Here is a 107,275-nt window from a genome sequence, read left to right as displayed (position 1 = left end):
AACAGTATTAAATAGATAAGCAGCAGAAAATAAGTTGCAGCAGCATCAACAATTGCAACCAAAATAGAATTTCTGCACCCTGCCCATGACGTCAAATGAATCTAAACAGGGAAAGACCAGCAGATCAGGACAGAACTGCATAGGTCACTTAACCAGTAAATAACAGAGCCTACAGTTTGTGGGCAGTAAGGATGTTGAGAAACTGCATGGAACAGGTTCAAAAGAGGATTGAAGTACAGAGTGGAAATTGGGTTGGTTACTGTGACTAATATTCACATTGCAGATATGGGGGAAAAGGAATTAGCAAAAAGCCAGTGAAGAAGTGAAGCAAAAGATTATGCAGCCCAATGGAATTAATTAATGAGAACAGTGAATGTTGAATTGATAATGCCTGCTCAATAATGAGCTATCACCGAGAATTAGAGCTGTATAAGTTGGATAAGACACATGGATGAACGATGTAACAGGATAGATGAAGAGCCAAAGATGATCAATGTGAGAGTTAATAATATCAGAAACGATTGTAATGGGATGTTTTAAGAATATCCAGAGCTTGGATATATAAAGTGTCTTTCATAACTATAGGACTACTTGGTGAATTGGAATGCTATTTTTAATACAAGATCTTAAAATACTGTATGTTTGAAAACAATCACTGACTGAACCGGTAAGGAGAATGTGTGAATTTAGGAAAGTAATACCAAAGAGTGATTTTAATCAATCGCCTGCCTGAGGGTCAGAACTAGTAAATACAATGTATGGTTAGTTATACACACATTTCATCGTGGACACCTCAAAAGAAACTTCTCAGTGTAATGGTCGTCAGAGCTTTTGAAGAAAAGATTTGTGCACCCTGAATGGAAATAATATGTACTAAAAGCGATGTAAATATACCACAATAATAAAATAAAGCATATTGCAATGGATCATGTTTTGCATATCACCCTTAAATACAGATTTTAAAAATGACTTTTAACTCAAGTACACTAATACTAATAGGATGTACTGTGTCTTTGTGTCTGAATGCCTGGAAACAATTCTGAATCTCACTGATGGAAGTTCAGCCGCTCAGTAGTTACAAAAATCTTTTGCAAGTGGGAGTCCTTTGACTGGCAGATGAAGTTGTTTAGCTTCCAGCGAATGTAGTCAGGTGGATTATCAGGTAAATGTAGAAACTGGTGTGTTACTGAGCTATACAGTCCAGTACAATCCCAAAAGCAATTGAAACCAGGATAATCCCCCAGTCATTTTTTGATCCATGTCTAGTTTTCAGATCTCAGCAATTTGCCTATGCATCTTATACATGGGGAAGAAAGAAACTCACTCTTCAATGATGCTCCTGTTTGAGCTCAAGGGCTTTAATAACCTATTCCCCATGACAGATGATGATGGACGCAGTTGAAGTTAAATGGAAGAAATGTGCCCCCTTACATGTTGTAATTTCCCCAATGACTGTTTTTCCATTGGAGAACATCAGTCTGCTCACTTTAGTGGAGAGTCAGGACACTTAATTAACATATTTAAATGTCTCCTACATTCAATTCAGAGTTTAATTTATATTTAAGAAGGAATGTGAAGCTTTTTCCACAGATTGTGAAACCCAGAAGTGAAATGAGGAAAGGACTGGTGACTCCAGAAGTCAATCGCCCTCTGCCAATAATACTTCCGTGCCGAGGGGTGGGGAGGGGGTAGTGCTTTCCAAAACGTTTTCATTTCTTTTCATCATATAGGCATCATTCACAAGGCCACAATTTACTTCGAATACCTCATTGTCCCTGATTGGATGGTGGTCAGCCACCTTGGCGAATAGCTGCTGCCCATGCAGTGAAGGTGTTCACATGACACTTTTGGGTAGGGAGTTCCAGGATTTAGTCACAGTAATAATGAAGGGATGATGATACATTCCCAAATCAGCATGATGTACAATTCAAGCAAGAACCTGAGCCATACCCTTCCAAAGTTGACGGCTTCTCTAAGTCTTTGCCACAAAGAGTGCTTTACAATGAATACTATGATACCAATGTTAACGCACAATTAGCCTTGTAATCATGTCCAAAATTCAACGTCAGTGGTTTCTCTTCCACAATAATGTGTCAATGTGCGACCAAAAGCACAACACATCAACAAAGCGTGCAGTATGATTGGGCTGTAACAGAATGTCTCATTTGAGAAGCCTGGACAAATTCTGTAATGTCCAGTCAGGTGGTTTAGACATTTCCATAACTAAGTAATACCTCACACCAAAAAGAAGTTAGCAGAATAAAACTGATAAAAATTCAAATCAGATACAATGCTGATTCAGCCACATGTAAGTATTAATTTGCCAAATTTATGAGAGCCAGTTTAATCAACAGTACAAACAGAAACTTCTGCAGGTGCTGGAAAATCTGACATAAAAACTGATAATGTTGCAAAGATGAAAAGTGTCAGTATCTTTGAAATGAGAGACAGAGATTCTCTGAGTTATAATTAGCAAGATTTCTATCCTTATTGAAAGAAAATTAATTGACTTTAATTGGCAACATTTTATATGTGGCAATGACTACCTCAAAGTCATTAACCAAAGCAAAGTTTCAATATTTAGATTACATTCATATTTAATTCTTATTTACCATTGTGACTAAATAATTTAGCTCAATTGAAAATGTACATAAAATTAATCATTGGCTGGTATACATTATACAAACTATATATCAGTGATATCCAGCAACAGGTTCTTCACACATAATTTTAAAAAATACATTAATTAACTCCCTATGTTCATAAAAATGTGTAAATGATAGAGAAGAACAAATGGATGAGGGAATACAGAATTGTAAAACATTGTAAACCAGTGGATAAATCTGCAACCATATGAACAAAGCACTAGGGAAACTTTAGAGGAAGTAAAAAGTAATGAAGTAGTGTTACATTTCGCTAGACTAGGGTTAGGATATTTGTTAAACTGATCTTTATACCTATAAAAAGAGTTACAAGGATACTCAGAACTCAGAAGCTGGTATGTATCAGGAAAGATAGAATGGACTGGGGCTCTTAAGGCTGAGGACATCCTGATAGTGAGATTACTATAATTATGAAGAGTTTAATAGAATAAATTTAGTGAAGATATATCACTGGTGTTACAGTACAAAACTTTCAGATTATAAACATCAGATAGTTGTTAATAAATGTGGTGAGGAATTCAGTGGAAACCTCTTTACCCAGAGAAGGCTAAGAACATGAAGCAATAAAAACATTTATGGAGAAGCTGATTAACTACATGAGGAATAATGGAATAGATTAATGTGCTGATAAAATTCAATGGAGTAAAGTTGGAAGTGGTTCATGTGGAGCATAACTACTGAATGAGATAAACTGGGATGAAGAAAATGCTTCTGTGTGACTGTGCAATGAGTAGAATTACTCCCAAATGTGATGCATTCAATTAACTTCCTCTTAGTGATCAAACTGCCCATGATGCAATTGCTACACAGGCCTTGCCTCATTCAGTTCTGGAGACCCTGTTGCAACTTAATGTCATGATGCTTCTTCGGCCATTGCCTCACCTGTCTGAATATTTTCGCTAGAAGTGTTCAAATCTGGAGGATGTTCATTTATACATGTGGTGGAGGCCATTGCTAAAAACACAGGAAAACAATACAGTTTATATAAGCTGCCAGATATGGCCATTTACCTTTTAAATAACAAACTAGTAAGGATTTATTGCACATTATCATTTCATTTTATGCACACTACTCTTTAACTACTTATTTTTACACTGTCTAGAATTCTAAACTCCCCTTGCAGGTAAAATAGAAATTTGCTTCTACCTCTCGTTTAAATTTACTGCATTCATTGCTCACAAGGTAGTCTCCGAGACACTGGTGAGACCAAATGCAAATTGAGTAAATAGAATTATTGAGAAAATTTTCAAATGAAGGTTCCTCAAGAAGTCAGCATCCATCATTTAGGACCCTCACGATCCAGGATGTGCCCTCTCCTCATTGCTACCATCAAAGGAGTCCGAGGATGTACAGCAGATGAAAATGTTACATCACTCCTACCCTCCCCATTCTCTTGTCAGTGGCCTCCATCTGATTTTGAGATTGTTCTCTATATAGTCTAACCCTAGGAGGCCTGGTAACTCTGACAGAATTTTCTTCTAAGTAGAGGGTGTATGATGTTGAAAGACCCGAAACACCCGATGATTCCAGGCACATCACTGAAGATGTGTCCAGAAGCATCAGTAAATGTATGTACACAGTCTTTTGAGGTGTGATCCCAGAACTGTACACAGCACAACAAAAGTATTCTAACCAGGGTTTTGTAAAGCAATTGCAATGCAATTCCCCTTACTAGATCCTAATTCTACAGATATAAAAGCTAACACTTTGTTGTTAGATGTTGATTTTGTTGTCCAGATTCAGATTAGTTTTTGTCATATGCACCAAGATGCAACGAAATTTTTTGTTCATGTGAGACTCACAGAGTAAACAGTGTACACAGCAATAATAAATACAACAATAAATACAGCAACAAACACCAAACAACAGTATGGTGCAAAGAAACAACACCCCACTCACTTAATTACAATGATGAATAAAGTGAAAAACAACAGAAATAGTGCAAAAAAATTAAAACTATTTAAATAAAGGTTAGATCTCCAATTTTTAGTTCAAAACAGGTGACCAGACACTTTACCTGTCTCAGGTTTCCCACATTTAATCCTTTTTTCCTGTAAATTTCAACCCTTCACTATATTACCCAGTAGATTTAGATTAACTTTGTTTGTCACATATACAGCAATACATACAGTAATATGTGTCATTTGTTTCAAATCAAATCAGAGAGGAATGGGCTGGGCAGCTCACAAGTTTCACCTTGCTTCCAGCACCAACATGGCATGCCCACAACTTACTAACCCTAACCTGTGCATCTTTGGAATGTTGGGGGGAAACCGGAGCACCTGGAGGAAACCAACCCAGTCATGGAAGAAATGTACAAACTTTACTGACCTTGACGGGAATCAAACCTTGACCTTATTGCTGGATGCACTAACCACTATGCTACCGCCGTACTTAATGTAAAACATATTGGATTATGTACGCCATGTAATACAGTAAATGAGATCTACCAGAAGTGATTACAACCCTTTTATTACAACCCCTTTATCTCCTAACCAAGTCTGTAATTTGCCTCCAGTTCCACAAGTTGTGCTTTCAGTCAAAAGCCAATGTAACGAAACATGATTACATAGCTTTGAAAGTCCACACAAACGACACCCACAGAATTTTCCGGTTACTACTTTATTTATCTGTTTAAAGCACAAGATTTGCTACTCGTGTTCTATCTCTGCTGTATTCATGTTGGCTTTCTCTAATCAGCTGAAATTAACTTCCACTTAGTGATCACCATGATGAAATTGCTACAGAGGCCTTCTCTCATGAATTTACTGTCATGATGCTTCTTCAGCCATTGCCTTACCTGTCTGAGTATTTTCAATAGGAGAGTTCAAATCTGGAGGATGTTCAGTTGCTCTTCTAGTGGAGGCTACTGCTAAAAATACAGGAAAACAACACAGTTTATGTAAACTGCCACAGATATGACAGTTGATAGGAAGCTCTTATTGTACATTATCATTGCAACTTTGCTTCTACACACACCTGCTCCTTAACTACCTATTTTCACAATGTCTACTTTTCTGAAGTCCCCCTCCAGGTAACATAGTAATTTGCTTTTGTGTCTCATTTAAATTTACTGTATTCATTGTGAACAAGGTAGTCTCCCAGACACTGGTGAGACCAAATACTGATTGAGGAAATAGAATGAATAGTAATTTTGTTCCTAATTACACATTCCATAACTTCTCCACAACAGAAACAAAGGCTAATAGCTGTACAATTTATTAGTTTCATCCTCTTATATTTCATAAGTAATGACATAATATTTGCAAGTTTCTATGTAAGGTAATAAATCAAGGGCATTCGGATTATGCCGAAAGCATTTCCCATTTCCCAATTGTCTTCCCATGGAATCCGATGGTAAAAGCCACCAAGGAGATACAAGACTCTGCAGAAGCTAGAAATTTAGAGTAACACACACAGAGTATTAGAGGAACTCAACAGGTCAGGTAGCATCTACAGAAGGAAATAAATAGTCAACGTTTTGGGCTGGAATCCATCTTCAGGACTAGAAAGTGGGGGGGGGGCAAACGCCAGAATAAAAGGGGAGGGGAGGGGAGGGGGAATGGGTTGGTGAATGGTGAGAGGTAGAAGGCAGGAAGTGGGGTGTGTATAGAAAAAGGAAACCTGGGAGGTGAAAGGCATAAGAGGCAAAGTGCTGAAGGAGGAATCTGATAGGAGAGCACAGTAGACCAGGGAATAAAGGGAAAGAGGTGGGCAACTGGAGGAAAGTAGGTAAAGGTGACGGGCCAGTTGTTAGGGAAAGAGAAGAAGGGAAAACAAAGGAGGGGATGGGGAAAGATGGGAGCAGTTTCCGAAGTTAGAGAAATCATTGCTGATGCCTTAAGGTTGGAGACTATCAGGACAAAATATGAGGTGTTGCCTCCAATCTGCATCTAGCCTTAACGTGGCAGAGGAGGAGGCCATGGGCTGACATGATAGCATGGGAACAGAAAGTGGAATTAAAACGGCTGGCCACAAGGGAATCCTGGCCACTGTGGTGGATGGAGCAAAGGTGCTGACAAAGCGATCCCCAGATCTGTGTCGGTTGTCGGCCATGTAGAGGAAGCATCACTGGATATAGTAGATGACACTGATGGCTTCACATGTGAAAAACTAAGGAGTGGGCATTTGAACAGAGGGGAGGAAGTGATGGTCTCTGATTTCAGTACCAGTATTGCCCCAATACAGTTTTCTTGTCTGTGTAAATGTAAAAAGCTCCGTTGCTAGATTCACTTTTCATTTTCTTAGAACGTTGTGTATATCAATTTCTTCCTTGACTGGGCAAACACAATATAAATATACAACATGCAAACATGAGGAAATCTGCAGATGCTGGAATTTGAAGCAACACACATCAAAGTTGCTGGTGAACGCAGCAGGCCAGACAGCATCTCTAGGAAGAGATACAGTTGATGTTTCGGGCCAAGATGCTTCCTGAAACGTCGACTGTACCTCTTCCTAGAGATGCTGCCTGGCCTGCTGCATTCACCAGCAACTTTTAGAAATATACAACATCTGCATTTTCTTACCATATTTGCCTCTATTTTAATAATCCATAACTACCATTTTCCTTTTGAATATTATGATTAGAAGCATTTTTGTGTTAATCTTTATAATTTATGTATGTTTCCCTTTCTTTTTATTTCCACATATGTTTTTTTTAATCCCTCTTTGCTGTTACTTGTATTTTCCTGATTCCCTATTATTTATAATTTAGTTTTATATTACTGATCATTTCTTTCACTAAACTCGGTTTATTTACTAACTAGAACTCCGAAGAGTATGCACAGATTTTGTGTTGAGCCAAGTTAGTTTTAAAACATCTTATTCGTCTGTAACATTTTTGACCAAATTACTGTCATTAGTACTATTTCAACCCCAACAAAAGCTAGAATACATTGTTTTAAGTTCCACTCCCCCCCAAACTGAAACCTGAATTTGACCATAATCACTATTTGATAAATAATAACTTTTTAATGGATCATTGACAATGGTTCTTTACTTACAATTCATTAATGTCCTGTTCCAGGGATTTAAACATGAGACTGACACTCTAATTTAGTACTTTTGAACTGCCTCTTTCAGATGCTAAATTAAATCAAGAACCCACCTGTCCTCTCAGAGATGAAAATAACACCACTATTCCCCTCATTGTTGTAACCTTCTCAACCAACATCAATGTAAACAATTATTTAACTACATTCTGCAATTCATAGGGCATTGAATCCAACCTGTCACATAACAGTGACCTTATTTCAAAAGCACTTCACTAGTCATAAAGATCTCTGGAACATCTTGAGCTGTGTATGTAGTGTGTATATTGCAGGTTTCTTTTTCTCTTTTGGTATCTTAGTTTAATTAAGTCAGAAATTAAAAAGAAAGCTTTATCAGTCCAGGCTGTAAAATCTTTCTTCTTTTAACATCAAACAAACATTTTAACTCACAGGACCACAGGAAATCAAAAACTTACAGGTATTGAGTCAGCTGTATCATTATACATTACACATTCCAAAGAATTAAGTTTCACCAGGGAGTAAAGAGCATTCGGTGCTCCTAAATAATTATTAACATTTTTAATTGAATAAATGCAAGTATCTCTGTCACTTTTCATGCTACACTTTCAATCTTACCCTCTCCTCTTACTTTGAGATTTCTCTTCATTCAGATTGGAACTCAGTTTAAGGTGTGTTCTGGGAGTAATAAAATGTCAGCCAGTTCTCGCGAATGCATGTATTCCTTTGTATTTAGTAATCTGCTAACAATGCAGAATGAATGTGTTTGTTTGTTGTATTGGAGCTGGAGGGAGAGAGAGGAATGTAGAGAGGGCACTTGCAGTACTAATGTTAATCAGGTAGATTAATATACAGCATTAATTTAGTACTTCATTGAAATTTCAGCATTACTACCTGAAATGTCTATAATAACTAGAATCCCCTGCTGGGTTAATGTATTTATCATTCATTAAAGCAAAGCATAGGGAAAACTAATTCTTAATTATTAAAGATGGCAGGGAGTGCAAAGACCAGACCTATGAGAAGGATTAGGCCATTCAGTCCATCAAGGCTGCCCCACCATCCCATCATAGTTTATTTATTGTCCCTCTCTGCCCCATTGTCCTGCCTTCTTCCCGTAACATTTGACTCCCTGATTAATCAAGAACCTATCAACCTCCACCTTAAATATACCCACCGACTTGGCCTGCACAGCCGCCCATGGCAAAGAATTCCACAGATTCACTACCCATTGGCTGAAGAATTTTTTTCTCATCTCTATTCTAAACGTTTGTCCCTCAATCCTGAGGCTGTGCACTCTGGTCTAGACTCCCCACTATAGGAAGCATTCTCCTCACATCCACTCTATCCAGACCTTTCAACATTCAAAAGGTTTCACTGAGATCCCCCCCCCACCCACTTTTTCCAAACTCGAACGAATACAGGCCCAGAGCCATCAAATGTTCTTCACATGTTAACTCTTTCATTCCTGGGATCATTCACATGAACCTCCTCTGGACTCTCTCCAATACCAGCACATCCTTTCTTAGATAAGAGGCCCAAAACTGTTCACAATGCTCCATGTGGTTTGACCAATACCTTATAAAGCCTCAGCAGTACATTCATGCTTTTGTATTCTAGTCCTCTTGAAATGAATGTTAACAACACATTTGCCTCACTTACCACCAGCTCAACCTGCAAGTTAACCTTTAGGGAATCCTGCAGGAGGACTCCCAAGTCCCTCTGCACCTCAGATTGTTAAATTTTCTCCCCATTTACAAAATAGTCCATACCTTTATTCCTTCTGCCGAAGTGCATGACTATGCACTTCCCTGCATTATATTCCATCTGTCACTTCTTTGGCCATTCCCCCAGTCCGTCTAAGTTCTTCTGCAGACACCCTGTTTCCTCAACACTGCCTGTCCTTCCACCTATCTTCATTTTGTCTGCAAACTTGGTCACAAAGCCCTCAATTCCTTTATCCAAATCACTGACATACAACATGAAAATAAGTGGTCCCAACAGCAACCCCTGCAGCACACTACTAGTCATCGGCAGCCAAACAGTAAGGGCTTCCTTTAATCCCACTCTTTACCTCATACCAACTTTCTATCCATCCTAGTACATTTCCTGTAATACCATGGGCTCTTGTCTTGTTCAGCAGCTTCATGTGTGGCACCTTGTTAAAGGCCTTTTGAAAATCCAAATAAACGACAACCACTGACTCTCCTTTGCCTATCCTGACTATTATTTCCTCAAATAATACCAGCAGATTTGTCAGGCAAGATTTCCTCTTTAGAAATTCATGCAATCTTTAGCCTATTTTATAATATGCCTCTAAGTACCCCAAAAACTCATCCTTAATAAAGGACTCCAACATCTTTCCAACTACTCAAGTCAGGATAACTGGCCTATAATTTCCTTTCTTCTCCCTGCCTTCCTTCTTAAAGAATGGAGTAGCATTTGCAATTTTCCAGTCCTCAGGAACTATTCCAGAATCTAGTGTTTCTTGAAATGTCATTACTAATGCCTCTGCAATCTCTTCAGCCACCTCTTTCAGAACAATGGGGTGTACACCATCTGGTCCAGATGACTTATCTATCTTCAGACCTTTCAATTTCCCAAGCACCTTCTCCTTGGTAATAGCAATGACATTCACTTCTGCCCCCTGACATGCTTGCATTTCTAGCATTCTGCTCAAAGTGAAGACTGATGCAGAATACTTATTGAGAGTCACTGCCATTTCTTTGTCCCCCATTTACTACCTCTCCAGTGTAATTTTCCAATGGTTCAATATCCACTCTCATCTCTCTTTTACCCCTTGTGTATCTTTTTTTTTCCTCTTTTATATTATTTATCTTTGCTCTTTATGGCTTTTTTAGATGGAAAAATTGTTTTTTTTTAAAGAGCACCCCGACCACTAATATTTAGAGTCATAGAATCATTGAGAAGTACAGCACAGCAACAGGCCATTTGGCCCATCTAGTCCTTGCTGAAACCATTTAAAGTGCCTACTTCCATCAACACACCATATCCTCCATATCCCTACAATCCACGTACCTATCAAACTTTCCCTAAACATTGTAATTGAGCTCACATGCACCATTTGTGCTGGCAGCTCATTCCACACTCTCATCCCCCTCATATTCCCCTTAAACTTCTCACATTTCACTTTTAACCCATGACCTCTGGTTATTGTCCCACCCAACCTCAGTGGAAAAAGCCTGCTTTCATTTACCCTATCTATGCCCCTCATAATTTTGTATACCTCTGTCAAACCTCCTTTCAATCTTCTACGTTCTAAAGAATACAGTCCTATTCAATCTTTCCTTATAACTCAGGTCCTCCAGACTCGGTAACATCCTTGTGAATTTTCTCTATACTCTTTCAACCTTCTTTCCTGTAGCTAGGTGACCAAATCTGCACACAATACTCTAAATTAGGCCTCACCAATGTCTTATAGAACTTCAACATAACATCCCATCTCAGGTACTCAATACATTTATTTTTGAAGGCCAATGTGCTAGAAGTTTCTTTACGACCCTATCTACCTGTGATGCCACTTTCAATTAATTACGGACCTGTATTCCCTGACCCCTTTGTTTTACCACACCTCTCAGTGCCCTTCCATTCACTGTGGAAGACTGGTTGGTCCAACTGAAGTACAAAAACCCCACACTTTTCTGCATTAAATTCCATCTGTCATTTTTCAGCCCATTTTTCCCTCTGCAAGCCATGATAGCCTTTCTCACAGTCCACTACACCTCCAATCTTGGCGTCATTGCAAATTTACTGATCCAATTAACCACATTATGATATAAATGACAAACAACAAAGGACCCAACACTGATCCCTGCAGCACTCTTCTAGTCACAGGCCTCCAGTCAGAGAGGCAACCCTCTACTACCACCATTTTTACCGTATAATATGCCCTTTATTTTGCTTTTGTTCTGTCTTTGACTTCCTCTGTCTGCCACAGTTTCCTCATTCTCCCTTTAGAATATTTCTTCATTTTTGGGATGTGTCTATCCTGCACCTTCCAAATTTTCCCAGAAAGTCCTGCTATTCCTCTTCTGCCATCATCCTGCTACTGTCTCCTTCCAGTCAGCTTTGACCAGCTCCCCTATCATGCCTCTGGAATTTCCTTTACTCCACTGTAGTACTGATACATCCGATTTTAGCTTCTCCTTCTCAGACTGCAGGGTGAATTCTAACATATGATGATTGCTGCCTCCAAGTGGTCCCTTTACCTTAACTATGCAAAGGAGCAATATTGCCCTCTGGTGGTTGCATTTATCAAATTACGTGAAATGGCATTGTAGGAGATTTTCACAAGTAATGCTGAAGCTGTTACAATTAAAACATTAGCTGTACCTACCATCCCACAAGCTCCTTTGTCAATTACCTGCCACTCCATGGCCTCATTCTCTGTAACCTACACCAGCTTCAATAGGATCTTACCACTAAATATATGTTCTCCTCTCCCCCACCCCACACCTCTCCACTTTTCACAGGGATCACTCTCTGTGTGACTTCCTTGCCCATTCATCTCTCCCCACTGATCTCCCTCCAGGTGTTTACTCCTACAAGCATGACAAGAGTTACACTTACCCCTCAACTTCCTCCCTCACCACCATTCAGGGCCGCAAACAGTCCTTCCAGGTGAAGCTACACTATATCTCCGAGTCTTTTGGGGTCATCTACTGTATTTGGTTCTCCCGGTGCAGCCTTCTCTACATCAGTGAGAGCCAACACAGAGGTGCTTCTTTGGGCACCTCTGCTCCATCTGCAACAGGGGAGATTTTCCAGTGGCCACCCATTTTAATTCCACTATCCATTCCCATTCTGCCATGTAGGTCTATGGCCTCATCTACTGCCACGATAAGCCCACTCTCAGGTTGAAGGAGCAACACCTCACGTTCAATCTGGGTAGCCTCCAACCTGTGGGCATGAACCTCGATTTCTCTAAATTCCGGTAATCTTCCCCTCCCCATTCTCTCCTTTTCCATTCCCCATTCTGATCCTCTCTTATCCCTTCTCTTCTGCACACCTGCCTATCACCTCCCTCTGATGCCCCTTCTCCTTCCCTTTCTCCCATGGCCCACTTTCCTCTCCTAACAGATTCTTTCTTCAACCCTTTACCTTTCCCACTTACTAGCTCCCAGCTTCTCACTTCATCCACCTCGCCCACCCACCCACCTACATCCTCACCTGGTGCTTGGAATTGTTATCAAACAATAGAGTTAGTGCATTAGGTTAACAATCTTTCATGACAGTTGATCTGATGCAAGACCATTGGCTTGAAACTCTCTGCATTTCTCTCTCTGGAGCTACAGCCTGACCTTTCCACTGCTTTCTATTGTCATCAAAAATGTTTGCAGGTTTCCCTGAAAGGTTACCAAGCTTATCCAAGTTTTTTTAATGTTTAGCTTTATACTTGAAAAATATTTTAAGTTAGAATTGATTTGAGGAAAGAAAGTATATCGTAAAATGTAGGTGAAAGGATAAATACCTCTATACATTTGGTATTGAAAGTAGAGAAAGTTGAAAGTGAACAACCTTGAAGTTGATAAAGATGAAAACTTTGTATTACATGGCATCAAATGTACAAATGATTGCCAAGAAATTGGACATCATGCACTTACGATATGCTAAGGCATTGTTGTGTTTATTTAGCACCATCATCCATCCAGTTGCCACATATCATGATCAGAAAATTAGGTTAACAGCCCAGTAACATACACTAAATCAGAACATGTGGTTCCCAACAGGACCACACTTAAATGCAGCTCTTGAGACTTTGCACCAGTTTGAAAATGGCTTCTACACCGAATGCAGACAACAGCAACCTGCACCTTAGGTGCAATGAGGAATGTGGAGGTTACAGCATGGAAGCCAAGATTTCCCTACTTTACTGATATCTGTGAGATAAATGCAATGAAGGGACTTGGTACCTTCTAGGAATGACTTAAGAAGAGGCTGACAGGGGATTGGTACATTATATTGGTAAATAGGTTTGCTATTGTCACATGGATTTATTTTCTTTTATTTTATTTTATTTAGAGATTCAGAGCAAAAATGCAAGATGGGGCTCCGTCAACCACAGCAGAAGGGAAGCCACATTTACCAAAAAAGAAGGCATTTCAGATGTCCTGCAAGAAAAAGGCTCATCCTGACAGCAGTCATTATGGAGGCAGAGGAACTGGGAGAAAGGCATGGCATCCTTACAAGAGACAGGATGGGAAGAGGTATAGTCCAAGTAGCCTTGTGTAGGATTCTGATGTTTTAATCCCAGGTTGCTTCAAATGTTAGGAAAGAGGCACAAGTCTGTTGCTTCACAATTGTTTTATTTAGTGTTGATAGAAAAAAGGAAAATTGAAATGACAGTGATAGAGGTCTGCCAAGTGAAGGGAGAGACAAAAGAAAGATGGCATTGTCTTATTGTACAACACACACAAAATGCTGGAGGAACTCAGCAGGCCAGGCAGCATCTATGGAAAAGAGTACAGTCGACGTTTCGGGCCGAGACCCTTCGGCAGGACTGGACAAAAATAGCTGAGGAATAGATTTAAAAGGTGGGGGAGGGGAGAACGAAACACAAGGTGATAGGTGAAACATGAAGGGGGAGGAGTGAAGTAAAGAGCTGGAAAGTTGATCGGTGAAAGAGATGCTGGGCTGGAGAAGTGGGGGGGGTTCTGATAGAAGAGGACAAAAGGCCTTGGAGAAAGCAAAGGGGGAAGGAGCACGAGAGGGAGGTGATGGGTGGGCAAGGAGACAAGGTGAGAGAGGGACAAGGGGAATGGTCAATGCTGAAGGAGAAAGAGAAAGGAGGGCAGGGGCATTGCCAGAAATTGATGTTCATGCCATCAGGTTGAAGGCTACCCAGACAGAATATAAGGTGTTGTTTCTCCAAACTTAGTGTGGCCTCATCACGACAGTGGATGGGGCCATGGATAGACATATTGGAATAGGAATAGGGAATGGAATTAACATGGGTTGCCACTGTTGTGATGAGGCCACACTCAGGTTGGAGCAACAACAGCTTATATTCCATCTGGGTAGCCTCCAACCTGATGGCATGAATATTGATCTCTCAAATTTCTGGTAATGCCCCTCCCACTCCCTTCAACATTCCCTGTCCCCCTTTCTGTCTCTCACCTTATCTCCTTGCCTGCCCATTGCCTCCCTCTGGTGCTCCTCCCCCTTTTCTTTCTCCCATGGTCTTCCGTCCGCTTCTATCAGATTCCCCCTTCTCCAGCCCTGTATCTCTTTCACCAGTCAACTTCCCAGCTCTTTACTTCATCCCTCCCCTTTCAGGTTCCACCTATCACCTTGTGTTTCTCTATCTCCCTCCCCCCACCTTTTAACTCTACTCCTCAGCTTTTTCTCCAGTCCTGCCGAAGGGTTTCAGCCCGAAACATCAGCTGTTCCCTTTCCCATAGATGCTGCCTGGCCTGCTGAGTTCCTTCAGCATTTTGTGTGTGTTGCTCAGATTTCCAGCATCTGCAGATTTTCTCTTGTTTATGACTGCCTTGTGGTGCAGTACTTTTATACTACGGAGGTAAGGAAAATTATATTTAAATTTGTAGATAAGAGTTAACGAGTGAGATAGCACTTATTCAAATAATGCAAAATAAAGAAGATTCCAGGATCACACCTGTATTATATCAATATAGCTGCTAGAGGAACACACAGAAGTTACTGTATTGTATATAAGTAATTATACAAAATACAAGTAGACAATTAATTGGTAAAGTGCAAAGAAAATAATAAATAAACATTCAAATCTAAGAATTAAACAGATGGATCCAACTATTCGCCTTTGATTCTAAATCACACATTGCGAAATCATTACATCTGAAAATTCAGAGGCAGAAAAACATGTGGTATCTACATTAAGTATAAAATAATCAAAAATTACTTAAGTTATGAAATATCAAAGGGTATATATTCTTCAATGTATTCATAAGATTACGTTGTGGTTAGGCAGATTACTAGGCACTCTTATGTGAGGTTGAACTATTCTATTAAAAGTCACCTTTAACCAGGTAAAAAAGATGTAAATTATGATAAAGCATATTAGTATTAATAATTTGACTCATATATTGAGTAACCCTGGCTTCTGAGACTTAAATGAATTCAGCCAAAGAAATCCCATCCATCAGATTGATGTATTTTAGTTGTTTCTTTATGGATGTGATCAGACAAATTAATTATGTCTTCAGACTCATCAGGTATGTGCCTATATCTACACGTGTTCTCCCCCCGCCCCCAAATTCTAAGAGAAGATCTAATGCTGTATAATATTGAAGGACCATCCGATGCATGACAGCCATTAATACTTTTCCCAAGGCATCAGCAATGTCATTGCTTACCCTTTCTAAGGCTGCAGCAACACTTTCAATCTCTTGTATATTCCTTGCAACACCAAAAAATGGGAATAAAATTGATGAATAATGTTCTCCTCCTGAAATGCCTCATTTACTTCTAGACTCGGGAAGTAAAGGTAAGGTGTATTCATATCTCATGGCAGGGAAAACATAGCCTAAATCAAGAGTTCAAGAGCCGTGAGGTAACGTTACAGCTACACAAGACCTTGGTCAGACCCCATTTAGAGTACTGTGTTCAGTTCTGGTCACCTCACTACAGGAAGGATGTGGATAATATAGAAAGAGTGCAGAGGAGATTTACAAGTATGTTGCCTGGATTGGAGGGCATACCTTAGGAGAATAAGTTGAGTGAACTCGGCCTTTTCACCTTGGAGCAACGGAGGATGAGAGGTGACCTGATAGAGGTGTACCAGATGATGAGGGGCATTGATCATGTAGATAGCCAGAGGCTTTTTTCCAGGGCTGAAATGGCTAACACAAGGGGGAATAGTTTTAAGGTGCTTGGAAATAGGTACTGAGGGGATGTCAGGGGTAAGTTTTTCCACACACAGAGAGCGGTGGGTGCGTGGGATGCATTGATGGTGGAAGTGGATACAACAGGGTCTTCTAAGAACCTCTTAAATATGTACATGGAGGTTAGAAAAATAGAGGGCTATGCGCTAGGGAAATTCTAGGCAGTCTCTAGAGTAAGTTACATGGTCAGCACAATATTGTGGGCCAAAGGGCCTGTAATGTGCTGTAAATTTCTATGTTCTATGTTCTAAGTAATAATACCCTAACCAATTAAGTGGGTTTATAGTAAATATCAATGGATAGTCTACCCAGAAACTTATCACAATTGATTACCTGTGGAATCCCAGTAGCGCTTCACAGCAAAACAAATCAATGTTGAAAGGCACAACGAGATTGCAGTGTATAACTGAAAACAAAAACATGTATGATTTAGTAGATATCTCTTAAAGCTTCAATAAATATAATTGTCCGAGAGGCCACTAAATTTTGTGGATGAAAACAGTGAGTAAATATTCTAGGACAAAAGACAGATAATTAATTCTTATGTGAAAAAGGTGCAACTTGCTTTACTTTGAAATATGAAGAAGAAGAAGAAGAAGAAAGCCCTTAACTCCGACTGGAGTCATCAGGATGCCATCATGATGGCATTTTTTTTTAGCCGGCTTTCTTATTTTTACGAGGCCAAGTTGCTAGCTTGACGCTCAACCCAGCACAGATGGAAAGCATGCAAGAGAGCCGGCTGGATTCGAACTCGGGAGCTTTCGCTCCAAAGTCCGGCGCTGATGCCACTACGCCACCAGCCGGCCACTTTGAAATATAGTTATCTAATATTTGGTTTGATTAAGCCTTAATCACATTGACCAGTTTTGGACTTCATCTCTTGGAAGCTAAGCGATAGCTGGGCACATCATTATACAGAACACACACATGGAAAGTTTGAATTCCAAGCATCAGTGAAATGTTGTTATTGGGGAAATGCTATATGCATGATAATTTACATGGCAAGCATATTTTGCTTGCTGACAGATGATGCTTTGATGTGAATTATATTGTTGCAGAGCTCAACAGATACAAATAAACATAAAACATCTTAATAATTTCATGAAGATGATACAAATCAAAATTAAAAATCATTCTCAATACATGATTAAGAGAATAATTCATATGTTCAATCATTTGTGTATTAAAAATGTAGAATCAATGTACAGAGAGCAACCAATCAAAGATGTTTGTTAAAATACCTACCAGAGGTTGAGAGTAGTTATTCATCCATATTGATTTCAGGCGAACTCGAAGCAAAGCTATCGAGCATGGGATGAAGGCCTCTTCAATATTAGCGCTTATACACCTAATAAAATAGAGAAATGTAATGAAATCAGTTTAATTTTGGAATTGAATTACTGAGTTGTTGTTCTGTAAATATTCTCAACTTTCCTGCTCAGATTATCCAAAGTTTTCAGTCACTAGTCCCATAATCATTTGTCACTTGATTAACTTGTATTGTACTCAAAGACATACCTGGATTTTACACATTTATCAGAATGGTACAATGCATATAAGGTTAATATATTCATAACTTTTTATTCATCAAAGGCACCTAATAATTTTTCTTTAATTAGAAACAGAAAATCCTATATCCAAACAAGATGTGTTGTTCTGTATAGTGCTTTCCCCCACAATATCTTCATTTCCGCTACTGTTATGGTCAATTCATGTCTTTTTAGACCCTTTTTGATATGACTTTTGTTTATAGTCTTGTTTCATTTTTTCAGCAATTTGAAAACTTCTCTTTTAGGCTGTTAACCCAATTAATTTCACTGTCACCTTCCCCACACACGTTTTTTTTATAGTAGCCAACATGTCTGCATTCCTGACCATTTTCGTGGTGTTCAGTTTTTCACTGCCCATTTCGTAAAAGTATTTTCTTGTTTTGCAATATCAATATGAAAGGGTCTGTACTTGACACCCATCAGTTTCTACGAGTGGACAGCTTTACCTATCCAAATTTTCTACTTTCATCATAAATTTTGGACTCATGATACTTTCTTCTATTCCAATAATTTTCTTTGACCTGGTTGACAATGCGTGTCACCATTTGGTCATGCAAAATTATTGAGTGGGTAGGACATAAAGGTGAATCTTAAGTTGTTATTTTTGCATAAGTAAACTTAGTAATGCAGTTCTCAACGAATCGGCAGATTTGAGTGCTACCTTCTAGCAGAAGATACAGAAGCTTGAAAGCCTGGATGATCAGACTCAAGAACAACTTCTTCCCCACTGCTATCAGATCTCCGAACCAATCACCCCTTTCACATCCCCTTCCCAATGTTACTGCCATACTCTCGAACCATTCATTCTATGTCTTCTCCTATTGTCACATTAGTATTTCATAGAAACATAGAAAACCTTCAGCACAATACAGGCCCTTTGGCCCACAAAGTTGTGCGGAACATGTCCCTACCTTAGAAATTACTAGGGTACCCATAGCCCTCTGTTTTTCTAAGCTCCATGTACCTGTCCAGAAGTCTCTTAAAAAAAACCCTATCATATCCGCCTCCACCACCGTTCCTGGCAGCCCATTCCACACACTCACCACTCTCTGCGTAAAAAACTTACCCCTGACATCTCCTCTGTACCTACTCCCAAGCACCTTAAATATGTGCCCCCTTGTGGCAGCCTTTTCAGCCATGGATAAGAGACTCTGACTATCCACACGATCAATGCCTCCCATCATCTTATACACCTTTTTGCATTACCTCAGTTTGCACTACTATGCACCATTCCAGTGTTCTGTGTTTGTCAGGTCTACTTGTTATTACAATGTATATTGTCTTCCATGTGAGCTTCACACAAATAAGAAATTTCCTTCCATCCTGGTGTACATTACTGACGATAAACTAATCGGAGTCAGTTTTCCTCTAGTATTTTGCTATTACCTCTCATATAACTCCTGCTGAAGTGCGACATCATTGGATTGTTTCCTCGTGTTCAGGTTTAGGAGATCCAAAATGCTCTCTGGTATTTGAAGACCCTCCTCCGCCAGTGAGCCCAAGTTATAAAATGCCTAAAGGGAGGCAAATGAGCAATGTTATCGGTGAAAGTAAGTGATATACACTGTTACCCTGATTCCCCTCAGGGTATATACTCCCCCCTACTACTTTACAAAAAGACATCCACTCAGCTTGTACACTGAGGTGCCGGGGCGTGATGTGAAGCCTGACTGTTTTCACAGCTCACTGTTGTGCTGGGAATCTTCTGGAAGCCCTTGTCCTCCACTGATGTTCTTTCAGCAAAAATTGACTCCTGCTCGGTGTGGAGAACCTGACTGTGAGGGCTGTTGCTGGCTGGCACAGGGAGTGCCAATATTACTGGGCACTGCAGCACCTCATGCAAGCCCTGACAGATCCCACAAACTCTGTCCTCCATCACCTTCTCTTGGATGGGGTGAAACTGCTGTGCCCTGCCTCCTCTCAGTCTGCCTGCACAGCTCTGCCCTGTGGTGACTAGTTCATTGACGGTCATTGGATAAAGCTGCAAGTGCACCAACAGACCAACACAGAGCAGCAGTTCATGCTGGGCTCCCCGTTCAGCAATGCTGTCCCGTAACACATGTAAAATGCTAATACAGTATCTTTTAATGGTGATTCCATTCACAACCTTGTTTCCAATGATGCATACAGAGGACTAAGCAAGATACTGGTATATTAGGTAAAATGACATTTACTGCACAGTATTGAACACATTCAAAAACAGTTTTTGGACTTACTTGAGAATAATTCCATAAAGCAGCAGAGGCATACATGTTTATTGATTGCTCAATATCCTTTTTATGGTTGTGATGGCCATAATAGTAGAAATCACCCATTTTCACTAGAACTGGAATTCACACATAATTAAGAAATGAGTTAGTGCATTGCTGCATGCTGGAAGTGCTAATTTAGGTCAAACATCTCCACAATATACGTACCAAAAGGCTGTGTGGTCTGCTGGAAAGCTGATAAATTATAATATCTCCAGGCAAAATCAACACATCTCTTTATGAGCTAGTGACGAGAAGAAACATGAGGGTGGATTATTAAACTGCCGAATGAAATCAAGGATAAGACACTAATTTTAAAGAGAAGCAACCTCTTATCAGGAACTCACTGATTTCTCTTCACAGAGATAGGCAATGTTTGTCTGAGATGACTCAATTCCTGTTTCTGCCGTGATGAGGAAATACAACAGAGCTTCTTTCCTGGGGCAGAAGGAAACACAAAAAGTGCCTTAATTTAAAATACTTGAATTAAGCTGCCAAATACAGAAATTTATGATACATTTAATGTGAACATTACACCACCAGAATATCCACCAACAGAATCACAGAGACAGAACTATCATCCAGATAGAATTATATAACATAATTTTTGGAAAAAGTTGACACAATTTTTTCTGGTTCTAAATCCAGCAAAAGCACTGATGCTGGTATTAGAAAGTGTGGGTGTGAAAGCATAAATCAAGAAAATGGTCTTCCCATTCCAAAACAATTCAGACATAATGCCATCAGTTACCCACCTCATCCTCCAGGGTGGGATCTGGCTGACTGGCTTGCCTATGGCTGCAGATATAATGAACAGCTGGCTACATTCTGCCTGTGAGACTGCTGGTCTTTGATATCTCCTCCTGCATCTCATGATGTGGAAGTCGTTGAAGTGATGAGCAACTTGCCTCCCTGCACCACTGGGCTCAGTGCAAAGACTGGTCCCTTATTAGCCATTAGCAGTAGGCAAGCCCCATTTATTTGAACATATTCACTGACTAAATGTATGTGCAGCTTTGTATATTTTAATGCATTTTACTTTATTTTGTGCTTTAAATTTTTCTAGCAGTTTCTTTGGTAAATGTGCCACAAACTTAATTTTTCAATGGCTTTTATTTTTAATGTGAATTATTTTAAACATCTCTGATTATCAAAGACTCCTAAATACAATTAAGACTTCTAATTTTTAGTTCTCAGTTTCTGTGTTGTACCAGCAAACTGCAAATGGGAGAGACAATACAGTTTTAGTCTTAAACTTTACTAAGGCTTTGTCCACCTGTGACTTACATATAAAGCAACCCCCCCCCCATTCCATAGCTATCCATAAGGGTGGTTTCACCATCACTTTCTACAACCTTTACCACTCAGACAGACACCATCAGATGCAAGGTCCCAATGAAGTTGCACATTATATTTTTTTGGATGCAGCTCCTTCATTGTCAAAATCCTAAAACTCACTATTCAACAGCATCATGCTATACCATAAGACCAAAAGACTATAAGACCTTAAACATAGGAGCAGAATTAGGCCATCTGACCCATCAAGTCTGCTCCGCCATTCAATCATGGCTGATCCTCTTTTTCTGTCTCCTCCTCAACCCCAGTTCCTGGCCTCCTCCCCGTAACCTTTGATGCCATGTCCAATCAAGAACCGATCAATCTCTGCCTTAAATACACTTCTCCGCATCTCTGTTTTGAAAGGGCACCCCTCTAACCTGAGGCTGTGCCTCCTTGTCCTAGACTCTCCCACCATGGGAAACATCCTTTCTGCATCTACTCTGTCTAGGCCTTTCAACATTCAAAAGGTTTCAATGAGATCCCCCCTCATCCTCCTGAATTTCAACTCATGGGTTACAAAGGCTCAGAAAGGCAGGTCGCCACTACTTCTCAAGGGTATTGGAAATGACAATGTTTGCCTTGCCAGGGCTGTGCTCATCCCATAAAGAAACACAGATGTCACCTATGTGTCTTTGCTCATTTCATATATAAATACCTGCCATAAAATATCATGTTCTCTAATTAACCATGAGCAATGGTAATACGGCTAGTCTGGTGGTAGCAATAGAAGCTATATTCTGATGCTCCTGAAAAGTAGCAGAAGAATCCAATAATATTTGGAACTGAGAACACTGGAGTACTTTCTTTCTCAAATTTAAGGGCACAGTTCTTGATCTTACCAGGATCTCTGAAGATAAGCATCCAGAGCTTTTCTCATTTGGAAACCCAAATAGCCATTTTGCTCAGCAACGAACCTGGCCCAACTGTCAAGGGGAAAAGAAAAAGGTTGAATGTTTGTCTATAACGTAACAGTTCCTAAGAGAGAGAGAGAGAGAGTGAAATAGATAACTTACAGGACTGCCTGTCTGGGATTGTGTGGAATAGATTCAAAATTTCCTGTACTCCAAAGGAAGGAGCAGCGAACTAGACTTTCAAAATGTCCACCAGATCCAGCTTCATAGTAGTATTGAAATGCTTCAGTCTAATAAAAAATAGAACATCAATTAAGTATAATTGAATTCAACCTTATCCACATGGACAACTTGATGAGATGACGACAGGTAATATGCTTGGAATCTTTAATGGAAACCCTGAACTCACTCAGACAGGGGTTTCCCCACATTTCTGTCTAAATTATGCCATTGGAGACGTTCCCATATTATTACCACACCAAAGCCAAATAAGTCTTCAGAACTCAAATTATATTGCTACACCATATAACCATGTAACAATTACAGCACGGAAACAGGCCATCTCCGCCCTTCTAGTCCATGCCGAACGCTTACTCTCACCTAGTTCCACCGACCTGCACTCAGCCCATAACCCTCCATTCCTTTCCTGTCCATAAAGCTATCCAATTTTACTTTAAATGACAATATCGAAGCTGCCTCTACCACTTCTGCTGGAAGCTCGTTCCACACAGCTACCACTCTCTGAGTAAAGAAGTTCCCCCTCATGGTACCCCTAAACCTTTGCCCCCTAACTCTCAACTCATGTCCTCTTGCTTGAATCTCCCCTACTCTCCATGGAAAAAGCCTATCCACGTCAACTCTATCTATCCCCCTCATAATTTTAAATACCTCTATGAAGTCCCCCCTCAAACTTCTACGCTCCAAAGAATAAAGACCCAATTTGTTCAACCTTTCTCTGTAACTTAGGTGCTGAAATCCAGGTAATGTTCTAGTAAATTTTCTCTGTACTCTCTCTATTTTGTTGACATCTTTCATATAATTCGGTGACCAGAACTGTACACAATACTCCAAATTTGGCCTCACCAATGCCTTGTACAATTTTAACATTACATCCCAACTCCTATACACAATGCTATGATTTATAAAGGCCAGCATACCAAAAGCTTTCTTTACCACCCTATCCACATGAGATTCCACCTTCAGGGAACTATGCACCATTATTCCTAGATCCCTCTGTTCTACTGCATTCATCAATGCCCTACCATTTGCCATGTATGTCCTATTTTGATTAGTTCTACCAAAATGTAGCACGTCACATTTATCAGCATTAAACTCCATCTGCCATCTTTCAGCCACTCTTCTAACTGGCCTAAATCTCTCTGCAAGCTTTGAAAATCTACTTCATTATCCACAATGCCACCTATCTTAGTATTATCTGTATACTTACTAATCCAATTTACCACCCCATCATCCAGATCATTAATGTATATGACAAACAACATTGGACCCAGTACAGATCCCCCCACTAGTCATCGGCCTCCAATGTGACAAACAGTTATCCACCATTACTCTTTGGCGTCTCCCATCCAGCCACTGCTGAATCCATTTATTACTTCAATTGAAACTAAGGATTGAACCTTCCTAACTAACCTTCCGTGTGGAACCTTGTCAAAGGCCTTACTGAGGTCCATATAGACAACATCCAACGCTTTACCCTCGTCAACTTTCCTAGTAACCTCTTCAAAAAATTCAATAAGACTTGTCAAACATGACCTTCCACGCACAAATCCATGTTGACTGTTCCTAATCAGACCCTGTCTATCCAGATGATTATATATACCATCTCTAAGAATACTTTCCATCAATTTATCCACCACTGACGTCAAACTCACAGGCCGATAATTGCTAGGTTTACTCTTAGAACCCTTTTTAAACAATGGAACAACATGAGCAATACGCCAATCCTCCAGCACCATCCCCGTTTCTAATGACATTTGAAATATTCCTGTCAGAGCCCCTGCTATTTCTACACTAATTTCCCTCAAGGTCCCAGGGAATATCCTGTCAGGACCCGTAGACTTGTCCACATTTATATTCCTTAAAGGTGCTAGTACTTCCTCTTCTTTAATCATCATAGTTTCCATAACTTCCCTATCCGTTTCCCTTACCTTACACAATTCAATATCCTTCTCCTTAGTGAATACCGAAGAAAAGAAATTGTTCAAAATCTCCCCCCATCTCTTTTGGTTCCACACATAGCTGTCCACTCTGATTCTCTAAGGGACCAATTTTATCCCTCGCTATCCTTTTGCTATTATCGTAACTGTAGAAACCCTTTGGATTTATTTTCACCCTACTTGCCAAAGCAACCTCGTATCTTCTTTTAGCTTTTCTAATTTCTTTCTTGAGATTCTTTTTACATTCTTTATATTCCTCGAGCACCTCATTTACTCCATGCTGCCTATATTTATTGTAAATCCCTCTCTTTTCCCAAACCAAGTTTCCAATATCCCTTGAAAACCATGGCTCTCTCAAACTTTTAACCTTTCCTTTCAACCTAACAGGAACATAAAGATTCTGTACCCTCAAAATTTCACCTTTAAATGACTCCATTTCTCTATTACATCCTTCCCATAAAACAATTTGTCCCAATCCACTCCTTCTAAATCCTTTCACATCTCCTCAAAGTTAGCCTTTCTCCAATCAAAAATCTCAACCCTGGGTCCAGACCTATCCTTCTCCATAATTATATTGAAACTAATGGCATTATGATCACTGGACCCGAAGTGTTCCCCAACACACACCTCTGTCACCTGATCTATCTCATTCCCGAACAGGAGATCCAACACTGCCCCTTCTCTAGTTGGTACCTCTATGTATTGCAAAAAACTATCCTGCACACATTTTACAAATTCCAAACGATCCAGCCTTTTACAGTATGGGCTTCACAGTCTATGTGTGGAAAATTAAAATCTCCCACAATCACAACCTTGTGCTTATTACAAATATCTGCTATCTCCTTACAAATTTGCTCCTTCACTTCTCGCTCCCCATTAGGTGGTCTATAATACACCCCTGTAAGTGTTACTACACCTTTCCCATTCCTCAATTCCACCCAAATAGCCTCCTTAGACATATCTATCCTGCCACAGCGCCACTGCAATATTTTCTCTGACAAGCAATGCAAGACCTCCCCCTTTCATCCCTCCAATTCTATCACACCTGAAGCAACGAAATCCAGGAATATTTAGTTGCCAATCGCACCCCTCCTGCAACCATGTTTCACTAATAGCTACAATGTCATACTTCCAGGTAGCAATCCATGCTCTAAGCTCGTCCACCTTTCTTATAATGCTCCTCGCATTAAAATAAATGCATTTAAGAAATTTTCCACCTCTTACTCTCTGTTTATCACTAACACTGCAAACAACTTTACTATTTTCTTTTTCTTCCTTCTCCTCTACATCTGTTCCTACACTCTGGTTCCCCTCCCCCCTTGTATCTAGTTTAAATCCATTGCAGCCTCTCTAGCAAACCTACCTGCAAGAATATTTGTCCCCCTCCAGTTCAGATGTAAACCGTCCCACCGGAACAGGTCCCAACTTCCCTGGAAAACTGCCCAATTACCTATAAATCTGAAGCCCTCCCTCCTGCACCATGTCTTCAGCCACATGTTGATCTGCGCTGACTTACTATTTCTAAACCCGCCTACATGTGGCATTGGTAGCTATCCTGAGATTGCTATTCTGGAGGTCCTGTCCTTCAACCTGGTGCCTAACTCCCTAAACTCACCTTTCAGGACCTCCTCACTCTTCCTAGTCACATCATTGGTCCCTACATGGACCACGACATCTGGCTGCTCACCCTCCCTCTTGAGAATACCGAGAACTCGATCCGAGATATTGCGGACCTTGGCACCAGGGAGGCAACAGACCATCCAGGATTCTCGATCTCTTCCACAGAACCTCTTATCTGCCCCTTTACTATCGAATCCCCTATCACTACTGCTCTCCTCATTGAACATATCAAGGTAACTCATATATTCTAGAATACTTTCCATAAAAATATATATTTGTACAATACTTTCAAATGTACCGAAATATCCTACGGTCGCCAGCAAACAAGATTTTACAACAAACTACTGAGATAGTTGACCAACTCCTTGGTAAAAGAGGTGGGCTTTATGTTGAATTGTAAGGGGCACAGAGCAGGAAAGCAGCTGAAGGAGGGAATTTCAGAGCTAAGAACTTAGAGAGCCATTTGGATAACAATGAAGGTATTAAATTCAGGAATGCACATTGGATGACTGGGCGATCTGAAAGGGTTGATGGGTAACAGGAAGTTAAAATGCCAAATCCATGGAGCCTTCTGTAAAATAAAATATATAGATGCCAAAACAGAGACACTGCCACCCCAGAAGGGAGGCAAACAGGTTAGAATGTGGGCAGCAACACTATTTTTAAGTAGTTCTGATTTATGTCAGGAGGAAAGTGAAAGATAGCATTTGAAATAGAAGACTTTGATTTGAAAGTTGATTTATGTTTGGAAATTCATTTCAGATTCAAATATAACATCAAAGTTGCAAACAGTCTCAAACAGTTGGTTTAATGGGAATGAGTCAATGGTTAGGAAACAGTTTTGTACAGATTTGTACAGAAGAATAGTTTTGATATTCTCAGTACAGTGGATTCCAGTTAACTGGGACACATCGGGATCAAAACATTTTGGCTCAATATAGTGGCTGCCTCAATTAGCCGAAATTTCATGGAAATAGTTAAAAAGGTATAAAAAAGATAAACTAATTTTAACTGAGTAACAAACCATGTATTTAAGTGAAAATCAGAAGAAATTAGAACACTACAAATACCAGTGCAATACTATACAACTGTGTATCAGTTCCTAACAGTTATTGACAAAATGCTGCCGCGTTCTTTTGACTGGCTGTAGATGATCAAAATCAGCAGACACCTAGTGCAGATAACAGACTGTTTTCATACAATGTATCCTGCAAATCTTCATTTTCATTGTAACATTCAAGATAATTGTTGATACCTTCAAATTCTTCATAGTTCCTGAGGTGCTGAAGAAGTGAAATCATTTCAGTTTCACTCCCAGCCGTTTCTGATAGCTCCAAGCCTGAATGCTTCAAACAACAGTCAGCAAAACAGTTCTGAATGGTCTTTAGGTTCTTTCTCGCCAACTATTAGTGAAAAAAATCACTTCTTTTTGAACATAAATACACGCAACTGGTGCTATTAAAAACTGTTTGCTATTGTGTAGTGTCAAATAGCCACACGAGTGCACATGACTGACACCAGTTAGAAACTGTTTGGCAACAGTCCCCTGTCCCAATTAAGTGAGAGAGTGTCCCAAATAAACAAAAGGAATCCTGGCTATTTTCTTGATTAGTTCTTGTTCTTTAAGAGATGTCCCAAATAAGTGGCTGCCCCAATTAAATTAACTGGAATCCACTGTATTTAATTGGAAGAAATTTTCCCTTATCTAGCACTGCATATTGGACAAGCATTCATAATAGTTCTGGTTTAGGATTCAAATGCTATCATATTCTACTATAGATATTTCCATCATTGCTGCTAAAATTTGTGTGGAACAGCAAGGAAAGCTACTGCCTCACAATGCCAGAAATCCAGGTTCGGTCCTAACCTCAGCTGCTATCAGTGTGGAATTTGCAGTCTCTGTTGGACCACATGGATTTCATCTGGGTGCCCTAGTTTCCTGCCAGGTCCCAAGCTCACACAGTTTTGCAGGTTAATTGGTCTTTGTAAATTGCTCCAGCTGCGTAGGTGAATGGTGAATTTAGAGGAGAGTTGATAGAGTCATACAGCCCCACAGCGCAGAAACAGACGCTTTGTCCTATCTAGTCTGTGGCAAACTTGCCTTCTGCCTCGTCCCAATAACCTGCACCTGGACCATAACCGTGCATACCCCTCCATTCCATGTGCTTATCCAAAATTCTCCTAAATGTTGAAATCCAAACCTCATCCACCACTTCCACCAGCAAGTTGTTCCATACTTGCATCACCCTCTGAATGAAGAGATTTCCCTTAAATATTTCACCTTTCACCCTTAACCTTTGACCTCCAGTTCTAGTTTCGCCGAACCTCAGTGGAAAAAAGCCTGTTTGCATTTGCCCTATCTATACCCCTCATAATTTTGTATACCACTATCAGCCCTCCCCCCACCCTCCTATTCTCCAGGGAATAAAGTCCTATTAAATCTTTCCCTATCACTCAAGTCCTCAAGTCCCAGCAATATCCTTGTAAATTTCTTTCAATCTTATTGATATCTTTCCTGTAGGTAGGTGACCATAGCTGCACACGATACTCTAAATCAGGAGTCCCCAACCTTTTCTGCACTGCGGACCGGCCGACCCGGGGGGGCGGGGTGGTGGTAGGGTTGCCAACGAACAAGAGTAGCAGTCAAATATGTTGGGTTTACCCCGATAAAGACTACAATGACCATGAAGCCTTGTGCGGGCACTAGTGCGCATGCGTGTACGTGCCCATTTTTTCTGCAAATCGGTTTCGGTGATTCTGTGGGGGGGGTGTTAATCATGAACGCAATATAGATGACAAATGGCTAATACACTCAATTTCATTTCTAAAAGGTTTATCTAACGAATTTAATATTAAACACACAGCACAATTTTCCTCGCATAAATATAGCGATAAGTCAATTATTAGGGAAGCTTGAAATAAGTGTTGAACGAACTTCCAGTAGAAGTGGTAGAGGCAGGTTCGGTATTATCATTTAAAGAAAAATTGGATAGGTATATAGACAGGAAAGGAATGAAGGGTTATGGGCTGAATGCAGGTTGGTGGGACTAGGTGAGAGTAGCGTTTGGCACGGACTAGAAGGGCAGAGATTGCCTGTTTCAGTGCTGTAATTGTTATATGGTTATATAAGTCAATAGCATCATAACATTTTAAGCAACGTTTGGATATTAAACACACAGCACATATTTTCCCCGTATGAACATATAAAATCATTGCAACACACCAATATCGCTGAATCAGTGGGAGCCCTGGGCTTGTTTCTCTGCAAAAAGACGGTCCTATTGAAGGTGATGGGAGACAGCATACTCGAAAGGGGTTCCTTATGTCCAGTCTATTCTGCAATTTAGTTTTCGTTGCATTCATTGCAGAGATATGTTGGAAATGGAAACAACGTTTTCAGTGCTTTCGTGGCTATCTCAGGATATTTAGCCTTGACTTTGATCCAGAATGCCGGCAGAGATGTTATGTCAAACATGCTTTTCAGCCCGTCGTCATTTGTAAGCTCGAGGAGTTGATCTCCTTCCTGCGCTGACATGGATGACGCGTGCGGAATGACCTCACGTGCATCCAAGCTCAACGGTGGGCCTGACAGGGAATGAGGAAAGGTGCAGCTGACTCCTATTGCCAAATCATATCGTTTCCTCACGGCTCGGTAGCGCATGCTTTGTGGCCCGGTACCGGTCCGTGGCCTGGTGGTTGGGGACCGCAGCTCGAAATTAGGCCTCCCATATACAACTTAAATATAATATCCTAACTCCTGTACTCAATACTTTGATTTATGAAGAACAATGGCTAAATGCTTTCTTTATGACCCTTATCTACCTGTGACACCATTTTCAAGATATTGCCGGATCCCTCTCTTCTACCATATTCCTCAGTGCTCTACCATTCACTGGTTTATCCTCCCAAGGTGCAGCATCTCACATTTGTCTGCACTAAATTCTATCTGCCATTTTTCAGTCTGTTTTCCCAGCTGGCTTCTTCATCCTTCCTTGCCAGTCCTGATGAAGGGTCTTGGCCTGAAACATAGACTGTTTATTCATTTCTATAGGTGCTTCCTGTCCTGCCGAGTTCCTTCAGCTTTTTTTGTGTGTTGCTCTGGATTTCCATCATCTACAGAATCTCAGCTGTTTGACATCGACTATCCTCCGGTCCTCTGGCACCTTACTTGTGGCTAAGCACGTTTTAAATACAGTACTTCAGCCAGGGCTCCTGCTATTTTTGCACTAGTCTCCCATAAAATCCGAGGGGACACCTTGTCAGACCCTGGGGATTTATTGATCCTAATTTGCCTCAAGATGGTAAGAACTTTCTCTTCTGTAATCTGTATATATTTTATGACCTCACTGCTGTTTTGCCTCAGTTCTACATTGATTCTGTGTCCATTTTCCTAGTAAATACAGATTCAAAAAATCCATTTTACATCTCCCTCATCTCTTTCGACTCCACACATATATGACCACGCTGATTCACAAGTGGACCAATTTTGCCCCTTGCTATCCCTTCATTCTTAAACCCTTGGGATTCTATTTCATCTTATTTTAGCCCTCTTGATTTCCTTTTTAATTGTTCTCCTGTATTTCTTATACTCAACAAGCGCCTCATTTGTTCTTTGCTGCCTATACCTGTTATACACCTCCTTTTTCTTCTTAATCAGGTCCTTAATATTTCTCGAAAACCAAGGCTTCCTGAACCAAATAGCCTCTCCTTTTATTCCAACAGAAACATACAAACTCTTTACTCTCAAAATTTCACCTTTGCAAGCTTCCCATTTACCAAACATCCCTTTGTCAGACAACCTATCCCAATCCACACATGACAGATACTTTCTCATGCCATCAGAATTGCTTTTTCTTATTTAAGATCGGAATCCAAGGCCCAGTTCTATCCTTCTCCATAATTATCTTGAAACTAATGGGATCATGATCACTAGATCCAGAATGTTCCTCAGCACATATTTCTGTTGCCTGCTCTGTCTTGTTTCCTAATAGGAGATTGAGTATCACACTTTCTCCAGTTGGACCTCTATATATTGATTAACAACACTTTGCTGAACACATTTGACAAACCCTATCACATCTAGTCTTTTTTTAAAGTATGGGAGTCATATGTGAAAGTTAAAATCACCTACTATCACAATACAATTTTTCTTGCAACTGTCTGCTATCTCTCTGCAACTTTTCTCCTCTAAATCCCTCTGACTATTGGATGTCCTATAATATTAACCCATTAAGACGGCCATCCCTTTGTTACTCCTCAATTCTACTCATCTAGTCTCAGTAGACAAGCTCTCCAGTCAGTCATGTCTGAGCACTGCTGTGACATTTTCCCTGACTAGGAACGCCACCTCACCCCTTTAATAATCCCCCAATCATGTCTAAAACAACGGAGACCTGGAACTTTGAGCTGCACCAAGTCTCATTAATGTCATAATTCCACGTGCTGATCCATGCTCTAGGCTCATCCACAATACTTCTTGCACTGCAATAGATGCAACTCAGAATATTATTCCCATCAAGCTCAGCCTTTTGTTTCCTGTCTTTTTATGTAGGCTGAACATCATCTTTTCCCACAAACCCATCAAAAATGTGGGGGGGGGGGGAATGTAACTGCCCTGGCACTCTGGTTCCCAACCCCCTGCAATGAAAATATAGGGAAAATAAAAAGTGGGACTAATATAGGATTGGTGTAACCATTGACTTGGTGAGCAGAAGGGTCTGTTTTAGTGCTGTATTTATTATGACTGTAAACTGGCTAAAATCAATGCAATTCATCAGATTTCCATTGATGTCAATGGAACGGCGATAAGCTCAGCAGGATCCTGACATGCTGGATTTTAGCCTTACATTAATATTTCTTCTATATCTGAGCAAGTACATCAAGGCATAGAAGAAATTATTCCCTAGAATATGGGCCTTTGGGGATCTGTTAGTAATCTGTTGTACATTACTGCTAACATTGAGGCAAAATGCTTTCTGTCAAGAGTTGAAATTCTTTGGAGCTCTCTTCCTCAAAGAGTCTTTCCTTATTCTTAAATAAAGGAATATACTGTGGGTTTTTGATAACTAAGGGGTGAAATTGGTGAAAGGTTACCTGTGGATAGACAGGTATGGGAGGTTAAGGTTACAATCAGACTAGTCATAATTTTATTGAAAAGCAGAGCAAGCTTCAGGGACCAACTAGACTATTCCTACTCCTTATTTGTATGCTTGTTTATGGATTTGTTCAGGTATAACTGATCATTCCCAATACCCCTCACTGATGGAGGAGACACGGTCCCCACAAAATTAGGATTAGGTGAGGGTTCATTACAAAAAGTGGCCAGTAGTGGTGCTGTTGGGTGCAAAATTTAATATCAAGACAAAATTGCGAAGTGGATTAAAAATCCACTTAACAACAGGAATCATAGAACGGCAGAGCTTGACTGGCAAAGTTAAAAATTGTTCTGCTATTGCACACCGAGTTTCCTGTAGTGAATAGCTTGCTTCACTTTGTACGGAAATGTGAAGTATATGCAAGACAGATCAAAATGTTAATTCTATTGCGATGAAAAAGTTAATAAAGAATGCAAGTTTACAAAAACGAAACCTAATATAATTTTTGATGATAAATAAATGATCAGTGTTCAGAATTCTGTATATATTTACCACATTTTTGATGGGTTTGCCAGGATATTTTCCAGTCTCATAAAGCACTCCAAGGTTGTGAATTGCATCGAGATTGCCCATTTCTTTTGCTTTTTCCCAATAAGCTGCTGCTTTCACAAAATCCTTTTCATAGGTTTCATAATACCATCCCAAACCATTAAGTGCTTCATGGGATCCCTGTTTTAAAAATAAATTAACTTAGTACTTGCAGTTATAAAACTGTATTTTCTGATAGTTTCCATACGAATGGGCTTGGAACACATTCTGTTACTGATCAAAGCACAGCTTCAATAGCTTAGATGAAAGTCTTTGCTTTTCCATGTCCACTAAGAGAACTAAATTAGCTAGTCCGGGAGCAATTTATCAGAATTAAAGATATAAACACAAGAAAGATGTGAAAGATATAATTGGTTTGCTTACTGTAACAGAACATGGAAACAGCCAGTATCAAATCAGTAAAAAGCACGTAGCTGGAAAAAGAGAAGTCTAAGGGAAGTTTCGATAAGAATCTCCAAAAATATAAAAAGGACCAGTTGCAAAGAACTATATTTGTAACTTAGTGTAGAACAAGGAGACATAAATACTGTATAATACCTGAGAGAAATGGGATAAGGTTAAGAGGACCAGGTGTCCTGGAAAGAAGAGTAGTCAGTGCACAAGGGTGCATGCATAAAGGTGACATATACCGTGGCAGGCTCGCAGGAGACCTGTGTTAGGTGAGGAGAGGAGTAATGTGCCTCAGTACGGTGCACATGGGCATGTTTCTCAGGAAATGTATAATCCATGCAGATATCCTACTGTGTTGGTAGATGTGGATAAAACAAACACATATGAAGGAGGTTGATGTATTCATGAAAGGAATATGAATTGGAACACAGGAATAGGCTGGAGAAACTTGTATGACATGTAAATGTTGGCAGAGGCCAGGTGGACTTTTCTGTGCTTTTTATGCTGCCGCATGTCATATACCATAGAATGATTTTCAATGTTTGTGGTATAAGGTCTGCAGGATGAACACTGGGAGGGCTTGACTACTGCTTAATTCTCAACATTAAACTCACATAAATAAAGAGAAATGAAAGCTAACCACTTGCACAGTTACTTTATATGAATATTTACCTTGGAGGCTGCTTCATTCATAAATCTTAAACCCAACCTTATATTCTTTTTCACACCTTGGCCCTAGAAAGTGTTAAAACATTGCAGAATTAATGCAAACATTTGTACTTCAGGATCAATCCATTATTCCACACTTCCTGCACACCATCACCCATTCATTGATATAAAGTATTGTACTGTCGTCCCATCTCTTTCCAGTGAAGTGTTTCAAAGGTACAGTTATATAAAGAGGAACATTTTCAAATCAATTCCAGTTGCTGAAGATTATCTATGAGTAAACATAAGGAACCACAATTCTATTTCTGCTCTTCCTTCTCCAGCAAGAAGTGGTAATTATGAATGGTTTATTTTGAAACAGCAATCATTTTATAGTAATTTATAATCACGTTTATATGAAAATAATGATAAAACATAATTGGCGTAATACAAAAATAGAGATGGTAGTGAATATTGCAATTAAAATGAGCAATTCTTCCAAAAAATGGCTAAAATTCTCCAAAACTAAGATCTGAAACAGCATTGTGGAATGCAATGAACAGTTGTTTATTTAACACTCTGGGGATCATTTATGGTTATCCCTGGCATTTTCTGCTTATTACGTCATTACATATGGATAAGCTGCAAAGATAGAATTAACAGAGTCCAAATATTCATGCTTTTTGTGATCATTCTGCAGCAAAGGCACACATCTGAATTATTTATAACTGATATATTTTTGCCAAGACTTTGCTTGCCACATGCAGTGAGATTAGTGGGGAGTATTTTTGAATGAGACAATTCTTTACAGGCATTCTCTCAGGATTGAGGGGACTTGCTGCTACTCAATGTTTCTGAGTTCAGAGGTGACTGATGGGACCAATGTGGGAACATGAGGCATACAAGGAGAGGTGGATGGGTGGTTTGTGAAAAGGTGACCTGTGTGGACTTAATACTCTGTGTCATCACGAGTGCTCCCTATCCACTTGGAGTAGCCATGTGCCAGTGTTTCTCAGGAGTTACTGAGAATGAAGGATTTTTTAGAGAAAGATTTGATTACATAGAGACATAGAAAATAGGTGCAGGAGTAGGCCATTTGGCCGTTCGAGCCTGCACCACCATTCAGTATGATCATGGCTGATCATCCAACTCAGAACCCTGTACCTGCCTTCTCTCCATACCCCCTGATCCCTTTAGCCACAAGGGCCATATCTAACTCCCTCTTAAATATAGCCAATGAACTGGCCTCAACTGTTTATCCTTGAATATTTTGTTTAGTACATCTCAAAATCTCTTCTCACGACAATACTTGGGAAAAAAGGGTGCCTGTTTTGAGAGTCTGGTATTGGGCATGTCAATGGCATGGCCTGCCCAAAGAACAAACTGAGTACAACCTGGGCTTCAATACAGGGGATATTTGCCCAAGAGAGAACATTGATGTTGGTTCATTTATACTTCTCGTGAACTGATATGCAAATCAAGTGTTAAATAGGGACTGTATTTACACCAATACATTAGCCTACTATCTAATCAAGCAGAGGTTTATGATGCTTAACTCTGATGTAAATAAAAGAGCAAATAAATCCAATGTACCTGAATAATTATATTCAGAAGTATGTACCACTTACCTTAATAAGAAAAAGTCCATACTCATACAATGATATTGGATCTTTTGACTCCATTGCGCTTCTGGAATACCACTTTAACGCAGCTTGCACATCACGTGTTATACCCTGTTGGCCCCAGTAAAGCATTCTTGCAAGTTTTTGCTGTAAAAGAACATTTTATTTACGTTGATTGACTAAGCCAGATTGTATCTTCAATTACTTTCCAATGTTTAAGTTATAGTTAATATTTCACCAATTCTATTCACTTATTAAAAAGGAGATGTTATTATTGTGGTTGGGCATCCTTAAAACTCAGATTTAATTCCTATACTTAATACAGTTTTAATACTTAATTCAGATGGAATACAGTTATTTGCAATACTTCAGAAAATATTCCACTATTACTGATAATTCCTCCTCCTTCATCTTCATCATTAACATCTTTACACAGTGACTTTAGAATACAAAAAAATCAATAGTTTTGGTGGTGATTTTCTGAGAAATGTACGAAATGTCAGACAAAGTTGGGTTTCTAAAGACATGAACTAGGTTTTAAGGAGGGAATTCCATAGATAATTGTATAGAAGTGAAAGGAATCCATGCCTTAAGATTTGCTTACTAGAAAGTGGAGTAAGATGAATTACCATCAGCTTTTGAATAAGAGTGAAGTGCAGAAGGAGGGTGTGATCACCATGTCATTGGCTGAAGAGAACTTGGTCATATATTAATTACATGGTAGAGAGATTTGGTCTTATACTTTATGTTGCCATAGCTACTGTTTAATGCAATCTTGATATAATCAACTACAATGAAATTCTGGGCCACGTCTTGTTTCCTAGTGACTCGGGGGAAAAACAAAATGAGGTACTGATTTTTGGATTCACAGCTCTAACTGATGGAATTAGTGGTAGAGGACAAATATTGGTAAGCGTATCCTCTACCAATGCATGAAACTGTTAATTCAGAGGAGAGGAAAATAGACAGTTGAGATATTTACTTGTAAACTGGGAGCAACAAGTAAATTAAATGTTATAACAATGGGCTTGCGAGATGCTAAGACCACAAGAAGGGCAGTGGAGTAGTGTTTTGGGAGAGATTGGGAAGGGGGTGGCAAATTATAAGACCATAAGACCATAAGACAAAGGAGCAGAAATCGGCCATTCGGCCCATCGGGTCTGCTCCACCATCTTAGCATGAGCTGATCCATTCTCCCATTTAGTCCCACTCCCCCGCCTTCTCACCATAACCTTTGATGCCCTGGCTACTCAGATACCTATCAATCTTTGCCTTAAATACACCCAATGACTTGGCCTCCACTGCTGCCCGTGGCAACAAATTCCATAGATTCACCACCCTCTGACTAAAAAATTTCTTCGCATTTCTGTTCTGAATGGACCCCCTTCAATCCTTAAGTCATGCCATCTCGTACTAGACTCCCCCATCATGGGAAACAACTTTGCCACATCCACACTGTCCATGCCTTTCAACATTCGAAATGTCTGATTTATCTAATAGGCAATACAAAGAAAATGGTGTGAAGAATCAAATGATAAAAAAAAAAATCAAAAAAATGAATTTGGGTCCAGATTAGTGAACACAAATGGATACTTCGTAAATTGTGGTTAGCTAAGGAGAAATACTTCCACTGTATTATTTACTCATGGCTCTAGATCTAATGACTTAATAATGAGAAAAATTAATATCAATTATTAATAAGTTATCTCACATTACCAATTAATAGATCCAAAACTATTTTCTAAGTAACCTATATTATAAGTACAGTTAATAGGAAATAATCTCAAAATGTTCAGCAAATGCCTGGCTGCCAATAGTCTGCATTCATAAGTTCTTAATGAATATAAATAGGATTCTTATGTTTCATGATGATCTTATCACAATAGTTTTAGTAAATCCTCACAACCATTCCTTTAACCAATTGTCTGATTATTTTTGGCAAGGCATCATTTTCTATCGGCTAGGTTTATCCAAAGTAGAACTCTTTTACGTTTCCTCCTCTTCCTCCCCACCCAAGGCCCATCCCTTCAATAGCAACCAGATTAATTAAAATCTCACCAATATGTGCAACATATACCTGAGCAAATGCATCTCCACGCTCTGCCTGGTATCTAAGCCATATAAAGAGGTCATGGTTTTCTTTAGTTTGACGCTGCAAAACTGAATCATCCATTAACCTTATTGGTTCAACAAAGGCCTGAAAAGTCAAAACATTATTGCAAAATTATTTTAAATAGTCATGTTAAAGATGTTGTAAAGATATACACCTAAAAATACAGTCCTGCATTGAAGATGTATTTCAATATACATATCTAAAAGCCCTTGTTTCCAGAGGAGAATATTACTCTGGTCATTCCCAGATTGAACAGTGTTACCATTATCATAAATCATTGAACTGGACTTCTGGGTCAGTTGCTCATGGTTTGACACCTTTCGCTGTGTAACATTCCTTTTGGACACTGTCTGAGAAAGGAGATCATGTTGCTTTTACCACTGAGAAACCTCTGGATATCAATTTACTATTTCTGTTTACATTCTGAAGGGCAAGTTGGTTGGTCCTAACTGAGGTATCACTGGCATCTTGGGCTGCAAGTCATTAAGCATGTCAAAACCTAGCGTTAACACTTGCTGTTAAGACTTCAGACAGGAATACATGCGCTGGCCCATGGTTCCAGAGAGAAAAGGTGGCTATCAACCAGATACAAGCAGAATCATTGACAGACGGAGAAAAACACAGAACCAATTGTAGGTTGAAAACTACAATATAGAAATTCTAAAAGAAAATTGCATAGTGACTCCAACCAATCGATGAATAATTCTAGTACTAAATATACAATTGAAGTCAGAAGTTTACATAAAACTTAGCCAAATACATTTAAACTCAGTTTTTCACAATTCCTGACATTTAATCCTAGAAAACATTCCCTGTCTTAGGTCAGTTAGGATCACTATTTTAAGAATGTGAAATCTCAGAATAATAGTAGAGAGAATGATTTATTTCAGCTTTTATTTCTTCATCACATTCCCAGTGGGTTAGAAGTTTACATACTTTGTCAGTATTTGGTAGCATTGCCTTTAAATTGTTTAACTTGGGTCAAATGCTTTGGTAGCCTTCCACAAGCTTCTCAAAATAAGTTGCTGGAATTTTGTTCCATTCCTCCAGACAGAACTGATGTAACTGAGTCAGGTTTGTAGGCCTCCTTGCTCGCACACGCTTTTTCAGGTCTACCCACAAATTTTCTATCAGATTGAGGACAGGGCTTTGTGATGGTCACTCCAATACCTTGACTTTGTTGTCTTTAAGCAATTTTGCCACAACTTTGGAAGTATGTTTGGGGTCATTGTCCATTTGGAAGACCCATTTGCGACCGAGCTTTAACTTCCTGGCTGATGCTTGAGATGTTGCTTCAATATATCCACATAGTTTTCCTTCCTCATGATGCCATCTATTTTGTGAAGTGCACCAGTCCCTCCTGCAGCAAAGCACCCCCACAAAATGATGCTGCCACCCCCATGCTTCACCGTTAGGATGGTGTTCTTCGGCTTGCAAGCCTCACTCTTTTTCCTCCAAACATAATGATGGTCATTATGGCCAAACAGTTCAATTTTTGTTTCATCAGACCAGAGGACATTTCTCCAAAAAGTTAGATCTTTGTCCCCATGTGCACTTGAAAATCGTAGTCTGGCTTTTTTATGGCAGTTTTGGAGCAGTGGCTTCTTCCTTGCTGAGCAGTCTTTCAGGTTATGTCGATATAGGACTCGTTTTACTGTGGATATAGATACTTGTCTACCTGTTTCCTCCAGCATCTTCACAAGGTCCTTTGCTGTTGTTCTGGGATTGATTTTCACTTTTCGCACCAAAGTACGTTCATCTCTAGGAGACAGAATGCGTCTCTTCCTGAGCGGTATGACAGCTGCATGGTCCAATGGTGTTTATACTTGCATACTATCGTTTGTACAGATGAACGTGGTACCTTCAGGTGTTTGGAAATTGCTCCCAAGGATGAACCAGACTTGTGGAGCTCCACATTTTTTTTTCTGAGGTCTTGGATGATTTCTTTTGATTTTGTTTGATATAGTCAATTAAAAGTGAAATAATCTGTCTGTAACAATTGTTGGAAAAATTACTCGTGTCATGCACAAAGTAGGTGTCCTCAACGTCTTGCCTAAACTATAGTTTGCTAATATGAAATCTGTGGAGTGGTTAAACAATGAGTTTTAATGACTTCAACCTAAGTGTATGTAAACTTCTGACTTCAACTGTAGATTGAGCAATGGGGGATAATTTTGCACACCAGCTGAGCCATATGGGAAGAATGATCCTGGTCTCAGGGGAAGAGGGGTGTGAAAGGGTGGTGGTCATTGCAAGTGCTGATAACATTGTCTGTGGCTAAAACTCCCCCGGTGGTTCAGGCTCATTATTTGAAATGTCTGCACCTTGAATGAATTAATAGGGTAGTGTAGCATAGCATAGCAGTTAAGTTCCTAAGTAGCAACCCAGAGGTCTGGACCATGAGCTCAAAATCAATTATGATAGTTGAGACTGAAATATGAAGTTAGTATTACTGATGGTGACCATGAAACTTTCAGATTGTTGCAAAACCAAATGTATTTCACTAGGGGCAATATGTGACTTCACACAGAAACGTGGTGACTCGTGAAATGCCTTAGCAAGCTTTTCAGTTGGAAGGCAAGTAATGTCCCATGAACCAATAGGTTTGGAATTTAAATGAAGAGAGACTTTCCATGACTGATTGGAGATATGCATGGATGATACAACTTCAATAACACAGGTTGCGATCACCAATGAAATTAAATGTACAAGGAGTTCCATTCACCTCTGACTCTCAGTCTTTATATGGAGAGGACAGACAGGTGTCAGAAAGATATGCAGAGGAAAGGTTGTATATGACATGACCCGTCCAATGGATCCAGCTGTTTTTGAGGGATGAAATGAAGGGAGACACAATGGTAGGGATGAGATAGTGAAAGAAAAGGTTGAGGCTGTCCGTTAATCGGGGTCGACCAAGGATGTTGCGCCCCAGGTGTTGATGTGTATGCAAGCCAGGGCACTATGATATAGAGGGCATGCTGTTACCCATGCAGCAGGTGCCCCCTCGCCATACAGCTGATGAATCCAAAAGAAGGCAGAGTTTGGCACCAGCCATGTTGCGGAAAGTGCCAGTCAACATTGAACTCAACGTAGGACTGCCTTAGGGATACAATCTCCGGATTTTTCCTCGGGGTTTACTCCCGAAGCCCTCCCCATGAGTGGGTAAAGCTGCAAGGCAGCGGAGGTTTGAGATCAGAGTTTTTCTCTGCTAGATGAGCTGCCAAGCATGGTTGATGAGCCCCATCTGCCCAAAGCAACTGGTTTTAAATTGCCAGTAAAGCGCATTTGCCCCTTCTCCAGTCAGTAGAAATGGTTCTGCCAAGCTTAGTAGCTAAGCCACACGTGAAGGCCAGGTGCTGAACTTGGTTGTCAAAGACTATTTGAGATGCACGCCATTGGGAGCATTTAGTAGGTAGTGGGAGCTTGTCTCCACCACCATTCCAAGCTAAAACAACCCTAAGAAACCAAAAATAAATAAAAGAGGATAAAGATGCCAGCAAATATATACACTAATATACCCAGGAACAATAACAGATATTCTCATTATTTAGAAAATGCCGTAAAATAACACTCACCTGTTCTCCATCAAGTACGTGCCGATCTTTAACAGTACGTTGGGCAATGTTTAAGTAGTAACCATATGATGCATCATAATCCCAGGAGTAACCATCGATACCCTGATTATGCTTGTATCCAAGGTGCATTAATGCAAGTCTGTCATTTCCTTGTGCAGCAACCAGACTATACAGCATGCCCTGATGAAATATCAATGGGTTGCTACTTTAATTACTGCATGCAACAATTATCTATCATGATTGTACTCTTTGGTTGTATTATCAATGAAGGCCCAGTGTGTTTATAGAGAAAGAAAAGAATTAGTGAACTTTTCTCTAATGTTTGCCAGTCAAAATTCATCTACAAATGATCAGATTTGGTTTCATAGACGCAAGATTAAATAAGTGTAAATGGTATGTAATTTAAAACATAATCATAAATTAAGATATTGCCAAGTAACAAAGGTAACCTATGTAACATACATAGAACTTCTCCCTCACTTCATGGCAAGGAGAATTTATAGAACAACCAGCTGAATTCATTCAGTTTACTCATTCAAAGCAGCTTAAAACTTTGCAATAAAGCAAAATTTAAAAAAAATACTTTTTTGTTTGAATGAATAGTCTTATTTGAGCCAAACAAATTAACTCTTATTTCTACCATGAATTTCTCTCAGGGTGAGGTTCCAACAACTTCTGCTTGGCCCACTGTGGTTACATGTTTTCTCTCCAGCTCTTTATAGCCAGATTAACAAAACCCTCAGCTCCAGAACCAGCAATTTCCATCATGATAATGTTCAATGAGAAATTGGTAAAATGGTTTATTATTGTCACATGTACCAAGACTGTTTTGTAGGCCACCTATGCAGATCCTTTCATCACACCAGTACATGCAGGTAGTTCAAAGGGGAAAAAAAAACAATTATATTATGCAGAATAAAGTGTTACAGATAGAGAGGAAGCGCAGTGCTGTCAGATAATAAGGTGCAAGGCCAATACAAGGTTAACTGTGAAGTTGAGAGCTCACTTTGTCATACAAAAGGTCCATTCAACAGCCCCACACAAGAGAGTTTTTGAGAAAATGCTGATCGCAAACACCTTCAGCAAAAAAAAATGAAAACTGCAGACACTCGAAATATGAAAGAACAGAAAATGTTGCAAACACACAGCTGGGCAGGCAGTATCTATGGAAGAAGAAACATTTAACATTTCAGGTCTAGAACCCTGAATGGAAAAATAGAGTTTTCAATAGAAGAGGAATGTGTAGAACAAAGCAAAAATCTTTGGTGAGATGGGTTCAAATAGGTTAATGGGGGCAGTTATCAGCAAACCTAGCTTATTTATCCCTTTGCTTTGCACATTTCTCCTTCTTCTCTCCTACTGAACACAAAATTGTTTTTCATCCCCCGTTCTAATGAAGGCTACTAGTCCTGAAACATAAGCTGTTTCACATCTCCATCCACAGATGCTGACCAACATGCAGAGAGAAAGAGTCATAGAGAAGGACAGCATAGAAGCAGGGCCTTCAGCCCATCTAGTCTGTGCCAAAATCTTTTAAACTGCCTAGTCCCATCGACCTGCATTCCCATAGCCCTCCATACCCCTACCATCCATGTACCTATCCAAACTTCTCTTAAATCTTGAAACTTGCTCACATGCATCACTTGTGCTAGCTGGTTATTCCACACACTCATGACCCTCTGAGTGAAGAAGCTTCCTTTCATGTTTCCCTTAAACTTTTCTCCTTTCACCCTTAGCCCATGATCTCTGGTTGTAGTCCCACCCAAACCTCAGTGGAAAAAGCCTACTTGCATTTATCCGATCTATAGCCCTCATCATTTTGTATACCTCTATCAAATCTCTTCTCAATCGTCTAAGCTCTAAGGCATACAGTCCTAACCTTATAACTCAGGTCCCTCAGACCCAGCAACAACCTTGTAAATTTTCTCTGTACCTTTCAACTTTATTTACATCTTTCCTGTAGGTAGCTGACCAAAACTGCAGCTATAGTACAAATTAGGCCTCACAAACATTTTGAACAATTTCAACACAACATTCCATTTCCTGTACTCAATACTTTGATTTAAGAAGCCCAATGAGCCAAAAGCTTTCTTTATAACCCTATATACCCATGAGACCACTTTCAATGAATTATGAAACTTGTATTTCCAAATCCCTTTGTTCTATCACACTCCTCAGTGCCCTACAGTTCACTGCGTAAGACCTACCCCGGTTGGTACTGCTGAAGTGCAACACCCCGCACTTGTCTGCATTAAATACCATCTGCCATTTTCAGCCTATTTTTCCAGCTGGTCCAGATACCTCTGCAAGCCATGATAACCTTCCTCACCGTTCACTACACCCCCAATCTTGGTGACATCCACAAATTTACTCATCCAGTTAAGGGTGAAAGGTGAAAAATTCAAGGGAAAACGTGAGAGGAAACTTCTTCGCTCACAGGGTTGTGAGAGTGTGGAACGAGCTGCCAGCACAAATGGTGCATGCGAGCTCAATTTCATTGCTTAAGCAAAGTTTGGATAGGTATGTGGGTGGTAGAGGTATGGAGGGCTATGGTCCCGGTACAGATCATCCTGTCATTGATATGGATGACAAACAACAACGGAGCCAGCAGTGATCCCTGCTGCACATCTCTAGTCACAGGTCTCTGGTCAGAGAAGCAACCATCTACTACCACTCTCTGGCTTCTCCCACAAAGCCAATGTCTCATCCAATTTACTACCTCACATTGAATGCTGAGTGACTGAGCATTTTTTACCAACCTCCCATGCAGAACCTTGTCAAATGCCTTGCTAAAGTCCATATAGACAACAGCCACTGCCTCGTCTTCATCCACTTTCCTGGTAACTTCCTTGAAAAACTCTATAAGATTGGTTAGACATGATCTACCACACATGAAGCCATGCTGACTATCCCTAATCAGTCCATGTCTATCCAAATACTTATATATATCCAGTCCCTTCGTGTTCCTTCCTATAACTTTTCCATCACTGATGTCAGACTCACTGGCCTATAACTTCCTGATTTTTTGCTTGCAGCCTTTCTTAAACAGCGGAACAACATTGGCTGTCCTCCAAACTTCTGGTCACTAAGGATGATTTAAATATCTCTGCCAGGGCCCCAGTATTTTCTGCATTTGCCTCCCATAGGGTCAGAGGAAACACCTCATCAGGCCCTGGGGATTTATCCACCCTGATTTGCATCAGGACAGCAAACACCTCCTTCTCTGTAATTGGTATAGGATCCATGAAGTTGATGCCTCCGGATCATTTGGGGGGGCAGGGGGCGGTTGATAAACAGGACATACAGGGAGGTCGTTACACTCAAGGTGCAGGACACAGGTAGATGGGTGACCTTCTTGAGGGGGAAAAGGGATAAGTAGCCAGTGCCAAGTCCCCTTGTGGACGTTCCTCTCAACAACAGGTATACCACCTTGGATACTATTGGGGTGGCGGGTGGGTGAGCTGTAGTGATAGGGGATTTGTTGGTCAAGGGAACAGAATGGACATTCTGTGGACAAGAACGAGATTCTCAAATGGTATGTTGCTTTCTGCATGCCAGGGTCAGGGAATCTCAGATTGAGTCCACAAGATTTTTAGTGGGAGAGGTGAGCAGCCAGAGGTCACAGTCCATGTTGTTACTAATGTCATGGGTAGGAGGAGTGACAAGGTCCTGCAAGGTGAGTTCAGGGAGTTAGATGCTAAGTTAAAGGACAGGACCTCCAGGATTGTGATGTCAGGTTTGCTACCCGCGCCACATACGTAGGAAGACCATACGGTTTAACACATGGCTAAGGAGGTGGTGCAAGAGGGAGAGCTTTAAATTTTTGGATCATTGGACTCCCTTCCAGGGAAGGTGGGACCTGTACAGAAGAGACAGTTTGCACCTGAACTGGAGGGGGACTAATATTCTAATGGGAAGGCTTGCTAGTGCTGTATGTTGGGGAAGGGGTGGTTTAAACAGGAGCTGCAGGGCATGGGAACCTGAGCACTAGAAAAAATGATGGAGTAGTTGTGGAGAAAGATGTTGTTAGGCCTGCAATCTGCCATGATCTGCCATAATTCTGAACAGCATATATTTCAAGGCAAGGAGTGTAGTAGGAAAGACAGATGAGCTTAGGACATGGATCAGTGTGTGAAATTTTGGCATTGCAGCCAGTAATGAGACTTGGTCGCAGGAGGGGCAGGACTAGGAGCTCAATGTTCCGGGGTTCCGTTATTTTATACGTGATAGAGAGGGAGAGATTAAAGGAGGAGGAATTACTAGTCGGGGAAAGTATCACAGCAGTGCTTAGTCAGGACAGACGAGACAGCTCGTCTAGTGATGCTTTATGGGTAGAACTGAGAAATAAGAAGGGTAAGACCACGTTAGTGGAGCTATATTATAAACCACCCAATGTTCCATGGGATTTAGAAGAGCAAATTTATAGAGATTGCAGACTATTCCAAGAAACACAAGTTGCAGTTGATTTTAACTTTCCACATATTGAGTGGGACTCCCACACTGTAAAAAGGCTGGATGGGAAAGAATTTATCAAATGTGTTCAGGAAAGCTTCCTTAATTGGTACATAAAAGTCCCAACTAGAGAGAGTGTGATAGTAGATCTCATATTAGGGAATGAGGTAGGGCAGGTGACAGAAATTTGTGTTGGGAAAACTTTGCATCTAGTGATTATAATGCCATTAGTTTCAAGGTAATTATGGAAAAGGATAGGTCTGGTCCTTGGGTTGAGACTCTAAATTGGATAAAGGCCAATTTTGATGGTATCAGAAAGAATCTAGCAAGTGTGGATTGGGATAGGTTGTTTTCTGGCAACGATGTACTTGGTAAATTAAATTTTGAGAGTACAGAAATTTTATAAGTTCCTGTTAGAATAAAAGACAAGGAGAACAGGTTTAGGGAACCTTGGTTTTTGAGAGATATTGAGGCCCTGGTTAAGAAAAGAGAGGGTGTATAGCAGGTAGGAACAAAAGAGGTACCTGAGAAGCATATGAAATGCAAGAAGGCACTTAAGAAGAAAATCAGGAGAGCTAGAAGAAGGCATGAGGTTGCTGTAGCAGACAAGGTGAAGGAGAATCCCAAGGACTTCTACAGATATATTAAGAGCAAAAAGATAGCAGGGGACCAAATTGGTCTCTGGAAGATCAGAGAAATAATCTATGTGTGGATCCAAAAGAGCTGGGGGAGATCTGAAATGGATTTTTTGCATCTGTATTTACTTGGGAAATGGTTTTTCGAAGTGAAGCAAAACAGCAGCAAGGTCATGGACCCTATACAGATTACAGAAGAGGAGGTGTTTGCTGTCTTGAGGCGAATTAGAGTGGATAAATTGCCAGGGTCTGACAAAGTGATCCCTGAACTCTATGGGAGGGCAATGCAGAAATTTCAGGGGCCCTAGCATGGTTATTTAAAACATCTTAGCCACAGGTGAGGTGGCAGAGGATTGGAGGATAGCTAATGCAATTCTGTCGTTTAAGAAAGACTCTAAGTAGAGGGAAAGTTATTGAAAGGTATTGTAAGGGACTGAATATAAAGTATTTGGATAGACTGGGACTGATTAGGGATAGTCAATGTGGCTTTGTGCATGGTAGGTCGCATCTAACCAATCTTATAGAATTTTTAGAAGAAGCTACCAGGAAAGTTGATGAAGGCAAGGTAGTGGATGCTTTCTGCATGGATATTAGCAAGGCCTTTGACAAGGTCCCGCATGGGAAGTTGGTCGAGAAGGTTCAGTCATTTGGCATTCAAGATGAGGGAGTAAATTGGATTAGAGATTGACTTTGTCGGAGAAGCCAGGGAGTGGTAGTAAATGGTTGCCACTCTGACTGGAGGCCTATGACTATTGGTGCGGTACAGGAATCAGTGCAGGGTCCGTTGTTACCAACAATCTGGACAATAATGTGGTTAACTGGATCAGTAAATTTGCAGATGACGCCAAGATTGTAGTGGACAGCGAGGAAGACTATCAAAGCTTGCAGTAGGATCTGAACCAGCTGGAAAAATGGGCTGAAAAATGGCAGATGGAATTTAATTCAGACAAGTGTGAGATGTTGCACTTTGGGAGGACCAACCAGGGTAAGTCTTACATGGTAAGCAGTAGGGCACTGAGGAGTGTGATTGAACAGAGGGATGTTGGTGAGGCCTAATCCAGAGTATTCTGTCCAGGTTAGGTCACCTACCTACAGGAAAAATATGAATAAGATTGAAAGAGTGCAGAAAAAATTTACAAGGATGTTGCCAGGACTTGGATAAATTGTATAGGTTAGAACTCTATTCCCTAGAACATAGAAGATTGAGAGGAGATTTGATAGAGGTACACAAAATTATGAGGAGTATAGATAGGGTAAATGGAAGCAAGTTTTTTCCACGGAGGTTGGGTGAGACCTCAACTAGAGGTCATAGGTTAAGGATGAAAAGTGAAACACTTAAGCGGACCATGAGGGGGAGATATACTCAGAGAGTAATGAGAGTGTGGTACGAGCTGTCAACACAAGCAGTGGGTGCGGGTTTGGTTTCAACATTTAAGAGAAATTCAGATAGGTACATGAAGGCGGGGCAGTTTAGGGGGTATGATCTGGGTGCAGGTTTTTGGGACTAGACAGACTAATGGTTCAACACAGACAAATGGGCCGAAGGGCCTGTTTCTGTGCTGTAGCCTTCTATAACTCTAACATCCAGAAATCCCATAGTTCTATTTCCCCACGTGAGATTCATAACTGTTAGCACTTCCTTCCCATGCCAAATCAATGTGAGGGTTATTGGCGAATCAATGCCTCATTCATGGCCTCATTCATGGAACAGGCAGCTGGCAAAAAATAGAGTCAAATTGTATCAATTCTTCTAAATGCAAGTTAGAAGAGTTATTTTGGGATATACTGTGGTATTAGTAATTTGAGCAATGATATAAGAAGTATAACAGGCTCGAGAGGAACAGGTGACTTTCGACCATTGAAGTTTTCCTCATTCAGGTCTGTGTGTTTTGTAGACTAAAGGCAAGCAATTGATTGCAATGGTTAGTCAGCAACTTCGTCATCTTTCTATCAAAGACTAAAGCCCATTTGATTCATCTTCTATCATTGGATGGTAGAAGATGAATCGGATGGGATTTACTCTTTGTTTCGTCCACCAATCTCTGTTCTTTGCTGGAGTACAGACCTGATTAAATCAAATCAATCCCACCTTAACTTTACAAACATCAAGGAACATTTGCCCTGTCCATTGCCATCAAATATTTCTTAGATAATCTTGATCCTTTGTTGAAGATGTCTAAAACTTGCTCAAGACTGTGCTCTCACAGTTGCCTAGTTATAGTAAATTTAGAACTGAAGGAAAATAAGCCTATCATGGATATAAAATCGAAGTATACGAAAGGCCTGTTCACCTCAATAACCTGCTAAATTGTGTTACCTTTGATAGTTGTACTTCCACACCCAGACCTGTCTCAAAAATGACTCCCAGCAAGTAGGCTGCTTTATAATAACCACAGCAGCTGGCTACGATTAATGAAGGGATCAGGTCGCCAACATGCTTGAAACCAATTGCACCAACAAGTTTCTTCATTGTATTCCAAAAAAGTTTCTCGCCAACTTTAAGCAGTATGGAATGTAAATTTGGTAAATGAGTGAAATCTAGGCATAAAAACACAATAAAAATTGTTAAACTGTTAGATAAAAGCAAATATAATGAAATGCACTTTCTGCAATAATGTACCTCTTATCTGTTCCCTTGCTTACCATAATCTAATCAGAAATCCTTAAATAACTTATTTTATAGCTCTGCCAATAGATTATCATTCTGAAATGTTAATCCTCTCTCTCACCACAGACATTGCTTGATCAGCCATCTACAACCAGCATTATTTTATTTTCAGATGTACAATATTCCCCAGAATTTGTCTTTTGTACAGCAGTGATCTGCTTAATGTACTGGTCAGTAATTCCTCCCTCAGCTATTTTAACATTGCCACTGAAAAATACATGTACAACTTTGGCATGTACATGTAGGAATTTCATTTACAATGTCCCTTGTAGCATGGAAACAAGTTTTCTGGAACAATTTAATATTCCTGTCTCTGAGTTACCATATTGTGATATTTGATGGTATACAAGAAATTACCCTCCTGCAGTGGGCAAGAGTACATCTTGTTCCATAAGAGCACAATTAGGCCATAAGTCCATTGATTCTGCTCCTATAATCTATCATGGCTGATTTATTATCCCCCCTCAACCCCATTCTTCTACCTTACTAATCAAAGAACTTATCAAGCTCTCTTTAAATAAAACCAATGACGTGGCTTCCACAGCTGATTGTGACAATGGTGAATCTGTGGATTTCATTCTCTGGCTAAAGAAAATCCTCCTCATCTCTGTTCCAAAGAGATGTCCTTCTATTTTGAGGCTGTGCCCTCTGGTCCTACCTAGACCCCTTCATTCTTCCAAACTCCCATGAGTACAGATCCAGATCCATCAAACGCTCCTCATACTGTACATTAACCCTTTCAATCCCAGGATAATTCTCATGAACCTCCTCCGAACCCTTTCTTAGAAAGAGGCCCAAAACTGCTCAACACGTTCCAAGTGTGGTCTGACCAATGCTTTATAAAGCCTCAGCTCTTCCTTTTAAAATAATCTCTGAATTGTAACATTCTACTTTAATTTGAAAGAGAATGTCCACTGAAATCTGCCAGTGATTCATTTTGTAGTTAATTGATGATCCCAAATCCATCATCTCTTTGATAACACTCAGCTGATGAATGTGACCTATCAGCAAAAAGAACACGAGAACGTGGCATCCTTCTGCCCAGAGTTTGTAACATAACTGCATGTCATCAAGTTGTCCACTTCCATTTGTAGTTTAAGGCTAAGGCACAGACATACTTTCAGAGAATATAAGAGAGGGAGGGTAATCATTCAACATCACCGCAGATAGCATCAACATAGTGGAAGTTGAGTCGCTGAATATATTTAAAGCAGACGTGGATAAGTATTTGATAAGCTGGGGGTGGAGGAGAAATGTTGCTGCTGGTAACATTTGTACAGTTGAGATTGCAATTAGATCAGCCATGAGGTTATTATAAATGGCAGGGAAGGCTTGAGAAGCAGCGACCTACACCTGCCTCTAATTCATACAGGTGTCATATTGAGGTAGAGTACAACTTCGATGCCACCAAGTTCTCATGATGTATTCCAGATGTTGTCTCATAAAGACAAGATGTTATGTGGTCACTGCATTTTTCCACACGAGGAAAGCAGAAGTTGTCTCGGTCCACAAACGTCATATCACACTTGTGAGCTATAGAACAACAGTGACCCAACTCCTGGCAACTCCCGTGCACATGAATCAAAGCTGAAGCAGATGGGTGTGGATGTAGGGGTAGGAGTGGGGAGTGTGGAGAAGGAGGAGAACAGAACATAAAGTAAAACAAAAGCAGCAACACCAATTAAAATGATTGGATACATTTTATATTTTGTGGTATTCAAAGTATTTGAGGTTACCTTGAAATGACTCTGAACCCATTGTTTGAAGTAGATCAAATAATGTCTCATAGTGTTTCTCCGTTCTTTTTCCCCAAAGCAACACTGGGCACTTATTGTCATCATTATTTATTGGCCCATATTGATTCAGTAACCATAAATAGTAATTACTGTTGCTTCCTTTAAAGAAAAAGGATTATAATTATTGACCATTACTGCTAAGGTGCAAAGAATATACTCTAATTTACATTATGGCTGTTTCTGATAAATGTCTGACTTAGAAATTCTATCAAATATTATACTATTATTGGAAAATTGTATGTTTTACTCAACATACAAATCTCAAATGCTGTGATATTGTCTTCGGATCCTCTGTGCATAAACAGTGTAACCAGTCCTATGTAATGACACTGTTACATTTTTAAAATTGGTTGCAAATATAAGTAGATTAGGGAATCTTTTACAAGCAGTTTGTTTCATTATCATGAAAGTGCATAATATAGTTATTAAACTAAGCCGGCACACGATCCAAACAAATGTAATTCTTATAGACCAGACTGGACAAATAACCAGCAGCAGTGTATTGATCCATCACCCTTGACTTCCATATCTCACTGCCGGGCCTCTATTTGGAAAGATCCTCTCCTGTTCAGAAAAGCCACAGTCTTAGACTACAGTATTCCCATGTTCAAGAACTTCTGTTCTGAAGTTAATATCATGTCAGCTTTGGTGAAAGTTAGGAGAGCTGTTTGTCTGGGTCCCAGCTGAAAGAATCTTTTGATGGGAACTACAGTAGCTAATAAGTTTTAACCAAGAGGATATCTATTGCTGGGAACCAGCTAATAATTTTCAACCAGGAAGATATCTATATCCTTGTGGGTATTCCTGGGGCCACCCCAGACTCCTTGACTGATTGCAACATATGTTGCTCACATTACTGAGTATAAAGAATGCACAGTGAGTTTATAGAGAATGGAAGGGTATCACACTATTAAGTGCAGAGAACACAATATATACACACTAAAAATGTATAACACATTCAGAGCTCACACTTCCCAGTATGTACCGTGAATGTAGAGCACTCAGAGCTTTCACATTGCCAAGTGCATACAATATACACTGTTCATACTACCAAGTGTATACAGTACACAGTGTTCACACTACAATGTAGACAACACATAATCACACTACTGTGTAGAGAACAGGCAGTGCTCACAATAGTGAGTGCAGAGAAGGCACAGTGCTCATGCTGCTGAGTGTACAGAGCACACATGCCTAGTTGTTAAGTGTAGAACACTTAGTGGCGATCTGCTGAGTTCAGCAACCTCATCTGTGTCAGCTCCATGCATCATCTGAAATCAGCTCCTTTTAAAACTGTATCCTCTAGTTTAATTTCTGTCCCCAAACTGAGCCAAGTGAGCTCTGTGAACTTATCAGCATGACCGGTGTACATTCTTTATAGGCAGTAGCGCAAGGTTATGCATCCTTTGACCGAGGCAGTGTGAATGCTGCCTGATCTTTCAAAGCACAATTGCTTTCACTTTGCCTTGTGTGAGCACTTTCACAGCCTTCACAAATTGTGGACATAACTGTATGTGTTAGAAAACTCTGATTTTACCATATTGGAGGCAGGATCGAAGTATACAAAACAAAACAGAACTAAACAAAAAAGTTGGAAGTGTTATGTCCCCCAAGGAATTTATCAAACATCTATTAAAACTCTCCTCTGTTAGCATATCAATGCAACCAACCATTAGTCACCCAAAGCTTGACAGTCAAATTTAAAAATGGAAACTAATACTGTTTGATAATGTTAGTCCATTAAATTGACAGAAACTTCAAGATTAGTGGTAGAATTGCTGACATATAACACTGGCAACCTGGGTTCAATCCTGACTTCAGGAGCTTTTTGAGTGGAGCATGTTCTTCTATGACCACATTGGTCTTCTCCAGCTGCTCCAGTTTCCTCTCACCTCCTAAGGACATGAGAGTTGATAGGTTAACAGACTGCTGTGTTTTGCTTGATTGCTTGATGGTCAATAGGACATGGGGTTGAAGGGCCTACTTCTAACCTGTATCCCTCTACAACTCTATCATCCTCCTTCCATATGTGTATGGTTTAACAAGATCCCACCCCTTCCTCAGAGCTCAGTGATTTGTTTTTCCAGTCAAACTTTTCTCCCCAGTTCTTTTACCAAAGACGATAGTTTCTCTCAATCTAAATACATCATGGATTGAATTACTTCATAAGATCCCCTTTTAACATTTTCTCTTCTAGCTTATCAATGCTACCCCCATGACTAAATTCCCTCATCCCTAGAATCATTTAAGTAAATTTTTTCTGCACCCTCTCCAGAGTCTTCACGTCTTTTCCAAATACGGCACCCAGAATTGGACAGTGTACTCCAGAAGTGGGTGAACCAGCATTTGATAGAGGTTCATTGTCACTTCCAAGTTCTGACACTGTACTCCTCTATGTTTATAAAACCAAGGATCCTGCATGATCTTTAACTACTTTTTCAATCTGCCCTGTCACTTTCAATGCTTTGTGTATATAAACATAAAGATATCTCTGTCCTTAAACCCAATTTACAAGTTTGTCCTCCAGTTTAAATTACTTTCTTCAGTTCTTCTTTCAGGAATGTAACATTTTATGTTTTTCTGGGATAAATTTAATTTGCCAGGCATTTGCCCACTTGACCAGCCTCTCTATATCCCCTTGGATATGTTATTAACCTCTTCCTAGTGCATTAATGTACAAATTACATACTCCCTGAAAATTTAAAATTGTGTCTTGCACACTCATGTCCAAACCAAGTCCAAGTAGTTAATGCATATTCTTAAAACTAAGGGTACCTATACCAGTCCCTGGGATAGACTACTCTACTCACCCCTCCAGTCTGAGGAACACGTCTCCTCGCTATTCTCTGTTGTATAGCTGGTTTTCCACCCATGCTACTCATTTTATTTCTCACAATATACAAAGGGACCAGTTACCTAATCAGAGCAATCCTCTCAGTCCCATTCCTCCCTCCTTTTCCTAGTGATCTATTCCATCTCAAAGGACCATCAACTCTACTCTGATTCTCCCAGTATTCACCTATGATAGGGGTAACCAGCATATCTTTGGGACGTGAGAGGAAACAGAGTACCTGGAGGAAAGATGCATAGTCCTGGAATGAACATGCAAACTCCTGAAAAACAGCAGCTAAGTTCAGGGCCAAATCACACCACCTTATTCGTCAGTTTTAAATCTTAAACTTCAACATGAAGCTTACATCTTAATGGTAAGCCTATAATGCAGCATTTTATCAAATGTCTTCCCCTAAACTATAACTATTGTTTCGCAAAATCTTAGCTCCTAAGAAAGTATAATTTTATACATATGCTCTGTAATTTCCTTAAGTATGCATTTCAAAAAATAATAATTTTTAAAATTTAAAATTCTTAGACAGTTTTTAGTTTTCACCTTAATCTTTTAGAGCTCAATCTTTTAATATCAGAATCAGAACCATGCCTATTATCACTGAAATACCAAATGTTGTAAAACTTCTTGTTTTGTGGCAGCAGTATAGTGCAATGCATAAAATATACTATAACTTACATGAAGAAATATTGTATATATTTTAAAAATTTTCAAGTAGTGCAGAAAGAGAGCAAAAATAATGTACATGGGTTTATTGTACGTCCAGAAATCTGATGTCGGAGTGGAAGAAGCTGTTCCTAAAATGTGGAGAGTGTGTCTTCTGGCTTGAGGATAAAGTAATACAAAAATTGTACTTTTTGTTGCCGATTTGCTGCAAGTGACAATTATTTAATGCATGCATTGCTCAGCTAGTTTAATAACATTATACTTATTAGACTCTAGGGTTCCCTTTGAAATTATGTCAGAAAACTACTGAAGTCAGAAGACAGAACACACATCCCACAAATTCAGCATATCTTTGTGGGACCTTTTCCTCCTGGTCAGTAGTGAATTCAGTTGTTTTGTTGCTGACAGAAAATCCAGGCCAAATATTTTCAAATCCATTTGACAAGACTGCATAAGCTATGGATTCCCTTAAACAGGACAATTTTGGATACCATTGGAGATATCTATGGAAATCCAAAATGCAACATCAACTTAATATAGTGTTCATTGTTTAGTTGCTAAATTAATTTTTTAACTCAGATAATTATGCATTATATCACTTTACAATAGAGTGATGTGCTGACACTCATTCCTCCGCTTGAGAAAACCAGAGACCAAGGGGAAACATGCACAGCAAAAGGCAGAACATGAAAATTCCACACAGATAGCGCCTGTGGTCAGGGTCAAACCCAGGTCAGTGGAGCTGCAGGGAAGCATCACCATATGCTAAAGTGAGCTGCTGGAGGAACTCAGCATCAGTGGAAGGAAATGAACAGTTGAACATATCAGGTTGCGACCATTCATCTGGATTGGGATCATCAGCATTTTGGCTTGAGTCCCTTCATCTGAACTGTGACAGTCAATGTTTCAGGTCAAGACATTCATCAGCTGAGTTGTTCCAGCATCTGTAGTTCCTGGTCTCTCTACACTACTGTGCTTAATTAACTCCCTACTTAAAATCATTAAACCAGATTTTATGTTATAATGCAAACAAAAAATGTTCAGTTTAATTTGTGGACCGTAATTGTGCTACACCTGCAGCATAAGCTTTCCATTTTTCTGGCAGGTTTGTTTTCCCGAGTCAAGAACATGGAAGTTTTTCATTTACCTGGTCCATTTGGGGAATTCTTAGAATCATTGATGCCTATTTCTCTTTTGACAGTAACAAAAGCACCAACACTAAAGCAGCACTCCCAAGAAAAGATTATTTTGAAAATATTTGCTATTTGCATCTGGTTCAGAAAAATTTGAATACCTTACCTTTATAAATTTCTAACTTGGGAAATATTTGGATGGCATTGTCTTAAAAATACCACAAATCAGAAGATTAAGAACATTCCATTTTGTGATGGATATTAACTCTTCAGGGCTCGGGGGTTGGGGGGGTGCGGGTGGGGGGGAGGGGGGTTGCCAAACTCAGCTTTCTAACACAGCAGCTGACACTTATGGAGGTGCAAAGGATGTTTTTGAGTAAGTTAAACTTCCAACCAATATTCCTTGTTCAACTTCTTGTTGTAAAGGGGGGCCATTTCAGTTCTTAATGTAAGTTACATGCAATAATTAGTCTGAAGTTAAAGGGATGGCTTTGCAAACAGCACTGCCTATTAAGCACAGACTAAATTTAAATGTGTACCAGTAAAAATAAATGAACTGCGTTTAAGCTGCTTCGCTAGCTGGAAGTGTCTCCTCTTTGTTAGGGAGGGGGAACCACCATTGAAATAGTGAGTATTAACAGCTAAACTCCCCGTGGAGGATAAGCAGAGAAGAGAAGAGTAGGTGTAGGTGTAGGTGTAGGTGACTACTATACAACTTTCCCTTAGAGAGGGTACCTGTAGCTAGGTATCTATATTGCATAGGGCTTAATGTCTTTGTTTGAGTTAGGACCTTCGTGGATAGCAAACCCAATATCATCACAATTTGCTATGTATTTTCTGTGTGTGATATGCAGTAGTGATTGATACTTTCCAAACCAATATGTAAGTGATTAAGTCATTACCTTTTCACCTCAGCTTTTAATTAGCTCATCATTTTTCTGCACTCAGATTCAATAACTACAATAATGACTTACAGTACTTCTGTTGTGTGTACATATAAAGCAGTCTTATTTCACTTGCTTGCACATTTCATCCATTTTAGTCTACTTACTCTTCTGCTCAATTTTCTTGTGTAATCCAAGTGACTTGAAATAGTTGATGATGAATGCACTGAAATGCTTGCATGTTTGATAGTACCGATCAATATGTTTGTCGAGATTGTGAGCAATTACAAGAGGATTTGAAATCTGCAATTATGAGACAGAAATTGTTAGGTATGTTATGGTGCAAAATTCCTTTGTCTAAGTGCTTCCATGCAAATATAGTTTCTTGAAAAGATAGTATTATTTTGTTAAGTGGTAACAGTGGAGGGATCGAAGAATGAGGGAAAATTTCTTCCTGATACATTTTGTAAGAATATCAAGACTTAGTTGAAATTATAAAAGTGTTCCATCTGAATTTAGTCATGTCCTCAGTCAGGTAAAGTACTTTGACTGAACACCTTTGGCCCAAGTTGCTTCAATATCCTAATGCCTTCAGGAAATTTATTCAATCTGTTTAATCTCCCCACTCCTTAATACAATGAGCCAGTTTCCCTTCATCTAGGTGTCCACTATTCCTGTAATTTTCACACATAACAGTCCCTAGAGTTTACAGAGAATGGTTCGAAAAACAAACAAAAAAAATCAGTGAGTAGCAGTTCTGTGGGCGAAAATGACTTGTTAAGAGAGAGGTCAGAGGAGAATGGTCAGATTAGCTCAAACTCTCAGAAAGGCAACAGTAACTCAAATAACCATGTGTTACAACAGTGGCGGGCAGAAGAGCATCCCCAAATACACAACATATTGAACCTTGAATGGACAGCAGAAGATCACACTGGATTCCATTACTGTACCTAATAAAGTGGCCATTGACATGTGCAAAATTGAAATATAGATATACTTAATTGCATTTGGATTTTAGATTCAGGAGCCCACATCTCAATGCATTTATCCATACATAAAGATATATTAACTGCTGGATTGGGACAGGTATACTACCAAAATGAAGGCCAGTTTCAGAGCACTTGAACAATGCAACTGAAATCGTTTGATAACTTCAGTGAGTTTAGTTATAAATCTGTCCGACATCTAACTATTCATCCCAGAATTAAGTGATAGTGAAGGAGCTATTTTACAGTGAAGATAATTGAAAGAACACAGTTCTTGTGAGCCTCTGCATGTACACAGAAACTGTCCTTACCTCTTTTCCTTTTCGACTTATGACCCGGTAAAATTTCACAGGACCAAGGAATCCCTCAAAACTCTGTACATTGTTGCTGCCTCCAAGTATAAAGTATCCAGCTGAAACATTGTAATGAACATCTCCAGGAAAACTGGGAAAGGATAACATTTAAAGGCTAATGACTCTTGCATCATTCCATATACAAAGGGATTAAAATATTCCTGCAATTGACACTCTGTTACATACATAGAAACTACTAAACACACTTAGTTAATTACTATTTAAATGTATTTACAATGGAGATGAATTGCTAATCATGCTTTCTCTCCTTTGTCATAGAATTTATAAGTTAAAGAAAAGAACTCATTTGGTTTATGTAACTAATTAAAATAATCAATCATTAATTAGACAATTAATGTGAGGTGGGAAATACATTGGCAAGCATGAGGCAAGGACAGTACTGGAACCATAAGTCCACAATTACCATCTTCATACTAAGAATAGTACACTTGCCTCATCATGTTCAGAACTTTTGAACCCTAACTTCATTAGCAATTGCTTATGAATATTGGCAGTGTAATGTATGGTGAACGCAGCAGCAACTTTGATGTGTGTTGCTTGAATTTCCAGCATCCGCCGAACTCCTCGTGTTAGTGTAATGTATATGTATTTTAGCAAGCTGCTTAATATCTTGAAAACAGCTTTTTGATGTAATTTCAACATTTGCAATACTTCTAGCTTCTAACAATAAGATGACGTAAGCAGAAGTTTCATGTCTAGGTTTTGCTTCAAATCCTGCACCATTCTGATTTGGACAGGTTCATTGTCACAGGGTCAAATATCACTGAATCCCTATCACACGCTACTGTGGTAATGTCAGGGGAGGTACTAATGTAGTGTGAGGTATTGCACTTTGGAAGGACAAACCAAGGTAGAGCATACAGGGTAAATGGTAAGGCACTGAGGAGTGCAGTAGAACAGAGGGATCTGGGAATACAGATACAAAATTCCTTAAAAGTGACGTCACAGGTAGATAGGGTCGTAAAGAGAGCTTTTGGTATATTGGCCTTTATTAATCAAAGTATTGAGTATAAGAGCAGGAGTGTTATGATGAGGTTGTATAAGGCATTGGTGAGGCCGAATCTCGAGTATTGTGTTCAGTTTTGGTCACCAAATTACAGGAAGGATATTAATAAGGTTGAAAGAGTGCAGAGAAGGTTTACAAGGATGTTGCCGGGACTTGAGAAACTCAGTTACAGAGAAAGGTTGAATACGTTAGGACTTTATTCCCTGGAGTGTAGAAGAACAAGGGGGGATTTGATAGAGGTATATAAAATTATGATGGGTTTAGATAGAGTGAATGCAAGCAGGCTTTTTCCACTGAGGCAAGAGGAGGAAAAAACCAGAGGACATGGGTTAAGGGTGAGGGGGGGAAAGTTTAAAGGGAACATTGGGGGGGCTTCTTCACACAGGGAGTGGTGGGAGTATGGAATGAGCTGCCAGACGAGGTGGTAAATGCGGGTTCTTTTTTAACATTTAAGAATAAATTGGACAGATACATGGATGGGAGGTGTATGGAGGGATATGGTCCATGTGCAGATCAGTGGGACTAGGCAGAAAATAGTTTGGCACAGCCAAGAAGGGCCAAAAGGCCTGTTTCTGTGCTGTAGTTTTTCTATGGTTTCTATGGTTCTATAATAATGTAGAAGGACTGCAGCAATGTAAACAGCAAATTATGCGTCTGTATGGAAACTCTCAAAGTTCTGATTCAAAATGAAGTCATTACCAAAGAACTGATAATATATAGGTTCCAGGTACACAACATGTTGACACACATCTTTGCATTGTTTATGTTATCATAGAGAAACATAGAAAACCTACAGCACAATACAGGCCCTTCGGCCCACAAAGCTGTGCCAAACATGCCCCTACCTTAGAACTACCGAGGCTTTACCCATAGCCCTCTATTTTTCTAAGCTCCATGTACCTGTCCAGGAGTCTCTTAAATGACCCTATCGTTTTTGCTTCCACCACCGCCGCCACCGGCCCATTCGACACACTCACCAATCTCTGTGTAAAAAACTTACCCCTGACATCTCCTTTGTACCTACTTCCAAGAACCTTAAAACTATGCCCTCTTGTGCTAGCCATTTCAGCCCTGGGGAAAAGCCTCTGATTAGCCACATGATCAATGCCTCTCATTATCTTGTACACCTCTATCAGGTCTTCTCTCATCCTCCAAGGAGAAAAGGCCGAGTTCACTCAACCTATTCTCATAAAGCATGCTCCCCAATCCAGGCTACATTCTTGTAAATCTCTTCTGTACCCTCTCTATGGTTTCCACATCCTTCCTGTAGTGAGGCAACCAGAATTGAGCACAGTACTCCAAGTGTGATCTGACCAGGGTCCTAAATAGCTGCAACATTACCTCTTGGCTCTTAAACTCAATCCCACGATTGATGAAGGCCAATGCACCATATGCCTTCTTAACCACAGAATCAACCTGCATAGCAGCTTTGAGTGTCCTATGGACTCAAACCCCAAGATCCTTCTGATCCTCCACACTGCCAAGTGTCTTACCATTAATGCTATATTCTGCCATCATCTTTAACCTACCAAAATGAACCACCTCTTATGATATATCAATACCATAAGATAATAATTCTCAAAATGAATCTCAAGGTAGTATAAGTACTTTGATAATGAATTTTACTTTGACTCCAGTTTTGACTTTGATTCGGAAATCAAAGGTTCAGCAAAATTAAATATTACAATAAGTATGTTTTAGTGACATATTTAAATTAACTTACGTATAAAATGCCTCTTCTTTGGCTTGTAGTTTTGCTCCATAGCTGACTGTCAAAGTCATCTACAAAATATGTTGAAAAAGCAAAAATCCAATTACAAAGTTATGGGTTGCTAAGTTGATAATTGATTACAATAGCATTATCAGCTATTTTATTCAGATGAAATGTTATTTGCTGTAGTTGAAAAAGTAGGAAAGATATTTTTCATCTAAAGGATAAAAACTATGTTTAAAGAACAGCAGGAATCATTTAATTAAAAAAACATTAATTACATGTTTGCCTTGCATGGTGAAATCCAATCGACACCATCGCCTCAAAGCTAATCTGAAATTTGACAGTCCTGCAATGTAGTTTCCGGAGGACAATATCACCTGAAAGTGAATATTACCTAAAGAAAATTATAAAAGCACAGTTATTAACAATTAAGACCATAAGACCATGGATATGGGAGCAGAATTAGGCCATTTGGTCCATCGAGTCTGCTCCACCATTCAATCATGGCTGATCCTTTTTTCCCCTCCTGGCCTTCTTCCTGTAACCTTTGATGGCATGTCCAATCAAGAACCTATCAAGCTCTGCCTTAAATACACCCAACGACCAGGCCTCCATAGCTGCTTGTGGTAACACATTCCACAAGTTCACCACCCTCTGGCTAAAGAAATTTCTCCGCATCTCTGTTTTAAATGGACACCCCTCTATCCTGAGGCTGTGCCCGCTTGTCCTAGACTCTCCCACCATGGGAAACATCCTTTCCACATTTACTCCGTCTGGGCCTTTCAATGTTCAAAAGGTTTCAATGAGATCCCCCTTCATCCTTCTAAATTCCAGTGAATACAGACCCAGAGCTATCAAACATTCCTCGTATGATGACCCTTTCATTCCCAGAATCATCCTTGTGAACCTCCTCCGAATCCTTTTTAATGCCAGCACATCCTTTCCTAGATGAGGAAACCAAAACTGTTCACAATACTCAAGATGAGGCTTCACCAGTACCTTATAAAGCCTCAGCATCACCTCCCTGCTCTTATATTCTAGACCTCTTGAAATGAATGCCAACATTGCATTTGCCTTCCTCACCACCGACTCTACCTGCAAGTTAACCTTTAGCATGTTCTGCACAAGGACTCCCAAGTCCCCTTACATCTCAAATTTTTTTGGATTTTCTCCCCATTTAGAAAATAGTCTGCATATTTTTTCTACTACCAAAGTGCATGATCATGCATCTTCCAACATTGTATTTCATTTGCTACTGTCTTGCCTATTTTCTTAATCTGTCTAAGTCCTTCTACAGCCTACATGTTTAGGTGGAGCATAAAAACTATGTAGATTGTGATGTAGTGACCTTCTCTGGTCTTATGACATCACCTAATTTACTTAGATCAGGAGTCTATTCACTGTGAGTGAAATTATCCTGATGAAGGAAAATATTTTGGCCTGAAACATTGACTGGACTCTTTTCCATGGATGCTGTCTGGCCTGCTGAGTTCCTCCAGAATTTTGTGTGTGTTGCTTGGATTTCCACCATCTGTAGATTTTCTCTTGTTTGTAAAGTATTTGACTCAAAAGGTTAAATCTGTTTCCGGTATTTTCTGTTTAATCCCTGCTTATTGTGACAAACCTTAAGAGATGAACACTGAGCAACATGGGAAGGGAGTTAGGAGGCAGAGTTGGGTCGTACTTGTGGGAAACATAGGAAGGAGACATAGATGATGGGATCATTTGAGGGAACAAAAGGTTTCAGCTATTGCAGAAGTTTGGAAATGAGGTAACACAGATTGTGGTAACCAAAAAATCTAGAAACAGCAATGAAGATTGTACAATGACATGATGATCTTGAAACAGAACGCCTCAAAGCTTAGTAGAGAGAAATTCACCAATATTTTTCAAAGTTGAATTTAATAAATACATGAAGAGTAAGGTTTGAAGGGTAAGATTCAGAAGGTTTTGGAGAAAGTGCAAGGATGGGGGAACAACTGAACTGGTCTTTTAATAGCAGGATATTCATGATAAACTGAAAGAGTTCCTCCTATGGTGTATTAGTCCATAATATCTCTTTTCATTTCCTGTTAGGTTTTCTCCCTCTGGATTACATTAATTTCCTTCCTTCACCCGCTCCCATGATTTCTTCCAGTTCAATTGAGCACTCCATACCCCCAACCCGAATTCATTATCTATCTTCATTGTACTCCTCAACAAAATCATCACTCTTTCACTTTCTTCATGGTTTGCCTTTCCATGTTTGAGGCCTGTTGCCACCACCACAATTCATTACAAAAAAAAAACTATTAGCAACTCATATGTCCCCTCAAATGACTCCATCATTGATTTTATTTTCCCACACTGCCCACAAGTGCCTCTCTGCCATCTAACTCCCTGCCTATTTGGCTTTCTGTTTCGTTAGTAGTAAAAAAATATTTATTTAAGTTAAGAAAAAGATATCCAATTTCTCTATTCTTTATAAAACTGACCACCACCTCTGTAACCTTTTCCAAAACATATTTTATTTTTCCCATTTCTGTCTATTCAAACAAAATAGCATGATAGCTTGTTCTTGGGACAATCCCTTAGGATCAGGTGTGACTTCATTCCACGTCAGTTTAGTGGGGTTCTGAAATGGCTAATGAGTCCAATGTTGGAGCTCTAGTCTCGTCCTTAGTTTGGGCAAGATGGAGACTGGCACAATGGGCAGTGGTATTTGATGAGAAGGTGCACTCCTTCTGCCACTTCCATAAGACCTCTGCAATCTTGATGCATGACCTCAAGGCTCTCAGTACCAGTCCAAATGCTCCATCCCCACTTTGAATGAAACCAGAGATCACCATAAGTTGGTGGGGGCATCAAAATTGGTTTGAGCACCTACTTATAATATCTCCCGTGTCCAAATGGCAACCTCTTCCTATAGCAGAGCTCAGATTAGAGTGTCTGTTTCAGGAGGCACACACTGGGAATGTTAACTATGTGAGGTAATATTGCATATGTTGACCAGAGGAAGAACACTGCTGGTGGTTCATAGGTCTAACCAGTGCAGTATGAGGGATTTGTGAAGACGTCATTGATGGTATTTTCCTTGTGCTTTGAGATGTCTACAAGTAGGCAGTCCACATCTTAGAAGCACATACAAGAGCAGAGGCCACTGCTGTTCTGTAGACCTTGAACCTTGTGACAGGTCTGTGAGCTCGAACTCCAAATCCCCTTTTTCTCCATTGACAAGATCATCTGCTCAGTGATGAGAAAGCTTAGATCCTCATATCTTGTCTCGAAGTATATGGTTAATTACATTTGGCAACTTCAAAATCTCTCAGAAGCTTACCATTAGTTGTAAGGAACAGCAGTGGGGTGCTATACTTCTGCTTTTCATTGATCTGATGAAAGATGCCACAGAGATGCTGTTTGCAAGGGTGGAGTACATAAATCCATATTGATACAGTAAACCTATCAGGCATTTTTGAAAAAAAATCTGATTATATAACATGTAAATGCTATAAATAACAGTAAACAATAGACTAATCTACAAAATAACACAAGCAAAATACTATGCATATTTTCACGTTTGGCATGTGACCTTTTTATTTAAAGACATTCATTGTTGTCTCCTCTTTCTGCCTTGCCAAAATGTAAATTAGAAAGGGTGAATTAGAATAATTTAACTCTTCTGTAGATAGTCATGATATCTGAGGTATCAGTTATAAACTCTTCCCAACAATGTCAATTTGCATGCCCATGTAAATTGGAATATTTGGAGTTGTTGGTCATACCTTGGATTGTTGATAAGTTGTTTACCAGTCAGTTCCATTTCTGGGTTATTAAACTTTTTTAGCCTTTTTATTATTCCATAATCTGATCCTGTTGATGCAAATGGAAAATCAAGTAGCTCCACAACATCTAAAGAAAAGGGGGAAAAAAAGTTACTAAATCCATGTAAAGCTATTCAAGGCCCTGCTATCAATCATTTAATGGAATTTTATTGAAAAAAAAACTAACCTACAACTGCATCTGGTGATGATTTGGTGGTACTTTGCAGAAAATAAAGTATTTAAATTAGAGCTTGCTTTGCAATAGAGATGGCTGCTGACAAGGTTTTTTGTTATTAATTGTTGTTCATCTCACAGCTAAGCAGCAAGAATGATGATGATTTTCTTTGAAACAAATTACTTTTTGGTCTATGTATTCTGGAACAAATCAGATCTGTGGAAGACTGATTCAGTGAAGGTGATGCCCCTGGGATTAAATGAGCTAGATCATTCACTCAACCCTTCTTGCTGACTTCTGTCATACTGGAGAGGAACGTCTTCTTCTTCTGGTTAGTAGTTCTACTGTCTATTGACATTTCCAACTGGCTGAAGCATCACTCCAGAGTTTTGACATGATCTATTGAGGTATTGCATATTTGGGTCTATAACATGTTACTTCCATAGTTTTGAGCACCTATAATCCTGCACTGTAGCTCACATGTCAGGCACTTCATTATTAAATAGACCTCATGTTGCCACTGACATCCTCCATCCCCTTCATTGCAGAATGAGTTCTTGATTTTTATGAGGTATAATTCTGCTGCTGATATGACTACATTACTTGAGCTGAATTGGGTCTCCCACATTGGGCACTGTGATAATGCCACAACAAGTAATGGAGGGGCACCTCAAAATGTTAAAGCATTAATCTCCACAAGGACTCTGTAATAACTAATCCTACCAGTACAGCTAAGGAAAATCAAGAACACTTTTCCCTTGTGTTAGTTCGGCTGCTGCCAGCTATGGATCTAATAAAGCAGCTGCATCCTTTGGTATTTGGAGTAACACACATAAAATGCTGGAGGAACTCAGCAGGCCAGGCAGCATCTATAGACAGAAATAAAGAACTGATGTTTCAGGCCAGGACCCTTCATCAACAATCGGTTTGAAACATTGGCTCTTTATACCTGTCCTTAGATGCACCCTGATCTGCTGAGTTCCTCCAGCATTTTGTGCATTTTGCTCTGGATTTCCAGCATCTGCAGAATCTCTTGAGTTTATGCTTTGGTATTTGGTCTGTTTGGTCAGTAGTAGTGCTATCAATATGAAAGGCATTAAGATCTCTACCCAGGGCGCATTCTGTTCCTTGTGGGCATCTGTTTTGTTCTTCTGCGATTTTTAACGAAGAAGTACTGATTCATCAGCCAAGGCAAAGAATCAGTGGTAATCAGCAGTAAGTTTGTTAAGTTCTGAGGCCAAGGGATTTCACAAAGATACAAAAGGCACGTGGTGATTTGGATACGTTTGTAGGGTTGACAATGCTGAATGTGTCTTTGTTTGTGTCACATGCAGGGTCTATGTCAACCGTGGATGTTAATCACACCAAGGGTAGCAGGAGTTGACCAATCAACCTCTTGTGCTTACTTTGCCATTCAACAAGATTATTGGTGCTCTTACCTCCCATTTTGCACGTATCCCACTTTGTAGCTGCATTTTATTGCAACTAACTGGCTTTTTCAGAGTATCATCATCATCAATATTTGCTGTGCCTAAGGCCAGACTTTAGGCAGGGCTAGTCTGGGCTGTAGCCCAGAGGCCCGAGCTGCAGAGGGGCCCAAAATAGGTAGCTATCATCATGGCAGACAAAAAAAATACGAGAGTGGAGCACAAAAAAGAAAAAAGAAGCAAGAAAAAGAGGACCGTGAGAAAGAAGCACTTAAAAAGACATTGAAATTGACAGAATCTTTTAAACCTGTTCTCGATGATGCAGCAGTACCATCGCTGTTGTCAGTCTGAGACCAGTGGACAAATGGAGGCTTGTTCAACAGCTAGCACTAGCACCAGCATTAGCACAGGACCACCGTCCTTGCCACAGTCAGCAGCTAACGTTGAAGAGGCAGAGAGCATGACTTTGGGATTCCCGACCACAGAGGCCTCCGAACAACCAAGTCGGGCCACCATTAATGTTAACGTTACCACTACTGAGGATCCTTACATCACTGATCCTGCTCGCTGGGGAAAGGAAATGTTAGATGATTCAGTCCAAGTGTACTGGGCTAAGAAAGGGCCAGAGTCCTGCCAGAATAAGGATGTGGATATCAAAGCTTTGGAATGAGTATACAAATGGCAGAGATGTTTTTTTCTCCAAATTTCACTTCAAACGCAAGCTGGTAAATGGTGAGTACATATCAAGGCATTGACTCTTATATTCCCCTTCCACCGGCTATGTGTTTTGTTTTGCATGCTGCATCTTCAGTGATGGTAACTGTCAGTTCATCTTCGAAACTGGCTTTAGCGACTGGAAACAGGCCACTGAGTGCATAGGAGAGCATGAAAATAGCGAACACCCAGGAAAACGATACTGACCTACGTTACACTAGTGTCTGACTGCCGATGAATAGATGCAGAACTGCAAAAACAGTTCCAGTCAGAGTGTCTACTGGACCGACGTATTGAGAAGAGTGTTGGTGGTTGTGAAGTTTTTGGTCGAGAGGGCACTGGCTATCCAAGGCTCCAGTGACATATTTGGCAGGCCTGATAACGGCAACTGCATAGGCTCAGATCCACAATGGGACAGGACGGGCTGAGTCATCTTACTCTGATGTCACTTGAAAGTGATCTTGTTCAGAAACTGGATTTTAGTGATCTGATCAAAGATTTGCTCCAAAGAAATCCAGAAGAACTAGGCTTTAATTTTGAAAAACAAGCATCTGACTTTGTAAATATCTAGGCTTGTGTGTCAGTGCTGTCCCTGTTTTTGTGGCAATAGGCTAATAGTTGACTGTTTACAAACTTAGTAAGTAATAAGTGGTCTTTACTCTGCAAGCCACACAGTACAGCAATAGGTTAGTATGTGCTAGATCTCATTTTTCAAAAAGACTGTTGGAGTATTGTCAAGTTCCCTAGTTTGCCATAGTGCCATCTCTCTTGGCCTTTTTGTCTCTCATTTCCATTTTACTTTCTCAGAACACACAGTTGAGAAAAATACCTAGATAAAAATGCTTTGGCATAGTTTGAGAAATAAGGCCTATGGTATGTGCAGCAATAGCTAAATGAAAATTTAAGACTGGGTACATCATACTTCATCTCCCTCATAACTTTACTAAGCCAACTAAGCCTAGGTCAATTTTTGAGTGCTTTAGATGCTATCCTTCAAACTCAGAATCTGCATTACTTTCTGTCCTCCCTCTTAAGGCCTGTAAGTTTATAGTCTATGTACTGTACTAAACCAATGTCTTGGTCCACAGCTTTGATATTTAGACCAGTACGACCTTTGCTCTTGTTCTTGCCTTTTTTTGCTTGAACAGCAGCATTTTACGGTATCGGCAGGGACCCATCAGGGCCTCCAGTCCAGGGGCCCTGGCCCCACTAAATCCGGCCCTGGCTGTGCCCTATGATGTGAGTGATCATGGTCTTGAAACCGTGATTGTTCTTGGCAAATTTTTCTACAGAAGTGGTTTGCCATTGCCTTCTACTGGGCAGTGTCTTTACAAGACAGGTGGCCCAAGCCACTATCAGTTCTCTTCAGAGATTGTCCGTATGGCATCAGTGGTTGCATAACCAGGACTTGTGATGAGCATCATCTACTCATACGACCATTCACCACCTGCTCCCATGGCTTCATGTTACCCTAATTGGGTGGGAGGGGATGCTAAGCAGGTGCTACACCTTGCCCAAGGGTGACCTGCAGGCTAGTGCAGGGAAGGAGCATCTTACACCTCCTTTGGTAGAGACGTAGCTCCACACCTCCATCCAGATAGGAGCTATAGGGAAGTGGTCATCCCTAAGTTACAGGAGGGAGGGAGCTGGGTGACTGTCAGGAGAGGGAAAGGGAAAAGGCAAATAGTACAGAGTACCCCTATGGTCATTCTCCTCAATATCACTTTGGATACTTTTACCGGGGAGTGGGGAGGGGGTACCTACCAGGGGAAGCTGCAGTGACCAGGTTTTTGGCACTGAGTCTGACTGTGTTCAGAAGGGAAGGTGGGAGAAGGAGAGTGCAGCAGTGATAGGGGATTGAATAGTTAGGGGAACAGACAGGAAGATTCTGTGGACAAAAAGAGACACCTGGATGGTACGTTGCCTGTCAGCAGCCAGGCTCAGGGACGTCTCAGATCAGGTCCACAGTCTTCTAAGGGGGTATGTTGAACAGCCAGAAGTTGGCACACATATTGGTTGCCAACCACATAGGTAGGAAAAGGGAAGAGGTCCTGAAGAGAGAATATAGGAAGCTAGGTAGAAAGCTGAAAAGAAGATGATCAAGGGTAGTAATCTCTGGATTGCTGCCTGTGTCATGCTCCATTAAGGGTAAGAATAGGATGATTTGGCGATGAATGCAGGGTTTCAGGTTTCTGGATCATTGGGAACTCTTCTGGGGAAGGTATGATCTGTATAAATAAGGTGGGCTACATCTGAACTTGAGAGGGAACCAATATCCTTGCGGGCAGATTTGCTAGAGCTGTTGGGAAGGGTTTATTCTAATTTGGCAGGGGGATGGGAACCAGAGTGATTGGGCAGAGGATGGAACAATTGGTATACAAGTAGAAGCTGTATGTAGCGAGACTGTGAGGAAGGATAGGTAAACGATAGAGCAAACTGGCAGTCAGTGGAATGAGTTGAAGTGTGTTTTTAAATTAAATAGTGGGATAAGACTTTAACTTATGGTAATACGGGGGCAATATTGAAATGGGTGGTGTATACAGGCCTGGAGGCATTATATTTGAATGCACACAATATACAGAATAAGGAGCTGATCCTGTGGTGCAGTTAAAAATTAGCAGGTATGATGTTGTGGGCATTCTATAGTTCCTTTTACTCCACGTCATGGCTGAAAGAAAATCATAGCTGGAGCTTAACATCCAAGGATACACATTGTTTCAAAAGGACAGACAGATCCAGAGAGAGATGGAGTAGCTTTGTTGAAAAAAACTGAAATAAGTCTTTAGAAAGAGGTGAAATACGACTGGAAGACGTAGAACCCTTGTGGGAAGAGTTAAGAAATTTCAAAGTTAAGAAGACCCTGTTGGGAGTTATATACAGGCCTCTGAACAGTAGCCAGAATGAGGGCTACAAATTACAATGGGAGATAGAAAAATCATGTGAAAAGGACAACGTTACGATAGTCATGGAGGCTTTCAATGGGCAGGTTGATTGGGAAAATCAGGTTGGCACTGGATCCAAAGAGAGAAAATTTGTATAATGCCTATGAGATGGATTTCTAGAGCAGCTTGTAGCTGAAGCCATTAGGGAAAAAGTAATTCTGGATTGGGCATTGTGTAATTAATCAGGTTTGATTAGGGAGCTTAAGATAAAGGGATCCTCAGGAAAGCGTGATCATAATATGATAGAATTCACCCTGTAGTTTGACAGGGAAAATCTAAAATCAGATTTATCATTATTACAGTGGAGTAAAGGGAACATGAGAGAGGAGCTGGCCAAAGCTGACTGGAAGGGGTCACTAGCAGGGAAGATGGCAGAACAATATGGCTGGAGTTTCTGTGAGCAGTTCAGAAGGCATAGGATAGATTCAAAAGAATTCAAAAGTATTCGAAAGAAAGGATGAAGCAACCGTGACTAACAAGGAAAGTCAGAGACAGCATAAAAGCAATAATATAGCAAAAATTAGTGGGAAGCTAGAGGACTGTGAAGTTTTTAAAGACCAACAGAAGGCAACTAACAAAAACAATAATGAGAGAAAATATGAAATATGAAGGTAGACTAGCCATTAATTGAAAAGAGAATACCATACATTTTTTCAGAGATATAAAGAGTATAAGAAAGACAAGAATGAATATCAGACTGCTGGAAAGTTATTAATGGGATACAAATAAATAGCACATGAAATCAATAACTATCTTGAATAAGTCTTCACTGCGAAAAAGACCAGCACTCTACCAAAAATTCTGGAGTGTTAGGGGGCAGAAGGTGCTCCTTGATGGAATGGCAGTGCACACTGCTCCTATATCTTATAGTCCCATGATTTTATGGTCATAGCATGCAAGGGGTTAAATTTATAGGACAATTGTGCAGGGAGATATTGACTAATATTTATTCACCACGCTAAAGTCAATGAAAATGTAAACCTTGGGATATAGTACCTCTCATGGAATAATGCCCCAAAGTAATATTTTATGGGTGCAAAATAATTGTTTTAATAAAAATATCAATACCATAAAGGATATTGTAAGCATAATTATTTGTAAGAGTAAAACAGATTTTTTTCAGCTCTGGTTTTTCAGAAATTAATCTGGCAGAATGAAATATTAAGAATATTGAAATATTAAGATCATGTAATATTTTGATTGTGCTAATATAGTCATTAAAATCACTGTTTTATTGTTAATTCAGCACTTCTACCAGAAGTGAATTTTCACGTGGAAATATTTTTAGAAAGATTTCTCCAAACACTTGAGGGGAATCATTTTAAAAAGTATAGGTAAAAGGAAGTAAGTGAAAAGAAATATGGTCAGTTTTTATTTGTAACCAACAACACCACAGTCACAAATAAACCAAATGGTTTACTTCTCCGTTGAAATCTATCCTTTAGTTAAGTAAGTGAAGTAAAGTATTCATACCATTTTCAAGCAAGCACTGGAGAATATTCTTTTCTCTTATTGCTAGTATCTTCTCTGTGTCCCACCGAAGGCAGTGCTTATGATCTTTGTATGGCCTCTCAAAAGGACTGCATGTCTTCAGCAATTTGTAGGTTCGAGCCAGAGCTTGTTCATAAAAAGTTGCCTTATGATTTCCATGAGCACCCAAATTGTTATTTACAATCCAGGCTCTTAATACTACATTGCTAACGTCAATAGATTGTCTAATGAAATAATCCGGTCTGTATAACATGATGCTTGGAAATTTCACCCACAGAGTCCGATTGCTGGAAGCATCAAGATGTTTCTTACATTTCCATTTTTTCTTGTAAATGGTGACTCCAACTTTAACATCTGTTGAAACGATGACCTCAACACCAACAGTACTAGGTTCAGAACATAAATATTCAATCGAAAGTTTATAATTGGCCACCACCATATCAGTTGCATTAATGAATTGAATGAAATCTTTGACCATTTTATCTTCTGAGAATGTCAAAATAGATGTAGTGCGTGTTGTTTCTGCACAGTATGAAGGTGCGGGTATCTATAGAAATATACAAAAATCAAATTTCTATTAGATCATCATCATTGTTTAACATTTTAATGTTAATAGTTTTAGATCTTTTAAGCATGTCATAATACATTACCAAAATTGTCCTTTCAAATTATTAGAGTAATTCACATATTATTAATAAAAATTGAGAATATAACTTTAACAATCACACTCTTAGACTGAAATAGAAATTGTTTACACATGCAATAATTGTAATTGTTCATTCTTTTTGTCATTTTAATAGCTTAAGATACATTCAGTGGATTATGATTGAGCAGGCAGCAGACCACAGGTTCAACTGAACTGCTGAAGTTAAAAGTTTCCAAGAAATTCACTGTGATACTTGTGAATTGTCTCAGCAGAACTATGGGGCAGATAAACAGGACAGCACATCTTTTGATAAATAACACAGTTCTTCTGTCTATTTCCTCATTTCAGAAATTGTCATTTTCCTTATCATATCTGAGAACAGTGTATTAATAATATCAAGACATTTCAAGCTATAGGCCACAGGTCAAGGGGACAGGTAGATGCAATGTTGCATTCACATGTGACTCTGGGTGTGCAGTCTTTTCACCTACTCTACATTAGCCTAGATATACATTAGCTCAAACATCACCAGGTCACCAGAATTTTCACAAAATACAAAATATACTTGGTCAAGCCTGGAGACTTCTGCTAGAATATGTGATTTCATGAGACCATGATTCCTGGATCTGAATTTTTCAGCCAGAGAAGAAATCCTTTCACATATACTTTTCAAGTCCACTAAAAGAAATATGTATTCCATTTTTCTAAACCCTGAGGGATATAGGACATTTCTCTTCATCGTTCTTCAGAATTCAGTCCAACAAATTCACATACCAACTAAGACAAGTATGAAGTTCTTTACATCAATTAGCTCACAATACTGTACGTATATCCTCAACAAAGTCTAACAAAGGTACATTTACTTCCTCTGATTCCAGTGTATCAGCCCTGTATCCTCCAAATACCAACATTTATCAGTCTCACAGCTTCCATAAGTATTCTGTTAACACCATATTCGTTTCATATTTTCTTCTTTACGTGGTAACTATTTGCATAGTTCACTGAACAATGCATGTCTAGTCACCCAGCCAGTTTGTATATCAGTATAATCATTTTGCATCCAATTAATTTTGTATTATCAGTGCAATACAATCAGTCAGTGTTGTATATTATAAACAGCTGAAGCTCAAGGAGCAATTCTTGTTGTACTCCAATAGGTAAACTCAATCAAGCTGAAAATGACATTTTTATTCACATCCTCTGTTTCCTAACTGATAACCACTTCGCTAGCAATGCTAATATATCACCACCAATTTCATGACCCCTCCCCCCCCCACCCAATCTTGTGTAAAAACAACCCTAGTGGAATATCTTGAATACCTTCTTAAAACCCAAATCCATTTATATACAATTTATATTCATTAATTTATTGTATGTATATATGTATGTCTTTGTGTGTGTGTGTGTGTGTGTGTGTGTGTGTGTGTGTGTGTGTGTAACCATAGACATCTGTAGCATAGTAAATTTTAAATTGTCCCATTCAGGCCTAAAGACTTAATTGCTGTGGAAGATTTCTTACTCCTGTGGGATAACATCTTTCATGACAAGGTGAGAGTGTAAAACAATTTCAGGTTTTGGGGCCTCCATTGTGGTGGTTATAGGAGTTGACTCTGGGACACGTGGGCAAGTGGTTCTGACAACTCTGGACACCCAAGTACCCACTTTTGATCATCTTTCTAGTCCAGAACTGCTTGTCCAGGAGTGGAACATCAAACCACCTTATTTGAGGAGCCCTCAGTTTGTCTCGGGTGTTTGTCCTGTAAACTCCTGAGACAGGGTTTGAGGAGATCCAGGTGTGAACACAAGGGTCGACCCAGGAACAGCATAGCTGGTGAGCTGTTGGTTGTTGAGTGTGCTACATTGCGTTATCAATGAGGAAATTGGCGAGCTTCTGATTCAGTGTTGGTGTAGTGTGTTCTGCTGACATTGCTAACAATGCATGCTTTAGATTCTGGACATCCTTTCCACCAAGCTATTTGAGGATGAGTGGTACAATGTATTTGTAATATGACTTAATTCATTAATTTTAAGGAATTACTGAATCTGTTCAGCAACAACTGTGGTGGTATCCTCAACAGTGCACGGACAGCCGCTCGATCTGCTGACCTATCACAGGTCACCAGACAAATCTTCGAGCCAATGTTTTCATTTTGATCAGATGACCGGCGTGTAGCTCCTCCAATACTTTAGCTCTCAGCTTGGAAGTAAAACATCTTTCAATCCCCAAAGAAAGCAACCCCCTTCAAGGGCAAGTTCATCCAAGTGCTGGTATAAGTGGGGAACTGGAGCTTCTTTTGCAAAGTCCAGCCATTATGGGTGTCCATGTAGACCTGAGAGTGTGTCTGTGTGTGTGTGTGTGTGTGTGTGTGTGTGTGTGTGTGTGTGTGTGTGTGTGTGGCGTCTTTTCTGGTTTCCCTTTGGATTACCTCTACCATAATAGGGGGGTTCAATTGGCATTAAGGAGAATACGTCAAAAGGACTGTCCTCTTTTGTAAATATTTCAGGTATTTCCTTTTCCATGGGTAAATGGGACAACCCTTCAGCATTTCCATGATTAGTTGTCCTCTTCAATTCGACCTTGTAATTGTGTCCTCCAAGAAACAGAGCCCATCCCTGCATTTGAGCTGCTGCTGTTAGTTGAACACCCTTCTGTGCATTGAGAATGGACACTAGTGGTTGTTGATCAGTAATGAGAGTAAACTCTCTCCCATACAAGTACTGCATGCCAAACCAGACTCAAGGCCTATCTGTGCATAATTTTGCTCTGCAGCGGTAAGGGAATGTGATGCAAAGGCTGTGGGTGTTCACTTTCATCGCTTATAACTTGTGATATGACTACACCTAAACCATAAGGCGAGGCGTCACAGGCAAGCTTCACTGGATGATGTGGATCATAATGTGTGAGTACATTGTCTGACCATTTACTTTACTTTTTGAAAAGCCACCTCACACTGCTTTGTCCATTGCCATTTCTTCCTGATCTGTAGTAATGAGTTCAAGGGGTGGAACACAGGAGCCAGATTAGGCAGGAATATGTTATAGTAATTGACAAATCCTAAAAAGGACTGCAACTGTGACACACACTTTGGCCTTAGGGCATTCACCATTACTTGAATTTTCTCAGCCCACTTGTGTAAATCTTGTCCACCAATGGTGTATCCACAGTAAGTGATGTTAGGTTCACACTCGTCATATTGTGCTCTGAACCCATAACCTTCTAATCCTTTTAACACTGTCTTGAGAATTTGGAAATGATCCTTGTCATCCTTACTAGTAAATTGGCAGCTTTGCAGTGCTTGATCCATAGCTTTCTGCCAGAGTGCAGATGCTACTCCAAAAATAAGACTGTTATGGCGATAAAGCCCTTTGTGTTTATGTTGGGAGACTCTTCTTCCATCTCCAACTGTAGGTAGGCCTCTTCTATGTCCACTTTGCTGAAGTGTTTGCAAAAATATCCTCTATCCTGGGCAGAGGGCATAAACCTACTTTCAGTACTGGTTGATGTTGACCTTAAAATCACCACAGATCCTGGCAGACTCTTCTTGGCAACTGGGATGACTGGTGTTGCCCATAGGCTCCTCTCCACCTCAGAAAGAATTCCTTCAGCCCCCACGCAATCTAGCTCACTGGCTACTTTATCACGGATAGTATAAGGAACCGGATGGACTTTGTAAAACTTTGGTGTGGGATTTTCACTTAATACTATTTACCCTTGACATGTCTGAGTTTTCCAATGCCATCCTTGAACACTGCCATGACATCATCATGTATCCTCCCTAATTTGCTTTCAGTTGATTCTATTGCAGGGGATGTGGCATGTAAATGGTGGCCGGATTTCCAGTGAAAGTGCAGTTGTCTCAGCCAATCACCAACCCTGCAATGCTGCTCCTCCTTTGTTTAGCAAATACAAGCCCAGTGTAGCTTGTTGGTTGTTGTATGTCACTGTTTTGAATGCCACTCCCATAGGAGTTATCTTTTCTCCAATATAAGTCCTTAGTTGGATATCTCCTGGCTTCAGTTCAGGATCTTTGAAATGTCATTCAAATTAATTCTGTGGAATGACGGAAACAGATGAGCCAGTGTCCAAATTCATTTTAATTAATTTGCTGTTCACTTCTGGTGTAAGCCATATTGCTTGTCTCTTGTTAATTTCCACACAGCAAGCTTGTCATCAAAGCCATAAATTCTATTGTCCAAATCATCGACATATAACGTAAAAAGAAGTGGTCTCAACACCGATCCATGCATAACACCACCAGTCACAGGCAGCCAATCAGAAAAGACTCCCTTTCTTCCCACTCTTTGTCTCCTGCCAATCAGCCAATGCTCTATTTATGCTAGTATCATTTCTGTAATACCATGGGCTCTTATCTTGCTCAGCACCCTCATGTACGGCACCTTGTCAAAAGCCTTCTGAAAATCCAAGTATACAACATCCACTAATTTTGCTTTGTCTAACCTGCTTGTTACTTTCTCAAAGATTTCCAACAGATTTGGCAGGCAAGATATTCCATTTAAGAAACCATGCTGACGTTAGCCTATTTTATCATGTGCCTCCAAGTACCCCAAAACCTCATTCTTAACAATTGACTCCAACATCTTCCCAACCACTGGCCTATGATTTCCGTTCTTCTGCCTCTCTCCCTTCTTGAAGAGTAGAGTGGTATTTGCAATTTTCCAGTCCTCTGGCAACATGCCAGAATCTATTGATTCTTGAAAGACCATTACTAATGCCTCCACTATCTTTTCAGCTACCTCTTTCAAAACACTGGAAGACCTTTCAGCGTCCCAAGTATCTTCTCCCTAGCAACTGCACTCACTTCTGCCCCCTGACACTCTTGAAGTTCCTGCTTACTGATAGTGTCTTCCACAGTGAAGATTGATGCAAAATACTTATTAAGATTGTCTGCCATTTCTTTTTTCCCCTTTACTACCTTTCCAGCATCATTTCCCAGCGGTCCAATATCCACTCTTGCCTCTCTTTTGCTCTTTATATATCTGAAAAATAACTTTCGGTATCCTCTCTGATATTATTGGCTAGCTTACTTTCATATTTCATTTATTCCCACCTTATGGCTTTTTAATTGCCTTCCTTTGGGGTTTAGAACTTTCCAAATACACTAACATCCAAATAATTTTGCTCGAGCATATGCCCTCTCTTTGGCTTTTACGTTGGCTTTGACTTCCCTTGTCAGCTATTGTTGCTTCATCATGACTTTAGAATATTTCTTCTTCTTTGGGGTGTTGCTATTTTCTGCCTTCCAAACTACTGCCAGAAACTCCAGTCATTGCTGCTCTGCTGTCATTCCTGCTACTGTCCCCTTCCAGTCAATTTTTGCCAGCTCTTCTTTCATGCCTCTTTAATTCCCTTTACTCTACTGTAATAGTGATACATCTGACTTTAGCTTCTCCCTCTCAAATTGCAGGTCATTATCTCCTAAGTGTTCCTTTACCTTAAGCTCCCCAATCAAATCCTGTTCATTACAGAATACTCAGTCCAGAATAGCTGATCCCCCAGTGGGCTCAACCACAAGTTGCTCTAAAAAGCCATCTCGCAGGCATTCTACAAATTCTCTCTTGGGATCTAAAATCAGCTGCACCTGATTTCCCCAATCTACCTGCATATTGAAATCCCACATGACTTTCATAATTTTGCCCCTTTGACATGCATTTTCTATCTCCCATTGTAATTTATAGCCCACTTCCTCACTACTGTTTGGAGGCCTGTGTATAACTTTCATCAGGGTCATTTTACCCTTGCAGTATCTTAACTCTACCCACAATGATTCTGCACCTTCCAGTCCTATGTCACCACTTCCTAAGGATTTGATTTCATTTTTTACCAACAGAGCACCCCTCTGCCTACCTGCCTGACCTTTTTATACAATGCATACCCTTGGATATTAAGCTCCCAACTATAATCTTCTTTCAGCAATGACAGTGATGCCCACAGCGTCATAAATGCCAATCTCTAACTGCGCTCAGAATCATCTACCTTATTTCATATATGGTGGGCATTCAAATATAACACCTGTATTCGATTTTTCCCCCGTTACACTGTAACTCATCCATTGACTGCAATTTTGCCCTATCATCTGCTTGTCTCACTACACACTGCCTCTGCTTTTATCCCAACTGCTGCATCCTCAGCCCCATCTCGCTGTTTCCTATCTCCCAGCCAAATTAGTTTAAACCCTTCCCCACAGTTCTAGCAAACCTGCTGGCAAGAATATTAATCACCCTTGGGTTCAGGTGTAACCCAACCCTTTTATACCTCCCCAAGAAAAGATCCCAATGATCCAGAAATATGAAACCCTGGCCCTCAGCCATGCATTCATCTGCCAAATTATTTTATTTTAACTCTCACTTGTGCGTGGCACAGGCAGCAGTCCAAAGATTACTGCCCTGGAGGTCCTGCTTTTCAGCTTTTTACCTAGCTCCCTAAATTCTCTCCAGGATCTCCTCGCTTTTCCTATCTATGTCATTGGTGTCAATATGTACAAAGACTTCTGGCTGCTCACCCTCTCCCTTCAGAATGCCATAGACCCAATCCTGACCCTAGCACCTGGGAGGCAACCTACCTTCTAGGTGTCTCTATCATGATCACAGAATCTTGTGTCTACTGCTCTATGAAATCCATTATCACTACCACAGTCCTCTTTTCCCCCTTTTCTTCTGAGCCACAGCACCAGAATTAGTGCCAGAGACCCATTCATTGGAGTTCCCCCTGGGTAGGTCATAACCCTCCACCAATAGTATCCAAAGTGGTATACTTAATATTGGAGGAATGGCCACAGGAATACTCTGTACTGGCCACCCATTCCCTTTCTCTCTCCTGACAGTCACCCAGGTACATGCCTCCTGCAACTTAGAGGTGACTACTTCCCTGTAGCTCCTGTCTATCACTTCCTCAGTTTCCTGTAAGAGCTGAAGATCATTGAGCTACACCTCCAGTTCCTTAACATGGTCTCTGAGCAGCTCCAGCTCGGTGCACTTCATGCAGGTGTGGTTATTTGGGAGGCTGGAGGCCTCCTAGAATTCCCACATCTCACACAAAGAATACAACACAGCTTCTGGAGCCATTCTAACTGCCCTAACTATGTACTAACAGACAAGGAATGAAGAAGTAAGAAGGAGAAACTTATCAGATACTTACCTCGTCCAAGCCTGCTCTCACCAAAGCCACCCCATTCTAACACTAGCCCACTCACACATTGGCTGCTCCGCTTGTCCCTGCCTTATTTTTATTTGCCCTTGTTAATAAATCAGAATTTGATTGTGCCACCAGAAAATGCCAAGAGCCCACAAATGATCGTTTTTAAATCTCACTTATGGACCTATGACTTGCCTTCTCTCTCTCTCCCAATTTGATTTCAAGGTTTTCTGCAAGTTTCACCCTTAAACCTGCATTGGTCTGGTGTATGTGAGCCCCTGCCACAACCATAAAACAATTTATTCGGCCAGGCTGGTTTCTGTTTAAACATTTCAATTTTTTTTCATGATCAGTTTCATTCCTGACTGCAATTCAATTATGTCTCTGGCTGCTGTTTCCCTTGATACAGAGATATGAATTGCTCTTTTAAATGTGAGTTGTGCTTAATTTAGGATCCAATTTTAGCTTTCTTGTAAGATCGCTAAACAATCTCCTAATGCATCAATAAGCCCATTACCAAACTGACATTGCTCAGACAATCTCTTCAATTCAGTCATGTATGCTGAAATGGACTCCCCATTCTTTTGATCCCACTTATGAAACCTAAGCCGGCTGGTGGTGTAGTGGCATCAGCGCCGGACTTCGGAGAGAAGGCTCCCCAGTTCGAATCCAGCCAGCTCCCTTGCACGCTTTCCATTCATGCTGGGTTCAGCGTCGAGCTAACAACTCAGCCTTGTATAAATAGGAAAGCCCTGCTAAAAAACGCCGTCATGATGGCGTTCTGATGACTCCGCTCGGAGTTAAGGGCTTTCTTCTTATGAAACCTAAAGCATTCTGCAATCAACAATGGTTTCAGTTCTAAATGTTCCTGCATCACTCTCATGATATCAGCAAGGGTCACTTCTGCTGGCTTGGTTGGAGCAGTTCAACTTCTAAGCAAATTGTTGCCTTTACACCCAATACACTCAGTAAAACTGGTACTCGCTTTTCAATAGCTATTTTTTTTGCTTCAAAATATTGCTCAATTTGCTCAGTATACAGAGTAAGAGTTCGGCACAGACTAGAAGGGCTGAGATGGCCTGTTTCCGTGCTGTAATTATTATATGGTTATAATATCCAGTAATCTCTTTTGTAATCGAATATATCTATCTTTCTGATGTAGCCAAACATTTCTGCTTTTTTAAAAATTTATGACTATTATCACATAGTACTCACTATTTATGTACCCATGAATTTTGTCTTCATTTTCTGCCTTTAAAAAAACTCAATTGTCACTGTCCCTTCCTGAAGAAGCGTGTGCTACACTTTTTTAAAATCTCAAATATCTCACTGCACTTTTTTTCAAACTCAAACATCTCGCTGTGCTTCACCAGATAGTCGTCTCGGGTTGCCACTGTTATGTTTTGTAATTCCAAAACATCTAATTAATCAAAAGAAAAACATGGAGCTAGGAATAACTCTTAGTCCCATATATACTTTACTGAGGTGCGCTCTTATGCCATGGTGGGGTAACGATGGATGCCATTCACGTACTTCGAACATATAACCCGTAATAAATTATGTGAACAACAAAGAATGCTTAAACAAACAATATATTTACAACTTTACTCAAATATTACTGAAATATCAAATACTCAACACCCCACACTCAGATTTTGATGGACTCCATTGAAAGTAATGGTAGATGCTGGAGAAAGTCATTTCTTTAAGTTTGTTACTTGCCAATTATCAGCCCCTACCTGAATGTAGACTAGTTTTTCTGCTTTATTGTGAATGGAACTAATTGCACTATCATGAATGGACACTATTACATTATGATGGGAGGAAGACCATTGATGAAGCCATGAAGCTGTTAAAGATGTTTTGGGTGAGGCCACTGTTTAAAGAACCCCAATTATGAAGTTCTTGATCTTCATATAACCCAACCATCTGAATGCCAAGTACGAGTCCAGCCAGTGGTAACTTTCTCCTCCAATGCCATTCTTATCTCACATCTGGAATTCTGTTCTTTTGCCCCTGTTTGGACTAATACTGAGATGAAGTTTGGAGATAAGCAGTCCTGTGAAATCCAAACTGAGTATTGGTGAGTAGATTATTAATGATTGGGAGGCAAATAGCTGCTTTAAATTTATCCTGTTTTTCATGGTGAACATAATTGCCAATTTTCTACATTTCTGAATAGATGCCAGTGTTGTAAATGTACTAGAGCAGCTTGGCTAGAGACATAACTAGCTCCAGAGTGCAGGTCTTTGGATACTGTCTGGTCCCATAATTTTTGTTGTATTCAGTGCTTCATATATTAATAGAGCTTAAAATCATCAAGAGCCAACAAATCAGTTCCAGTTGTTATGCTGACCTGAATCAGCCATCTCCTTGCCTTCCTTTGACTACAATTTCTGAATTCCTCCTTTTAAGTATTTTTAATCTAACTACTTCATTCCCTCTCTCAGCTATCAATACTCTCTTCTCTCTTTTGAGTTGCTCCTTGTGAATATTAAAGAAAGGTTTACTCCTTTCCCCTGTTTCACTGAGCTCTCTCAGTCACCAAAATCCTGAACTGTTCATTTAATACAATCAGTACTCCATGCTACTCAATCCAGTTTTGGAATAAGGCTACAAAGAGATCTGGAGTGAGTCATCTTGGCTCAAACCTCGCATCAGGTGATTAAGTGTCACTTGTTACCACTACTGATAAAACCTTCCTTCACCTTGCATATGATTAGTAAGATAATAATTTGCTACGGTGAATTGGCCATGCTTGTTTATGAATAGGCATTTTTGGCCAAATTTCCACAATTGATTTCCACTGCCTTTTCTGTGGCACTCCCATGTTAGCTTCTACAAAAGATGAGAATGTAAATATTCTTGCAGCCTCTTTCTTTAGTTAGCTGTTTAATTCCACTGTTCCACTCACAATTGATTATGACAGAACTGGAGAACTTGGATTTGATCCATTATCTGTAAAATCACTTACCTCTGTCTGCTGCATACTACTTTTATAAAATAGAATAGTACAGCACAGTACAGGCTCTTCGGCCCACAATGTTGTGCCAACCCTTAAACCCTGCCTCCCATATTAACACCCCCCCACCTTAAATTCCTCCATATACTTGTCTAGTAGTCTCTTAAATTTCACCAGTGTATCTGCCCCCACCACTGACTCAGGCAGTGCATTCCACGCACCAACCACTCTCTGAGTAAAAAACCTTCCTCTAATAACCTCCATGAACTTCCCACCTCTTACCTTAAGGCCATGTCCTCTTGTATTGAGCAGTGTTGCCCTGGGGAAGAGGTGCCTGCTGTCCATTCTATATATTCCTCTTATTACCTTGTATACCTCTATCATGTCTCCTCTCATCCTCCTTCTCTTCAAAGAGTAAAGCCCTAGCTCCCTTAATCTCTGATCATAATGCATACTCTCTAAACCAGGCAGCATCCTGGTAAATCTCCTCTGTACCCTTTCCAATGCTTCCACATTCTTCCTATAGTGAGGCGACCAGAATTGGACACAGTACTCCAAGTGTGGCCTAACCAGAGTTTTATAGAGCTGCATCATTACCTCACGACTCTTAAACTCTATCCCTCAACTTATGAAAGGTAACACCCCATAAGCTTTCTTAACTACCCTATCTAACTGTGAGCCAACTTTCAGGGATCTGCGGACATGTACCCCCAGATCCCTCTGCTCCTCCACACTACCAAGTATCCTGCCATTTACATTGTACTCTGCCTTGGAGTTTGTCCTTCCAAAGTGTACCACCTCACACTTCTCCGGGTTGAACTCCATCTGCCACTTCTCAGCCCACTTCTGCATCCTATTAATGTCTCTCTGCAATCTTTGACAATCCTCTACACTATCCACAACACCACCAACCTTTGTGTCGTTGGCAAACTTGCCAACCCACCCTTCCACCCCCACATCCAGGTCGTTAATAAATATCACGAAAAGTAGAGGTCCTAGAACCGATCCTTGTGGGCATCACTTGTCACAAACCTCCATTTCAAATGTACTCCCTCCACCACGACCCTCTGCCTTCTGCAGGCAAGCCAATTCTGAATCCACCTGGCCAAACTTCCCTGGATCCCATACCTTCTGACTTTCTGAATAAGCCTACCGTGTGGAACCTTGTCAAATGTCTTACTAAAATCCATATAGAACACATCCAATGCACTACCCTCATCTATATGCCTGGTCACCTCCTTAAAGAACTCTATCAGGCTTGTTAGACACAATCTGCCCTTCACAAAAGCCATGCTGACTGTCCCTGATCAGACCATGATTCTCTGAATGCCCAGAGATCCTATCTCTAAGAATCTTTTCCAACAGTTTTCCCACCACAGACATAAGGCTCACTGGTCTATAATTATCCGGACTATCCCTACTACCTTTTTTGAACAAGGGGACAACATTCGCCTCCCTCCAGTCCTCCAGTACCATTCCCGTGGACAACGAGGACATAAAGATCCTAGCAAAAAGGCTCAGCAATCTCTTCCCTCACCTTGTGGAGCAGCCTGGGGAATATTCTGTCAAGCCCCAGGGACTTATCCATCCTAACGTACTTTAACAACTCCAACACCTCCTCTCCCTTAATATCAATATGCTCCAGAACATCAACCTCACTCATATTGTCCTCACCATCATCAAGTTCCCTCTCACTGGTGAATACCAAAGAGAAGTATTCATTGAGGACCTTGCTCACTTCCACAGCCTCCAGGCACATCTTCCCACTTTTATCTCTAATTGGTCCTACCTTCACTCCTGTCATCCTTTTGTTCTTCACATAATTGAAGAATGCCTTGGGTTTTCCTTTACCCTACTTGCTAAGGCCTTCTCATGCCCCCTTCTTGCTCTCCTCAGCCCCTTCTTAAGCTCCTTTCTTGCTACCCTATATTCCTCAATAGACCCATCTGATCCTTGCTTCCTAAACCTCATGTATGCTACCTTCTTCCACCTGACTAGATTATCCACCTCACTTGTCACTGATGGTTCCTTCACCCTACCATTCTTCATCTTCCTCACCGGGACAAATTTATCCCTAACATCCTGCAAGAGATCCCTAAACATCAACCACATGTCCATAGTACATTTCCCTGCAAAAACATCATCCCAATTCACACCCACAAGTTCTAGCCTTATAGCCTCATAATTTGCCCTTCCCCAATTAAAAATTTTCCTGTCCTCTCTGATTCTATCCTTTTCCATGATAATGTTAAAGGCCAGGGAGCGGTGGTCACTGTCCCCCAGATGCTCATCCACTGAGAGACCTGTGACCTGACCCGGTTCGTTACCTAATACTAGATCTAGTATGGCATTCCCCCAGTCGGCCTGTCAACATACTGTGACAGGAATCCGTCCTGGACACACTTAACAAACTCTGCCCTGTCCAAACCATCGGAACTAATCAGGTGCCAATCAATATTAGGGAAGTTAAAGTCACCATGATAATAACCCTGTTATTTTTGCACCTTTCCAAAATCTGCCTCCCAATCTGCTCCTCAGTATCTCTGCTGCTACCAGAGGGCCTATAGAATACTCTCAATTGAGTAACTGCTCCCTTCCTGTTCCTGACTTCCACCCATACTGACTCAAAAGAGGATCCTGCTACATTACCCACCCTTTCTGTAGCTGTAATAGTATCTCTGACCAGTAATGCCACGCCTCCTCCCCTTTTGCCCCCTCTCTATCCCTTTTAAAGCACTGAAATCCAGGAATATTGAGAATCCATTCTGCTCTGGTGCCAGCTAAATCTCTGTAATGGCCACTACATCATAATTCCATGTATGTATCCAAGCTCTCAGTTCATCACCTTTGTTCCTGATGCTTCTTGCATGAAAGTACACGTACTTTAGCCCTTCTACCTGACTGTCTTTACACCCTTTATTCTGCTTCTCTTTCCTCAAAGCCTCTTTATATGTTAGATCTGGCTTTACTCCATGCACTATACTTGCAGTTCTCTCATGACCTTTACCCTCCTCCACCTCACTGTCTGCTCTACCACTCTGGTTCCCCTCCCCCTGCAAATCCAGTTTAAACCCCCCAGAGCAGCACTAGCAAAACTTCCCGCAAGGATGTTAGTCCCCCTCCAGTTCAAGTGCAACCCAACCCGTCCTGTTGGAACAGGTCCCACCTTCCCTGGAACAAGGCCCAATTGTCCAGAAACATGAAGCCCTCCCTCCTGCACCAACTCCTTAGCCACGTATTTAGCTGCATTATCTTCTTATTTCTAGCCTCACTAGCGCATGGCACGGGTAGCAATTCTGACATTGCAACCCTGTAGGTCCTGTCCTTCAACTTTGCACCTAACTCCTTAAACTCTCTTTGCAGGACCTGCTCCTTCTTCCTATACGTCATTGGTCCTTACATGGACCATGACATCTGGCTACTCACCCTCCCTCTTGAGAATACTGAGAACTCGATCCAAGATATCGTGGACCCTGGCACCAGGGAGGCAACAGACCATCCGGGATTCTTGATCTCTCCCACAGAACCTCTTATTTGTCCCCCTAACTATCGAATCCCCTATCACTACTGCTCCCTTCTTTTCCTTCCTTTCCTTCTGAGCTGAGGGTCCAGTCTCGGTGCCAGAGACGCAACCACTGCAACTTGTCCCTGGTAGGTCGTCCCCACCAACAGTATCCAAAACGGTATTCTTATTATTGATGGGAACGGCCACAGGGGTGCTCTGCTCATTCTGTCTAGAAACATAGAAACATAGAAAATAGGTGCAGGAGTAGGCCATTCGGCCCTTCGAGCCTGCACCGCCATTTATTATGATCATGGCTGATCATCCAACTCAGAACCCTGCACCAGCCTTCCCTCCATACCCCCTGATCCCCATAGCCACAAGGGCCATATCTAACTCCCTCTTAAATATAGCCAATGAACTGGCCTCAACTGTTTCCTGTGGCAGAGAATTCCACAGATTCACCACTCTCTGTGTGAAGAAGTTTTTCCTAATCTTGGTCCTAAAAGGCTTCCCCTTTATCCTCAAACTGTGACCCCTCGTTCTGGACTTCCCCAACATCGGGAACAATCTTCCTGCATCTAGCCTGTCCAATCCCTTTAGGATTTTATACGTTTCAATTAGATCCCCCCTCAATCTTCTAAATTCCAACGAGTACAAGCCCAGTTCATTCAGTCTTTCTTCATATGAAAGTCCTGCCATCCCAGGAATCAATCTGGTGAACCTTCTTTGTACTCCCTCTATGGCAAGGATGTCCTTCCTCAGATTAGGGGACCAAAACTGCACACAATACTCCAGGTGTGGTCTCACCAAGGCCTTGTACAACTGCAGTAGTATCTCCCTGCTCCTGTACTCGAATCCTCTCACTATAAATGCCAGCATACCATTCGCCTTTTTCACCGCCTGCTGTACCTGCATGCCCACTATCAATGACTGGTGTATAATGACACCCAGGTCTCTTTGCACCTCCCCTTTTCCTAATCGGCCACCATTCAGATAATAATCTGTTTTCCTATTTTTGCCACCAAAGTGGATAACTTCACATTTATCCACATTAAATTGCATCTGCCATGAATTTGCCCACTCACCCAACCTATCCAAGTCACCCTGCATCCTCTTAGCATCCTCCTCACAGCTAACACTGCCGCCCAGCTTCGTGTCATCCGCAAACTTGGAGATGCTGCATTTAATTCCCTCATCCAAGTCATTAATATATATTGTAAACAACTGGGGTCCCAGCACTGAGCCTTGCGATACCCCACTCGTCACCGCCTGCCATTCTGAAAAGGTCCCGTTTATTCCCACTCTTTGCTTCCTGTCTGCTAACCAATTCTCTATCCACATCAATACCTTACCCCCAATACCGTGTGCTCTAAGTTTGCACACTAATCTCCTGTGTGGGACCTTGTCAAAAGCCTTTTGAAAATCCAAATATACCACATCCACTGGTTCTCCCCTATCCACTCTACTAGTTACATCCTCACCTATGAGATTCATCAGACATGATTTTCCTTTCACAAATCCATGCTGACTTTGTCCGATGATTTCACCGCTTTCCAAATGTGCTGTTACCACATCTTTGATAACTGACTCCAGCAGTTTCCCCACCACCGACGTTAGGCTAACCGGTCTATAATTCCCCGGTTTCTCTCTCCCTCCTTTCTTAAAAAGTGGGGTTACATTAGCCACCCTCCAATCCTCAGGAACTAGTCCAGAATCTAACGAGTTTTGAAAAATTATCACTAATGCATCCCCTATTTCTTGGGCTACTTCCTTAAGCACTCTGGGATGCAGACCATCTGGCCCTGGGGATTTATCTGCCTTTAATCCCTTCAATTTACCCAACACCACTTCCCTACTAACATGTATTTCGCTCAGTTCCTCCATCTCACTGGACCCTCTGTCCCCTACTATTTCTGGAAGATTATTTATGTCCTCCTTAGTGAAGACAGAGCCAAAGTAATTATTCAATTGGTCTGCCATGTCCTTGCTCCCCATAATCAATTCACCTGTTTCTGTCTGTAGGGGACCTACATTTGTCTTTACCAGTCTTTTCCTTTTTACATATCTATAAAAGCTTTTACAGTCAGTTTTTATGTTCCCTGCCAGTTTTCTCTCATAATCTTTTTCCCCCTTCCTAATTAAGCCCTTTGCCCTCCTCTGCTGAACTCTGAATTTCTCCCAGTCCTCAGGTGAGCCACTTTTTCTGGCTAATTTGTATGCTTCTTCTTTGGAATTGATACTATCCCTAATTTCTCTTGTCAGCCACGGGTGCACTACCTTCCTTGATTTATTCTTTTGCCAAACTGGGGTGAACAATTGTTGTAGTTCATCCATGCAATCCTTAAATGCTATTCCCCTTCCCTCTCCTGACAGTCACCTGTCTCCTAACTTTTAGGGGTGACTATCTCCCTGAAACTCCTGTCTATTTCTGCCTCTGCCTCTGCCTCATGAATGATCCGAAGTTCATCCAGCTCCAGCTCCAGTTCCCTAACTCCATTTGTCAGGAGTTGCACCTTTTACAGGTGTAGTAATCAGGGACAATTGTGCTCGCCCTGACTTCCCACATACTGCAAACGGAGCACTCGACTGCCCTAACTACTGCATCCATTACCTACTTCTAAGTTAATTAGATTAATTAAAGGAACTTACCCGGTCTTACCTCACTGGGAGCAGGCTTGTCCTCAGCCTCTGCTCATGGAAGCCTATCGAGCCAAAGCCTTCCTACTCTGTCTCCCACTACTCCGTCGCCCACTCCTATGATGCCCGCTCCATTAATTGCTCGCTTTTTAAACTCTCCCACTGTTCTCACAGGCCGACCTTCACGCGCTTGCGCAGTCATGCCCCATTCACACTGCCGAAGAAATTTGCTGTTTAACATGCAAGTACTCCTAAGCTACTGCTGGAAGTCCCTGTACATTCTTCACTGAACAAGGATTGATCCACTGGTGTAAAATAATGACAGAATGAGGGATATTCAGACCATGAAGCTCCCTAATATGTTCTGCAACTATCGCATTTGACATGATGATTGTGCCACACCATACAATAAAGTGTGCTTTCAAAGTTGGGACTTTTCCTCCACAGTAGTCATTCCTGCCAATTAATATAAGGGATCTGCAGCCCAAGAAGCAAGGTCAGACAGGTTTACATGTGTTAATCTATTTACCATTTTCTATCAACCCAATTTGGATGCTACGTCCTTCAGGCCTTAGGTCAATTGGCTAGCATTATTGTTACCACAACATTCTTTGTGATGGCCATTGAAGTTCTCTTCCTATACTTCTTGTGACCTTGCGACTCTCAGGCTTCTTCCAAGTGTGATCCAAAGTGGAGAAGTACTGGTTGATTGGCTGAGACAGTGATAAGCAGCAGAAGCTTTCCTTGTTTGTTTTTGAGCAGATGCCATGACACTATAACGGGGTCTGGAGTCATTGTTGATGTTAAAGAGTCCCTCCCGCTAGTATTCTATTGTGCCACTGCCTCTGAAGGCCTATTCTACCACCAAGATAAAAAGATAAGGTCGGTTCCAAATGTCCAGGGCATTATAAATACAAATATGTCAGCTCTCCCAATTTAGATACTGGTCCCCAGATGACTACGCAAATTTGACTAGGCTGAATGCTTAGTCAGTGTCAGGTGATCTATTTGGTTATATTTTCATTATGTTTCAATGTAACAGTTGTGATAATAATTACTTGGGTTTTCTATTTCATTTTGGAGGGAAGATAAGAACCAACTACATGGCCATATGTCTGAAATCAAATATAGGATAGTGGATTTTCTTAACTCAATGATATTTGGGGACCAGATGGATTTTATGACGTCCTGATAGTTTAATGATGCCATTTCCAAGACTTGCTATTTTTAAAAATTCCATGCATTGTTTCTCCTTCACACTCCTGGTTACACCTTTAAGAAACTCCCTGAATTACTAACTATTACTCTACTTCCATAAACCCATGTTGGCTCTGCTTAAGCAAGTATACTGTTTTCAAGTTGTTAATAAAACAGTACTAGTATTCTCCCACCCTCTAATATCATGTTAACTACCTTTGTTCTCCATTTTCTTTCTCCCTATTTTAAATTGAAAATGGTATTATCATTAATACCTTCCAAATTATTAAGTGTTTTAGAATCTAGGCAATCTTAGTAGATTAAAATTAATACATACATTCTGTAGCTACGTCATTAACAAAGTTTAGGATTTAAGCCACAAGGTTTAAGGCATTTATCATCTTTAAGCTCAATAGTGTTTTTCAGTATTAATATTATTTATTGTTCAACTCTTTATCCTCATTAGATTCCAATTCTCCATAATTTCTGACAGGACTATTTGCTTATATAGAGTATAAATGGGTCAAATGGCTTCTTTCACTGTTGTTATTTTTAAACATTTCCAACAAAGTATATCAAGTATAAATGGGTCAAATGGCTTCTTTCACTGTTGTTATTTTTAAACATTTCCAACAAAGTATAATCAAGGAATCAAAATTTGGCAGTTTGGAATTTACATAAAAGTCCACCCCCTCCTCTAGTAGTCTGCCATATGCTTTCTCCCACATCTCAGGAACTCAGTCATCATGGTACCATTCTGGACTCCATTCCATGGCCATTAACCATATTTTTCAAACATCAAATACAAGTCTTGATTTTCTGTATGGCATGATTTATAAATTTTATACAGAAAATTAAAAAGATTCTTGGTACCCCACAGGGAGTTGAATCGATATTTGTGAGATTAAGATTATTCTGTACTAAATTATGCTGCAGATTGTGAGTGGCATTCACAAATCCATGATTGCCTTTTTCTTATTAAGTAATTATTAATGAAGTACATTGTCTGTACTTTCCAATGAGTTCTGGAGCATAGAAACATTTTTTTCTGTCATTTTGTTTCAGAATGAATGTGAAAGCCATGTATAGAATTTAGAACATATTATAAGCGCAGGAACAAGCCCTTCAAGATCATAATGTGTGCGCCGAACACAGTACCAATTTAAACTAAATCTCCTCTGCCTGTACTTAACCAACCTTGCATATTCTTGTGCCTAATACCTATGCATAAAAAACTGTATCGGGAAAAGGAGAAAGCAACACAAATACAATCTCTTTCACAACAGGGAAGACCAAACAGAGATCAGACTGAAGCGCTGACAACTGTGAAGTTTCAGAATGAGGAGAATGAATGGAACATGGTGTTTGAATTTCTAACTCAAATTCAAAATCAACGTAATAGCATGAGAGAATGGGGAGATTACTTTTATTTTAACAGATTATAATGAGATAGAATGGCCTACCTAAACTGTACAGGAATATGAACCCAAAATAACTTTCCAGAACAACTTCTGGAAATAACTTTTGAAAGGAAAAGTGGGAAAATGGGGAAAAGGTGGATTAAATTTAGATACTTTTTCAAGCACGATGATTTAAAATATATCATTGTCACCACAAGAGCAGCGCAAAAGAACAGGATACAGTTTATGTTCGAAGCACTTATGCAAATAATAACCTTGGCGTCAGCGTACCCTATGTACATACAGTACACGTTCAGTATCACTTACCAGCACGATTAACCATCCGAGGGAGTGCAGCCAGTGAGACATTCTCATTTCCTTGCAAGTGGCCATAGCGCACAATCTGGTCACCATCCCAACTTCCACTGCTTTGCATTTTCCATTTGTATTTTTTTCACTTCTTCCAATTGGATATTCTTTTAAGAATAGCCTGGTGAGTTAAGTGCTTAAACTATGTACAAATCATGTCAGAAGTTCTAGAAAGGCACTTCAATATTTTTTGCCAGTCTGGTGGTCGTTCTTACCTACTTGTGGTCCCACGTTTAGAACAAGGGGGGAAACCTAGCCAACAGGTAGGTGCAGTCTCACCTGGTGGCCACTATTGACTCAGCCTGAGTCGACCTGACAGACGTGGAACAGCAGCAGGTACTTCCGGGAGCTGCGTGGCCAATAAGAGTGTCTGCCACGGCGCAATCCAGGAAGATTCATCCGAGCGACTCCTGACAGAGCGAGTGACCCGCAAATGAAACAGAAGGGATTAAACCGCCTGCTAGCTAGCTCTGAGCTTTACAGTATGTGCGGGTGTTCCCTGAATTCGTCGTTGAGATAAATTCCCCCTTCCTTTTCTTTAAACCGGTAGATATGCGTGTACAGTATAGGAACGGGTATAAGCAAATAGTCATCGCCAAAATCTCTAGTCATTTTCTCCTAATGCGGTTTTGATTCTGTGCCAGAATGAAACTGTGCCACATGTTTTCCCTTTTCCCTATCCCAGCCCACTAGTCACGAAATTTATACCAAATGAATTCCTCAAAAGAACACAATAGGAGTCCAATCACAAATAAGAGGAAATCTGCAGATGCTGACAATCCAAGAAACACACACAAAATGCTGAAAGAACTCAGCAAGCCAGGCAGCATCTATGGAAAAGAGTACAGCCGACGTTTCAGGCCAAAACCCTTCAGCAGGAAATGCTGAGTCCCTCCAGCATTTTGTATGTGTTGGTAAGTTAAATAGGCACAAGATTCAGTCATCTGGCCCTTCGAGCCCGCTCCGCCATTCAATAAGATCGTCAGCTCCACCTTGCCGCCTTTTCTCCAGAACATTTAATTCCTCTGCTATGCAAAAATACATCTAATTGTGTCTCAGATATATTTAGAGGTAGCTTCTACCGCTTCCCTTGGCAGAGAGTTCTACAGATTTACTACTCTCTGGAAAAAAGAGTTTCTCCTTATCTCCTTCTTAAACCTATTCCCTTGAAACTTGGGCTGTGCCTAACTTACCAGTGGAAACCACTTCCCTGCTTTCTATCTCTGCAATTGGATCCTCGTCTTCCTAACCTGAAGACCACATCTGTGCGGATGGGAAACAACATCTCCACCTCTTTGACAATCAACACAGGTGCACCTCAGGACTGTGTGCTTAGCTCACTGCTCTACTCTCTCTATTCCCATGACTGTGTGGCTAGGCACAGCTCAAATGCCATCTATAAATTTGCTGATAACACAACTATTGTTGGCAGAATTTCAGATGGTGACACGAGGATGCACGGGAGTGAGATACATCAGCTAGTTGAGTGGTGTTGCACTCATTGTCAGTAAGAACAAAGAACTGATTGTGGACTTCAGACAGGATAAGAAGGGACCACACAGCAGTCCTCATAGAGGGATCAGAAGTGGAAGGAGTGAGCAATTTCAAGTTCTTGGGAGTCGATATATCTGAGGATCAATCCTGGGTCCAACATATTGATGCAGCTATATTTTATTCAGAGTTTGAGAAGATTTGATATGTCTCCAAAGATATTTGTAAATTTCTACAGAAGAACCATCCTAACAGCCTGTATGGGGGAGCGGGCTACTGCACAGGAATGAAGTAAGCTGCAGAGACTTATAAACTTAGTCAGCTCTATCATGGGCAAGAGCCACCGTAGTATCTAGGACACCTTCAAGGAGTGAAGCCTCAGAAAGGTGACATCTATCATTAAAGACTGCCATCACATGCCCTCTTCCCATTGCTACCATCAGGAAGGAGGTACAGGAGCCTGAAAGCACACACTCATTCAGAAATAGCCTCATTCCCTCTGCCATCTGATTTCTGAATGGACATTGAACTCATGAACACTACCTCACTACTTCTATTTTACTTTTATTTTTGTACCACTTATTTAATTTAACTATTTATATACATACTTACTGTAATTCATGTTTTTTCTCTATTATGTATTGCATTGTACTGCTACAACAAAGACAACAAATTTAATGACATATGCCAGTGATATTAAACCTGATTCTGAACTTATCGATTCCTTTCACAATTTTATATATACGTGTGTGTGTGTGTATATATATATATATATATATATATATATATATATATATTCCCTCTCATTTTACTGAGTTCTAGCCAGTATAGTCCCAGGCAACTCAATCTCTCGTCACAGGTTAATTCCTCATCTCCTGACTCAATCTGTGAACATCCTCTGCAATGCCTCCAAAGTCAGCATTTCTTTCCTCAACTAAGGAGAACAGGATAACTAAGCACAGATAACCCAACTTATTTGCAGCATAACCTCTCTGCTCTTAAATTCAATCCCTCTAGCAATGAAAGCCAACATTCCATTTCTTCATAACCTGTTGCACCTGCAAACCAACCGCATGCATAAGCACTCTTTAGTCCCTCTGCATAACAGCGTGGTGCAGTCTTTCACCATTTAAATTTGCTTTTCTTTCCAAAGTGGATGCTATCGCATTTACCAACATTGTACTACATCTGCCAGACCCTTGCCTATCCACTTAATGTATCTCTCTGCAGATTCTCTGCATCCTCTGCACAATTTACTTTTCCACTCAATTTAGTGTAATCAGCGAACTTAGCAACAATATAGTTGGTCCCCTCTCCCAAATTGTTAATGTGTATCACGAACAGTTGTAGGCCCAGCACCAACCTTTTCGGCACTCTGCTCACCACTACCAACCAGAGAAACACACCTTTATCCTGATTCTCTGCATTGTTTTTCTTAACTAATTCTCTATCCATGCCAATACATTAACCCCAACCCCATGCACCTTTACCTTATGGTTAAGTCTTTTATGCGACACCTTATAGGATACCTTCTAGAAATCCAAGTATACAACATCCACCTGTTCCTCTCTATCCACTGTGCTCATTATATCCTCAAACAACTCCAATAAGTTCAACAAACAGGACCCACCTTTCATGAATCCATTCTGTGTCTGCCTGATGGAATTACTGTCTAGATGTCTCGCTCTTTCTTCCTTAATGATAGCCTCAGACATTTACCTAATACAGACATTAAACTGTAGTTACCCACCTTTTGCCTACATCCTTCTTTAAACAGAGACAAGGCATTTGCTGTCTTTGAATCCATTAAACAACAGTTTTTCTAATAGACTATTATAGTTCAAAATATTAAACTGATAGATCACAATGTCAATTGCAAAATATTTTAACAGAAGTAGGCTTTCTGGATATGTTTTTTCCAATGTAAAAATCTAGATGCCTTATTTTTAAATTATTAAAGCATCTCAGTATGCAGTAAATGGGTTCATTCTTCAAAAACTATATAAAGCAAAAGAGGTTATACTGGCCAACAGGTAGTGTTTTGACTTCTCTTTAGAATTACTACATGTTTGAAATAAAGTATTGACTAATTGCCAAAAGTTTAAAACTAATGATGAAGTTACCAATTTGGTCACTAAGAGGACAGCTCTTTAGCGCACATGGGTCCTGAGAAAGGAACAAATAATCTAGGAAACCAACATTAAGTTAATTTGTATGTTGAATCAATCACAGAAAAAGACAAGGTCATATCAACATAAAACAAATTGTACTTGTTGTTAGGCCTGATTATTACCAGCCCCAGAACTAACCCTAAAGTTCCATACATCAGCTAATATCCAAAACAAAATCCATGAAATAACAGCACAGATAAAGATAAGCAGGAACAATCTAATAAGCAAACACATGCTGGAAATTCAAGCAACACACATCAAAGTTGCTGGTGAATGCAGCAGGCCAGGCAGCATCTCTAGGAAGAGGTACGGTCAATGTTTCGGGCCGAGACTCTACGTCAGGACCCTTCATTTCAGGCCTTCGTCCTGACAAAGGGTCTCGGCCTGAAACATTGACTGTACCTCTTCCTAGAGATGCTGCCTGGCCTGCTGCATTCACCAGCAACTTTGATGTGTGTTGCAACAATCTAATAAGCGTTACTAGATAGAGTCATAACAAGATCAAAGCTTGGTAGTCAATTTTCACGAATATTCCACACTCAAGACATAAAAGATGGTAGAATAGTTCTGCTCATTAGAAACGAAGTAAGTACAATTGCGAGATACAACTTAGGCATAAAGGAGAGTCCATTTGGGTGGAGACATAAATTGCAAGGAAAAGAAGACTGTAGTTAGTGTAGTGTTTCATTGGAGAGTAGGAGAACGAGAGATGATATTCAATATCAGAATCAGAATCAGGTTTAATATTTTCAGCATGTGTCATGAAATTTGTTGTCTTTGTAGTAGCAGACCAATTCAATACATAATAAAAGAAAAAATGCAAATTACAGTAAATATTTATATACGTAAAAGTTAAATAAGTAGTGCCAAAATAAAAATTAAAAAAGAGATGTATAGAGATGTATAAGATCATGAGAGGCATGGATAAGGTGATTGCACCCAGTCTGTTCACCAGGTTGGGGGAATTAGGAACCAGAGGGCATAGTTTAAGGTAAGAGGAGAATGATTAAATAGGAACTTGAGGGGCAACATTCTACACAGAGGACTGTATGTATATGGAATGAGTTGCCAGCAGAAGTGATGGAGTTGGCTGGAATGGACTGGGAATGCAAGTTAAAAATTGGGATGTGGAAACAGCTTCAATCAATAACTGGGAAGAATTTGGTTATCAGGTACGATATGTTCTCAGGACGGCTGTACTTGTCACGGGTGTGGCCTGTTCCCCACTCCTCTGCCTCAGTGATTACCTGGAACATCTTCCAGTTTATCTGGAGGTACAAGATGGAACATGGCCGACAGGTCATGCTGCACAAATTCCCAGAGAATGGGGGGCAAAAGTGTATGCAATATTGCACTCATTCTGATGATCATTTTCATGTATGGTTGTATCAGGCAGTGTGTGGATCCAAAGTATGTGGGCACCAAGTGTCACTATATCCAAAAGTTCTATCTGTTCCTGGTGTTGCAAAAGCAGGCCTGGCCCTGTTATCTCATGATGTCCCAGTCAGCTGGACTGTGCCATACTGCCTGATCTTTGTGGAAGAATACTTGACCAGAAGTTCATTGTCCAGTGGTCAGTATGGAGCATCTGACAGATACTGTGAGACAGGGACACCGGGTGGTTTCCCGTGCAAACTCTCCAAACTATCGTGCAGAAAATCTCCTTGTCAGATCTCACAAACAAGCTCAAGACCTCACTTGGCTAGCAGTGAGGTTGGCTCTCACTGTCAAAGTCTTCATATACAGACAACGTATCACTCTCAATATATCCTGCCCTTGAGGTAGCTACGGTGGGGAAGAAATAGTCACCCACTTATTTGTAGAATGCAGGCTTGCTAAGAAGGTGGGGTGATAGATGCAACAAGGGTTCACCCCCAGCAGCTGTGTAACTCTGATTTACAGCTGTTCCCGAGGACACACACCAAGACAGACATCAAATGCTGCTGGAAGATCATCAACTTGGTGAAGGATGCCCTTGGATCTGCCGGAACGCTGTTGGTCTTCCAGCACAGAGATGCCTGTAAGACAATGCTGCAGACTGGCACAAGGTCTCCTTCCACTACAACACATGGGGAGGTGAAATTCTGTGGGGAAGCCCCTCGAATAATAAAGGGAATATCACCTCAGGGAGCTATGATGCTATGAGTAGCAATGGTGCTATGTTTGTGTTCTTTCTTTATATGTTTACACTACTAAATGTAACGATCATGAATGTAAAAGTCTCTTGCCCTGTTTATTTCTTTGTGTGTGTATATATATACAGGTGTACTATTTCCAACAATGTGGCTATTACTGGGGTCCCTCAGAGTGTCTTTAACAAGCTCTTCTGCTCAACTGCTCCATGTTGACCAAGATGCTGGTTCCATTTGCCTGCATTTGGCCCATATCCTTCTAAATTTTTACCATCCTGTACCTGTCCATAATTATGAATAAAGTCTATTTTTGAAATTAAAAACAAGCAAGTAGTTAAGGCAGGTATAATAACTTTTAAAAGACTGTTGGACAGGTACAGGATGGTAAAAATTTAGAAGGATATGGGCCAAATGCAGGCAAATGGAACCAGCATCTTGGTCAACATGGAGCAGTTGAGCAGAAGAGCTTGTTAAAGACACTCTGAGGGACCCCAGTAATAGCCACATTGTTGGAAATAGTACACCTGTACTTCAAGAAGTACCCTCCTACTGTATTTCATTGGTTTTCACAAACTATGGTGTGTTTGAATTTGGAAAAAATTAGAAGTGCGGTTTATGACCCTTCCATTAATTTTGAAGAAACTTGGAGGCCATTCATTCAGTATTTTCATTTGATGTAATTTGACCATTTCCAAACTTATTTTATTTCTCTGTACTGTTGGTTGAGAGGAATGGAGTTGTCGACACTAAGGTTTTCTTCTTTCCCATTTTTAAGTTGTTAGAATTGCCCAAGTCTTTAGTTTAGTTGACTAGTTCTGTTTAGTTTAGTTTTTTTTTGGGATGGGGCTTTTTTTCCCCTTTTTTTTCTTTTTCATGATTTTTCTCAGTTTTTTTTGCCCTGTATTATTCATTGTTATTCTACACAATTGGGAGCTTTGTCAATTTATACTATTTGGTCTTACAATTACTCATTTTAAGTGCAACAATGTATCTCCTACTATTTGTATTATAGCTATGTTATGTTTTCATTCTATGAAATTAATAAAAAGATTGAAAAAGAAAGAAAGAAGTAATGAGGAAGGGGAGTGAAAAGAATAGTCCACTAATCATGGGTGATTTTAATCTTCATGAAGACTGGGTTATTCAAATTGGAAATGGTAATATAAGAATTGATTCACAGAGTAGCTACCTCGAGCAGTACGTTATTCAGCAAATCCAAAAACAGGTTACTGTGGACATAATAATGTCTAATGAGATTCCCTACGAAAGTAAAATTAATGTGAATATTAGGACTATCATCCAGCAGCACTTACATCTACTGTGATGAATTACTTCAAGATTTTGATTATGAGACATTCAACTCCCACCTGAGGAGTGACATGGATCCACACCAATTTGTTGACAAACAATCAACAGCAGATGCCATTTCACTGGCTTTTCGCTCAGCTCTGGAACACTTGAACAAGGACAATACACACATCAGGATGCTCTTCACTGATTGGTAGGCAGCCTTCGATCCCAGGGGATCATGAGCTTGCGCCTCTGGGGGGACTGTGGACTGCAGGAAGATTTGAAGAACTGGCTGTTGCCCATGCAGCAGGTTCCCCCTCTCCACATCACTGATGTAATCCAAGGGAAGGGCAAGCACCGACACAGCTTGGCACCAGTGTTGTCGCAGAGGCTGTCAGAGTAAAGTTGTAAACAACATCAAACTGCCGGCTCCGGATTTCTTCCTCGGGGTACTGAAGCCTTTCCCATGGATGGATATGGCTGCAAGGCAGTGGAGGTTTAAAATCAAAGTTCTCCTTCTGCAACTTCATTGATTACTGTTCAGCATTCAATACTATCACCCCCTCTAATCTCATTCCTAAGCTCCAAGACCTGGTCTTCGATACCTCCCTGTCCAACTGGATCCTCGATTTCCTCCCGTGCAGTATGTGAATACATCCCAGTCCATCACAGGCAAAGTCCTCCCCACCATTAACATAGAGTGCTGCCACAAGAAAGCAGAATCCATTATCAAATACCACCCCTCTCCCCACCACCCAGGCCATATTCTCTTCTCACTACCATTGTGTAGGAGGTACAGAATCTTTAGGTCCAATAGCAAGTTTAAGGGAGCAAATGATCTACTCTTATCCCCTCTTTCCTTATGGTCTTTAGTCTAGATAATTTCTTGGACCAGCCTTCTTCAGCTGTCTCATCAATAGTCATCTGTTTAAGACATTTGATGCAGGGGAAATTGTTAAAGATATTGGTCAGCACTATTTGGAAATACTTGCATGTGGTGAGACCTGGTGGGCTGATAATTATCAAGAAACATTGCCTCCTCACAAGTACCAAACAATGATTATCTCATTTGCAATGTCTAAACCAGGGGGTCCCAACCTGGGGTCCACAGACCCCTTGCTTAATGATATTGATCCATGGCATAAAAAAGATTGGGAACCCTTCATCTAAACAGCCCTCCTCAAACTTTCTGATATTGTTTCCAAAATCTCCCACCGATAACATCTTGATGTCATCAAATTCCAAAAATATAACTAAACCAGCCACAAAAAAAATAACCCAATCAGCCACACAAAATGTTGGGGTTTTACATTCTGTATAACTTATTACCTGATTTCCCTATGTAGTTCCACCCTTTACAAAGCTGAAATCGGGACCTTTTGGAATATTACCACTTTCACCACTCTGAATGTTTGCTCCCTTTAACATAGCTCATAAAGACATTCAATTTGTATGTGTACTGAACATTTTTTGATTGTTTCCTATTAATATTACTTTATGTGCTGTACGTGATATTTGTACTAGTGGAACATTGTTTCATTTTGTTAAATACATGTGTACAGATATATGGCAATAAACTTGAACTCGAGCATTCCCTCAAAGTGCAGAGACTGGAGGTCAATGCTGACCTTGTGTGTTGTCTGTGTGGAGTTTGGTACATTTTTCCTGAGACCACATGAGTTTCTTTCTGCTGTTCTGGTTTACCCCCACATCCCAAAGTTGTATGGGTTAGTAGGTGAATTCACCACTGTACCTTGCCTCTACTGTGTTGGTGAGTGGTAGAATCTGATGAGAATTCATGAGAATGTGGGGAGAATAAAAATGGGATTAATGTTCCTCTTGCTTTAAGAAGACTGCAAGCATACCTGTGCTAAATAAAAATAAGGTAACATGCCTCAATGGCTATCAGCTCATGGCTCTAATAATCATGAAGTGAAATGAAGTGCTTTGAGGGGCTGGTCATGGCACACATCAGCTCCAGCCTCCCAGTCAACCTTGACCCACTGCAATTTGCCTATTGCCAAAACAGGTCCATGGTGGACTCTATCTCCTTGACCCTACACTCATCTCTGGAAATCAAAAGCACTAACATCAGACTATTATTTATTAACTACAGCTGTGTCTTCAATACTATAACTCCAAACAAACCCATATCCAAATTCCTAGACCTGGAACTCAACACCTCTGTTTACAACTGGGTCATTGACTTCCTGATCAACAGACTGCAATCGGTCAAGATAAGCAGCAAAATCTCCACCATGACCATCCTCAACACTGCTGCCCCACAAGGCTGTGTCCTCAGCCAACTACTATAATCTATATACGTACACTCATGGTTGTGTGGCCAGATTTTACTGTAACTCCAACTGCAAGTTTGCATATGACACCATCATAGTGTGCCTCACCTCAAATAATGATGTCAGAGTACCAAAAGGAGATAGAGAGCCTTTGGATCCCCAGTAGTGCTCAAACTAGGTTGCCATTTATGCATAGGATGATATCCTTGGGAAGTCACTCTGGCTTGCTGCTTCTCTCTGATCATCTCCACACCTTAGAATCATTGGAGATGGCATCCACTTCATCAGTACATTTAAGACTTTTAGCTTTCAGTGATCAAGACAGGAGAGTATAGCCAATAGTACTCAGCGTTTTAGGAACAGCTTCTCCTCACTATCAGATTTCTAAACAGACAATGAACCAATGCATGAACACTACCTTGCAATTTTGTTCAATTTTTGCACTACTTATTTAATTTAATATTTAATATATATGTCTTATCATAATTTATAGATTTGTTATGTATTGCACTGTACTGCTGCTGCAAAACAACAAATTTCATGACATGTTAGTGATATTAAACCTGATTTTGATATTATTCCTGTTTATGTGCACTAATTAGAAATTATTGCAGTGGTCAATGAAGTCATGTGAACAGATCTGTTTACTTACGTTTTTTCTGATGAGTTCTTGGGTGTCTTTGAGAAAGCATCCAACGCAATATGTAAACTGCTTGTTCTCTTACTTTAAAATAGTTAATTCATGGTCAATTTCTTTTTGAACAAGTGTCAACCAAACTTTGAGGAATTATTACATATGAGTAGTGAATGTATTAAAAGAGCTCTCATTTTATTTTGATCAACATTCAGGATTTGATCATGCTATTTAAAGATTACTCAAGATCTTAAGTATGTCTATATAGCTTTGAGAAATCCTCTGTGACCACTACAAGCTCTTCAAGTGCATGATGGAACTGTTACAGGTAAGTGGAGGATACCTGAATTAGTTTGGCAGAATAACGCTACGGCAATGAAGCTGGAGCAAAAGAATAAACATTCCTTATAATCTTTGGGGTTGAGGTGCATGTTTATTTCTCCTTGGTCAGAGTGGGTCAAAGAAGAACATAAATACAAGGCAGTACCTTTACTGAGAATGTTTCCTCAGTGTTGACAACAATCAAAAATAAATTCCCTTGAGATATGAGTTTAATAGAAGGCATGTTGGTAGAATTAACTAATTAATACAGTAGCAATGCAAATCTCAGTTAGAAACATAGAAATCTACATCACATTACAGGCCCTTCAGCCCACAATGTTGTGCCGACCACGCAACCTACTCTAGAAGTTGCCTAGAATTTCCCTCCCGAATAGCCCTCTATTTTTCTAAGCTCCATGTACCTAGTCTCTTAAAAGGCAGGTAAACTAGAAAGAATACTCAGTGATATGCTTACATTTGGAATTGCAGCTCCAAGGGTGTGAAACAAGCTGCCTTGAGAAATCAGCTCGATTTGGGTAAATTAGATCTATATGTAGCAGAAAACATGGAAATTTGAGATGGAATGAGCAAGACAGAATGTGAATGTGCAGCATAACTGCAAGGAAATCCCAAGGAATGGGGGAACTTGGGCGGTGAGATCAGTGGTGATGAATAAAACTTGCAAACTAAATTTAGAGAAACCACAAAAGTTTTGGAATTGGAAGAAAACATGAGTTCCAAAGAGTGAATTTTGTCCTGTTTTTGTTAAAGAATATTATGGGTAAAATGATCAATTACTTTTCAAAGAAATCCCTGAGGAAGGAAATGCCTGCACATGATCAACCAGCCAGAATAATTGATGAGGAATTAATTGGAACAATTTTGTTGTCAATAAGATCAATACTTTTGGTTTTGATGATATTGAGGGAGATACATGTAAAATAAAATCAAGTAATTGACATTCAAAATAGATACAAAACCCCAATTTTATTCCAATATAAGAAAACAATCAAAATTTTTAAATTTGCAAATGCAAAATAACAGATCTGTAATCATGGTATAACTTACTTTCCTATTAGAAGACAGTTCAAAATTTAGTTTATGGCATATACAGTTGTAAGTTGAACTGCAAGTATGTGGATAGTATGATTATGAAAACACTTCTGGGCAGAATGGCATGTTTGAGCATGTATATTATAAAGCATAATAATAATGATTTTCTTAATAAAATGCCATCCACTGATTCACGATACAAGAATTAAAAGAGTATATGCCAATAATCAGGAAGTATTTGATGCAAAAATATTCTCGGGTGTTTAATATTGAGTATAGACAACTTTTAAAGAAGAGAACTGGATTAACCTTGATGAAACAGTAGATCCTGTACAGCATATCCCCTGTAGTTGTAAATATCTGGTCAGACAGGAAATTCAAGTTTCATTAACAGTACCTCGATGGATGTGGTGCCTAAGATTGTCACCACTGGCCAAGTTTGTGATTTGAGTTCAAATACTGTGTGATACTTATTTGGCACCTCAAAAATCTGTCAGCTAAGGAAACATGAACATAATTCTGTTGCTGCACTGTGGAAGAAAGTTAGATCTGATCTTATGACATCTACAAATACTACATATTGTATGTAATTTCTGAACTGGTCTTACTTCAACCTCAACAAACATTATTTTGAAATAATTTCCAAAACTGGAAATTTGACTGAATGTGGAATACTAGATATGCTAGTTACTGACAATGGACATTATCAATCTGTAGAATTTTTGTTATTCATGAAGGTGTGGAACTTTAGACACATGACATCATTATTTTCATCTCCAGAACCAAATTGCAAAGGTGGGACTGCTATCAAAACAGTTATTAGATTTTTTAGATTATGAGGACACGTAGTCCTCTTTTATTGTCATTTAGTAATGCATGCATTAAGAAATGATACAAAATTTCTCCGGTGTGATATCACAAAAACACAGGACAGACCAAGACTGAAAAACTAACAAAACCACATAATTATAACCTATAGTTACAACAGTGCAACAATACCATAACTTGATGAAGAACAGTCCATGGCACAGTAAAAAAGATCAAAGTTTCTTGAAAGTCCCACATCTCACGCAGACGGGAGAAGGAAGAAAACTCTCCCTGCCGTGCCCGACCACAGTCCGACTCTGAGTCGTCCGAAAACTTCAAGCTCTGATCAGCCCTCCGACACTGAGTACCATCTCTATCCGAACGCTTCGACCTCAGCCTCGGTCGCCAGCAGCAGGCAAAGCTGGGAATTTTGGGGCCTACCATCCAGAGATTCTCGATTGCACAGTAACAACAGCGGTGAACCAGGCATTTCAGAAATTTCTCCAGATATCCCTCTGCTTCTCACGTCTGTCTTCATCAAATCAGAATTGTCCACGGCCCCTATTTAACAGAAACGATATCATTTCACCGGAGAGCTGCGCGCACTGCGTCGCACTGCCATCTTCTCCTCCCGCCTTGAAATGAAAAGTGTCTCATAAGTGTGAACTTTTAGTTTTGTAGATTGTTCCTATTAACTATGAAGCAATAGGACTACTCTTGGAGAAGCCAGAAGTCAGAGTGTTCCAAAGTTGGAAGTTAGCAATCTCCATAGATGAAGGTCCAAGGTCCAAGGTCCAAGGTTCAAGGTCTGAGGTCTGTGGACTCAAAGAATGAGGGCTAATGATCCCCTAGGTCGGTGAGTCTTGGGATCAGAGGTCCAATGTAAGCAAGTCCCAGGATTAGAGGCCCAAGATCAGTTGGCAGGTCCTGATGTCAAAAGCTCATGATCGGCGAGACTGGAGGTTGAAGCCCTGAGGTTAGTGATTCCAGAGCTTGAAGCTGAACATTGTGGGCATGCTATTTTGGCGCAGCAATGTGTGGCAGCACTTGTGGGTGGCTCCCAACACTTTGGAAAGTCTGATCACCTGGCTGTACTTCTACTCCCTGAGTATAGGCAGAGACTGAAGACTGCAGCAATAATAGTGTGGACCAACAAGGTATGGACAAGAGAAGCACAGGAGTATTTACAGGACTGCTTTGAATCAGTGGACCAGACTGTATTCAGGGATTCATCTTTGAATCTGAATGAGTATGCCACAGTTGTTACTGACTTCATTAAAACCTGCGTGGATAAGCATGTGCCTACGAAAACTTGCTGTACATTCCCAAACCAAAAGCCGTGGATGAACCAGGAGGTACGTCATCCATTGAGGGCAAGATCTGTGGCATAGTCTGGTAACCCAAGTCTATACAAGAAAACCAGGCATAACTTGGGGAGGGCTATTTCAAAGACAAAGAGACAATTTCGAGCGAGTTGGAGGTGACATCCAATGCACAACAACTCTGGCAGGGTTTGCAAGACGTTATTTCCTACAAAGCTAAACCCAATAGCATGAATGGTAGCAATGCTTCACTACCAGATGAACTCAATGCCTTCTATGCTCACTTTGAAAGGGAGACTATAACTACAGCTGTGAAGATCTGAAGATCCCTGCTACCCCCCGGTGACCCTGTGATCTCTGTCTCAGAGGCCAATGTTAGGCTGTCTTTAAGAAGGGTGACCCTTTAAAAGGTGGCAGGCCCTGATGGAGTACCTGATAAGGCTCTGAAAACTTGTGCCAACAAGTGGCGGGAGTATTCAAGAACATTTGCAACCTCTCAGTGCTATGTTCGGAAGTTCCCACCTGCTTCAAAAAGGCAACTATTATACCAGTGGCTAAAAAAGAGTATTGTGACCTGCCTTAATGACCATCACCCAGTAGCACTCTCAACTACGCTAATGAAATGCTTTGAGAGGTTGGTCATGGCTAGAATGAACTCCTGCCTCAGTAAGGACCTGGTCCCACTGCAATTTGCCTATTGCCACAGTTTTTCTATGATAGGCTCAATTTCAATGGGTCTCCACAGAGCCTTAGATCACCTAGACAATACAAGCACCTATATCAGGATCCTGTTCATTGACTATAGCTCAGCATTTTGCACTATCATTTCCACAATCCTGATTAATAAGTTACAGAACCACAGCCTCTGTACCTCCCTCTGCAACTGGATCCTCGACTTCCCAACTGGAAGATCACAATCTGTGTGGATTGTTAATAATATCTCCTCTTTGCCAACGATCAACACTGGTGCACTTCAGGGTGTATGCCCACTGTTCTACTCTCTATATACCCATGACTGTGTGGCTAGGCATAGCTCAAATATCATCTATAAATTTGCTGATGATACAACCATTGTTGGTAGAATCTCAGAAGGAGACGAGGGGATATACAGGAGTGAGATATACCAGCTAGTTCTGTGGTATCGCAGCAACAACGTTAGTGGACTTCAGGAAGGGTAAGATGAGGGATCATGAACCAATCCTTACAGAGGAACCAGAAGTGAAGAGAGTGAGCAGTTTCAAGTTCCTGGGTGTCAAGATCTCTGATGACCTAACCTGGTCCCAACATATTGATGCAGTTATAAAGAAGATGAGACACTGGCTATATTTCAAAGGGAGTTTGAAGAGATTTGGTTTATCAAGTAAAACACTCAAAAACTTCTGTAGATGTACCATGGAGAGCATTCTGACAGGCTGCATCACTATCTGGTATTCGGGGGGAAGGGGAGGGTGCTACTATACGGGACCAAAAGGAGCTACAGAAAGTCGTAAGATTAGTCACCTCCATCTTGGGTACTAGCCTCTATAGTATCCAAAGCATCTTCAAGGAGGGTTGCCTCAGAAAGGTGACATCCATTATTAAGGACCCTCATCACCCAGGGAATGCCCTCTTCTCATTGTTACTGTCAGGAAGGAGGTACCAGCGATTCAGAAACAACTTCTTCCCCCCTGTCATGAACACTACCTCACTTTTTTTTAACATATATTATTTGTTTTGCACTATTTTAATCCATTCAAAATACACATAAATATTCACAACTATTTATTTATTTATTTTCTTTTTATTTTATAATGTATTGCACTGGACTACTGCTGCTAAGTTAACAAATTTCATGACGCGTGCCAGTGATAATAAACCTGATTCTGATATTCTCAGATTCTATTTAACTCAAACAATGCATTTCACCGTATGTTTCCATGTATGTGTGATTAATAAATAAACCTAAATCTAATAAGTCACAGGAACAAAACAGTACACTTAGTTCACTGCTTAAGATTAAGATTCACAGTACTAATCTGGTGTTTTGATGTGTATTATATAATACACCATAATCAAAGTTCAAAGTAAAATGTATTAACAGAGTACATACATGTCATCACATACAACCCTGAGATTCTTTTTCCTGCGGGCATACTTGGTAAATCTATAGAACAGTAACTGTAAACAGGATCAATGAACAACAAACTGTGCAAAGGCAAATCTAAATAAATAACAATAAATACTGAGCATGAAATAACGAGTGCTTAAAGTGAGACCTTCGGTTGCGGGAACACCAGAAGTAGAATGAGTGTAGTTATCCTCTTTAGTTCAAGGGCCTGATGGTTGAGGGGTAGTAACTGTTCTTGAACCTGGTGCTGTGAGTCCTAAGGCACTTTTACTTTCTACCTGATGGCAGCAGCAAAAAAAAAGAGCATGACCTGGGTGGTAAGGATCTTTGATGATGGATCTGCCCTTCTACAGCAATGTTTCATGTAGATGTGCTCAATGGTTGGGAGGGTTTTACCTGTCATGTACTGAGCTGAATCCACTACCCTTTTTTGAACTTACCACTCAAAGGCATTGGTGTTCCTATACGAGGCCATAATGCAGCCAGTCAGCATACTTTCCATCACGCATCTGTTGATGAATACACATAAAAATATATTATGTGTTTTAATCATCACATTAAGTACAGCCTCAGTGTTTTACAGAGCAGAATGCATGTATTACACGAAATTGAGAACTGAAATCTCTAAAGTGAGATGGAGTAATTTGATGTTTAAAAGACTACAGGCTGTTATAGTGAC

At 40.3% G+C, this 107,275-nt stretch overlaps 1 protein-coding gene across 4 annotated transcripts; it reads right to left on the bottom strand.

Annotated features, from left to right (window-relative positions):
• Window positions 1–2,327: 2,327 nt before the first annotated feature.
• On the bottom strand, window positions 2,328–107,065 carry LOC140194623 (protein sel-1 homolog 3-like). 4 transcript variants are annotated; one of them, XM_072251868.1, is made up of 25 exons: window positions 107,037–107,065; window positions 71,085–71,649; window positions 64,315–64,441; window positions 63,870–63,991; window positions 60,832–60,947; window positions 60,563–60,621; window positions 57,771–57,903; window positions 56,641–56,776; window positions 50,886–51,044; window positions 48,799–49,019; window positions 41,395–41,574; window positions 37,784–37,903; window positions 35,713–35,853; window positions 34,109–34,171; window positions 32,990–33,166; window positions 22,708–22,835; window positions 22,534–22,617; window positions 20,704–20,794; window positions 20,525–20,600; window positions 20,324–20,433; window positions 19,494–19,621; window positions 17,803–17,905; window positions 16,891–16,963; window positions 5,464–5,535; window positions 2,328–3,617 (listed from the first exon to the last, which is right to left on the bottom strand). In XM_072251868.1, the coding sequence occupies exons 2-25, from the start codon at window positions 71,578–71,580 to the stop codon at window positions 3,517–3,519; spliced, it is 3,216 nt and encodes a 1,071-aa protein (XP_072107969.1). In that variant the 5' UTR covers window positions 71,581–71,649; window positions 107,037–107,065; the 3' UTR covers window positions 2,328–3,516. The 4 variants fall into 4 exon arrangements, with proteins under 4 accessions (XP_072107969.1, XP_072107965.1, XP_072107966.1 ...); XM_072251864.1 differs by lacking the exon at window positions 107,037–107,065 and adding an exon at window positions 90,930–91,280; XM_072251865.1 differs by lacking the exon at window positions 107,037–107,065 and adding an exon at window positions 90,930–91,280 and having other exon boundaries at window positions 5,464–5,532.
• Between the last annotated feature and the right edge of the window lie 210 nt (window positions 107,066–107,275).

The sequence above is a fragment of the Mobula birostris genome, chromosome 3, assembly GCF_030028105.1.
Source record: "Mobula birostris isolate sMobBir1 chromosome 3, sMobBir1.hap1, whole genome shotgun sequence".
Taxonomy (NCBI): domain Eukaryota; kingdom Metazoa; phylum Chordata; class Chondrichthyes; order Myliobatiformes; family Myliobatidae; genus Mobula; species Mobula birostris.
The sequence above is the reverse complement of the archived record's forward strand: the minus strand, read 5'-3'. Positions and strand labels throughout refer to the sequence as shown.

Excerpts from the sequence above, each read along its gene's own strand:
- LOC140194623 (XM_072251864.1), bottom strand. The coding sequence starts at position 91,016 with ATGGTGACCAGATTGTGCGCTATGGCCACTTGCAAGGAAATGAGAATG. Across the intron at positions 33,167-34,108 it reads TGAATGAAGCAGCCTCCAAG|GGATCCCATGAAGCACTTAA; the intron begins GTAAATATTCAT and ends TTTTTAAAACAG. Across the intron at positions 22,836-32,989 it reads GCAAACCCATCAAAAATGTG|ACTGAAGCATTTCAATACTA; the intron begins GTAAATATATAC and ends ATTTTTTATTAG.